General features: G+C 43.6%; 1 protein-coding gene across 2 annotated transcripts; it reads left to right on the top strand.

Annotated features, from left to right (window-relative positions):
* The first annotated feature begins 53481 nt into the window (after positions 1 to 53481).
* Positions 53482 to 55457, top strand: ID4 (inhibitor of DNA binding 4). 2 transcript variants are annotated; one of them, XM_054193502.1, is made up of 3 exons: positions 53482 to 54117; positions 54857 to 54915; positions 55405 to 55457. In XM_054193502.1, the coding sequence occupies exons 1-2, from the start codon at positions 53703 to 53705 to the stop codon at positions 54868 to 54870; spliced, it is 429 nt and encodes a 142-aa protein (XP_054049477.1). In that variant the 5' UTR covers positions 53482 to 53702; the 3' UTR covers positions 54871 to 54915; positions 55405 to 55457. The 2 variants fall into 2 exon arrangements, with proteins under 2 accessions (XP_054049477.1, XP_054049476.1); XM_054193501.1 differs by having other exon boundaries at positions 53482 to 54110; positions 55405 to 55442.
* The last annotated feature ends 88722 nt before the right edge of the window (positions 55458 to 144179 follow it).

Here is a 144179-nt window from a genome sequence, read left to right on the forward strand (position 1 = left end):
AAACACAAGCAAAAGCCAAACCACGCACATTTAAGCGAGACTAAGGGGTGGGTCTTCTGGGGAGAGAGGAAGGTTTGGTTTTGGTGGGTTTGTTGTTTTGGTTTTTTTTTTTTTTAATTCTAAAAGTTTGCTTGGTGAGGATACTGACAAACCTGACCCCTTAAAATTAGCTTCTCTTATTGGCATGAATATCAGACCTGGTTGACTTCCCTAAACACAAAATGCTTCCACACAAAAATGCAGGTAATTTGTAGGTTTCCCCTGTATCTCACTACACTCCAATCTCCAGACAGTTATGTTTTCTGGATTCAGATTCTCTTTGTCCCATAATTTTCCCAAGGAAACAGGGCTTCAGGACTCCATCACTGGACCTGTTTTACCTGGCTGATAAACTTCCAACCATTCTATCAGTAGTGCGGATTCACAGCTTGGTTAGCAACCCATTTTGCAAAACCAGTTTGGTCACTTCCTTCAGCATGTGCATTGACCTGTAAATATGTTTTTAGGCCAAGAGTCTCAGTAGTTATCCACTCAATCCTAGCAGGTTTTTTTAAACCACGTACGAGTAATTTAACGGGCTATTTCTGACTTCCAGAAAGTTTCCCTGCAAAGCAGATGGGGTTTCTTATGCTACTGGAATAGCTCCTTCAACACAAAAATAACAAATCCCAGGTAGACAGGGAGAAAAGGAAACCAAAAGCCAAATCACAGCATGCTGCAACCTGCTGCCATGGGCCCATCCAACAGAGTAGCAGTCACAATTCCAAAACATTTTTTTCTCTCCAAGCCTGTCCTGCGAGGATGGCAAACAGCAGGCAAACTTTGTCTTACCTTTCTCACAGAAGCAGCACCCTGCAAGCAGTGCACCTGAACATGCTTTCTTCATTACTTGCTTTCAAGGCACTTCAAGATGTTAATTACATTTTTATCATGTGACACTGTGCATATATGTTGTGGGGCTCTTATTCTCCAGTCTCTTCGATGCTGCCTCTCTGTGCATTTAATGTTTGAAGGCACCAATTCTTTAAAAAAAAATAAATCGGAAAGCTACCCTGTTTACTAAGATTCAAAAATATACAAGCACATTTCTCATAGAGACTCATTAAGGTTCCTGTTAGGCCCAATGAGAGCATTAGTGATCAAAATGTATTTGAAGTTTAAACTGACTTCAGGAACCTCAAAAAAAAAAAAAAAAAGAAGTGCCAACACTGAAAACATGCATCTGCACGTCTTTCTAATCTAGAGTTGCCATTGAAGATACTGAGTCATGTTAGAAACACAGATAGCTACAAAAATAGCTATGCTACGCTGGCAGAGTGCCCTGTGAGATCAGTGCCCAGGTTTCATCAGGGCATTATCTGTCATCCTTGAAAGACAATAAAAGTTTAGAGTTGCTTGGTAGCACCTTCCCTGACTTGCATGAAAAGATGCCAAGCAAGTAGTAATCATAAGAGGTATGTTCTTACAGAAGTTAAATCACAGCAAAAGTTTAAAACAAGGCTCTAATTACCTGAGCCTGTTGCAACTTTTGTCATTTGATAAGTCTTGGAGAAATCATAGCCTCACTTGAACCAACAGATGTTTTAACAGCAACTTCCAAAATTTCACCCTCAAGATATGGGTAGATTTTTAAGGAAAACTACAGCATACAGTTCCCAAAAGAATGCAGGGCATTTAAAGTCACAGATACATAACTAACAAGTCCTTGGAACAGAATCTGCCCATTATCACACTACTTTCATGCCTCAAGCCTGATACAGGTGCAGTATAAAAGGCATAAACTGTATAATTACATGAGGATTCATCTAATAGCTTTGATATTACTAGGAGTTTGACCCTGATGGAAAACAATGAGTTTGATGAAAGTAGTCTTCATCAGAGCTCTTCGATAAAGTGTTGGTCATCTGCCAACTGTTCTTCAGAAGGAAGTCAGTCTCATCCAATTCTACTTCAGCAAAGTAGAAGTAGAATTGTAGATGGTTAGAATAACCTTCTACCAAAGTAGATGGTTAGAATAAAGAAGGGAGATTACGTCTGACCTCTCCTAATTATCAGCACCTCATGCACCTTGTTTCCTATTATAGCAAAAGAAAACATTGCAGAGAAACATCTCTCTGTTCCCATAATTTCAACCCAGTCTGCATTGAACCAGCCTGCTAAGAATCCCACAAGACAGTCTTCTTTTGTCACATGGATAAAGTTCAAAGTAAGGATGCAAGAGAGTTAGGTGTGAGCCTGGAGAAATGGTTCTTGACTGAGTTAAGAGACACATGAATCTGAACTGCTGGCACAATAGTCTGGTCCTCTGTAGAGTATGATTTTTCACAGCATCAATGAGGATTCGAGACCCTGCTGTCTTTTTTTTCTTTTCTCCCCCTCTGTATATTATCCTTGAATTTCTAAGCACCCAACCTATCTGTAGGAATATTGGTAGTCCTTCTGATTCCTGACAGTTTGCACTGAATTTGGAGAAGACATACCCCGTGCTCTGTAATGGTCACAAAATTCTCTACCTCTGAAATAAAATTTTCCAAATGAAAATGTCAGATAGCAAAGGATTCTTTATCTTCATTGGCCACAGAAGTACCTTTTGCACATCTGAATTTGTGTAGTGTCAGCTGTTAGCTAGTTGCTTGTTATGTTTCATCCCATAATTCCATCATCCATTTAATCTGTCATTGCGCAGTGCTGCTGATTAAAGGAGCCAGTCCCATCTTCCTCCTCCATATTATGGCCATTCATTCGCACTGTCTCCATTGCATCAGTACTATTGTTTGTGTGAGGAACCAAACCAAAGAACTGAGCAAGCAGAAAACCAAATAATTTTTTGGTTTCTGCAGGTTAGGAAGTACATCTTGCAACACACTACCTCATTTTTACCCAGGAAGCACAAAAAACAGGGTTGGCACAAGGGAGAGGCAGAAATAAGCAACTAGATGACAGCGGGAATGCCCTTTTCAGCAGTCACATTAAATTATGCCAGATAAAACAGATCAAGGAACTATAGCACTAATCTGCTAAATTAATCAGTGTAACACATCACTTAGGGAAGGATGTAGAGGATTCTCTGTTAATAGACGTCTAAATCAAGACTAGATCTCCAAAACCATATGCTTAGCTTCTTCCAAAGATACCGAAGGCTACTGTAGAAACTATAGTCTCCATGATAGCGACAGGATTCTAATGATCTCTTCCGGCTTTAAAATCTATGCAACTTATGTGAGAACAGCCTTACCCTTCTTCAAATACACTAGCACATCAGAAATTTATCAACCCCCTACAAATTATTTACATTTCTTAAGAAAGAATTTGTGCCTTTTATCCATTGGTCTAACCCTGCCATGAATAATCTCGAGGCCAGTTGTTAGCCCTCCGCGTTTACTGGCAGCCAATCCTCTTCCTTCCGCAGCATATCTACAATTGTAGCATTGCTCTTACTGACACTACCTCAACTGACGCCAACTGAAACGAACTGAAGTTCGTTTTTTCCCCGCTTTAGAACATGATGAACTTTTCATTAAATCAAAAGACTCCCTCAATACATGATGTACGGGTCCTCATAAACATTGATAAGCCTTCCATGCTTGCGCACCCAATCTGATAGTGAAAGCAGGTGTGTGGGCTGTTTTATTCCAAAAAGCACAGACCTTCAGTCAAAAAAGGTGCTTAAATGTCTTTGGAATCTAAGGGGTTTTTTATACTGAACTTCACAGTTCTTCCTGTACTGCATTTTACTAAGATTCTGAAATACACAATTGTGAAAAGTTGATTAAAAGGACAAGATTTACAGACATCTTACCACTGAGGAGAGGGAAAAAATAATTCAAAAAAAAAAAATTAAGAACAATGAAGAGATGTTCTACAGGTTTTCACTGCCTCCTGCTGGCCTTGAAGCCAATGTTTTTGCAGGCATATGGTGCCAGGGTATCTGCCATTGTTTTGCTCACTTTGCCACCAAGGCAGATTCTCACAGTTGAGTCCGTAGAGAAAGATTCACCCAGTGGGCTTCCAGCTCATGGGCTCAGCATTGAGAAATATGCAACAAGTTGTAGTGCTGTTGATCTCATCTCCCAAGTGCGCAGCTGGATGATCAAAGAGATCTTTGATCCAGCTGCTTTTGGCACATCAGGTTTGAAAGAAGGATAAAGGCTGCAGAGCTACTCCACAGCTCAAGACCCATCACCTAGTCGTGTTTCAGGCTTAAAGAACTCCTGTGCCTTCTGCTCTGGTGCAGCCTTCCAGCTTGACATCCCTTGACAGCCACAGTCCCCTCTCCCAACAGGTGGCTTGAAGTACCACCAAGGAACCGGCACAATGGTGACATTATGAGCAGCCTGTTCTCAGCTCAGCTAATTAGCTCGAGCACAACACTGTATTAATGCAGCTCCATTGCTTGCAATGCTCAAGCTCTCTTTTCCGAAGTTAGCCCGGATCTTTACGCAACATCACGTTATCCTGGGCTGACATACAACAAAAATCCATGGCAATGAAGTTTTTAGCACTGTCATACACACACTTCCTTTCAGCAGGTGGCCCACAGGCACTGTTGCTGCACAAGAAGATTCAGGTTCCCAAGTTCCAAAGAATTCACAGCCCATGTTTAGCGCACATCATCATCACAAGCGCTGGTACTCAGCGTCTCATTTCAAAGGCCTTAAACGTTAAATTCTGCTAGAAATCATCCCTTCTGGCAAACTTAAAACATCAGTAAATTCCTCAAAAGCATCTAGTTCAGTTGTGGGCAGAGCAGAAAGTTTTATTCAAACCACAGAGGCCTACAGGAAAAGGAGAATTAAAAAAAAAAAAAAAACAACACACAAACCAACAAACCCACAAACCACGAACAAAAAAACCAACATCAAAACACACAAAAAAACCCAAAACAAAGCCCCAAAAACCAACGAAACCCTTTCATTGATTAGCATTGCCACCTGCACATAAATCCTAAGGAGTTCAGCAGGAATACCCAGTGGTTCCTCACAAAACATATTCAGAATTGTAGTTGCAGTTTGCTTTAGACCCTGCAGCTCTTAATTTGACACTCAAGACACCTTTAACAACCCCTAAAGAATCTGACAGGGAGAAGATATGCGCTGCTCTATCACGCATCCTAAAAAACATGTGGGGTGGTCCCGTGAGGCACGAGGAGATCTGCAAAAACAACATGGGGGTTGTTCCCCATTGTGAAACTTCCCACCAGAACTCAGTCCTCCAGGCAGCTACTTTCTCTTTCACACATGCAAACACCTTCCAGACTCTCCAAGAAAAGCAAGTCCAATCTCCACGTTCTGAAAAGTCAGGAAGAGTGGAGCAGACCCGGTATTTCCCTTCTTGACTCTGTAAGGTAAAATACCTAACCCTGAGGATTTCAATGTTTCTCACAAAAGTGGAACTTCCACTTTCCCCAGCCACAGAGTTCTACCACCCTCCTCCCCATGATGGCAAACCAGGACTTCAGTGAACAGTATCACAGCCAGAAGACCATTGGGTCATTTCTCTTGTCTTGGAAATCCTCTTCTTTTCCAGATCCTCCTTTCTCCAGTTGTAATACGATCAAGAAGTACTCTTCTTTTGGCTTGGGTGTTTAGTTTTAGGGGGTTTTGGTTGGTTTTTGTTTGTTTGGGGTTTTGGTGGGGTTTTTTTGTTTGTTTTGGGGGTTTTGTGCCTTTTTTTTTGTTTGGTTGGGTTTTTTTTAAACTGGAGAAACAAGCCCTAGAGAAATTCCAACACTTTTGCTAAGGCAGTTGTTACTGTAAGTACATTCTGGAGTCCACTCATGAATTAGAAGCCTATGAAACAAAATATTACATTCTCACTTCTCAAACTACCTCATCTGAGGCTGGTGGGACAACATTAAGGTATGCAAATATTTCATATAGAAGCATATATATGCATGTATTTTAATATGTATGTCTGTGCATTACATGATTAATTCTAGGGGGTCTGATTCTACTTGAGTTATTAGAAGTGTAAGACACAGTTTAACAGGTCTCCCTGACATCATAGTCACCTTTTACTCCAGAACATTAAATATAACACATTGCTTTGAATCAGGACAGTTGACTGAAGACAGACAAATAGCAAACATACCAAAACATACTCAAGTCTTGTAATGCTCACACACTATTATATATACAAACGGAAGACTGTAGATGGGCGTTTCTGTACAGAAAAAGAGAGCTTCACGCTGCACTTGGCAAAAGCAACGTTGTGGACTGCATTTGCAGGGCTTCTCAAATTTGTTGATGTTTGATCAGTGTACAATTTATTTTTTAGCTATGGTATTCTAGATAGATAATTTGTTTTCAAACCACTAAGCTGAGTTAAGTTCGGCTCTAATCGTGCTCCTCCCCCAAGGAATCAATGCAGTCCTTTAAATTTAATCTTTTATCATGTCTGATTAACCATAAGGCAAATCCTACCATTTACAAAAGATCAAGTAGAACTCAAAGTTATGCTTGAGACTGTAGCAAGTGCTTGTTTTTCCAAGAGTATCCCAGCAAACAGGACAGATGGAGAGCACAAGAGTTCTTGCACATCAACTAGGGCATATATCCTTCCGATGCGAGTTACTTAAACTCAGTAAACTTAATTGTAGGATCAGAATTTAAATACGTTGTGCCTATTTGTAGATTACAATGTTGCTCTGTTTATACAAGGCCGTTACTCTCTGGGGTATATCCCTACTGGTTCTAAGTGTAAAGAGGCTTCTAAATCTTAATATGGTGCATAATTTTTTTGAAACATTTAGGAAAAAAACTCAAAGTATTAGACAGATTGTGGAGACTTTACCTCAAAAGACTAATTCAACCAGGCATGCTACACATAGGATACCATGCAATCTATTTGCAGTATCTCTAACTATGCAGCTGCAAGCACGTGATCCCTTCCCAAAGGCAAAGATTTGACCACAAAGGCAAAGATTTGCAAACTAAAAATGGAAGCATGCTCTAGAAGAAAGGGTTATATATACAGGATATTTTTTTCTTTTTCCACCTTGATTCTGGGTTTTATCCAAAAGAGAAAGATCAGTCCCTCATTTCTTATTTATCACAATCCTGCAGGAACAAGATCCCCTGTGGCATGTGAGTATACTCTCCAAACACAAAGAGGAAATAGTCCAGAGAATTTCATTCATCTCGGTATCTTTAGCTGTCTAAAAGTCAGGCATCTAATCTAAACTAGACATCTAGGCTGCCTCAACAGAGAGAGAAGCATCTCCAGACAGTGATTCATCTCACCCTAAATATAATACTTCAGTTAGGGGGAGGGGGATCTGCACAGGTACCTGGAGAGTATGATCACTCCCCCCTGACTAGAAAAGGGGCCTTCCTGATGAGCATTCATAAACTTTTAAACAGCTGAAGTCACAGGATTGCCACATCCCCAGGTGGGTCTACATCACAGCGCAAGATGTTTACATCCAAGTAAGCTTAAAACCGGGTAGCTGAGGGGCTGACAACAACAGTCCACCACACACGGGCACTATAAAACCAGTCCCAAGTGCTCATACTGTCAGTCCCTGCAGCGCTCTACCAATAGCTAGATTGATCCTTCTTTGTAAGATAGTTCATGACTTGCCCAGGCCACCATTGTCACTACCATGTCTAACACAGAGGTTACAAAACTTTGTTCACGGAGCTTTGTAAAGCAGCAGAGTTCCATAGTTATTCAATTATTTGGCTTTCGCTCTGCAGAAGATCGTGAATACAATGGACCACTGCTGACTGACAAACTTACTTCTCATCTGCCACCTGGGGGCTGGTCTTCAGAGACACTGAGAACCTGCAACTGCCAGAGCAGCGCGCTCAGGCATCCTCCAACCATCCAGTTGCAAAGGGACCTCCTGTTTAAGGGTGCGCTCTTCTGGTAGGTTCCTTTTCCACTCCGCATTCAGTAACCTGTAGCCTGAACCGACCATTTTTCCTCCAATGAACACATTTCATAATAAAGAACAGTAAGTTTATTTCCTGTCACAGAAAGCGATTATGGGAACATTTTTGTCTCCCACAAAGTAGTATTTGACATGCTTACCCATTTAGCAAAAGAGAGATTATCTCCAAATATCACCTTCCCATCCTGAAACCCTATTACTAAAACCACTGCTGAGATCCGTAAGTAGCAAATGCCTGCATCTGCTGAGGGACCAGTTACACAAACTGTCACAAATACAGACAGTGAACAGAAGGAGTGTTCTGAAGGACTTCAACATAAATCCATGAGCATTGGGTAAACTTGACCTCTCAGAAGAAAAGCAAGGGAATGTAAAGCTTTACACCACAGGTCGCAGTTCAAAATTGGCCACAGCTCAATAGCAACTGGAAGGCATTGCCAAACTGAAGCTTTCATTTTCACCTACAGAAGCGTCCTGATTCCACACTGTAGAATTAGTCTTTTACAATAGCATCTGATAGCTGCTTGACAGTTCAGCCTCTTAAAAACAATCTAAATGCCAAGAATCTCCATCATCTAAGAGGACTTGATGCAACAAAGACGCTGACATCCCTCAAGGAGGGGGATGTTGGTTTTGAGACACATCAGTGGTGAAAAATGAAACTTTCAGCAGCTTGTGCTGCTGCTATTGCTGAAAACTTTGTCTTTCACCTCCCTGAAGGCGAGATGTTTCACGAGCACAGTGATCACACTTAACAAAATATGGGAAATGAAACAAAAAAAAAATAATCAATTTTTAAACATGTAGATAATGTTTCCAAGGGATCCTTGAAGATCAAAGGCAAGAGTCAGATGGACCAGTTGTGCAGCACACTCAGTACAGGCTTCAAAGCTCAGAAAGCCAGAAGTTGCACAACTGGAAGTTAAATTTGATTTATTCAGCAGCATTGGACTGGGAGGGGCACAGCAGCTTCTCAGTATTTCACAATGGGGACTCTTCTTTTTTCATCCTACCTAATTATATACTGACACTGGAAAATTACATTATGAGGGCAGTAACTTCTCTAAATAATTGTCACTCAAAGATGTTCTGCAATGCTTTGTGATGTCTTCCAAAGCAGCCTATTTGAAGACTGGAAACAGAGTTTCATGTCAGAACAATTGGTTCATATACAATTGTCTGAGACATTTTGTTTTCTTCAGCTTGTGTTATAAAAGCAGCTGCAACACCTGTTGGCCGAAGACATCTCATGTGTGTTTCATTTATCTTTTTGGATCAGCCACTAGAAAGCTGTCCCTGACACTGAAACTGAGATTATAAAAACTGGCCAGAGTTAAGAGCGTTTGTGTTTGGCTTGGTTGGAGTTAACAGAATGTTTTCTTTGTCTACGAAACTAGATGAAAGTTGCATTTTAGGTCTTATCTTGCAGTTTAACCCTCAAACAGAACTAATGCAGACTCAAGTACACTGCTGGGAACATTGGGGACTGGGCTTCAAGAGCTGACCACACAATGCTTATGATTCACTGGTCAGAAAGAAGAAGAGCAGGATGTTGGGTGCGTTCAAACATCTCAGAAAACATGGGATTAAGGAATGGACACAGGTAGCCGCCAAGGTCCCAAAGTCTATTAGCAATACAGCAATTAAGTGAATTAACTAAGAAGTTTCAAGCTTTACATATTAGTGAGAGACTCTGACCTAGCTAAATTTTCAAGGTCATCCATCAATAAATATTCCGATCTCTAGTATGAACGGAGGAATGAACACAGAGTGAGGACCTTAAAAATCTCACCTATGAGACATCAGTATGCCTGAATGCTCAGATTTTTCAAGATCAGCCCTTAATATTGGCAAGCATCAGGCAAGAATTTAAAGAATAGAAGAGTCAACAACCCTCAATCTGCCAAAATCAATGAAAAAGACCTTCCACAGAATTACATCTAATAGGCCTTGCCAGGCCTGGTTCTAGTTACACAGTTGCTCGCTCTAATATTTCTGTAGTAGCAAACAGTAGCTTATCTAGGCGTGCACTAGTGTATCGAGCAACTATGTCAAGGATGGTTTGAAACGTGCCTTCAAAGGAAAGGAGAAGTAAAAATGCTGCACTTACCCTTCCTTGAAATACTATCTTTCTGAGATGCTATTCCAGATTTGAAGTTGAAAAAAAGAGTGGATCTGAAAAGTTTTGTGGACAAAACATAAGTGCAGTCATTTAAAAGCAAACAAAGAAGCAGTTGCCTTTTTTTTTCCCTAGGGCTCATTAGCTATTCAGTTATAGACTCCTCCAAAACAATACTGCACAGGTGAATACTGTTAACCTTGCTAACAGAGACAGCAGGATATATTTGTGTCTATATATAAAAATGAAGTTTGTGTATAGGCATGCACACACACACTCTTTTAATAAGCCTTGACTTTTAGAGTAAGATTTCCAGGTCCTAATTATTGCTTCAAATGTTAAAATAAGCAAGCATGTAATGTTCTTACCCAAGTTGATATTCTCATTTTTCCCTTCATGAAATCATCCTTTAAAGAAAACCTTTTCACCACATTCTCCACAGCACACCTGTTCAATGTTTTGGTCCCCATGACACATGATGATGCTCCAGCAATACGCTGGGGATTATATGACAATATATTGGCATAGGCTCTTGAAAGAAAAAACAAAGTGGGCAAGTGTACTTTCTGTTTACTTGAATGGGAAGATTAGCTTGATATTACATCTTCTGGCTGTGCTGACTAATTGTGGTTTGCCTGTCAGTGCAGATTTCCTAAGAAAGTTCCTAGTATGCACTATATATTGGAACTGCTTAACACCAAACATCAACTGAGATTATTCCAGTATGTTTTTTGATCCCATATGATCTCACACAGACTAAACTCCTAGTGACTTCAAATAGAAGTTTACCTCAATTGCACATTTCTGGACAATGCCTCTGCTTGAGCACTACTGTAAACACGGTAAAAATAAAGTTGCGAAGGGCATAGGCTAAAGACGAAGACAATTCTGTCAATCTTCATTTGGTAAATTTTTTTTTTGCAAAAGATAAAAGTAGTTCCACAGATAAGAGACAGAAAGAATAATCCAACCTGCAGACTAAAATATTTTACACACTCACACCTTTTTGAAGACAACTTACTCATAGTCATTTCAGCCATTGCCTTCTCCTTGTACTATTCCCCGGTTTAATTACTGAGAATAGAAAACTTCTGAGCACCCTGCATTAGGGGAATCACACCAAAATGCAGCTGCTTTATGGTCAGTTTTCCATTGCTATCATCTCTCTGAGCATCTGTGCACAATGTAAGTGATTATGGAGTTGTACCACTCATTCCCCAGCAGGAGAAACACTGCCAGAAATTCTGCTATGTGTTTTGCTTGGCAAAAAGTAGAGTCCCTCTGGAAAGAGAAAATGGAAGGAAAGCAGAAAGAAAAGAAGGTACCTGAGCCTGTTACTTTTTTTTGTCCTTGTTCAGAACAAATTTCCAAGTGCTAGCAGGTAAGAACAAGTCCTGTACAGTCCTAACATGAAGGCAGAACAACAGTAGGATTTAACTGTGGCCATACACCGTGTTATGGCATAACTACAACTAGCTGACAGACAACATTTCTAGTTAAGTTTATTTCCCCCCACCCCCAAACTTCAAAATACTTGAACGTTGGAGTAGAAATCAAAGAACACATGTTTTTCTATCAGACTTCTAGTTTTGGAAAGATCTGAAGATTCATTTTAAATTTGCCACAGAATTTCAAACAGAAAACGTTTTTGGACCACAGTGCCTAGCAATAAAACTACCTAGTGACAGATAACAGAAAAAATATCTTCTTTTTTAAAATCAAAGTAAGACAGTGATCATGTAACAGTTACTTATGCTACTTTGCATATTAATTGTCAAGATCTTTCTGTAAAAACAGTGTGTAATTTCTTCTATTTTGTTAAGAGTCCAAATTTTCAGAGGATTTTGTGGAAATAAAATTTTCAGATATATTATACTGTCATTTGTGAGTTTACAAGTACCCTCTACTGCCTTCCCAAAGCCAATCACATTCCTTCAATTTAAAAATGCAGTAAGATCCCTACAGTGACAGGTATAGCATACAACAATAGAACTGATTCTTCCTTTATTTCATACAAAAGAATTTCCTATAGAAATTAAAGCTCTCTGTGTATAGGTCTCCCGTGAAATACCCCACCAACGAACATACTTCTTCCAGCCAGCAACAATTTTAGATTACCTTGAAGTGTATTATCTTCCTTAAAGGTTTTTGTTTGCTTGTTTTTATGTTTCCATTCGGACACACGGCATCAATGGGACAACAGATTTCAAACCTGCACGCCGTGGATAACCTAGTTTGTCCTCATAGGATCTTTGCAGTAAAAAATTAATCTGTTAAGGACTCTGTTCAACCGAGTCCACCTCTACTGCTGTAGAAGGAGAGTAAAGCCACCAGGGAGTGTCAAGCCAGCACAGACAGACAGCAAATCCCATGGCCGCGAGGGTGCATCGGGAACCAGGGCTGCCCTGACTTGTACTTGGATTCAAAGGAGCCTTCACACAGGTTCAAAACAGGGCAACTGGAATGACAGCATAAAGACACAACTGACTTCTGGCCTCCCCAAAGGAAAAGCCTGGCCAGCCTAAAGAATCAGAGGACTCTGTGTTTAGTCTTTTTAATTAGCTGGTTTTCCTCAGTACCCTTTTAATTATTTTTACATGGCACCCGCTAGGGAGGCTGCATGGAATTCATTTTTCTTTAGGGAAGACACATCCTGGGGCCCCTGGCAGCATCCCTCTAGTTTGCTTTCTCTGAAACTGGCCTCTTTACTGGTAGAATGAGGCAGGACCATGGGAGTTAATAAGCAGTTGGCCAGATGGTGCCTGTCCAAAGGTGTTCGCTTTGTAGGCAACTGGAACTTCTCTTTGGGAATAAATCAGTGATACAGGAGATCCAGGCTGCATTTCAATCAAGCACAAGCAGACAGACTATTAGCGGAGATAACTACCTTTGGGGGTTTTTTGTTGGGGATTTTTTTTTTTTGCCCCCTCTTTCTTCCTCTAAACCAGTAGATGCAAGACCCAGGGAGTGAGAAACAAAGAATTCCCCAGGCTAAGAAGAACATTCTTCCAAACACCACAAGCAGAAAGCTAAGTGTTATTTATTCAGATGCTATCAGCACTTACACCCCCACTGCTAAGTTAATACCTATGTAATAATTAAATGGCATGCAACAATAAAAGCTTTTGATATCGTAACTTAAAGACAACATAAAGGCACATGCTATTGGTCTTGTGTTAATGAGGCCACTCTTGGGACCTTGTGACCATTATCATAAGACACTTGAAGTGCTGATGATGTAGCCTTGGACCATGGCAGGAACTATGTCACTTCTGTCCCAACTAACTTCATGTTCGTGTTCCAATATGGAAAACGTTTCAGTGCAGCTCAGGCCTGATGGAGGGATCTACTGACGCATCCAAACATACAATGTCACCGAGTCTAATTTAACATCAGAAAAATATCTATATGGCTACAAAAGAATGTTTCTGCCTACAGAGTATTAAGCAAGAAGGATAAGACTGAAGATTTTTCTCTCAGAGAAAAATGACAGTTCAGATAGCAACTAGGAGTCAGAATTTGTTTTCCTTTTTGACCACAGACATCACGCTACCATGAATTAGTCACTTCTATAACCCCTACTCTACCTCTCTAAAAAGCATAACACAGGTTAACTTAGTGTACTTTCTTTGGTCTACAGACCTTAACGATCCTCAGGAGTAACAATAATTAGAGCTACCAAGAAACTCAACACTAATGTGCTGATGATACAAAGTCAAAATAAGGACTTGTATGAACTTTCTTTACCCATTCCTTGAAAAAATCTGGAACCAATTTGTTATTCCAGAAAGTTCTCTCTGCCTGTAAACACATGCCTTCTTTCAGAAAGCTCCCTTTTTAGGCAACTCTAGGACCTCATCCAGCTATCCCACTGACACCACTCCACAAAAGGTGTTTGCACTTGGAGAGATAATGGGCAAGTTCTCTCAGAGCTGCAGCCATCAAATCCCACAGTACATAAGCCTCTTCCTTCCATCCCATAGCACAACCACATAAGCCTGCTATATATTGCCGTTAAGAAAACAGATCAATTAAATGGTCCAAGGGTAGCATATTTGTTCCTCTTAAGCAATGAGAGGTGATTAACTGCTCTTTACAATCTGAAAGGACTTTTGGAGTCATAGACTTCCGCACGAGAGTGGGTTCTTTGAAAACAGACTGCTCTGACAGTATCGAGGACGACAGAGGAACGCAATGGCTCTGAAGCATTCCAAATTCACATGGCTCCCTGCTGCATCACATATTTAGGTTCCCACACGCAGAGCCTAACTGCACTGCACACATCTTTTCAGGAGAGGAGGAAAAAAAAAAAAAAAAAAAAAAAAGGCACTCTCCTCAAGTAGCTTGGCAAACAGCTTCATTCCACAGAGTCAGTGCAAGGACTGAACTCCAGATTATTTATAAATCCTAATTTAAAAGGAATCTTTTTTTTTTTGCAGGGTACGAGGCTAACATGAATAGCCTTTTCAGAATCTTCACTGAGGAGTGCAAACTGAAAGCTGCTTTGTAGCCCCCACATTTGTACTTCTTTAAAAGCATCTCTCTCATCTAAGAAACTAGAGTGACACTATTTTCAGTCCAAGCTGTCTTCACTCGAGTTTCTCATGCAGGATTCATATTAGGTAAACAATTAAATTATCAACACTGCGTTATGTCCAAATCTGCTATCAGCTAGAATAGATGTACGGAGAATGTTCCTACAGTGAATGCAGAAAACATTTTCTGCAATGTCAAGTAAATCCTCCATGCAGATGACCTATGAATAGCATCATTTGTGAAAAGCACAAAACCAGAAAACCCACTAGCACACTCTTCTGTGCTTTCATGCCCTGACACTTTTCTCATCATATGATCCCCTTTTCCCATCTGTGTAATGACAATCACAGTATAAAAATTCAACTGGAGATAGATCCTTGGAGTCCAAATAACAGAAGTTTTGCATGACTGCATTAATTTATAAGTTACAAATCTGTGATTTGTCTTCCTTCTTCCCAACTCTGACAAATGGACATGTCATATGTTCATTAATACCATTCGCTCCATTTAAAAATCCCATATAGATTTATCCGCTGTCTTTCTGTTTGCAATTATATCCCTAACACACTATGGGCCATGGCCTTTAAATAACAAAATTCAAGCACTGAAGCGGGGGGGGAGCGGGGGGAGTAAATCACACAGGGAAAAATATTAGATAAGAGACCCCCGCAGCAAGACTTGTGTTCCTCAGCTTCTCATCACCTGTGGTTTTCTTTTCCTAACAGCACTTGAGTGAGTCCCCAACTGCAACAGCAGTATGGATGCAGACCATCAGGCTTACATCTTCATGTAATTAAGGTAATGCCTCTGCTCTGTTTATTCACTCTGCCATACCATACATACAAACAGCACAACAGGATTAATCTGCCCACCTTCATCATCTTGTGCATTACAGAATCATTGAATCACAGACTCATTCAGGTGGGAAGGGATCTCAGGAAGCCTCTAGTCCAACCACCTGCTCAAAAGGTCAGACCAGCTTACTGAGGGTTTTATCCAGTCGAGTCTTGAAAACCTCCAGGGATGGAGGCTCCACATCCTTTCCAAGCAACCTGTTCCGCTTCCTGACTGTTCTCACAGGGAAAAAGATTTTCCCCAGAGCCAGTCCATGATGATGGTTCCTAGTCACATCCTTATACATCTGCGCAGAGATGTGCTCCAAGAGGACTCCCTCCATGCTTCTCCCACAGAGCAAAGAGAGGCTGATGAACCTGCAGTTCCCTGTATTGCACTTCTAACCTTTTCTGAAGATTGGTACAACATTTGCCTTTCTCCAGACACTGCTCTTCCCCAATCTCCATGACCATTCAAAGATGACAGAACACAGCCTTGTATAGACACAAACCACCTCTCTCAGCAGCCTTGGATGCAGCCCATTTTGTCCCATTGACTTGCATGGGTCAAGTTCTCTCAAGAAATCCCTGACTCTGTCTCATCTCCTGATGGGACTCCTTGTCCTTCTTGAACACTTTCATTAAGCACTGAGGCCTGTGAGGCCTCATTAGTAAAGACTGAGACACAGGAGGCACAAGTACCTCAGGCTTACGTGTGCCCCTTGCCACCAATTCACCCATGCCACTCAGCAACAAGCCCACAATTTCCTTGTTCAGCCTTTTCCTACTAAGTGAGTGAGCAGATGTGTGGTGCTTAGTTGCCAGCTGGAGTTAAACCATGACACTTTCAGCAGATTTCAGAGAGGTTCAGCCTGTGCGGCAGAGACTTCCTCAAGTTGTCTAAAGACCTTGTATGCTTCCTCATCAGATGATGATGATCTCCCATCATGATGTGCCCTGTACTGTCCTATCCCCTTATCATGGCCCACAAGATCTCGACTTGCCTGTCCTCTGTCCCGCAAAGAGTTTCATATATTCAAACTGATCCTTCGCTTAGAGGGAAACTCCCTCCATCCTCGTCTTCCCACCCTTTCTGAAGAACCTGTATCCGTTCACTGCAGCACTCCTCATGCAAGCTGTCCCAGAGTGAAGTTATTCCAAGAGTGTTGTAGTGCGTGACCACGCACAGAGTTCTAGTTCCTCTTTTCATCCTGCATAACCATTCCCAAGATCACTCATATAACTGTCAATCTGCATCATTTGCTTCTCAGCCCTGTCCACCTCACCGTTTACAGCTCTCTTCACCAGATTTTCCAGCCTGTTGGCAGAGACACTCTTGCCCCACTTAGCTGAGTGGATCTCATCCTTTCCCAGAAGTCTTCAACTCTCAGAGGTTTCCATGACTGCAAAAGCCAAAACCCTCTCAAAGACCCCAGCTGCACATCTCGATGTTGACTCACAGGGTCCATCAACTCCTCAAGTCTTTCACTTTCACAGGCAAAAAAAAAAAAAAAAAAAAAAAACATATGGAGCCCCACACACTCCACCCTTGCCCCAGAGCCTTGTGGCCATTCTTGGTATTCTCAGCGTCTCCCTGGGAGTATCATTGCTGCTCAGGTGGATGAGCAGCAGCAGGTGACAGTAGCCTCAGCAGACTTTCCACAACATCCCAGGTCTAAGCACCTGGCAAGCAGCAAACCCCCTAAGAAGATGGGTGCCTCCATTCCACACACGAAAGATTTCTCCAACAGCTATGACCCTCTTTTTCCTTTTGTGCAGAAAGGTATTTGAAGCTCAGCTGTCTCAGCCACCTCCCCTGAAGGGAGGTCACCTTCCTCCTCTATTTTCCAGGGCACTGCATCCTGTTCTGTAACTGCAGCATAAACATGCTGTAGGTGCAAAGTTTCAGGGCTTTGGGAGAGCAAGGAATGAACTAAATGAAGAACTTTCCCTTAATACAGTTTTTGTTTGAAAAAAACCAACCCAAACTTGATATTTGTGTATAAGGAGCTCAAAGGATAAAAGTATTTACTCAATTAGAAGACAAAACATTTGCAGCTTCCAAGAGCATGCACAAGTCTCACCCAATGCGTGATTTGGCAAGAACAGTAATAGAAAATTCCCCCATCTGAACAAGTTTTAGCAATCACCATTTGAGTTCCAAGCTTTGTAGACCCATTTAGGAAAAGCATTCTCCCCATCTGGCAACAAGTCATAAACAATTGGTTTGTTACACCTCAGAAGCCCCATTATCTTCAAAATATGTGCCGGCTAACACCAGCATAATCATTTTGCCTGTAATAAATTTCCATGGGTAAGAGAGACTGTGACAGAGCAAACACTCCGCTGACGGAAACGGGGACTGAACCCCACAGCTCGCTCCACCGCGGTCACGTTAAGTACTGAAGCTACGGCCAGAACAGCAGTGGATACCTCACATTGCCGCCACCACCATTAACCATGACCAAAGCTACACAGAAACAAATGATTAAAAATATGCCATTTTATACGAGACCACAGATGTTGGAATTTTATACCAGATCTGGTCACGTTATAGACCTAATTTCCAAAAATCTAGGAATGAAACTTTTAACAGAGCTATATATTTACGGCCTTTACTTCAAAGAATAACCACACCTATATTTCCTAGTAATGATATTGCAGTCTTCCTTACACTTTCTGACTAGCCATAGTGATCCGTGAAGACCAGATTTCATTAGAAGTCCCTCCATCGGACTGTACAACTGTTATCAGGCTCAGCTAAACGAGCAATGCAATTTTAGTACACTTCTTGGCTGCATGTTATCCAAGGTATAGATGACATTTTTAGTGCAAAATAATTACATGCAATTGAGGCCTTATTTATACATCTATTCTAACAATCATTTAGTAGACAATGTTAACTCAGATAGCATCACTTTAATAGTTTTATATTCTACTTATGCGGCTAAAAATTACATAGGTCCAAGGCATCTGAAATGGTCAGAGTGCAGGAGCAGAATGCTCTAAAAGGTGAAATATCTGGTCTGAAACTGAAGGCCATATAAAGACAATCATTGGCGTGGCTTTTTGCGGCTAGAGCACAGACTAAAAGCATTCTGCTTATCTGTTTGTATATCAGTTTCAACCTGTACAGGAATATCAATTACTTTCCAAGGATAGCCCTCACCTTGTTGTTTCAAAAGTGAGGAGTGGTAGCAGCATATGTTGATTTTTTTATCCTTCTCAGAAAACCAGTCACAATTTAAAAGTAAAAACTAACCTTGCATCTCACAGAGAAAAGGGCATTTATTTACCAGTCTGTTTTGAAGGCGTGAAATTCAATTTAATAATAACAGGTATATTAAATAACAAAGCTTTAGAAGATGTATGTAATTAGATGACAACATAGTCACTTAAGCAAGTATTTCTATTGAATCTTTGCTAGACTCCATGCTTGTCACCAAATTAAATATTGTCCCATGGTATGCATTATAAATGAGGCGATTCATTTCATGAGGTTTATAACCAGTGACTGGAATTATAATCAACAATATACATTAGTGTCTTCTAACATTTACAATATTTTGAAGCCAATTTTGATCTCATGCTAGTTTCATATGACAGTAACTCCCATCTTTGTACAGACTTCTGGCTGGGGTAGGTTAGAATAGGGCCTCTAATTTTGTGTGAGGCATTATGGGGCTCAAATATGTTTTTAAGGTACATACTAGTGTCAGCCTATTTGCATACTACAAGGCATTCTCAAAAACAGAGAAGTTTGTGGTTTGATTGTTTTGGGTTTTATTGGATACCATCATTAACAAATTGCAATCCTCCCGCCTAGCTAAAGCTGCAAGTCATTTACTTCCTTAGCCCCCTAGAAACAAAAAAGGAATGAGACTACTTCTTTTGCTTTTTGAAGTCAGATGTTGCAATACATACAGCAATCCTGGCTCTCTTCTGTAAGTTTGATTTGAAAAAAAAAAATAGACATATTTTATTACATCTACTATTGAATCCTACCAAGAAGTTTCTCCATTTCTCTCAGCGGAAGTCCCTGCCTCCAGTTATTTAAAATGCATCACAGTAACCTTATCCCATTAGGTACCTAGAGAAGTTTTCTACCATATACATCAGGTGCCTTCTCTGTTTACATGCCAAAGATACAGTAAAACTATATCTAAAGTTCCATAAAAGTAACAAGGAAGAACTCATACAAAGTCCACATCCCCACAGAAACTTGGGGGAAAAAAAAAAATCTCTCACGTGCAACACATTCAGACATTGGGCTGCATACAGAGTAACTGAAAAGCAGGGTTTCTCATTCATGGGAGACTTCAGCATGAGCGAGACTAAAATCTGTAAGTTTTAGCCTCTCTACAAACCAGAAATTAAAGAAAAAAATCAGTCATATTGGCCAGTGAGTGAAGACTTCCTGTACTCTGCAGAGCCACAGTGAAACGACGCCTTGTTAATTTTCCTTCTCCTCCTTAAATATCTGCTGTTATATTACATATCATTCTCAGTTTTTATGATCAGCTACATCGGCTCCCAATATCTACAGTTTTCAATCAGGCCCATTAGGCATACTGTCCCAGAATCACTGACCTTGGGAATACTTCCCAAGTTTGCCAATCTTCGAATCCTGCCTCTGAGACCCCAAGACCTCCAAGATCCCTTCTACAGAGACGAGGCCAAGCCTATGTGAGAACCAATCTCATTTGGTTCCTGGCATGGGAGCAGAAAGTGTGGAAATTCTAGTTGAGCTATCCAGTCTGATATCTTTGCAAAGGTTTGCCATCCCTAAAGAAGTCTGCTTGGCAGGTTTGCTGCACAGCAACAAAATCTGGAGTCCTAACAAGCAGGGTGCCACAAGACCGATGATGCAAGGCTTTCAAGATCCTCAGCTTAAAAGCAGAACTAAGAGGTGGACAATTCTGACCTTAACACGACAAGACTTCACATCAACCCTATCTCAGATCTGCTGAACTGAAATCCCACTGACCTAAAAATGTTGCAAAGAAAACATTCCAGGCTTAACAAGGTGACGTTCTTCTGACCACATCCAGTTTCATCTGTTTATCGCTAAATATTCATCCATACTCAGCAGCATCTTGTCTCAGTGTGTCATTTTCTGCACATTGATCCTCTGATGAATAGAGAGGGAAACCTTTGCAAACTTGGAAAAGTTTCCTAACAAATAATCACAAATTAGCTGAGCTACGTAATGCTCTATTCAACTCAGTTCCAGTCAAAGCTATGAAGTATAGGAGTGATTATTACACACAGCTGGGAGACAAGGAACAAGAAGAACAACATTCAAATGTTATTTGGGGGATTACAATAAGTCCAATGTATGTCATGCATTAAACTAATTGATAGCGAATCCAAGATAGCCAATGCAACGCGTTATTGTGGAAGCTGGAAGCGGAGGGAAGCATTCTAATCTCTGAAGAGTCCTTTGACTCCATGGGATAAAAAAAATAGCTTCACAAGCATGAAAAGGAAGTATAGCAGAACCATATTACTCCAAGAAACCTGAAATGTTCATACTATTACAAGTAGTCATATTGTCTAGGCCACTGAAATATATTTAAACCTTTAGCTAGAGAAAGACATTGGTTACATTTCGTTTCTTGTTACTATAATCGTAAATCTAGAGTATTTCCACTGAAGTCAGAGTTTCTGCTTAGCAGTGCCAAGAGCGCACAAGAGTACCACTACCTTACAAACATTCTCCGACTTTCACAAGTTGAAAGCTATAGTTGAAAAATAAAAAAACCCTAATCGCACAGTAGAAATTCATAATGGTGTCAACATTTTATAATCAGACTATGAAGGGCAAGAATGACTCAGCCCGAAGACATAAGGGTAGAAAAAAAAAAACATACAGTCACCATAAAGGAAGAGATCAACATGACAGAAGAAGCCATAAGCTTCTGATAAGCACATAAGCCAACTCGGAACATCCATTTCATACTCGGGGGCCAAGGCAAAGAAAGAATAAATATTTCTGCTTTTACAGAAGGCTTTGCAGCAAACCCATGAACAGTCTAAAACAGGATGAATATAAAACACACTGAAACTTCATACTTAAAATAAACATAGAAGGTCAGTTGATCAGAAAAACACAGAAGCTGTTAAGCCATAAGCCAAGTAAAACACCTTCTCCTTCATGCCAGAAATTTAGGGGGAAGGGGAAAAAGAAAATATAACTTGGTGTCTAGCCATTGTAAAAAGCGAACAGTAACACAAAACGTTAAGATGTCTTGGCCTTAAAAAGGCGGCTTTACAGCACAGTTACTGGCACTCAGCAAAAGGGAAAAAAAACCCGAACAACAACATTTGACACTGTAGGGTCATAAATAAATTGCTGAGACACCAAGGTGAAGGCCTTTTTGAAGGATATGAGAAAGTCTGAACGCTATAGTGTAGTTACATCAAAACAAGGAAAATGAGTTTCCTAGAATATGGATCAATAAGTGACGCAAAGGCTATGGAGGCACGAGCGGGAATCTTTCACGTTATTTGCAGACTTGGACAGGGATGCCAAAGGACTTAAAGGAAAGAAAAAGGATTCAATTGTTTGCTGACCAATATTATTGGACAACTCCAATGTCTCCTTGTTTGCTTTTTTCTTGAAACCTCACATCTCCAACTTGTATTATTTACCTTAACCCACACTGACATCTGTCAGCTGGGTTCTCAGAGAAATTTAAGTTAACTGGTATATCCACGCTCGGTAGTCGTGCTCAAAAGGACACTGCTGTTTTCCATGTTCCTCAGCTATTTCCTAAGCACAAGCACAGCTCTTCACTTACCACATTTATGTGCAGCTTCTACTGCACTGTGCTTGATTCCCCGCTACAGATTTGCGGGAAGCAATGCCACAACAGAGCAATCCAGGCTCCCAGCGTGATAAAGGGCCGCGCTTTGCTCCCCCTTCAACAGAGAGCGTGTCTTCTCTATAGCACCTAGAGAACAAGCAAAGATGCTCTTTATATAAAATATGTATAGAGGGCTGGACCATCAATGCATGCCCTAAAACCTATATTTCTGAAGCGTCATTAATCGTCCCTTAAAACAGAAACATAAGGGTATTTAAAGGCATCCTAAACACAGAGAGTAGCAGATTATATAAGGTATGCAGAAATCACAGAAATGCAGGTATTCTGCCTCGCACGGCACATAGGTTTGCGCAAAAAGAACTACAGCATGAGTTAGTCTTGAAACATACGTCTAAAACAAGTTTGCTGGTTTCAGTAATTGGTGGACCCTGTAAATAGGATTCTACTGTTGATACCTGGAATTGAAAATACAAGCCACCGTAAGACTTACAGCCGTAAGAACAGAGTATAGGGAAGGGGACTGGCGTTCTGGCAAAGGTGTTTAATATGCAACCTCAAAGATTAGTAAGGGAGTCCAAGTCACGCAGTACAGCAAAATAGCATTCAGAAGCCTCCTGTAAGCAAAACTGTAGATAGTGAATTACTTTGACTGTACAAGAAGAGAGCTTCTCTTTAAACTTCTTTTACAAAATATCTTTTCCTTCTGGCATTCCTTTCAAAATACTCTTGGACTGGTTAAGAATCCTGCTCAAGTCCCAGATGCAGAGAGTTAATATAGGAGACTTTCTCTTCAGCTGTTTTAATACACCATATAAAGGCCCAAGTAATAATTTTGGCCTTTTCATGGAACGTAAGTCTTGATCGGTCTCTATCTATTTCGGTGGGATGATTCTGCAAATAAGCCCATGAATGAGTACCTTCACTCACAGGAATAGTTACAGTGAAGTCCTACAACGCGTTAAGGTATGTCTTTTTAAACCACGCAGGGAAAATAGACTTGCTACAGTCACCATATTTATTTGCCTTGAGTCTTCTGACTAAAAGACATACCTTTTATAACTACATTCAAAGGGCTGCTGCTTTGATCCAAGTCTCTCCTGTACAGTTCCCACTACTTGCATATCTAAGTTCCTTGCACAGCGATGTCCTCGTGATGCACGGGAACAGCACTGTCCCCTTTCCACACAGCAGACTCGGGTGAGCTTTTCAAGGTGGTGGATCACAGCAGCATTCTTCACCAGATATTCATTCTCCTCTGCAAGGAGGCTCTTTTTTTTTTTTCCTTACAGCATCAGGAAAGGGTTTAACACAAACAGCATTTCTTCAGCTGGAATGCCCTCTGCTCTCCCTGCTTCAAACATTCAGGTCACTCATCTCTCAGGTATTTGTGTATCCCCAGAAAAGGGGGGTTTCCTGATTTTATTAGCCCATGTACAGGGTCCAGAGTTCATCAGTGCGTGTAGGGCAAAACCATACATTTTTTTAAATGACGGCCTAAACGCTAATTCTGCTCTCACTAGAGCCAGAGAAAAAAAGTCTTCATTGATTTCACTGTTTTGCTGCCAGATTACGCCCTTCCATTTTATTATCTGCCTCCTGTACCCAGAACTCTGCCAATAACATTTGATAGCATCTCTGCAAAGTTGTAAGGGCTGCAGAGGCTTTTCTGCTGATTTTCAGATAGACGTTTGCAATGAACACAATCAGCCATCCTTAAATTCAGACAACTGAGTTCTCTGATATTACTGAGGTACTGTATTGCTACCACCAGAAGCAGGGCTAGGACCTGCAAAAGAGACTTTAACATTTGATCAGTTTCCAAAAATACTTTCAGAAATATTGTCACACCTTCACATTGTACTACCATAATCTGAATTTGAAATAACCAGAAGTAATGGCATCTACAAAATTACTATATGCTAAATATCATGCTGACATAGTGTCTCCCTCACAAGAAGATCAACTTCCTAGAAACACCTGGCATAACACAAAATCATACACATTTCAAAACCTAATTAAACCACAAATCAGTTATAAAAGACAGATATTTCAATGCTTATCAGCTAATATGAAACAAATATTTGCAGTACTTTGCTTTTTAAGTCTATGTATATGGATTACAGAATTAAGAGGTGGTTTATATATCAAATACTGCCAAACATAAAGGAATAATTTTTAGAAAGACAATTAAAGTAAGTTTAACAGCTTCAAAACTGGAAGAAGCAGGGACCCTTCCCTTAAAAGTTGTCTCTGTTGCAACAGAAAAGGTTGTGCTACGTGACTAAAAAAACAAATTCGGGTTTTGCAAAACAGTATTTAATAAAGATTATTACTTACCACCTTTTTCACGTAATTAAATGCTGGAATATCTAAAATGCCTGCTTTTCTGCTGCTGTAGTACTGAGAACTCCCCTTTGTGCATTTGTCCAAACTCCACAGTGTTTACACAACTACCGCTCAGATAAACCCTTAACCAAAGAGAACTTCTACTGCAGTAAAAAAAACCACAGAATCTATCCCAGGAAGTAATAGAAATTAAAATACAACTAATTTAAGGAGACAACAGAGAGGGGAATCACAAAGGTGCTTAAAACATTGGCTTGCCCTTCACTGTGTTTGGTGAACTGAGTTGCAGAGGTTTTTAATGAGGATTGATGACCAGCTGGGGTTAATGGCCCTCATCTGCACCTCAGGCCATTAACTCCTCCCTATCAGTTATTAATCCCCAGGAAATACCCTGTACCTCTCTCTTTATTGCTTAATCATAACCAGCAAGAGATGATCAACCAGTCAAGATCCTGGCATGGTGTGAATGCTCCTGTTCCTGCCTCTTCACACAGCATGTCTTATGCTGTAGAAGAAACTATTTGGATATTACCACATTGAGGTCACAAAAGGATGAAGAACCACATGTGAACAGAGAGAAAATAAGCATTTTGTCTGGTGACTGCATTTCATATTTCTTCTTTAGAATAAACATAATATTTATAGCTTGTATACTTTGTGGAATTATACAAATGTGTTTGCAATCCCACTGCCATTAGACTACTGGGGGCTCTTTTCTTTGCAGTTCTAGGGCATATAATGGGGCTAGTGTTCTTATTACTGCTAGTTTTCAAGCAAGAAAGTACCAAGCAGGTGTTATAACATACAGCCTGAGAATTAAAAGCACCATGGTCAATCTAAGACACTGCACTGAAAAGGCATGTAGAAGCACAGAATCAAAAGGCCGGAACCCTGGTGTTTTCCCCTTGGAAAGAGCGGAGCTCAAAGGAGAGTCGGTCCACCCCTACCCCTGATTTTCCCCAGCCAGTGAAACAGCTGGTTTGGTCCAGTCTCAAGCCCGTATGTTAGCAGAGGATGAGCAGAGATTTTGTGCATGGAGTTAATGTAAGAGTAAGAACGCAATCTTTATGTTTTAATTTTGTTGCAGAGAAAGACTGTACTGGAAATTCGTTTGGCTGAAGAAGGGAAGTGGCATTTGTATGATACAGCATCCTACAGTCAAAAAAAATATTAAATCTTTCACGAGTATCTCCACTCTGGAATCAAAATTTCTGAGAACATGACTATTGATCAGGACGTATCTAAGTAATATACTTTAATTCATACCTATTGAGTTCACCCACTGAGAAAGATGACATACAAATACACTAACAACCGATCTGAAGATCATCTGTCTTGACTGCATCTTCAGTGAGTAACCCTACATGCTCTTGCAGTGTCATTTTATATCAGTCTCACAGAAATAGCAAAGAAGGGATTACTTTTCCATTTCTTTCTTTCCCTTCCCAGTATATTCGGACTGCCCATGTCATAGGGCTTGTGGGGCACTGACATTTTTTAAATGGATCAATAAATTATGTCCTTATGTCTTTGAAAACTCTTAAAGGTAAAAAAAATCCTAACTTCCATCCCATGAACGATCCCATTTATTTCAATGGGAACATCAGTGTCAATAAACGCTTGAAAAATTCCAGTCTTTAGGGGACAGGCAGTACCTCAATCCACAAAGGCTACAAGACATTGATCACTATTATTCTCTTTAAAGGGAATAAGATCACATTGAGCTTCAGACCAAAATATAGATCCTTTCAGGTCACATTTACCAATGATCCATGGTGATATAAATTAAATCAATTACATCTTTTATTTGTATACAAATCATAAGTTAAATGAATGTTCTGCTGCCCTACTTAAATGTAATTATCTATAAACACACACAACACTTCTTGTGCTCCTTCTTATGACAATGTCATATTTTTCTCAGTTACAGGCAGGACAAATTTTGAACATTCAGCAGAATAACCTCCATTTAGAAAGTCAGATCTGAAAATCAACATTTACTCAATGAAAAGTTCTCGCAAGAGCTGCGTGCTGTCAAAATTATTAGAAGGGTCAGGATAAAGGTTGTAAAAAGAGGTGTATATTTAATTTCAGAACAGCTTGTTTAGGTCCTTACACCACCTCAGCTGCAACAACATTTTCATCAACTTCAATAGGCTTTGGATCAGGCTTTGAGTTGGAATGGCAGTTGATGATAATAGTAGGAGTGCAGACTGATGCCAACGGGCTTTGAATTCGTCCGTTATTATGAAAGCTGTTTACAAAGAACGAATAAGTAATCCACACTGTGCTATATACACTACCTCACTACTCAAAATAATTAGGCTAGTGTGGCTTACTGATTCACTGTTTCTACCATTTGCACAGCCACTTGATGTCTTGGTGAACATTTTAAAACAAATTTTAAAATGTTTTTAAATTTGAAAATCCAAAGATTTTCATGGGGTTTATTTAAAAAAAAAGTAGATACGGTGGGACCTCTCTTCCTCCTACACTAGCTTCTTTTAACCTAACAGCCAAGCTAATCCTGATGAAACATCTTTACATCAACTGCTTATGTTTTACAGAATGTTTTTTTCCCTAATTAATTGAATCATATACATCATAGTCACATTTATTAAGTTTTGTTAATTATTAGGTACATTCTCACACATAAGATTTTAAAGATTTGTTTAATGTCATATCTATATATAGTAGACAATTAAATCATTATATTCATTAAAGTTACTCATTTAATTCCTTTGCTTGGCAGTAGGCGATGGAACTATGAATACATGTTTCAGTTCACTTTAACACTAAAAGCACACATTGCAAGCAGCTACAAATGTACGTTTTTAAGGATCACTTGTGAAATGTGCTGGACTTATAATGTCAGATTCTGAACCCTTCTGTTCCTATAAAAGATTTACAGAATATAAGAGACTCCTGCCCAGCTATTGTGCTTGCCTCTTAGAATGGGGATTAAATAAGCAGTTATATCCACCTTAGCTTTTGCACTACATTTTTTTTGTAAAATACATCCTTCAACTCAACTGATCATCAGAATGGGCTTCTGCAGAGACTGATGACTAAAATTTTTTGGTTTTTGTTATTTAATAGTGGTTCACAATGACCTCTCCTGTCCTTAAAGGATATAAACATATTATGAAAACAGTGCTACTGAATAACAAGTTTGTTTTCATGTCACTATAATGCCCATACGCACTCATGAGCGAATTGTTCATGCAGACATCTATCAAATATATAATAACGGTGATCACAAACCTCTGCGTATGGTCTTTCAGAAACCTCTCTTGAGGGGGGTTTGGTCACCAGCATTCATAATTCACAAACCAGCCAACCTAGTAATTCAAGTCAGCCGCTGAGAGAAAGTTCTAGAAGATAAGTCTGCTTGTAGTTCATGGGAAAAGATATACATAGGGGCAGTTCAGCCCACTGAAGATCTTTGGACAATGGTCCGTATGCTTGGGAATGGTTCCTAACTCCCAATTTCAGACCTTTCTTATCCCATGTTCCAACTCTGTATCGGGTCGAAATCAGGCACGCATGATCTCTTCTCCCATTCTGCCCTGGTTACAAGAAGGGAACCTGACCTTCTTGGCCAGAGAGACACAACAATATGCTCCAACTAGGTCCCTAATTCAGACAAATCAATCTTACGGCTTGGACACGTGCCACATCATATACTCAGAGGTGGGTTAGATGCAGCCTTTCTCCTTAAAAGTACAGCCTCTAGGTAACACACTTCTAAATTAGATCCCGTAGGTAAATGCTTGCAACTCGTTGGGATGAATTCAGTCTTAATAGCTACTTTGTTAATATAGTTGCTTATTAACAGCAAAGATTAAGACATATTCATCACTAATTCTCTGAAATACAAACCCTAACTTTGGTATAGTCTGACGCTTTTCTATCATTCTGCAGATGATTGTGACAAAGCAAAAGAGAACACAACACTAATACAAAGCAGCACTATAAACAAGATGTATTTTCAACTACAAAACTCGCTTGCATTTTTCACACTACAAATATGGATCTATATTCAATTCTTTAGAACTCAGCTTGCATTTTGAACATAAATTTGCTTCGCCGTACTCACGGGGAGAAGGAAGGAATCTAATCAAATTCTACTGAGTGTTTTTCTCTGCTATAATTTAGTGGTAAAACTGGCAGGCTGCCTAACCACGTCAAAAAGGGATACATTCGAAATGCTGTAACTATAAAATAACAAGGAAGCTTTTAGCCACATTCATGTAGTGGAGACTATGAAAATGTTTACTTGTAATGTGGTTAGCATATGAAAAGATTAATCTAACAGGAAAATACATTTTAAAGTTGTGAAATTGTCTTGCTTGATGTATAAATATTTTATGTAAATAAAGGCGGATTTGAGATTCATATAACATTTATATATTTTTAAAACTAAAGGCATAGCAACTGACTGTGCAAAACGTTTTTCAGGGATACTCTCACTCTGCTATCTACACTAACGCCGTTATTTGTTTATATTAGCTTTTACCCTAATGAAGATGGCGCCGGTGGTTCTGTCTGGCTAAGCTGCTGACAGGACACCATCAGCCTCCATGGAAGGCATCACTGAGAGAGAGCAGGCGGTTTTTCAGCTCAGTGACTCTGATTGCAGGCTACGGTGAAAGAAAATTGATGCCAGTGGCAGGAATAAGGAAAGGTGACTTTTCCTCAAGACTGTGACTGGAGAAGTTTGAGAAAATCAGGGTGACATATAGGGATGCTGTTCTAAGTACTTTGAACGTCTGAGCTCATTTCCTCGACTTGTTTTCTTTTTGCCACTTTCTTCATGTCACTGGAACATAGAAGTCATTTTATATTCCTGAAGATTTGGAGATAGCTTCTAAATTACATGCCAGAGGGGGGTAAAGGCATCCAGACATAAATGTAAAGTCAGACATTCTTCTTCAGTTCTGATCCATTGGAGCTTATTTTTATTATTTTTGTTATTTGGGACAATTAACAGTGTCCTCCATTCAAGAAACAAAACAGAATGGCCTAGAAGACTAATGGCCAACTAACAATACCAAGTAATTTTTGTAAGATGTAGAAAGCTGCTACCAGAACCATTACTTCTGCAATAGAAAGGTGGGATTACTTTGTGGAAGAACCAACTCTTTCTACCAAATTTCAAAGCATTTTCAAAAGTTGTGGCAGATAATGAATGTCCGAGTCAAGACTCAAAGCAAAGACCAACAATTTTACTGCTTTGGCGGCTCAAACTCCCAAGTCTGTAGAGAACAGATTAAAGAATCCACAAAATGACACTTATTTTCTTTGGAAGCCAGATAGCATTAAAACCCAACTAAGGAACAAAATAGTTTGTATCTGGGTGTTGGCGGATGTGGTGAGTTACTGTATCTCAAATCATAATTATGGCACTAGAAATTTTTTTATTAACTGTTGTCAAAAAAGGAAAACATTTGTTATCCATATAGCTGTTTGATATACTTGTGGATTTAGAAAAAGATGCATTCTAACTCAGCATCATAGTATAAATTATTTTGCTGCTGTTAAATCTAACTAAAACTTAAAGTGATAAATACAGTGAAGTCTATACAGTCATAAATACAGTGAAGTCTATGGATTTGTGTCACCAAGTTAATAAAATCAAAGGTGTTACATTCAAATTGAAAAATATTTTCCTAGATGGCTGCATAGCCAAGTTTACATAGTGCAAATTTGTGGCTCATTCTGCAATTGTAAATGCTTGTGAACTTTTGGGGCAGGAGAGAGGGCTGGTGGGTTGACACTAATACACACAAAGAACTGGATGATTCAAGCACTTTTACAAACCCAACTTTGGACCATTGGTTTGACCTCTCTCCTAATGCACAATCAGAAGCATTCTGCACCAGGTTCCCAATTTGTTTAAAGGCATACGTGTGAGGAAGTACCGAACTCCAGTGGGATGCCTCTGACAATCAGGCAACGACCTGCCACATGTGACTCTGAAAATCTCTCTTAAGCAGTAAGAAAAGCATGGGCTCCAGCTGGGGTACAGAAAGTGGATCCAGCAAATAGCATCACACAGAAAACTTCGAAATCTCTTGAAGTATCTTGAAGTATCGAATCTCTACAATAATTTTACCAAAAGGCATACTGTACGCAAAATAGACGTTCATGGGGTGGAGCTTAACACACGAAGCAGCAAGAGATTAACACCAACACTTTCATCCGTTATACACAATATGACAGGGAGTGGGGGGAGGGAAACAACCACCTGAACAAATAACCCAGTTCCCAAGTATAGACCTGCATCAGTCAAACCAAAGATTGTTTTGTCATTAATCAGAATAAGAGAATCAAAAATGAAGTAATTTCTTTCTTTTAAATATCAAATGCATTGAAGCAGCAGTAATTTATTTTTATGTCATTATTTCTTTTGATACTATGCAAAATACCATTTCTAAATGCTGGCTTTCTAAAAACATAACCATTAGGATAGTTGTTACATATTTAATTTCATGCTCCACTCAGCATAAAGCAGTTGAGAGACTGCCAGCCAGAGCAAATTAAGTAACCGGTTAGATAATTTCCTGCTTAATTGAAAGCAGGTAGTTTTTAAAAGTAATAATTGATTTTGTTTCTAATGAGTGTGCAGCTATTTCTTCTTTTTTCTATTCCTGTTATTAAACAAGATTGCACTAAACCTTTGTACACCGTTAATGACAGGCACGGGAGGGAAAAAAATGGAGAATACTGTTTATTTAATATTTTAGACTCCAGTTGCAGTAAAAAAACCCACAGTGGAATGGCATCTCAGTATTGGTCCTCCACTTCAAGATCACTGACTCAAGAGCTAATCCAGGTCAAAAGTTCTTACCTTCATGCTCTTCAGGGGCAAGAAATGAGCCAGCAATCTCAGCTTAGTTCAAAGGGAAGAAGCATCAATCATCTTAGCAGACAGTAACTGACTTCAGGAAAAAAATAAAGGTGTTCTGGAACTACTCCTTCCCTTTTACTTTTAGGAATGGTCACTCCAAAAGAAAGCTGTGATGCCTAAAGACAACAGCTAAAGAATCTTTGAGTGACACTGTTATATGATTTGGTAAAAAAGTACTTAATTCTGCACAACTGTTGAAAAAGCACCTGTCACAAGCAGTTAATTCACTTGAAAATTATATTTAAAAACAAAAGAATAATTGTTCTATCAAAATGTTTGAACAAAATATTACATTTTCTGATCTAGAGAAAAAATTAGGATGACTGTGTCCATCTTTTTTTCTTCCACTTCTTTGAAAATTAACAAAAGGGAAAGTACATTCTACATGTGTAGAAAGTATTCCTGCAGGCTTTGAATTAAAATCCAGTGTTTTGACAAGTTAGTATAAGAAATAGTCAAATTCCAGTATGACTCATTTTAGACTCTATCCTCGTAACTGTTGAGCACCTGACTGCTTCCCTTGCACAGGTACAGATATATAAGCAACAATTCCCTGGAGTGAGTGATACAAAAAAAACTTAAGAGTCTAACATCAGTAACAGATCTGTATCCAAATCAGAAGCTATAGCATCACATATACATATACACGTAGTAGATTTATAACCACCACAAAATGCTGAGATGATTCTTCCAATGGAAAATCATTGCCGATTTCAGGCCGGTAGGTACTGCCCATATTGCTATTACTGATTACTGCGCTGAGACAATTAAGACCTGCACCGGGTACAGCAAGCAAGAGCTATGCAGCCTGTCAGGAGCTTGATCCATGTATTACTGAAAGTATTACGTTTGGTTCTAAGTATTTAAATCTGGTATTTATTATACAAATCCTTCTTCTGAATTTACAGTCTTACATGCAAAGACCTAAAGAAAACCGCTCTATCCTCACAGAACATAATAAAGAGGTATGCAAGGGTATCATAAGATTTGGGGTTATCTTCTTTAGCTTGTGCTAAGAAACTACAGTCACTGGCATTTGCTAGTATGCCAACTGACAAGAGTTTTTTTGGTTTATTCACACTGACAAATCTCTAAAGCAGTTAATAATCTTATCAGCAACACTATGACTTTTTTCTGAAAATCACCGTTGCTAACCATAATGAATTCTCCTTTTATTTAAAGGTCATCAATACAGTACTTAGAGTTTGCCTATTCATACACACATGACACTAAATCGTGCCTGTATTCTTGACAACACTCCTGCTTTTTTCTCACGTGAGCACATATGTACAAATAGAGCTTAAACTTATTTACATGTAGACATCTATATATGCACCTCAATCTGTAATATTGTGGCCTAGAATGGTTGGGGAGGGAGGTTAATGAGTTCAAAATGGGTATTTATTCAGAGAAGAAAAAAATATGGATAAGCCATGCAGTTCGTCCCAAGCAAGCGCCTGAAGAACACCGTGCCATCATGTACTGCTTTTGTAACATAATCGTCACAGGGGTAAAACAGCTCTAAAACTTCCAGAGTTTCTCTACTTTGGATCAGGAGTGCTTCTCGTATCTCACCACTTCTGAAGCTAAATGCTATTTTTCCTATCTGTTCAAGTTTTCAATTCTCAGAGTAAAAGAAATTAAACCCAACACACAGAAATCGTGCAAATCCTGACACGAAGTAGTATGTCTCACACAATAAAGCCACACATTTCACGTTTACTGGTACAGTCGTTTTCCGTTCAGCAACAGGATTAGGGCTGATTTACAATCTTCCCTTCCATATTTATAGCATTTCATAATCCTCCTTTTGTCTCCTTAGAGATCAAAGAAAATGACCATTAAAACTGCAAATCGTTAGGCTGTCCATCACAGACCTTAGGCCATGGTCATTGACAGGTTAAACTTGTACAGACAGAAGTTGTGAGAAAGGAAGACAGAAAAAGAGGAAGAAGCAGAAATAAGACGTGGATATATGAAAACTGAAGGTGGGAGAGGGGGACGTGCTTTACTTCGTGATATTGAAATGAATACTTTAGTAATGGTCACAGAATCACAGAATGGTTCGGGTTGGAAGGGACCTTAAAGATCATCTAGTTCTAACCCCCTGCCATGGGCAGGGACACCTCCCACTAGACCAGGCTGCTCAAAGGCCCATCCAGCCTGGCCTTGAACACTTCCAGGGATGGGGCATCCACAGCTTCCCTGGGCAACCTGTTCCAGTGTCTCGCCACCCTCACAGTGAAGAATTTCTTCCTGATATCCAATCTAAATCTACCCTCTTTCAGTTTGAGGCCATTACCCCCGTGTCCTATCATTACATCATTTTTCACTCAGTAAAAAGCTGTGATGCTGAAGGACAGTGGAAAAACTTCAGGCAGATGTTTCCAACACCTCTCCCCTCCACCCCCACCCCCAAGAAAAAAGGACTTCATTCTTTGTACTTATTGAAATATCACTTACTTAGCAGACATCCAAATTCTGCTTGAAGTTATTAAGAATTTATATCAAGTGGTTTCGTCTTGTTGGACAAGTGGACAAAAGCCAGCCGATGCTAAGAAGGATCAAAGATACCTGATAAATACTTTCAGTATTTGACTGCATTTTTACTATACAATATATCCACATGTGCAGTGTAAGTACGCATACATGTAAGTCATACAAATACACTCCACTTATGTGTGGCTTCTGCAGCCTGAAAGAATGCAAATAGAGTACTAAATGCATGCTTGATTTCTGATACCTTCACCAGTCCTTCCACTGTTGAAGACAATGGATGGTTTGCTATTAGGACAGACTTTAGAGCTCTACGTCGAATAACAACCATAAGTCACAACCACATGAGCTGTAGCTCACCACAACAACTACATGAGCTATTTTTAAAATCACCCCTAATTGACCCCAACTTACAGGTTCTCAGTTTTCCACTAAACTTGCGCCAAGAGCTCATGGCCAATTAATCTGTAAATACCATCTTAAGAGTACATCTAATTTCTGAATTACTTTCTGTAAGTACTTAAGTGCAGCTATTTTCCCCCACAAGCTTTAGAGAGAAAAGGAGTCATTAAAGATTACAAACTTATAACTATAGATTAAGATCTAATAAATCATAATGATACTGAATAGGAACTCCTATTCAAAACATTCGTAATTATAAGAAAGGTTAACTGATCTAAAATCCACGGATGAGCACTGTGAAATCTGTTCTGTGGAACAGAGACAATAGTGCATAACCAAACAGGTAAAACATTTTGGGGGAAACTAGAGACAAGTAGCATAAAGTGGTGTCCTTCGGAAGCATACTTCTGCATGTGCAGACACACGCTAATTCCAACTTCTTTGCAGTTTCAGACTGCAGTTAATTTGCTCCTAAGACAACTGGGCTACGAGAGCAACAGTTTCTAGACAAAAGCATAGTTCTAAGCTTGTCTTATCCAAACGACCTCAACCAGAATTTTACCATCAACTGAAGAATTCTGTCAAGTTCTTAGGAAATACAAAGTCATTGCAGCAAAGAACGATGTCTCCCTTATCAAGTAAGATATCTGAAGAGGGGAGCCTGGCCAACAGAAAGTCTTTAACAGATCGAGATTAATCACAACTCCTAGGAAAGAGAATAATCCTCTGTTCTTGCTCGAGTCTTAAGAACTAACTAGCTTGGAGAAGCCTGCACAAAAGCTAGAGTAAAAGTTGAGATGCCTCTTGGTACACACCATGCTTAGTCTTATCTTTTTCTGAGAGTTTACAGTTCTGATCAGGTGACCCTCTGTATTGTCAGTCAACCTGGACTCACAGCTGCCACATGCGAAAGGAAGATAGAGAAGGGTAATACTGCTGATTTTCTATAGAAACTGTGGCCAAATCAAACAAACTTCTTTAAAATGTTACATACAGTTTTTAGTCTAATAGCTGGAAAAATAAAACTTACCAGTTTAACTTAACAGTTAAAAACTTCATGAAAATCCAGAGCAAGTTCCAAAAGAAGGCTCTGATCTCACAAGTTGACTTGTGCGCAAGGTCATATCTAAGGATAAATCAATTTAAAATTAAGCACTATGCATAGGCCTACTTTCTCAATGGCTATTAATCTCAAACCGTCTTCCCTAACCACCCTTATGAATGTGTCCCCCATAGGAAAAGAGATGGGGGGGGGGGAGTGCAGGGAAAAGAATACATTAGAAAAGACGTGAAATCCAGCACACCATTTATCATACAGTAAGGTAACCTGATACATAGTTTTCACTTTAGTATTTTAAATCTGCACTGGAAATGGTGGTTCACAAGAAAAAATGGGTTGGCCAAACAACAAAAAGAAAGTCTGTACATACGTTATTAGATCCCTGAGGGCTTAAATGAAAATATCTTTTATCCCCTAAAGGGAGAACAGAAATGTTTATAAAAACCCAAACAAACAAACCAGAAAAGCCCTACTGAATAAAATATAGCTGTAGTGTGAAAAATTTATCTCTTCACCTTCCTGTCTCAAACAGCAGCACTGCTTGAACTGAACAGTGTCAAGCTTCCTCCGGGACTGACTGACTGGCCAGGTTACAGGGAACAATCTCCTCTCTCCTCAACTTTGGCCAGTACTTTCATATTGTCATTGACTCCTATATCAGCCACCAAGGTAGGAACTTCCAGAGAGTAGTGCTCCAGTTGTTGACAGTCCTGGACAGGAATCCATCACCAGAGGGAACCTTCGGCTGGTTGTGTTCAAATTGTGAACATCCTGGATGGGATTCTGTTGCTGGGGGAACCTCCAGCTGGTTGTGCTCCAGAGGTGAATGTCCCAGGCAGATATACAACGTGCCCATGGTATGGTAACTGGATAGGAAGAATGTCAGGAGTGCTGGAACATCCAAAGACTCAGCAGAAGAAAGCAGCTTGGCTCTCCCTCTAAAGAGCCCTATTAATATTGATAGCCATTTTCCATAATTTGCGAGCCACGTGGACTATTACTAGCTTTGACTATATATAAACGATATCTGCAGGGTTGTTCATGACCTGGGTAAAAGGAAGCCTGTGCAAACCTTGTAGGAAGGACAATAGGTAGGACATGAAAAGGGGACTCTATAGCCATGATGTGTTATCTCAACCCGCTGACATTAACAGACCAGCTTTAGTTAGGTGGACAGGCCACCTTACCTAAAAGGAACATGAAAATTATGTGTGTTTAATAAATAGAGTGGAATTTCAAGATTAGAATGCTTAGTTTCCTGTTGCTGTTCATTCCAGGAAAATGTGCATTATTTAATAATGGGATTTTCCCACAAATTCATTTTAGTTACATTATTAGTAATCAGATTTGGGGAGCTGGATATTTTATGTATCTATACATGCACACAACACACAAAACCCATTTTTTCACACAGATAACACAGTTCATAGACTTAATACGAACCCTCTCATGACCAAGCCCAGGCATTGGGTAACTCTAGGGATGCAATGACACCTAATAAAAATGTGCTATTTTTCATTTCTTATCCCAGTTTAAAGCCTGGAATACAACTCTCAGCCCTGGGCCTCCTTTAATCTCCTTACTCACAATCAACAATAAAGAGAGATGTAAAATCCTGCCCATTTCATAGATTCTCTCACTACCTTCTCTCCAAGACCACCTTCACAAAACAGTGTTAACATAGACTATGTGGAGCCAAACACGAAAGCTCTGTGCTTGGTGCCCTACGTACAACCATCCCAAATTACTACCTGCATATCTGACAAGGAAATTTCTTCTGCATCCTGAAAAATCTGAAGCAAATATATTTTGAGTAACCGCTGGTAAGAGACTCTTAACTGGCACCATTGTGTCTTCCGTGAAAAAGGCAGGTCCTGCGCTACCCTATAGGTGACACGGGTCTCAGACAGAGACGGAAATAGTCAGTTTGTCAGTAGGCCTGCCACTGGGAAGCACAGCCACGTCCTCAACTCATGCATCTTGTGGACAGAGTTATGTTTTCTCTGTGAACACTCTACTGGAGCGTCTTCCTCCATACTATACCTTGTAGCATAGGCTGCCTGAAAATACATCCTTTAGTCCTCTACCTTCTGGAATGGGCATAGAGGGCTCATGTCAATCTAACCCCACAAAACAGGTAAGAACTTTTGACTTACTGGTACCCAGCATCCCTTGGCCTTTAAGCAAAAAAGGAGAGGAAAAACTGGTTCAGAATAAGACAGCATGTTTGAATATATTCCGGTTATCAGAAGGATGAGCCATGAAGCATGAAACCCAGTAATGCAATCAAACTCCAAAGGTGAAAAGAAATTTCTGAGTCTAACTTAGCTGTCATGGATGCACACAGGTAAGCATTTTGCACTACTGACAAAGAAAGTATATCAAAGACTGTTTACAAATCAATAAACGGTTTCTAGCACGTGAAAAGCTTTCAATATAGTGATTTGTTTTATTTTTACACTAAGGGATTCTTTCCTCCTTGGATAAAGCATATTCTGCAGAGGCAACTGAAGTCTATGCTTCCTATATTTCTTTATCGAGATGCTGCCATCATCACAATATACGGCTAGTCCTGTTTTGGAAAATGGGAATTGTTTGTTTGTATTTCAAATGGATGAGAAAAGCACAAAAAGCTTTGAACATGTCTCATAGGCATGTTGGCCCACACTACTTCACCAAAAGAAGTCCTCCAAGTTCAAAACTGACTGCCAAGGCTGCATACATGACATTTGCTATTTCAGTTCCTACGGGAGGGTCCAGATAAGATCCTTATGGGTAAGGAATAACGCTACACAATCTCTAGCCAAAGATTTCAGAGAATTTACTTTTTGGAAGTACTGACAATGGCCCTGATCCAGTAAAGCTCTAAAGAACATAATTTAAACGCTTTGCTAGATCAGAACTGTAGCATGCAATGGAAGAGAACACAAATATCTGAGTATTACAAACACTAAAAGGGGGAACACGCAAGCACAGTTAAAGTTTAGTACTACAGTCAGTTTTTCCTATAGTAAATCCTATGTTCCCGTGGATCTGCTCCCTTACCCATAAGAAAAATTAATGGCAAAGTGTCAGGGTATGGACCTAGTCTTAAACACAATCCCCTTGTGCTACAGAGTCTCTCTCCGTAAACTTTCCTCTTAGTGCTTTTAGCGACATTTTCTGCTCAATCACATTTTAGCTTGTGCATCTACACATACAACACCAGATAAAGCCAATCTGCAGATACACCACAGGTGATGAGCTGCAGATCAAGAATGCTGAAGCAACAGAGGCACCAGCGTGAGCTCCATGCAGAGCCAATTCAGCTCTGATTGAGTTCATTAGCTCCGGCTGCATCCCAGACCACTGCAGATTCACAGCCATACAAGTACTTTCATGCAGCATGGAATATGAATGCGTCTCGTAGAGCTTGCCCAGTTTATCCCTATGCTGTGCTCCCAGGAGAGCTAGGCAGCAAAGTCCAGATGGATTTGAGAGGCTCTGGGATGGGGTTGGTGCTATTAGCGCCAGATTGAACTCAGTCTGAGCCCTTGGTTGGGCACAGCACAAATCCAGCCTGGACCCAGGGCTGTAGCTGTGCTCAACTCTGTGGACGGTGGAGCACAGCACGCAGGCTGACGATGGTGCCGCTGGATTCAGGCTGAATCGGTACCTCCAGCTCAGCACCAACCACGCTGAGGTGCTGGAGCATGTTCAGAGCAGAGCAACGGAGCTGGTGAAGGATCTAAAGCACAAGTCTTATGAGGAGCAGCTGAGGGAAGTGGGGTTGTTTAGCCTGGAGAAAAGGAGGCTGAGGGGAGACCTCATCGCTCTCTACAACTACCCGAAAGAAGGGTGTAGTGAGGTGGGGGTCGGTCTCTTCTCCCAAGTAACAGGTGACAGGACAAGAGGAAATGGCCTCAAGTTGTGCCAGGGGAGCTTTAGATGGGATATTAGGAAAAATTTCTTCACTGAAAGGGCTATCAAGCGTTGGAACAGGCTGCCCAGGGAAGTGGTTGAGTTGCCATCCCTGGAGGGATGTAAAAGACATCTAAAATGATTTTATGATTCTATGCAGGGTCAGGCCTCTGTGTGGACACTGGCTGCGCTGGGTTCCTCAGGAACACAGTGTGCACACACCCAAACAGGCACAGATCTGGTTCAGCAGGACTTAACGCTTCGCTTTGGTTCTATAGGGTAAGAAAGCAGCTGGAATGCATCCAGGCTCATATTCGGTGCTAGATGTTCCGGACTCCCACTAGCTCCTGATGAACTAATCAGACACCATTGCAACATACTCTTTAGCTCACATCAGAGTTTCCACAGGGCTCCCCTCCCCAGCATCCCTTACACTACTTTGCTGGGCCTCCTTCGTACAAGATCCGGCTCTCCCAGCTCTCCTGAGTCTAGGTGCAGCTCCCTGAGAAAACGCATTATAGAAAGGTAAGATGTGAAGACATAAAAGACTGCGCCTGAGACACAAAAGCATCACAATACCGATGCAAAAGAAACTCCCAAATTAGCAATGGTTACTCCAAGTATATCAGGACTGATATGCTGTGATTGCATTATACACAGACCATCTTTATATCAAGATGCCATAATACCAGCCTGGTCCTTTCATATCTAAAGCATTTGGTTAGAATGAGTTATAATTTGCTATAACAATGTTAATAAATTAAAAGCACAAAGGGGCAATTACAATCACATTAAAACATTCCGTAATTTTGGAAAATTAATGTTTCACTAAGTCTTCATTTTTACGGATAAATTGAGTCAGAACTGTGCTGTTTCTACACTGTGCTAACTAGTATCAGTGTAAAGCTTTTTGGAACCATATGGAAAGCTATCAGTTTTTTTCTTAAGGAGGATTCTCATCACTTTGTTTAATATCAATACAAATTACACAGACTAATATTTACAGATGGTTTCATGTAGGAACTGTGAATCAACAAACTGCAAGGCAATAGGTAGTAACTACTCATTCCCAAAGGCAGCGTTGGGAGCTACCTGCCAGAGGGCTGTAGAGAAAACCAGGAAGCTCTCGCTTCCAATCCCCCATTTGACTCAGTGCCCCTTTGGGGCTTTGAGAAGCCACACGGGGCCAAACTGCAGCAATACCACACTGAAGCATGAGAAGTTTCTGAATCACATACCAAAAAAAAAAAAAAAAAAAATCACAGGATTGGCTTCAAAAGTCACAAGATCATTTAATGTTATACTGTAGGTTCATTTTATTTATCTCCTGATGCTTCTACTTCAAGTTTCGGTCAACTCAGACTTCAAAAGTTTTCATTATGGATACTAAATATGGAAACACATCTATTTGATCAATAAAAAGGGATACTCACAAAGTTTGACATCAGCCTTAGGTCTTTCACAGAGACATTGAACATTTTAAGTCTCTCAGATGAGTTTTTGAAAGCTTAAAAGCTGTAGGCTTTCTAACATTCAGCGTACATTTGTGTACTCGACCGCGCTACTAGGGAAAAAATGGTTCACGCTTGGGCAGCTAAAGAGAAAAACAGTTTTCAAGAGTACTCAGTCCAGAGAAGCCTGGTACCCCCATTTCCATGCAATCCCTCTCCCACTGTCTCCAAAAGTGTATCACAGAGAAGATGCACCAGATGCTTCTCTGGTGAAGAGAAGAGCACCAGAAGGATCAGTTAGAATGGATTCTACTGGGAGAATGGTCTAGTAGGAGGTGTCCCTGCCCACGGCAGGGGGTTGGAACTAGATAATCTTTAAGGTCCCTTCCAACCCGAACCATTCTGTGATTCTGTGATTCCACACGGGAGAGATTAAAGGAAGATACTTTCTTCAGCGCACACACACACACACACAAAAGAGCAACTAGGCAGAATGTGGTAGAGATCAGCAAAATCAGCAATAGTGTCAAAAAGGTGAACACGGAAGCTACTCTCTAATAGCACAAGAATTAGGAGGTGCCAGTTATAATTATCGGCTGACAGATTTTTCGAGCAACCGAACTGAATTTTTTGTCCACGTAACACCCAACAAAACGGTGCAACTCATTGCCACAGACGCCACAACACAAAAGAGAACCCAAGCCCTCGCGCAGAAAGGCCCACGGGCCGCCATTAAACCCAGCCCCCGCCACCTTGCGAGCCGGAGAGACCTTTACCGAGCCGACCCACGGATGCTGGGCCAGGGGGAGGGGCCACGCCGAGCTCCTCTCCCACTTTCCCCGGGCAGCCCCCCAGCCAAGAGGGGCGCAGGTTACGCGCCCAGACGACCCAGCGCCCGCCTGCACACCCCCCTCATCGTCATCGTCGTCCCCGCCGCCTCACAGCGGACCCCTCCCCAGCGAAAACCACCCCCTTGGGTTCCAAGCCCACGGTCCCCACGAGTGGGGGTGCTGGGGGGGGGCGGGGCGGGAGGAGAAGGGAGACGGGGCGGGGGGTGGGGGCTGCGAGGGCGCGCCCGCGCGCGCGCGCGCGTTCCCGCGGGCGGGCGGGCAGCTGGAAGTCATTGCCCGGGAGATTGGCGTCGGCGTTGCCATGGCGACCGCCCGGGCGGCGCCAGCCGGGCCGCAGTGTGAATGGGTGATGTCACGCGCCCGGCGCCGGCCAGTCTGGGCCGCCCGGGCCCGAGCCATCAGCTGGGGAGGGAGGGGGGGGGGGGGGGGCGGTGTCCCGCTCGTCCCCCCCTCCTCCCGCCGTGCCCCCCCAACCCCCCCCCCCATCCCCGCAGCCACGCCGGGGGGGGCGACTGGCATCCCCTTGGCCCCCGCTCTAAAGGTTCTTGCCCGGACCGTGCCAGCTCGCCGTGGTGTGAATGGAGGTGTCGCCCCCCCTCCCCCCCCCCGCCTCAAAGTGCGTCCCCGGGTGCTTTTACAGCCGCTTTTAGGCCAAAAAAAAAAAAAAAAAGAAAAAAAAAGGTTCTTTCCTGAAGGAATCGAGGGGCTTTTTCACTGCGCTCCAGGCAAGGTTTAGAAGCCCTGCCAGCCCGCCTAAACTCCCCCCCCCCCCCGCCATTCAGCCCCGAAGTTTCCCACTGCTTTTCAGCAGCGAGATTCCCACACTGCAGAATACACGGTTATAGTTGTAATTTAGCCGGTTTCCGTAAAATATCCTCCTCAAGCCTGCAATGAGCGGGTTGCTTCATTGCGATGTAGTAAACATTGAGATTTTCAATGAAATAGAAATTCTTCGTTACTTCCTTACTGCGGTTCTTCATGGGCGGCTGCAGTCCTCACTGAGGGACTTAGTTAGGCTCAGAATGAGAAAATGAGATTGTTCCTTAATGTCGGTTGTTATTTACATGCTGTTATTTACATGGATCTGCTCTTTACATTCGTTTCAGTGGGTTCAGCACAAAGACCAGTCCGCAAAAGCCAGCGTAGCTGCTTTGTGACCCATCAGGAGACGCAGGTTGGGTTTAAACAGAAATTTCTCCCAGTGAAGGCATTAAATTGTTGCAGAGCGCAGGGTTTTTAGCAGCGAATGAACTGGCCCCCCGTCCGTCAGTCAGAAACTACAGCTCCTCTGGATTTTATCATCATCGCACAGCACCTCTAGCTGCGGGCCTCAGAGCCTGCATGCATGGGAGCCCGTCCAGGCTGAGGAGGAGGAGGAGGAGACGTGACATTACGGTTCCTCGATCAGTAAAATCTTAGAGCAACTTAAATCAATTACACAGTTTTCTGTTTTACTTCACTTGGCATTGAGCGGAGTAGCTGTTTGTGGCCAGGCAGGTGGGACGCTCACGATGGTTTTCATTGTAATTCTGCTTATTTTAATGATCCTGTTAATAAATTGGTTTGGTGCGTAAGTTCTCAGGGAAGAAAAAGAGGCTGAGCCCAAACCTTTAGGAATAATTACAACCGCTTGCAGTCACACAGAAGCCTTCAAAGGCAGCAGAAGCTGTTGCTGAAATGTCACCCATCTCTTGCAGACCCTCGTCGCAGCAACGGCTCGGCCACCCAAAGGAGCAGCGGCGTGAGAGGAGGTGCCTGGGGAGCAGCAGCCCCTCGCTGCAGGGCTCGGGTGGGCAAAGGGCCCTGCGAGGACAGGGTGCAGGTTGCCCAGGGCCAGCCACCAACCCGGGGTCTGGGGAGGAGGGAGGATGGGGAGGGGACCCGTGCATCCCAGCCCTAACGCCGAGGATGGATTTTTAAATCAATGCAAGCGGTGCAGATTCTGTCTGTGGGTGAGGTGAAAGCTAAACCCCCTGCAAAAGTCTGCCTGCGAAGGGACTTTGCAGTCGGTGTAACATATTAGGAGCGATGGCATCATTCATGGGTGCACAGCTATGCATTAGGACAGGCATGCGCGGATCAGTGCAAACATTGATTTATCTGAGGTCAGCCAGGACACACGCATGTTGCAGGATCAAACACTCATCTTTTTCTAGTTTGCAGGACACTCTGGAAATTGGAGGCTGGCAAGTAAGCTGAGTTTATGTAAATATGATTTTAGTGTGAGGCTCGAGTTAAATCTTTCTGATTTTAACAGCTCAAGGTGATGTTTAAATCTAAGTGACCTGTAACCTTTAAAATCTTATTGGGATTTTAACACCGCGTGCTTTTGATGGCTGCTTAAGGGAAATTAATCTGAGAACAATCATTGACAGTCAGCCGTCTCCATTAGGTATATTTGCAGTAAACGAAATAAATTCCAGCTGGTGGGGGAAGGGAGAGAGCGTCCTGAGAAACTCCTCCTCTGCTCCCATTGATCATCACCTGCGCTGGACTTCATACAGCAGTTTAATCCTATTCTCTCCCTCAAAGGTTTCAAGCCTCTGCAAGATCCTGACTGCTAGGGAACAAAGACTGGTATGTGGTTCCCTCAAAGGTCAGTCATTAACCTGCCCCAACAACAGTTTTAGGAAGATCAAGGCAATGAAGAAAAACTTAAGAAAAAGCACTTTCACTTTGGAATGAATTGTTCAAAATGCCCTTATACATTCAGTTTTATTCCCTTTCAGCTCCGCACTTTTTAGTTCCTGCACGTATTTATTTCTCATCAGGAATAATGGCAAGATTTGCTCTCCCAGAGATTTGACCTTAAGTTTATTCTAGCCACAACACTATAGACCATTTCATCAATTATGAATGTACTCGTGTATAGAGGAACTGGTAAGCCAGCTCAGTAATGCTACCTTGTTCTGGAGACTTACCCTTATAAATAAATTAGGGGAATATCTTTACGAAATACTAGAAAGAAATAGAAGATGAAAGAAGGGGAGAGAGAGAGAGAAAGGAAAAGAAAGAAAGGAAAAGAAAGGGAAAAAGAGAGAGAGAAAGAGAGAAAGAAAGAGAGAGAGAAAGAAAGAGAAAGGAAAAGAAAGAAAGGAAAAGAAAGGGAAAAAGAGAGAGAAAGAAAGAGAGAGAGAAAGAGAGAGAAAGAAAGAGACAGAAAGAAAAAGAAAGAAAGAAAGAAAGAAAGAAAGAAAAAGAAAGAAAGAAAGAAAGAAAGAAAGAAAGAGAAAGAAAGAAAGAAAGAAAGAAAGAAAGAAAGAAAGAAAGAAAGAAAGAAAGAAAGAAAGAAAGAAAGAAAGAAAGAAAGAAAGAAAGAAAGAAAAGAAACAGGAGAAAGAAAGGAAGGAAGGAAAGGGAAAGAAAAGGAAGAAAGAAGGAAACAGAAAAAAGACAGAAAGCCAGAAAACCTAGAAAGCCACATTTTTCTAAAGATAAAATGACAGAGGCTAATATCAAAAGTGGTTTCTCTGTGATTTGTATTTTCTGTGCCTGTGTGTCTGTATGTGAGAAAATATACTGGACTTGCAGTAGCCAGACTATCAATAAGACATTTATTTCCATAAGTTATTGATGACCCTTTAGCTCACAAGTGACAGGCCAAAGTAGAGCCACGAGCAACTTCTGAAAGGTCATCAATAACAACTGAAAATAAATGTTTTATCCAGTGCCTGCCCATTGTGTGTCCTGTTTATGCAACGCCAGTTTAAGTTTCATCTGGCATAGTTTTCAATGGGCTGTAACTACTCTAGTTCCTGTCTGAAGCAACCAGGTCTTCCAGCATCGGAGGAAGGAGGGGACACACACACACACACACAGAGATATCTTCACTTGCTTGCTCACACGCTTCATGGAGCACCTTTTGTCAGATGCAGAGGTAAAAGCATGCATCTCTCAGCACATCAGGATGAAATGGTACCATGAAGAGGGAAAGGAGAGACTGCCACCTTACTAAAACATTAAACGCCGTGGAGAATCCTGAAGCAGCAAGTGTAAGATCATTCAGAAGAAAGAAGATACAGAGAGGAAAGGGAATAAAAAAGGAGAAGCCGAGATGCAAGGTTGTAAATAAATCATACCTCGTGCCAAGATTACAAATACATAATATTCTATTGATGTGTTTCTAATAATAATTCATACTATGCTGCAAGGAAGACTGATGCATTGTGTGTGTGTTGAGATGTTCCTGGAGGCAAGAGAAAGCTCTTTATGTCCATAGAGAGTCTCTTACTCCCAGTGGAAAAAGACTGCAATGGACACTGGATACAACCCAGTGGGGACCAAAAATTTGCTTTGAATAACCATCACCAGTAAACTCAATGTCTTTTAATTAAACTTTTGTGTTTAAAATTTCAAATTCTCTTGCTCTTTTCCGTTTATGTTTTCATCATTTCAAAAATACTGTTTTGAGAATCAGTTCTCAGGAGCTCGAGCTATTTCAAGAGGTTGGTTTGAAATAAGCTAAAATTACTTTGCATCCAGTTGTGAAACTTGTGCTCACTTGAGCAGTCCTTATGCCCACATCCTTACGTAGGCAAATAAGCTCATTAACTTCAAGACAAACTTTCTAAATAAGCAAGGATTTGTGCTGCTTTTCAAGTCAATTTCTCCATTGAGTTAAATTAAGACATTTTCTTGAGTAAAATGTGTCAGTGCTTTAAAGTGCCGAAAGAGCATGTTAGTAGAGTAAAAATTACCAGAATAAATGTCATTAACACTTCAAGGTAAGTATGTGGAAACATACTGGTATTGAAGACAACTTGAAATAGTTACTTAGCATAAGCTGCGCGATTACCCAAAATATTCTGATATATGCACATCATTTAACTTTAAGAAAACAAAGTCTAAACTGTAAGGAAATTTGCACGTTGAAGCATTTTTAACAGCAATTTTGAATACGTCTTTAAAATACTTTTGCATAGTTTGCCCCCTGCCCGAGAAGCAAAACCATGAAGAATTGCTACACAATTACTCTAAAATGGAAAATAACATTCATTCCAATTTCTTATAAGGGAAAATTAGTAAGTCACAGAATATACTTGGCTGTGAAGAATTGCAGTTCATGGATCATTGTCCAATATTCACCTTACATCCATCTTTCTTTTTTCTGCATCTCCAGCCATTTGCACTCTGCAATGCATATCTTCATTGAAATTCACTGTGCTACACAGTGGTTTTCAGTAGACAATCCTGTCGTCCCAATCTATATATATAAGGTCATTTTAGTACATACTATTGCTGGAATTAAAACCTGTGAGTGTGACCCTCTCTGCCTAAAGGAGCCATTACTTGTCTTTGACTTTTTTTCTTGCTCTCTAAACATGACACCCTGCAAGTGGTGTTTTCTGACAAGAAAACCTGAGTGCTGTTGTTTTCTTAAGTGACAGCTTTCTCAGAAGCCATGCGGGCTGCAAAGAATGATCACAGAAAGCATCTTACCACAAATTAATACAAAACCTCATCTTTTTAGCAGACCGCTTTTTCAAACACGCTCGAGTACTTAAGTAAATTAAAACAGAGCTATGATCCTCTAAATAATCTCCTACTATTCTACTATTTCTTCTGCAGGATGGAAGGGAAGAAAGAGGAAGAGCCTTTTGTTTCTGTTACTAAGCGCTTGGTAGAGCCTCACATGTTATGGCAACAGGAACTCTATAGCAGGTAAATAGATAATAATAGGGTTGCACGGAATTCAGCACGCACTGGAAGCGCACGGCATGGCCCATGAACAACTGTGGTCAGGGGATTTGGAGATACATTGAGAAGCTTCTCCTTCAACACACACAACCACCAGACTTGAATTTCTAGTTCTTTCTAACTTCTGTTCCCAGCGACGACACCAACGTGATGGGAACCAAATCAACAAACAGCATTTTCTGTAGCTCTTTAAATACTGGTCGGGCTGTCACCAGCATGAAGCAAAATGCAGAATTGTAAATTCATATTTGGCAAGCAAGCGATACCTGAAAGTGACACTGATCCCTAAAAGTACCTTGAGAACCAAGTGACCGCAGTCACAGAAAACATCGGTGCATTTGCAGTAACGCAGAGGAAGCAACGGTCTCTCCGCCTCCCTTGGATGTCCCTCTGCTGTGGGAAAGGCTGTCTTCAGAGTCAGGGAGAGAGAGGTGATTTCTTCTTCTAATTAAAAAAAAAAAATAAAAAAAAGATAAACCCCAAAGACTTTGAAGAATTCCTTAAAGCACTCCTGGAGAAAAAATAACAAACACATTAATATTAGCTTTCAAAATGTAAAATGTTGGTTTAGTGCAAAGTATTGCTGTTGTTTCTGACGGGTTGTTTTTTTTTTTGTGGCGTGAACTTAGACTGCTTTTGCTGATGAAGCTCTTCAGGTCCCCTGAAAATAAATACCAGTATCATTGGTGTAATGATAACATATGCAGATGAGCATGTACACATCCAGATACTTATTTAATTTAGGTCGATTTGCTCATTGTCCCTGTAGGCTGTATTATTTGTGTGATTATAGAGCTCATAATGCAAACTCATAACAAACATGAAAATAATATGAGGCGGTATCATACCATCAGTTTTCGGGCAGATTAGCTGAGGATTTCTCTCTGCAAACAAAGGGCATGACATTGCACATAAATCTGATCTAAATCTACACAAAATAAAATTAAAGTTAAAGTTAAGACTCCAAATTCAATCTGTTACTATGTAACTCAGTTTAATGTAGTGTTCCTCAGGAAGCTGCTCCAAATACTCCTAAATTATTTTCCCCTTCCCCAGAATAAGCGTCTTGATTGCTTCTATTTGGACCACGCCGCAGAAGGTTGTCAACATGAGTTACCTTTCTTGCCACAAGCTTGCTTTAGTCAATGCAGAAATCTGACATTACCGAAGTGTTTCTGGTCACCTAACAAAGCAACCTTCTTAAATGGCATTAGCCTTCAGCCGACGTACAACCACCAGCAAAATGCCAGGGTGTCTGTCAGTGACATACCAACGTTGTCTGCTGCCACAGCCTCCTGAAGGGACAAATTTCTACAACATAGTCATGCTGGAGGCAGCACAGCAAGGAAAGCCCTTGTAGATGCTAAACCCATTATATTTTTTTTTTAATTATTCTCTCCACTAATTGAGGTTCTTTATGCGCTTATTTCCACGTTTGTGTAAAAAAGAGCCTACGTAAGCATCAAGCCATGGAGAAGGTGGTTTTTTTAATGTTTTTTTAAAGTTTTTTTAACTTCATGCACGGGGGGCAACGGGGAGGTGAGGGTCTTGAGAATCTCTTCGGTTTGCTCATAAAACAGAAAATTCTGTTATGACCACAGAGAGCGGTCACAACCAGAATAAGAACCAGAGAATGAGAAAAAAACCCACCACGTTAAGTGAAGCGTGTGAGTTATCTTCAGATTTCGGATTTGAGGAAAATAGGGAGAATAGTACTGAAGATGACTCCTGCTATTTGGGGAAACAGTTTGGGTTAAAAAGAGTCTGGAAGAGGTCTGATGAAGAACCATCCCTGGTGAGGAGTGGTACCAGAAGACCGATGGATTTCGGTCAGTTGGTAGTCTGCAGAGTGAGGTGACTTCTCTGTGCTCCCTGGGTGCCCGATGGATCTTCCCTGACCCATTCTGAGGACCCATGGGGTGTCGCTGCAAAGGAGCCCACAGTCTCACCTCCAGCCTGGCGTCCAAGAGGACGTAGGCCTGTAGGAATAATAATCCAGTAAAAGACTTGCATATTCTTTCCTCCGTCTCACTCCCTCACCCAATTTTTCATTTCATATCACTATCCCCTGTTGCCAAGAGTAGTTTATCTATGGTGTTTGATAAGGGAGCACTAAACACATTATAGTGCTATTTTAAATGACATCACAACTAACTAGATATTTTAATTGAAGGTAAATAACCAACATTATTGCCATTTGAATGATAGCAATAGTGGAGAGTAATGGCCCCGTTGAGGAATCAATTGCTATTTCCCTCATAAACCATAAACCATTCAGAGATTTATAATGCTTTTTTAATGATCAGCCCTTCTAGGTGTTGAGCAGCTCCTCCGAGATCCTGAGTCTTCTGGCTGCCTGCTGAAGTCAACAGGAATGGGGGGCAAGGGGATCTCAGTATCACATATCTTTGTGCCCACCAGGATGAAACTTGTCACAGCCGTTAGCAGCCTCAAGCAAAGGAAAGCTTGGGATTCCACCGCACTGCTCTGATACAGTGCGCCCCAAGCCCCAAAACAGGGACACTTGACTCCACCACTGTTTCATAACCTGCTTAAGGATAAAAATGCATTGTGCATTTGTGTGCATTTCATGCCCTCTTAAGGTAGGTATAGCAAGTAACCTTGTGTAAGAAACCACGTGGATTGCTTGCTTCCCTCTGCATACCTAAACGTGTTCCCTTCAAATTTTATCTGTCCTGAGACTATTTTAACTAATGCAGTACTATCCAATGCACCAGTTTGTTCAGTGGCAGTGTATCATGCACAAACATCTGTGGACCCAGAGTGCTGTCAGAGGAAATGTCCCGTCTTCTGCGCTTGGAAGAACTGTCCCCCTTCCCTGGTGCCACCAACCCAGAGACAGCCTCAATGTCTCAGGTTTATTTTTTCAGCTGGAGTCAATGGCATATTCATATACTCAGACCTGTGCTGACAAATGCAGCCTACATTACTCATTCTCATTACGTTCAATGGGATCATCCCCACGACAAAAGGGATACAAGGCCAGTCGTTACATTTTCATTTTAAACTTGCTTTACTTTGGTTTTGAATCAAAAGCAACTTTTTTAAGCTCTAGAGAGCACACCTATGATGCGATCTCTTTTAATGGACCAAATTGGTCCATTCAAGCATTATCAAGGATCTTGTGATAATAGCGGGAGGTGTCCCTGCCCATGGCAGGGGGGTTGGAACAAGATGATCTTTAAGGTCCCTTCAAACCCCAAACCATTCCACGATTCTATGATAATATGGCAAGAATTGGTTACAATGGAAATTAATCTTGACTCTGGATGTGGGAAGAGAGCACTGAAAAACCCAGCCAAGACAGATGAACTCCTCCAGCCAGCCAGGAAGGGACCACATGCTTAAAGATGCACGGAATTTATTTTAAAAATCCAGACTTGGTCTGGTGAAAAACAGGAGCGTTAATCCCTATATGCTCGTGTCATGAAAAATACTGCTATTAATAGGACAAAAGCATGAAGAGTAGCCACTGTCCCTCTCCCTTGCACACATCTTCAAGGATGAAGAGTTTCACTCTGCCTACCTCCAACGCTAACACTCTGGTGTTTCCGACCCATTTCTAGAGCAATCTACTTAGCATCTGCTACACATCCAATCTAAATTTTGAAAAAGCAGCCGACCCAACCTGCTCCCACTTAAAGCCAATGACAAAACTCCCATTGACTTCAAGGAGAGCAAAAGCGGACCAGTTGTTAACAGGGAATTGGTGGCTATTGTTCAGCCGAGCATGTCGAACTAGCATGCATCAACATCATGAGTATCAAAGGGAGTGACTAGAGGAAATCCCCTGAATATTTATGCGATAGTCGGAGGGGAGGGCTGGTTTTCCCTCTCCCACATATCTCCACTGTGGTTATCTCAGCTACGTGAACGCACACAGTCGTCTCGCAACTCCAACAATGCTTACAGACCCTTGGATCTCCCTTGATGCTCTCTGTGGTGGAAGCAGCCCAACAGGAAAAGAGGTCTGCGGCATAATAGCGGTTCCTCGTGGGTTTCCAGAAATACTGAGTCATCTTCAGGAGCCAATGTGGTGTCGGTGGCTTTGCTATAGTGCTGCTACAGTGTGTGTGTGTGTGCGCCTCTGCATGTTTGTCTGCGTGTAGAGAAATCATCTGTCCAAATCAGCTTTGAGAGAGCTAAAGGGGAACCAGCTACATACTGGGGTTTCCCAGAGGTTTACAGTGAGATCAGGCGAGCTCCGGGGAGGGATTTGGTACGAACACAGCAACCCAATATTACAGTGTATCTAGTTTCACGCAGATTTTAATTAAATGGGACCAGCAAGATTTGAGTCTGCATGCTCATCATACTTTACAAATCATTTTATTTTAGACAGCACATCAGCTCTGTCCGCATTACCAGGACTCTGGAAAACAGACAGTGGTTTTGTACCATACCATAATGTACGCTTTAAGGCCCATATATATTTCCACCTCGTGAGACTCCGAGACTGCAAGGAGTGGAGTTTCACATAGTAAAAGCAATGACTGCGGCAGAATTGGGATCATCCAGCCCACAGCTAATGGAAATACACCTTCCCATCACATCGTCATGATGTGGCACATGAATCTAGACCTCAGTCAGACAAAGATTTATACCGTGTACTTAGATTTTGTACCGACAGCAGTCCAACTGCCATGGATGGCACTGGCAATGTAGGACAAAAATAAGGAAAACAGGAGTGTGAGTATTTGTAAACAGAGCCTCAAAACATATGTTTTTAAAGGGGGAGAGAGAATGAAAGTGTGCTTCCTGAAAGCCGTCGGGTGACCCAGTCTCACCGCTCATTCACGTTCTGGGTTTGACAGCTTCCCACTGTATCCTTTATATATCACCCGTTGTGACTAAGCATCGAGGGGACATGCAACCATTAATCACCATTATGGATTTCTTCCCTTCTGTTGGGTTTGACTTACAAGCTCAGGGGCAGATCCTGCCGCCTTTACTCCTTCCTGCAGTCCCAAGCAATCAGCCCTACTTCACTCACACAGACAGAGCCCCAAGCGCTGCAGCATCCGCGGGATCAGGCGCCGAATTTCTTACACCCGTGTCCCGTTCAAATATGCAATGGCTCTTAATCCTTAGAGGGAATTAAAGGAAAGTTTGAACAGCGCATTATTAAATTAAAAGGTTACAATCTGCCACAAGATGACTTAAGCAGGACTCGGGAGTATGTGTCTGTTAATTTTAATGCTCTGTCTCAAAGTACAGAACTCTGGACATTTCCAGCATCATATTTAAAACATGGTACATCTACTAATACGTGATCTGGTGCATTAATGGACCAAATTAAGTTACAGGTATGAATTTTACATAAAACGGATTAATATTATATGTCATGGAGGAATTTTAAATACTCCATCTCCATGCATTTTTAATAGTTATGTGCTCTAATTTAATGTTCCCAGGCATTGCTTTGCGTGAAGTCCCTAAACCCTCCTCCTTCCCCCTCTCCCCCCGCCCCCGCTCCAGTTTTGCTTGGGATTTTCCCGGCCTTTAAACAGGCGTCCCGAAGTCCCTCGAAAAATGTGTAAAGCCGGGCTGGGGCTCCGACACCGAGAGGATAAAAACGCGTTTCACGACCCGGGTAGACGCCAACCCTCCTCCGGGTGGGTCGGGGGACCGAGGGGGTAGGCCGCCTTCCTCCCGGGCGGGCGGCGGGGAGCGGCGCCGGTCGCGCAGGGCTGCGCTCGCCCCCGCGGAGCAGCGCGCCGGACCGGGGGGGCGGCCTCAGGAGCCGCTGGGCGGCCGATCCCGCCCGCATTCCCGCAGTCCTTCCTCCCCGGGACCGCCTTCCTCCCCCTCCTCCTCCTTCTCCCCCGCGGGGGTCAGCGCCAGCCGCCCGCCCCCTCCAACAGCGCCACCCCCCACCCCCCCTTCACAGCCCCGCCGTCATTGGCCGGCGCCGCGTTCCGAGAGGGGGGACGCGGCTCCCTGATTGGCTGCGGCGCGGCGCGGCGGCGCCCCCACCCGCTCCCCGCCTCGCACCGCGCTCGCCTTGCCCCGCCGCCGCTGCCGCCGCCGCGGCGCCCCCGCCCCCTCCGGCGCCGCCCGCCGCGCCCCGCCCGCGCCCCGCCGTATAAAGGGGGCGGCGCGGACAGCGGCGGCTGTAGAGGCGAGCGCGGTTGTTGCCGAGCAGTTGGGGAGGGAGAGGTTGGGTTGGCGGTGCCGCCGCGCTACTGTTGTCGCGGGGGCCGCCGGTAAACGCCAGCGAGGCTGCGGCCGTGCCCCGCTTCCGTTGCGGGCGGTGCGTGCGCGGCTGCCCGAGGTCGCGGGAGGCGGCGGCGGCAGCAGCAGCAGCAGCGCTGGTAGAGAAGGGAGGTCTGCTCCCTTCTTGCGGCAGCAGCATGAAAGCCGTGAGTCCCGTCCGGCACCCCAGCCGCAAGGCGCAGCCCGGCGTGGCGGGCGGCGGCGGCGGGGGGGGACACCCAGCCCTGCGGTGCCTGGCCGAGCACAGCGGCTGCAAGGGGGGCCCGCCGTCGGGCGAGGAGCCGGCGGCGCTGTGCCTGCAGTGCGATATGAATGACTGTTACAGCCGGCTGAGGAAGCTGGTGCCCACCATCCCGCCCAACAAGAGGGTCAGCAAAGTGGAGATCCTGCAGCATGTCATCGACTACATTCTCGACCTGCAGCTGGCTCTGGAGACGCACCCGGCGCTGCTCCGGCAGCAGCAGCCGCCGCCGCCCGCCCTGCACCCGGGCAGCTGTCCGGCGGGCACCCCCAGGACCCCGCTGACAGCCCTCAACACTGACCCGGTAAGAGGTGCGTGCCTCGCCAGCCCGCGCTTTGGGCACCGGAACGGGGAGGCGGGGACCGGCGGTCATCATCCCGGTGATGCCTCGCCGCCGCCGGCCCCGTGGCTCTGCCGAGGGGCCGCAGCCCACCGGAGGGGGACGGGGCGGGCGGGCGGAGAAAGGCCCCTGGCGGTGCGCGGTGGGTGCCGGCATCCCCTCGGTGCGGGCGGGCATCCGCGCGGTGTTTACCGTGTAATTACAGCCTCTCGAGGGAGTAGCTGTAATCAGCGTGTTTGCACACACGGGAGCAGACGCGCCGCTCCTCCGCTTCCCAGCCCTCTGCGGAGCGAGTATGAGCGGGTTTGGCGGCTCTCCATGTCTAACGCCTTCAACGCAGCCTAATTTTTTTTTGGGGGGGGGGGGGGCGTGTTGAACGGGGAGCGTCTCCCCACCGCGGGACCTCCGGTGGCAGCCCGGCGGCGCTTGCAGCCGAGGCGCGGGGAGCGTCGTGCCCCCGGGGCGCCCCCCTGTTCGCACCCGGGGGTGCCGGTCCGGGCGCCAGCCTGCCGGGACCGCTGCTGCGGCCCCCTCTCCTCCGATCACCCCCGGCAGCCGGGGGCTCCCGTCAGCGCTCCCCGGCAGGGCTGTGGCAGTGCCCGGTGCGCGGAGGGTGGGGGGGATGTGGGAAACTGGGGGGGGGGGGGACATCTCCCATGCCCTTTTTTCTCCTTCCATCTCTAACTTGCCGTGTCTTGGTTGCTGCGCAGGCTGGCTCTGTTAACAAGCCGGGGGACAGCATCCTCTGCCGCTGACCGCCGCTCCCCAGGTGAGTGCCGGGCGTCCGGGGCCGGGGGCTGGAGGTTCGGGGCGGGGGGGAGGGCGGGGAAGCGTAGCCCCGGGCTCGGCGGCGCCGCACCGCCTCCCGCCGGGAAAACCTGCCGAAGTCGGGGGGGGGTGGAGACGGGGGACGACCTGAGCCCGGCGAGAAATATTTGCAGGCGGCTTTGGGGTTTTATTTTTAATTACCGGGTGGTTATTTTATTTTCTTTAATTACCGGGTGGGTGGTGTTTTTTCCCTTTTTGTTGAACACTTCCCCCCCCCCCCCCCACCTCTTCTCCCTCCCCGAAGCGCTTCTGGCTGCGGCGTGCAGCTGCGCATCCCTCCGCCTTGCCCCAGCCCTGGGAGCTGCGGTTGTTGTTTGACCTGGTTTGTTTTGGGTTGTTGATCAAGCATGTCTTGTGTTTTGTTGGTGGCGCCAGTCGGTCTGGAGCGGAGCGGTTCACACACCCCCTCTATTCATTCCTCTTCCCACAGGTGTGCGGCGGCGCCGCGCCGCGCAGAGGCACCGCGGGGGGCGGCGGGGCGGGGAAGGCGGCGGGGAGGGGGGGGGACGGGGACACCCAGCCCGGCCCCGCCGCACCGGAGGAAGGAGCCATCCAACACCACCACCACCCCCCCACCACCTCCTCCTCCCGCCCCCGAGCGGTTCCCATGCTTCATCCCGGCAGAGCCAGCCTTTTCACCGTTTTGCACGTCCGTAGCGGTCCCCCCCGCCTTTTCCCTTTCCCTGTTTCCCCCCCTCCGTCCTCCTCCCCGTCTCTTCTCTTCCGACCAGATGTGAGCGGTGTGTCCCGCGGTGGCAGGAGGTTGTCGGACTCGGAGCAGGAAAAGTTGCGACTCTCTCTCTCTCTCTTCCCCCCCCCCCCTTCCCCCGGGATAGAGGACCCCGAGCCTAAACCAGACTTTTTAGAAGCGTTATAACTCTTATAAAGGGGACCGAGCAGCTGAACCTTGAAGCTTTACTAATCTACCAGAGCATTTGTAGATATATTTGACATCTATTGTTTAAAATAGATGGATTTTATTGGGGCCCAGGGAACTTTCTTCTCCCTGCAGGAATGTTACATATTGTATAGATAAATGAGTGACATTTCATACTGTGTATATATAGAGATGTTCTATAAGTGTGAGAAAAGTATATGCTTTAATAGACTACTGTAATTATAAAATATTTTTAATTAAATATTTTTTTGTAAATATTATAAAGGTGTGTATGTGTTTTTTAAATCTGTGGGAATATCTCTAGAATACCACAGCTCAAGTACGGAGCTGCTAATATGGAAATATCTTGAATGTTTAGGGCTCTTTTTTTGTCCCCAAATGTCCTTTAGATGCGGAAGTTAAAGCTATAGCTAGTGGTCCTGCATGATTGCATGAGATGTCTAATTGCAAATAAACTTGTTTGGAGTCCATACAAATGTGTTTTCCTCAATCTAGACTTAAAATGTTTGTAAGTGTATTATACATTTTGAGACTACACTTTTGTCATGTAGGCACAGGGGTTTTTAGTGCATTCTATAAAAGTAGCAGTAAGATGTAGTGGTTTTTTACCAAGAATAGAAAAGCAAAATTCTATCTAGTTTTTGCATTATGGGGGCGATGCTTTAGATCTTTATAATCAGCTTTTTTTCTTAAAATCTGCTGTTGCATCAGATCAAGAAATTTGTTCTGGAACTTCATTTAGCAGCAAAAGGCTTTATTGCAAACTTGCGTTCCTACAGCCTATTAATTGCTTAAAAAGTGAAAACAGTTCTCTGCTTGCAACCAAAGGGCAAATCATTAACAAAAACAGTTGCTGTTTCCTTCGTCCAAAGAGTATTAATACTGAACTGCAGAAGGGCACATGGGTAAAGTCGTCATGATCGGTGATGTAAATTCATCTTAAAATGAATTTAAGTAGACCAAAAATCAGATAACTGCGTCAAGATTATTTTTCTAGTACAAAATGACTTTCATTTCACTGCAGCTATGTTACAGTTAAAAATCCTGTTTAATCTCTGTGATGTGTAACTACTACATGTGAACATTAAACTAGATTTACCTGTCTTTAACTGTGATTCTTCAGCTTATTTCTTCAATCCTCTGAATTTGCACATTGTCTTCACTTTTTTTTTTTGTATGTACCATTTGACGGGTGAATTCATTTTACAGCAGGCTTTTGTACAATCAAGTCTTACAGACTGTAAACTCATGTCCAGGCTGAGTGAAAGATGCTCATTTTGTGTGATCAGTAGCCTGCACACTAGTGAAACGGGATTTTCAGAGTGGGAGAATTAAGTAGGATTTAATTGGGTGCTTTGTAAATAGCTAGCCAACTGTGTGTGTAACATGCTCTGTTTGACGAAAAAAGAGAGGATTTGTTTCAGATTATACAAGTGTCAAAAGTACTATAACCCAAGGGACGACTTCTATTAAGTTAAATATTTATAAGGAAATTAACTACTGGGGTCATTAGCTATTGACTACAGTGATAATGTCAACAAGATGAACATTCTCTTAATCAAAATAATTGCGTAAAGATCAAATCAAAAAGTGGCTAACACATCTGCAAACATAAGGCCTCCTGTCACTGCAAACGCATTAAAGGCAGGGGCATTTCACAGGCTGAGCCCTGACTCAAGGGATGGGGAGCGGGTCCCTGGCTGCTTTTCCCCCAGCTTGGATGTTATAATAATAGTAGTTTAATGAGCAAAATACATGTTCTCATAAAATCAAGTCATGAACCTCTCATCCTGCGTCTCCAGCTAATTCAATGACAGTAAGAATGCTATCAATAGGGTTTTTTTTACTGCAGTTTGGGAATTCTTACTGTGCTTGAAAAAAGAAAAGCAACATTTTTTCCAGAGGAATGGTTTAAATTTATGTTCTTTTTCTCTGTTTATCCTATTAATATTTGTAGTCCTCCACTTACTTTAGCTTGTATAGCTCAGATTATTTTGTATACAGCTTTTCAGTAACATTAGTTCTCAATACCCTCGTTTTGTTTCTACCTGCTGTTGCCAAATTACGGTATTCTGTTACAGAAGAGGAAGCAAGCAAAAGGTGCTGTCTTAAAATATGAAACTCCCTTGTAGAGTTTCTACGTATCAAAGCTGGAATATCCTGGGAGAGCTGGTAATTCACTGAACTACTTTTCAAGGGAGAGCGCACCAAACCCTGGATTGTTTCAGGTCAGGGCGATCTCTCATCGAGTTTAACGGCTTCAGGATTTGGTTTTGCTTTTTAAAAGAAAGTCAGAACCTTTAGAAAACTAAGTCTTACTAAAGAGCTGTGAAAATTTTTCCTGTTATACAGTGTTCTTGACAAATGTGAAAGCCTGCATTTAACACTCAAAAAGCTCATATCAGGGCATAGTAGATGCTGGTCTTGATTTATTGCTGACGCTATGTACAAAACTGTAAGCAAGGAATATCTAATCGCTCGCTTCCTAATGGCTGGAATCAGTACAGTCCTAAATACAGCTGTACTTATTTTTGTTTTTCAAAGATTTTAGAGTCTTTCATCATATTTTAATCCTATATCTTGTTTAAATCATGTTTTCCGTATAGCAAAAGGCGTAAATGTTTGAACAAAGGCAAATTAAAAGGACTCTTTCTTCTACTGCCTTGGATTTTCTCTTAGTCACAAAAGCATTCCTTAAAAGGAACTTTTTGATTGCGTGATGAGAGTTGTGGTGAGGCTGCCAGATTAGGAATTAGGATACTAAATTCTGTTCCCAGCTCTGCTACTGAGGCTCTTTTGTGACCTTGAGCAAGTCACCGGCTGTCAAACAAACTTCCAGTTTTCCATTTGTAATCTACCAGTGGGAGCATGTACTCATCCCTGTAGAAGCAGGGAGATGAAGCAGGCGAAATGCATTCACGTTTTTTACTTCATCTTTGTTATGGGGATTATGTTTTGGGTAAGAAAGGAAGCATAGGGAAAGATGGGGTGATTAGCAGGAAAGCCTTCCTAGGGAGGAGCCGATGGGGGAGCACATTGCTAGTAGAGCCTGCGAGGACTCTTACTTGGGACGCTGAGGTTGTAAAGGACTAGAAAATGGTCTCGAGGAGGAGCAGATGAGGGATCTAGGTCTTTTCTGTCCCCAACTAGTATGCTGTCTGCAGAGCACAGCGGTAGACCCTGCTAACGCTGCGTGCGTGCTTTGGTGAGCTGCGGTGTGGAGGTCCCAGTCCTCGCAGATGCCGAGATTCCCCTCTGGAATTTCCAAATGACGGGAGATGTTCATTCCCCCTAAAAGCCAAATTCGAGCTCTTGCGCTGACAGCTACCTTTTGCCCTGCTGTTTCACACAGGAATGGCATTTATTTTCACTTTCTAAACCATATAGCGTTGCTTTTAAGCAGTTGTGTTTTCAGCCACGAGCGAAGCGGTCATAAGGAATGCCATAGCTGTCCTGCAGGTTGTTCTGAGAGTTAATGAATAAACCATGTATAGGATAAACAGGTTTATGCAAATGCAGAACAGCACTTTACTACTATTTGTATTTTCAATGCTTTTGTAGCTGTCAAAGTCACGTTTTTGTAAAACCTTTGCAGTTGGAAAGAAGAAACCACGGTGCAAGCAATTCAAGTAATTGTTATAGATGCGACGCAATTTACTGGCTTCTCCAATAGTAGGGCTTGCAACGCTAAATAGCGTGCTTCCAAAACAGCATTGAAAACGCTTTGCTCTCCAGTCCCAGAACATGTGATCTGAAAACACAGGCTAAATATATTCCCCCCGTACAACTGCTTGCTCTCTTGCATTAGAAAATCCATCCTTTCCTCTTAATTCCCATGTAGGAGAAAACGTGTGTGCGGTGCCGACCGGGAGAGCCTGCTTTCCCAAACACCCAGACCGGCCCTCGGAGAGCATCTGAGCCGAGCTGGGGACCAGGCGCCCCAGGGCTGCACAGCACTGGGGGGAGCTGGGCTGTGGGCAGCTGCCAGCCGAGCCCCAGCAGCCAGAGCCCGTCTCTCCCGCACCACGTCCTGGCCATGCCTCCTGGAGAAAAACCCTTTTCCCTCTTCACGGCCTGGAAAAAGAAAAAAAATTTGCAGGGGCCAAGCTATGGCACAGACTGCTTGTGGCTGTGATCACGGCAACATGGACAGGAGTGGGGATTTTCTAAGTTGGCATCCTTCCTCCTTGGCAAAACATCTGCCAGGAAAGAGCCGTGTCGCCCATTGAGCACTGGGGAAGGAGCGGTGTGAGCCCTGCCGAGTGCTGCGCTCGGGCACAAACACAAAGCTGAAGTCATCAGAAAGATGCTGGTGAGCGGTGGGCCCGGCTGCCGGGCGTGCTGAGTACCGCAAGGTAATGTTCGCCCCCCTGTTTTGCCCCCCTTGAAGGTATACGCGAGGGGAGGCAAGACCGTTTGCAGCCCGCGCTCAGCTGTGCTGACGCAGTTGAGGACCGGTGAGAACAGCCATAAAAAGCACCTCCCCGTGCCCCCAGCTGAAGACAGTGCCGGTGGGACGCGGTACCCACGCTGTCCCCCACCACACTCAGAGGGCCACGGGCCGGGGAGGCAGAGCGCTCCTCTGGCAGCTTGTTTCAAAGTAGAGGACTGAGTGGTGGCTGGAACGAATTAGTCCCCGTTTGTCACTTCTTGGCCCGTAGGGAGTAAGCGCTGGCGCCCAGGACTTTGTCAGGCAGAGGCAGGAGCAGCCCCTCCGCAAGAGCCCTGGGCACGCAGCCCTCCCTGTGCGAAGTGTGACAGCAGCGCTGAGCGGGATACGGGGCAGGGCAGTTTGGGCTTTTCTTCCTTTGATGGGCATGGAACATGCTTTGACATGGTACTTTGAGGGTTGGTTTTTATTTTATTCCTTTTTATTACTCTTTTTTTTTTTTTCTGTTTTAACCTTCTTTTAGCCTTGGGTTTGCTTGCCTTTTATTTATTTTTTTTTTCCCAAAGATAATGTGTTTATCAACTGACAGCGTACACTCGTTTCTGGTAAAAGAAGCACTTTGACAATTTTCACAACATGTATAATTTACTTAAGGACCATAATGGCTTCCTGTGAGCCGTGTGTCATGTAAATAAATGTTCCAACAATTTTTAACATGCATATTATGTACTCCATAGATCAATGGCTCCTTTGAAGCTGTTACAGTTTATCCTGTAAGTTCCTATTCAGACATTTTTAAATATGTATTATTTATTCAACAGGCTATCTCTTAATTCAGAGATGCCGGTGTCAATATTTATAGCAGTCTGGCATCTATATCTTATTTAGAGTATTTCAAAATTAACATTGCTTAGCCTTTTCAGCAGTTTAGAAGAATCCCCATGAAAATGTGGGAATGGGAAAGAACAGTTCAAATGAACGAGACTGTAATGTGCATTCATTTTGGATCAGGTTTTAAGACTGCTTCCTCTGCTCCCCTCTACCTTCTCCACCAGCCCTGGAAACACGCAGGGCCAGAAACGGGGTGTGTTATGTGGGCTGCGGTGCACGTAATAAATCCTCGGGAGGGCTTGGGAGGGCAGCAGCGCCTGGCCTCAGAGGGGCAGGAGAACAGGGTGCCATGGGCCAAGCGTTTCCCCTTGCCTTCTGCTGTGTCTGTCCAGGGGCCGGGGGATCCCGGCAGGAGCATCGCAGCGCTGGGGGAGCAGTGGTGGAAAAGGCATTGCCTTCTCCGGCTTTAATGAGGAAGCCGTGCCTTGGTCTGTGTGCAGGACAGGCTCTCCAGGTAAGTAGGAGCTAATATACCAGGAGCTTGTGAGCTGCCCCAGGGCTTCAAGCGCCAGCAGGGGGTTTTTTGGTGGTTTGGGCTTTTTATGGGGTGCATCTATGGGCGCTCCATGCCCTGTAGCGAGCGCAGCCAGGGGCAGGTGGGAAGGTGCGGGGCACATGGAAGCGAGGGCATGCACACGGATGACTTTCCGTCTCTGCAGCTATTAGCCAGGGAAAATCCTTTTCTATTCCCAGAGGGTGGGGGAGCCGGTAAGAAGTTATATCCCCACCTCAGTAGGAAGCTGCAAGGGGAACCCAGCGAGCTCCTAGGCCCTTGCGGAGTAGCCCACGAGATAAGAGGGCCCGCAACCTCGGTGCAGGCTAATGGAGGAGGAGAACCTGGGCCGAGAAAGATAAAGTTCCTATTTAAATGGAGACATCTGCAACAATAGAGGTGGAAACGTAAAAAAATTGCTATCAAAGTCATTTGCTTGTAGTATGAAGGCTTTTGTCTCACCTTGTTTAAACAGTCCCACTCCTGTGTTTAGTTTACTTGTGTTAATATCCCCCAGAGGCTTCATCATTTGCTATTGATGAGCATACAAAAAAAAAAGGTAAAATGTTGCTGTCCGTGCAATTAATTCTCTTTCCAAGTGCTTAAAATTCAGCATGTCCCTTCAGTTCCAAAGGTGCTAGATCTTCAAAACCAGCAAGCTGCTCGCAGTCAGCTGGGAAACCCCAAGTTGTTTTGGAGCACATAAAAACATTCAGTGCTGATAAATACCCACACTGTGTTTTGCATCTTCATAATTTGGGATTCCATTTACCTGACATATGCAATAAATAAAACAATAAATAAAATATGCTCCCTGCCTCAAGGACGTTTCTCTACATAAGTTGCAGCCCAGTATACAAACTCTTTCCCAACCAGCTGGTGCTAAGCATTTACCACGCTTCCTATTCTAAATGCAGGGACACCTTCTTACAGCTGACAATGCTGTTTAAACCATAATGGAAGCAGCCATAGATAAGGCTTTTAATAAGAATATAAAGCAATAGAAATAGAGCACTGCTTTAGCTGGAAAACGGGCAAATTGTTCTTGTTGGCGCTTTTTGGTGAAAAATGCTTCTACCTAGAGAGTTGGAAACTCCAGTGACTCAGCTTTTGATCAAATGCCCACCGAAGTCTTTCCATCACCTTCAGCAGATGTCAAATGGCAAATTCACATAAATGAATGGGTACATTTAGGGCTCTGTAGTGCACTGCTCTGCCCAGACAAAATCCCGTTATGCCTTACCAATGCCTCAGTTGGGAGCTAGGTTTTACCATTTTTTAGCTATTTACTCCGGACCGACACTCTTGTCACTGGCGTGAGAAGTTGGGCGCAGCCTTCGACCAAGCAGATCGGCACCAGGGCTGGCAGCATTTAACTTTCCCTTATTCCCAAACCACGACAACTCTCTATGTGAAGAGTTACATGCGACTCAATAGCAGCAGCCCCGGCAGGGCTAAACAGTGAAGGAAATAAAACGTGAGGCCAAACCTGTCCCCAGCTTGGCTTTGGACTCAGTCTCCTGTTCATCTCAGAGGGTTTGGGAGTTATAAAATCCTCTTTCCTGTCTCAAGATGGGTTTTGAGGCGAGTTTGGCCAAGAGTTTAGTGGGAACGGCAGGGTCGGATGCTCACTGCCATCAATCGCTTCATGTTCATGTTCAGCTTGAACGCTAAATATAAACAGACATATCAGTCTGTGTTTGCTTGGATTCATTGAAATATTAAAGCAAATGCTTTGTGCCTGTGGTGCAGGGCAAGGTCTTCTTTATTTTGCTGGGGCAATAGCCATATTGAAACAAACTGTATTTTGTTTTCTTTCAGACAGGTGTGATGGCACACCTGCGGAGCTCAGGCTTGAATAGCAACTCGTAACCTTTTGTGGGTAAGGTGGGGGGCAAATCCTGCTTAACAAGGATGTCAAACTGATCTTTGTTCCCTTCTCCCGACCAAGTATCTGTGGCAACAAACTGGAGACAGGTAAACAATCAGCTTCTGCTACCGCAAGCTTTCCATTTACAGTTCACCAGGAGCTCTTATTATATGAAAGGAAAGGGTGGATGTGGTGTCAACACAAGGTAATAGTAATATTATTTGAACAGGTGTGTGGGGTGTTGCTAAAGTGAGAGGACGGGTGAGCGGTAGGGAGCAGTTAGTACAGGGCTGTGCATGTAATAACCAGAGCTCACCCGCGTTTATTATCATAACAATCATGTGCGGTGATAGGTTTCACAATGAGCTGGTCTGATTTACCTGGTGCATTAAACCAGTTCTGTTGTTTCTCGCTTTCTAACTCCCCGCTGGAAAAGAGCCCGAGAAAATATGGGTGCTAAAGATTTGGTGAGCAGACCCACTGCACACGCGGCTACAGAGAAGTGACCCACCAGGCCAGTTATCCCCCGGCTCCTCCACTCCTCCACAGCCAGCTCTGCTGCTGATTTACATCGGTGGAACAGAGAAGGCAGATTAAGTACCTCAGGACTGCATTACAAAGGGATGGCAGCTTTGCGGGGAGTGTTAAGGCACCTTGGAATAGAGAGAGTCGAGCACCTCAGCAGTTTTGTCTACACGTCTATTCTCTGTAACGCAGTTAATTTCAGCAACGTATTTCCAGTCTGTGATGTGTGTTGTATTGATATGTATCTATGGTTCGAACGTATATTCATCTATGTGTGTACAGCGTTAGGTGGATATCCTTCCAGCAGGAAAACTGTCTGCCGCTATAGAGAATGGAAACAGTAAAAATAATCTTTTGGTTTCTACTTTTGAAGGGCCGACTGGAATCACATTAGAAAGGATTAATGCAGTAGGTACATACCTTGCTGAAATTTGCACGTTTCCATTATGAGAAAGTGGGAAACAAAGGGAAAAATCATACCCTGGTATGCTCTCAGAGTAGAGATATATGCTATGATTCACTGAAGACAGCTATGGAGGTTACAAAACAGAAATTAAGAGACGGTATAAATTACGTGAGGGTGTTCTAGACAATTAGACAACTCATTGGTCCATTTACAACACTGCTCGTGGCTTTATATCAAATCTGATGAAAGAGTAGCAAATTGTAAGCAAGGAAATTTTGCATTCTCTCCCGTCCTTAAGCCCTACTCTGTTCAGTGAGATCTTAATGCGTATCCTGAGCATTTTAATAAGAAACTACTGCATGCCACTGGTTTGTGCAAACAGTAGTTGTATTATTACAGGGCATGAATTAATCTTCCGGGCGTCCATTTGTGTTACTCAGATCAGGCAGGGTTTATTTGCAAAGGGCTGACCCTGCTTCCTGGCAGGTTCACTTGGAGATGCCGTGCCAGACTCCCTCCGGCCGACGCGAAAGGGTTCGGCTGGCACATCTCGGGGACCGTGTGGACAGCCACACGGCAGGGGCTGCTACCCAAGGAAAAAACAGGGCGAGCGACTGTGGGGAGAGTGGCGCCGAGTCCTGGGTTCAACAGGCTGCTTCAGGGAACCTTTAGCGGGTATTTAAGGTGGGTAGGAAGCAAGTGTCCTCAAGCTTGGGGCTGCATCCTTCTGGTAAAGCAGTTTTAGCTCGAGATCACAGAAGAAACCTTTATTTCAAGCAGCTTGCTCCTTCCCGAGCAGAATTGCTGCAACCTCAACATTTCCCCATGTACAGGTTTCATTAAGTAAATGCTTAATAGCGGGGTGGCTGTCATCTTAGGGCAAATATTTTAGAAATCCTGTGTTAGTCACATCAGGTGTGCGTCTTCAATACTGCAACATCTGTTATTTGTTAGATGCAAACAGAGAAGGAAAATGGGTATTTGCCCTGTCCTGGGCTCGTCAGTGATTCAGGCAACCTGGCTGAAGGCGGCAGGGACGGTGCTGACAGTACGGTTATTTCAGGAGGGTAACATTGCACCAAATGTTGAGTCGGGGGTAAACTAAAAAGTGTTGTATTATGCTTGGGTGCCCTCTAATTTTTTTTTACTATCCAGCGTGTTCTTTACATACATCTTGTTCCTTAGAATTGCCTTGTAAAAGTCAATGCTATGCTGCTGTTCGAGAAAAGCAAACGTTGGATGGACTCTTCACAAACAGAAGGTAAGTCACGGTCAGCTGAAAGGAGCATACTCTTGAGCACAAGCTTCTGGATTAAAATGAGCATTTTGATCTTTCTTGGCATGCTTGATTATTTCACACTAGATGACAAATATTTTAGGGTTACTCCACAAAGCTCTCACTCTTTGCTTTGGATGGGCTTTGCCAGTTTTTAAGGCAGACACTTAAGTAATCAAAAAAACCAGCCTAGTAACATTTTAGGCTTAGTTTGAAGAATTTCATTGGATCAGGACTTTAACAAGAGAGAAGCGGATTCTCTAATTACCTCAGACACTGTTTAACACTTCATTCACATAGGGTATTTATCCATGAGGCATCAGCCTATTATTAGTTGGCTATTGCAGTCAAAAGTTGGTGGCAAAGTCATCGTGGCGTTCTGAGGAGACCGTTACAGCGGCACGACAGACTACGCAAAGAATTCCTTGAACATAGATAGGGTGCATTCATTAATACGCCAATCAATTAAGAGCTGTTTTGTTTTGTTTTTTTTTTTAATATAAAGTCCAAGGAACATCGCATTTCTTCCATCAAACGTAACCTCTCAGAATATGAGGTGTGTATTTTTTAACTGGTGAATTTTCACTTGCCGACGCGCTCTTCCACACGCTTGGGAGTCTTCCCCTTCCTTTCCAGCAGCCTAAGTAAAATGCTGCCCTCTTTTGAATTTCAGGAGGCAGTGCACCTCCTGGCAGAGGGCTGCCCGGGGAGCGGGAGGCACCGCAGCACAAAAGACGCCGGTGACTCCTGCGGGGCCGATGGATGACGAGAAAGGCAGCCCCACGTTTTGTGCCGTTAAATAGAGTCAGGACAGTTGTTCCGAAGAAGGCAAATTCTCTAAAATAGAAATTCTCCTCTTTATCTTGAAAAATTTGAAAACAAGACAAGATGCTCTGCTTCATTGTGGAAATATCATAGACAGGGAAATGTCATTGTCTCTAGTGCCTGAATAGAGGGGAGACCGAGTCCTGAAATTCTCTGGACTACTTCAAGTGAATCTTCACTCAAATTGCAATAATTTCTTTGACTATTTGAATTGTGAGTTGTGCTGAATGCCCATCTAGGTCTTGCAGTCGGAGGAAAACTTTTTTTTTTTCTGATAAACTGTCTCTGAAGGAAAGAGGATGCGACTGGCTGCCGCTTGTCCTCTGCACCAGAAAACAAACACTCAGGGTTACTCTAGTGTATAATAACTCCCAAAGCTTGCCCATTGGTATGGGACCACTGATGTGGTGGCTGTAGAAACCAACGCGTCTCTGCCTTGAGCAGCTTTGTTGGGAGATGTGTCTCCAGCCGGAGGGAGGAGGATGTTTCTCCAGCTGTTTCTCGTCTTCACTGGCAAGCAGCTGCACAGATAGGGCATGCTCTTATGCGTCTTTCTTCAAGGAGGGAATATAAAGGAGACCTTGTGGGAAAAGCTATGCTGAAGTAGCTACCGCCTCCATTTCTTCAATAGGGGCATTGAAAAAAAACAAACCCGCTCTCCCTTTCTCCATACACACCCCTGCTTAACACATCTTTCTGCCGGAGGCAAGGGGTGAAAAGGACCATTACATCATGTAGCGGGGGGAGAACTGCGTATAAGGAGTCATACAGAAAACTAGCATCCCTAAGAGGAAGGGCACGTGGTTTTTGGTCTGTAGTATTCCAGTGCGACACACGAAAACCAGGTCTCCTGGATATCAGATATACTGCATGGGAGGAATGTGAAAGGGGGCCTGCATTGTAGAAGAAAGGGAGAAAAACATGCATGCACACGCAAACCCATGGTCTTTTTCTTCTCTGTTATTATTTAACAGGATTTTTCTGAACATACAGCTCCCCAGCAAGCCCTCTTACAGTTCTCAGAAGCTAAAAGACAGGTAGGCAGCAAGGAGCAATGTGCAGGCAAAATGATCAGGCGAACAAAAGCTGTGCATCTTGCTAGTTACATGATTTGTGCAAAAAGGCACGCTTCTTAAAATTTATCTCATTTTCTGTACCTACAGATTTTTTTTGACACAGAGAAGAGGGTGATTAATCCCAAATATCATCTGAAACAGGATAAGCAGAAGGGGACTGGGCATGTATATGTCACCGGTAGTGTATACTGTCTCATATATATTAAATATGAGACAATGTAATAAAAATAAACAATACAGTATTGTGTCAGTTGCAACTCAGACAGTAACAAAATATTGCCACATTTTTTCTTACAAAGCTGGCTGTGGTGGCTGGAAAGACCCCTAAAGCATATAAAGCTCTTATCTTCCTACATTTCCCTAAAGAATAATAGATCAGTCAGTGCTCTGATGCTGTTTTAATAATGTACAATTTACAATTCATTTGGTTACCAAGCACTCACAGTATAATTAATTTCATAGACCCTTTCTACACATCCGCATGGTTTACGACAGTACAGAGGGGAGGTGGGGAAACTATGTCCCCCCTACTGTCATAGGAAAGTGTCACCTAGCCGGTCTGCAGGCAGTCCTGCCGCTCTAGGGGTGATGTGGCTCCATTTCCCCTTCCCTTCTGCCCCCAGCTGTCGCCTGCCTTTCCCATTCCCGTACATGAACACCTCCATGGGGGATGATGACCCGGGGATGAGCCCAGCTCAGCCCACAGCACCCCGCTAGCATCATGCCAGAGCTGCCCCATCCCTGCAGGATGCAGTGGGCGTGTGTCCCAGTCCACCGGCCCCCAGACGTGTGGCAAGCACTGGAGCAAAAGCTAAGGTGAACCAAGCGGAAGTCTCAAGGACAAAAGGCAGGTGACGAGCCTTCTGTGCCTCTCCCTTTACCCTCGTGGCTGGGGACAGAGGATTCCGGCAGGAACACGTGTAGTGCTTCGGTCAGGAGTGACTGCCCATCCGAGGCTGTCGGTGCATGAGCCCAAGCCGAATAGCATTTCACAGAATCAAGACATAAAAACTGGAGGGAAAGACTCCAGAAGACAGCAGAATACACATTGTTGGAGGTTGTATTTCCACAGTCCCATTATTTTTCCCTTTGTGGGGAATCTGTACAGTTGCCTGAGAGACTTAAATAATGGACTCTGTCTGCAATGAATGGAGCTGCTGTTCTGTGATGTCTCGCACATCAAAGCAATTTTTTCAAATCTACGTTTACCTCTTTGATAAAGACAACACTGGGAGGAATTCAGCGACTACAGAGAACCTGCGGGTCTGCGCATCCACCCAGAGCTTGCTTTGACAGCAGCGTATGAATCACTATTCAAGTGCGGGTTTTGTTTCCATTATCAAGTAAACAGGGGTTTCCTTTTCTGAATTTTCCAAACATGCTTTTCCTTTTTGAAGCTCACAATTCCTATACATGTACAGTGTATGTATACACATATATGGATACTCATGTGCGTGTGTACAAATATATATGACCACATATGCCTGAGGGTTGAGCTCCCAGTTTGTGAAGGTTCAGCACACAATCCTGCATACAAACACATGAGTACTCACACTGAAGTGCAGATTAAAGCTAGACTTACTAACTTTCTACAACTAGAGATTCAGTTTCATTCTTTTTTCCTAGATGTGAAAAGCTGTGGAAGGTACTGTTTTCTTCTGGGGACTAAAGAACATCGGAAGTCAGAGCAGTAAATGTTTGATTAACCCCTACGGGGGGGCCTGTGTGATTTTCACAAGGCATTAACTGTAAGAGGTACACCTTCTCTCACGCTGTCTCTGCAGCGGGCTATTCAGTCTTCTGGCATTCAGCCTATTGATTTGGTTTCCCGATCTCTAACTTGAACAAAGATGTGGTGAGGCAGAGGCCATGAAATACTGCTTTCACATCTTGTTTCTGTATAGGATTTGGCAGCCAGTTTGACACCGTATGGAAGACCTGCAGCTCTTATTTGTCACAGCCATAGAAACTTGACTCTTCTGTGAATCGGGGCATACCTGTAAACATAAGCGTAACCAAAAAGTATGATTAAGGACATCATGTATGTGTCTGTAAATACAACAGCAACAAATGTTATTATTATTATCAATTATTCTTATTTGCAACTTAGTCATAATTAAAAGCTTGAGTGGTTCACGTACCGCAAGGTTCCCTTCACAACAGGACTCCAGATCTCTCCCCCGCAGCCAGGTTTGCAGGGGGTTCAAAGCAATGCCCGTGTTGCATGGCAGGGCTGATGGAGTCCTGGCCCCGCAGGAGAGCGCTGGCCTTTCTTCTGCTCGAGAGAAAGCACCCAGGAAAACCTGATGCGAACCCTTCTGAATATGTGGGAAGTAGTGAACCCGAAAAACCCTGCTTTTAACCTTTGAATATCAAAGGGTCAAAATCTAGTCTTCAATCCAGGTGAATTTTTGCCTACGGGCAAGGAATAAATGAATGTTTGTTTAATTATCTATTATCTGCTTTTTTACTCATTTCATGTCTCTCCCATACAATAGCTGTCTTAGCATCATTTCTCTTTTCAGTTCAAAAATATTTTGGTTTGATTTAATGTTGCTCAAGAAATGAACACAACCACGTTCATAAAATTCTTGCACGCACCAACCTCATTGCAAGACAAAACTGTCTACTTTGAATTTCTAGGTCTGTATCTATCACAGAAAAAGAAAAGCATAGCATTGCTAGGAGGCATTATTTGCTTTATTTCAGCATTTTTTTCAATACTGAAATCGAACAAAAATTTCTCGGACATTAAAGTAAAGTTGACAATGTTTAAACCTGCAATGGCTGAGCAGCATTGCAGAAATGATAGCATTTATCAGAAATGCATAGAAAGACATTTTGAAATTTGATCACCTAGTATTCTTTTCTCTGAAAAAAAATAATAAAATATCTGGCAATCAAATCCAAACAACAGCTAAGCCAAATTTCTTTCTTTTATGATTATTGGGGGAAGTCTTTTCTTGTTTCTTAGTCCATATTGAATATGAGGTGGAAATGAGATGGCCTCTGCAGTGGAGAAGTCAGGGGTCCAGGCTGGTGTCCACATCATCCCTAGTGAGTCCTGTCAGACACCTTCCCTTGGATTCACTCCTTGTGAACCCACGGGGACTACTGACGGTAGAAGGTTAAATGTGCTTTGACATGGAGGCCAGCTGGCACAAGATGGCCCACATCCATTCTCCTAATCCTCCTTTCCTCCCAAAATGCCTGTTGGGAACGGTCCCTGGCTACGTTAACACCTGAGCTGTGTCCAGGGATGTACTTGACCCAAGCCAAAACCATGGCAGGGACCGCTCTAACAATTTAACAATCTGCAAAATTGAGCTCCAGCACCTGGGGACGTTCCCTGGCGCTGTTTCCTTGACTGTCTGCACGTGGCCACACAGAGCGAACCGATTCGATAAAATACCAACATGAATGCCCTTTCAGTGCAGCGCTGCACATTGAAATGCACGACAGCAAACACTTTCAACGTGCCGGCCAAAATGTTATACTGAAGTTTTGCAAATCAACTTGTAAGGGTTGCGATCATTTTGAAAACAGAGCCTAAAATCTGCCAAAAAGGGAGTCAGATCCCCAAGTCGAAGCGAAGTCAAGATAATACTTAAGTGGCTTATTCATGAAAAGCTACCACTTGACTTTCCACAATGAACTTGCCAACGTAAGGCTTCATGGAAGGAATGCAAAACAACCAGGCGAAGCTCAGAGAAAAAAAGTGTATTTTCAGTCAAGGACAAAATAATCATGTCATCTTGAGACGTGACAGGCCAACTTACATAGCTTTGATTTTACCAGCGTAACTACCTGGCACTTTCTGTGATCAAGATGCCCACAGCTGTAATCTAATGTGATCTGGAGCTTATTCACTGATCACAGCTGTGTAATTTCAGGTAACATGCTTCCCTTGTTTAGTTTTGTTTAACATTGTTAAATATATAGTCAGACCATCTGCACAGTATTTTTTTAAATTGGAAATTACAACCATAACTTCCTTTTTATATATCAATAAACTAAATAGCAAAATTTCAAAGGGATCCTTCTCTACCAAACACTGAAGCAGAATGTTTGTCCCACGCCACACCATTGCCTAATTGCACACTAATTGGACAAACGTGATTAAATATTTCAAGATCTTTACTAATTGCCTCTATTTTAGCTTTAAAATTTGCTTGCCACCAACAAATTTAATGACACTGGTGTCTAGTCATCAGCAAAAAGCCCAAGAGTTGCTCTTTAAAATGTACCTAGTCAGAATATTTACTGATTGTGCATTGTTGTTTCCAATGTAGCTTAATTAGAAATCCAATCAGTTCTCTAAGTCTAATTATACTTGATTTGTAGATTCAGACTATGATACATGATGAAGCTAAGCAGCTAACAGAAAACGTGCTTGAAATGTAACAATAAGAGAAATATTTTTAATGCATGCCTTGTTATCATTGTAGAAACTCCAAGTAATATATGAGATCAAACACAAAGGAAAATACAGAGATTTATGACTCAATAGATTTTAAAAAAAGCCCATGTTTTATCCTGCAGCAATATAACTGGTGTATGTCTAGTGTTTAAAAATATTTCCTTTGTTTGTTTACTGATTTGTTTGGACAAAATAGCAGCATATATTATGTGGATACTTTGGTGTCTGTGCTCGGTTGCACGTCTCTTACGACAGGGTTTTTTGCCCTATATTTTAAATGGCATTATGTATCAGAAGCTGGAAGCTGGGTTAGAGGTGGTTACTAAGGCAGCACTTCCCTTTAGCTGCGTCCCTACATCTTCAATGCACCCTTAATTTGCTCTTCTCTGCGAGAAATATCCTTTAGGGGCCAAGGGCCAGATGTTTCTTTTTATTCCATGCTGTGCAGGGAAACACATCTGCTCCGCTATTATTTTTTACCTCAGTCCTACAGCCTGAACATTGCAGCTGCATCCTCGCACCCGTGTTGTAGGATCAAACTAATAGCGTGTCACTTTTTGTAGGCAAGGCATTGTCTACAGTGTCCTTTTATTAGTATTTTTGTGTAGTGGCAAACATTTTGATCATGCGTAAGTAATGAGCAGCACAAACATTTTCTAAAGAACAGGGAAAACTTGGAGCAAGCAGAGGAGGGGGAAGGAAGTCCATCAGCAAGTCACCCTAAGACCCATGGTTGCTTCCTTCTGTTTCCAAGAGAGGAATCAATACACTTTTCCATTTAGTAAACGGTAGAGCTACCCAGAGTAAGAGCCTTTTTCAAAGCTACCTCTCTAGCTTGGTGGCTTTTAACATCATCTTCTGCAGACTTCTTGGGGACCACTTGTTGCTCCTAAAAAGTTCACTAAAGGAGACAAAGCTTGCTGTCTGGGAACTTCGGGTTGCTGTAGAAGACGCTCTTTCTCCACTAGAAAATTTTTAGGAGTCTACAAATTAGAAACAGTTACAAACCATTTAGGTTATCTCCTATGGAAAAAAGCCACCGCTACAGCTGTGAAGGAAAGCATTATGGTCCCAGATCCATGTGAGGAGAGGAGGAGCAAGGCAGATAGCAACTGACCGTTGGGGCAGCATCTTCTGGAGGCTGCAGCAGAAGGTGATTCAGACATGCTGACCCTTTGCTTTTAAGAGGGGACTCCTAGGGGCTTTATGCAGCTCAGAATTTTCTCTCCTTGCCTTTTTTATTCTAAATCTCTTCTTAAATCAAAAACCAGTCCTTCGCTGCAAAGAAAAAGCATAACCAACTGGCAAGTCTTTGTGTGGGGCCTACAGAAGACAAATGTCGAGAGCTCACCCTGCTAATTGCTGCAGCTCTCGAAGAAGCTAATTAATAAAGCAGTTCATGAATAAAAGCTGTTCCCCAAGTTGTGGTAACACCACTGAGAATACGAGGGATGGGGAGAGGGAGGAAGGGAAGGCAAGAGGGCAAAAATAAGGAAGTAAACATGAGGTTAGTGTTAACTTCGGCTCACTAAGAAATGCAGTGCGTAAAGTAAGCAGCCACTGAGAAAAAAATTTTTAAAAAAGTTCTTGGTGAAGCCATATGGCTTAGCTATGGGCAATGCAATCATGCTACTACATGGTATCATGGTTTTAAACGTTTCGGGTGCCACCCCAATGGGCTAGGCTACCCTGGGGCAGATGACAGCTCACTAGAAGCTCGGTCAGCTGTGGAGCCATGAGCTGGCCGGAGGGACAGCCCAGCCTCCTCCATGGCCCTCCAGCTCTGGGCCTGGTGGCTAAACTGCCTGGCCATGCTGCACTGACAGTCTGCCACTGGTTTTTGGGGTCTCTTTTGGGAAACAGATCAAATGGTTTTGCTTGGTGGCAGTGTGACCTGTTGAATGCAGCATGAAAGGAGACAGTGGCCTCCTCCCCAGCCTTACCAGCACCACGGTACAGCCTTGGCGCTTTCTGCCCGAAAGCCAATACTCGCCATCTTCCCAGAGCGCTTGAGCTCTGTAGATGAAGAGCACTGAACAGCAGCTGGCTATTATTTTCAGGCTTCCAGCATATTTTGTACCACATACAATGAGATAAATTTTAAATTATTTTTTTTAAGTAACCACTGCGACAGTGTTCTTTAAAGAACAAAAACCGTGAAGGAGTTGCTATTAAGAACTTGGCTCTGCTTTAGCGGCGATGTTTGAAATATTTTTCTATGTTGTTCTACTTAATTTATTGAGTCTGAGGACTGGGTTCCCCCTCCCCTCTCTTTTCTTCTCTGCCCTTAAAATTGACGGCAGCAAGGACAAAATTTTTAAAAAACAGTGAAATAAAATATTTCAGACACATCCCCCACACTAACCAGTGTTCAATATTTTATCTTCCTTTACTTTCTTTTTTTCATCTGTGTGCAATCAGCCTTGAAAATTTCCTTTGCCTTCAATTCTTTTACCTTTGATGGTATTCAGATTGCAGGCTCTGCCTTGGCCCCTCATGCCACACAGTCTTCTATTTATATTATTAAAATGCAGCACTTGCTTTTTCATTTTACTCTGTTTACAGGGTATTGCTTTTATTGATTAATGTCTCAGACTCAAGTAAAATGCTAATCACACAGGGAAAAAATTGTAAAAAACTCAATATGCTGATGTGTGGTGCTTGGCATTGGAAGTCACTCACTAACTTAGCTCTGATTTAAGCTTCAAATTGGAAGCGGCTCCACCCCACTAATGCGGTGGCTGAAAACCTGGACCTCTGTGGCCAAGGTGCACAACACGTTCCCATTTGTGCTCACATCATGGGGCACGTGAGTCCCAGAGAAGAAAGACTAGAAAAATTGCATATTTAGCTTAATTTGCCTATAAGTATGGGTTTTGGATTCATTTATATTTATCTCTTTTCTGCCAAAATGGTGGCTGCCACATACTCCCTCCTTAGGACAAGCCTGACATACACATGTGTGTGTTCTGGCAGCCATGACAATAAATAGCAAGCTGGCTCGGAGAAACAAATCAAACCCAGAAATAAATAAATAAATAAAAACAACTAAAGAAGCAGAAAATCACTCTCTGCAACTCGTGCAACACCAGCAGGTGACTGGACACTGCCACGTTGCTTCTGCAACGCCAACTGCTGAGCGCTTAAGAAGCAGTACGACAGGCTCAAGGTCTCTCAGCATCAAGAGCAAGACTGAGTTTTGTTGCTTCAAAGAGGAGGCAAGGTCTCCTTCGCTGCCCCAAGGAGAGCAGGCTTTTGACTACCGTTTCTGTGAGGAGCTCTTCCACAGCCCCTTCACCCATTCCTAAGCAACAACACCCAGCAGCAAGACCATCTTTGGCACCCGAGCAAATCGCAGGCAAAGAAAGCATAGGCGTGAACGAGAGCTGCCCCTTGCCCACTGCCGGCAGGGGAAGCAGCAAGCACTGCGGCCTCCGTCTCACAAAGTTGCGTTTCTGCACATACCTGGATGCTCCTCGCACGCAGCCCACAAGAAGCTGATAAAACCGACTGCGTGCAAAGTGCCGAGGTGTCAGTCTCGGCAAGTTCGGGACCCGTAGGATTGAGTCCCAAATTATGATAAGCTCTCAAATGTATTTTAAATCTGTCCTTCTTCCCCTCAGAATGTGCTTACACTATGTACTTAATTGGGAATAAATGCTTAAATTATATTCTCCTCAGTGGGATATAAGCAAGAGCTTCAACTCAAATGCGGGTGTATGTCCTAACTTAAAGAGTGATGCTTTCCTGAAGCAGGATGTAAGCTGTGACCCACATAAACAACGTAACACATTTAATCATCAAAAATCCTTCCTGGTGGTGCAGTGTTATGGTGAGTGGTTTTTCTCTGCTTGAAATCTTCACGTGTAATCTATATATCCTGTAGAAACAAAGCTAAGATGACTTTAGAAAGTGTTCAGAGCCTGGAAGAGGTTAATTGATGCTTTTATTTTTCTCCAAATCAGAGCACTTTCTTTTTTTAAAAATCTGTTTTATACTTTTCCCATTATACTCTCTTTTTTCCCCTCTTTTCCTCTTATTAATAAGGTCTGGCCCTCTTTAACATGCAACAAGAGCCTAATGAGCCATGCAGGCTTCTGTAATTTCTTCACTGTTGAAAATGCCTGACACTAATCTATGCCATTTATACTAATAAGAGGTGTATCAGCTGATATTTGGTGCAATGAAAACATTTTAAATATACTTTATTGAATTGCAGGTAGCAATTTCTCACAAAGTTTACTCTGCTGTGGAAAGAGATGCCCTGCAAGGATGACAGAGCTGTGTGTGTTGCACAGAAGACACAGCTGAAAAAAAATCTGATGCCCAGTGATATATTAGCTTTATATTTTATGTAAACATGTCAAAGAGATACTGCAGGAAAATCATATCCTCCATTTTTTTCCTGTGCACTATATTTGCAGTTTACATTAACAATGAAGTGCTGACCTAAAATATGATGTCACATTTTATACTAAGTGGACATTAATTAATGCTAAATTGCAGGAGAACTCTTCAGGAGTTTATGCTTTACATATGTATGCATACCCAACAATTCAGCGTGATTAATGATGTTCCCGTGAGCAGCCGGGATTTTCACGTGGAAAAACAGGGGGAAGGGTAAACGCATTCCTTAGAAACGTTTTTCCCTTGGTCTTAATTGTGAGCTTTACATGTGCAATTCTCCACCGTCTCGTCCATAGCACTTAACTCTGATAGACCTCCACTAATTCCAGTTGCAGAAGTGCTGGTGTAGCTACGATAGATGAAGGATTTAAGTGAGACAAGGTTCGTTGGGGAGGGGCTGTATCTCTCATTAGAGCTGCAGATGCAGCTGGAAAAAATAGACAAGCTTTTGGGCACAATAACTTTTTCTCAGGCTTGAAGCAAAGGCTGCAAATGGCTTTCCATGTCAGGCCCGAAGAAAGGATCTGTGTCTGAAACTTTTTTTCCCGGTTAAATCAGTCAATCTAATGAAAAACACTCCCTTCCCTTTCAAATCTCTCTTTATACACATATTTTAGATGGGCAGAAAGTGTTATCATCTCTGCTTCAAAGATCCTGAAAAAGAGAAACAGGGTTGGGCTGGGCTGAAACCCAGGCATGCTCGCTGCCCGGGTGAGAGAAGCCCAGCTTCCTTCCTCTGCCTGCTCTGCTGCCTGCTACGTGAAGACAAAAACATCCAAGAGAGGAGACCGCAATGATTCACGTTTCTGAAGATGTGCCCCAGGCACATAGTTACCCTGTGGTTTTGGAAATATAAATTCATACCTCCAATGTAATAGGAAATACAAGCGCACACTGTGGTATCCGATTTAAGCCTCCTCCTATCTGCCAAGTGCGGGAAATAGAGCTGTTGACTCCCCAGAGGCTGCAAACTCACTCTTTTTGAGAAAGAAGGAATAACGGAGGGGAATAGCAGTCCTGGGAGAATGGATATGGCACAAAAATCCCCAAACCGCCCAGCCCCAGCATATGGAGATGTGGTGCGCGTCCAGTGGCCCTTTGCAGCATATGGATCATGTGGTCCAGCTGTGGGGGATACCATAAGGTGGTCTGCAGCTAGATTTAGAAACTAGATGGGAGATTTTCTCATCTGAGCAGGATGTGACCTGTTAATGATACTGGTGTCAAGGTGTCCCCCCTATTTTTAGCAAGCCCTGCCTAGAGGTCACCTCTCCCTGGCACACTGTTGTCCTCCAAGTTTCTTTGTTTGCCAACATGTCTAACTCTGTCTAGAGAGGTGTGAAGAGGCATCCCAACACCACTGTCAAAAGGCACATCTCCTGAGCTGCAAGGAGGGCTTTGAAGCTCACTGACTGAGAGGTGAGGAGGCTTGGTGAGGTCCTTCATGGCTGTGACAAAAGAGAAGAAAAATCATCATTATACTGAATAAGGCTGTGGGCATCTCCAGGCCAGGTTTCCTTTCCAATAGGACCTGCAGTTCTACTGGAAGCTGTGTGAAGCACTGTAATGGACAGCTGCAGGATCTACTGCTCCTTCTGGGCACTGATGAAGCACTGTCCCTCAATGCACAAGCGTAGATGTCCTTCAGGAATATCCTTCCACCTAAGGCGGGACCCCCGTGGATGTTCTTGATTTCCGGCCATGGGACCAGACCTCAGTCAGGTCTCGTACATCCTTCCTTCAGAGAGGTCCTGGGGAGGGGAACTCCAACAACTTGTTACGTCGTGGGAAAAGAAAAGGCCTTATCTCTGTCCTTTGTAATCATAGGGTATTTTTACAAACCCAAGCATACTCACGTTTGTAATTTGGGGAGAATTGTTAACAGCAGCACTTGTTTTTCAGCTGCTTTGTTGTTCTTTGAACGTGCCCTCCTCTTGTGCTCATTTTCTCTATAAGGTAACCATCATAACCATGGCGATCATCTTCCTCTGGATAACTCTAGGTGCACTTTTTATTTTTAATTAAATATTTTAATTAAATATTTTGTTACACATTTTAATTACATATTTTCAATAATTTTAAAATATAAAATTGCATTTTTACCCATCTCCTAGTCTGGAGGAAGTGTGACAGCATCAAGGGGAGTCCAAAAAATTGCAGTTATATTGTAAGGTCTGCATTATTGTTTCTTTCTGTCCTTTGTACTCTATAGCTTGAGCACAGATTTGCCCTGCCCCCATTCCTCAGACTCTCTCCAAAACAGCAGTCAGACCTTTTTCCTTGCTTATCAAGGCTAATTTAGAACCCAGCAACTCACTCGAGTAGTTCAAGTATTTCTTTTAAAGTATATTGCTTTGTATTTTTTAAAACTGGATTTTGTGTGCCACTGGCCTATCTGTTCGCCTTGACTCCTCTGAAATTGCCCGCTGTCTCCCTAGCCTAGATGGCAGCCAGTAATTTCTTACTTGCTACTTTCTCCATCACCCCTGCGCTGTCTGGCTGCGGATCCTAGATCGTGCCTAAGAGACCAGCCGTGGCCCAAGGTCCTCCTCGCTGTCAACGCTGTATGAATACACAGCAAGAAGACAACCCCTGCCCTGCACACTTGTATTCCTCGGCCATATCTACGTGGCCAGTGTCCCCTTGCGCCCAGGCCACATGGAAGGACTGGGCACTTCCTTTGCCAGCAGCGCTGGCCCACGTGGGCCAGCTCGGAGCAGGCTCGTGGCTCCCCACACCTGACCTGCGGGCCCTCCACAGCAGACAAAAGGATAATAACAAATGCAGGCGAGCAGCCTAGCAGGCAGGAAATTCAGCTCACCACTTGCCATGGCACTCCAAATTGCTGATATTTTCCACTCGGTACATTCCCTTAAATATTCAGCGTAGGTCATGGTAATCTGTGTTGTAATGATCCCTCTCCTATTGCTCGCTTTTCCTGACGTTGCTGTAGCAATCCTGCTACTTCACCGGCGCTTAGAAAATGGATCTGTAGCCTCTCTTCCCTTCCTTGAATCCAGAGAAATGCCCTTTGATTTATCCTTTCAGCTTTTGTAGCGCCGGGGACAGAATGAATTGTGGGCTGTCTGGATCTGTAACTCATCCCCTGGACAATTACTGGACACACACATCCCAGCACCACTCTCCTCTTAACCTTCACCAGCCTAAGTGTGTTAACTCCCCAAAGATTATCAGGCTGTCTGAAGGTGTGATTGAAATGAGCTTGGCTCCTCTCGAGAAGCCAGTGCCCTAGCCTACTAAATCACCGGCTCTAATCTTGAGCACTTAAGCAAAACCAAACAAAATAATCTTCCAGGAAACACTAATAGCGCAATGTCAATACCCACATCATGTGTGTCAACTGCCCTATTAATTATTATCATTACCTGCCTTCATACATTGAATGCAACTGCGGTTCTAGCACTGGGGGAAACCAGCAATAATTGGGAAAAAGCCTACAGAAACGCATTTGTGTATGTGTACGTTTCCCCTCTCTCCCTGCATGCACATGTGTCTGTTCACCTACGCTACCTTGCACACCTGTATGTAGGCACGCGTGTATTTTGTATGCACACGTATACACTCTGTGCAACCTACTGATTTAGCCAAACGTGGCACACAAGAGGTACGGACATTTTTTCCTGAGCAGATTATTTTGCAAATGTTGCTCTATATTCTTTGCCTGTTGTTCAAATACATGTGAGCATACACTCCGCGAGGATATATCTTATGCCCTGTGTCTCGACGTTTTCCGACAGATGTTGGCTAATGCGGTTGTAGAAGGTTCACTGTGGATGCAGTGAGCCCAATAAATCTTCCTCTTAAATGCAGACACTCCACCATCCCAGCATCTTATACCTATAATACATTTTAATTACTTGGCTATTCAAATTATACTAAATTAGATCTGCACGGAGCTGCATCACGGATTTCTCAATTTACATTTAATCCACGGCAAACAAAATAAAAAAAAAAATAAATGGCAGGCGCACTTTTTATTGGAACTTGCAGGAGCTACTGAAGTCTGATACCTTTAAAATTATTAAGTGACAAAGATTACTAGCACTAAGGTTCTACTTTGCTTCCCCATTAGCCATTTAGGTGACAGCTGCTGTATTACACATAAAGATGAACCATTCCTTGAGGGATGATAGTGGTTCCGCTGTGACACTACTGGCATAAAGCATTATCAGACCATAGCTGTGCTTAGAGCCATCACAGTCTCCTAGGCACCTATCAGTACCCTCATTATCTGCATCACAGAGTGTCTAGAAAGAACACTGCCAGGCTTCACAGCTTTGCAGCTCATTTGAGAAGCGGAAATTAAACGTCCCATGAGAAAAAACAGGCACATTGTAACAGCACCAGTGCTGTACACCAATAACATGTTGACTGCTGTTGCGCTGACTTCTGTCTCATTAATTTAATAGGCTCCTAGATTGGGGATGGGAAGGTGGAGAGGCAGCCTTTACAAGCAGATTACTGAGCAGGGCTTTCGGCGCTGATTGCGAATCCAGATTGGAGTGAGAACTGACACTGAGCACCGCCGCGCTTCAGACACCCGCCCTGACTCCTGCAGCTGCCCCGTGGTGACATAAACCAGAGAGAGGCGGCAAAATTAGCTCGTCACATCCGTAATCTGGGCTTAGATTACCCTCGGCCCCTGTGTGAAGTAAAGGAAAGCAGCACAGGTGCTTTCGGAGGCATCGACAGTAGCTGCGTGCGTGCGCGGGGGGAGGTTGGGGGGTTAATGCGAGCACGTTAAATGGGGACCACTGCATTCAGAGTAGGTTGTGTTAGCAGAAGCGTTCCTTCCCCAGGGCAACGTGGGTCTGCTCTTCAAAAGGGGCTGGTTTGCTTTCTTCCTCTGGAAAAGTAACATTCACTCGTGTGGTGATGTCCAGCAAAAGTCATAGCCCTTGCAGAAGCTTCTGTAGGACCCGAGGGGAGCATACATCTTCTGGGGGCCCAGGGGTGACTTGCTACCTGAATCAATACATTTAAACAGCTCTCACTTACGCTGAAGCCAGCGAGCGCACGTCAGGGAGGAAAAATGGCTGTGGGCTTCTACTCTACTCCCTTGCCAGACTTTACATCCAAGAGCCCCTGAAGGAATGTGGAGATTTTAAAATTTTCTATTGCATTTTAGTTAGTTGCTGCAGGTGATTTCATGCATTTCTGTACATTTAGGTTGATAAAGGCATTATAGGAGATGTCAGTGGAAGCAGGACTGATCTGCAAAGGTGTGTGTTGTGAGAAGCATTCGTTAAAGTGATCTCTCTGCCAACAGTGTGCTTGGGTATTTGTGTGCATCTATGTCCTTTCTTTATTTGTGTGGATGCGTGATAAAGAGAAGATAGAAATAGAAAGAAGGTGAACTCATTTTTACAGTCTCTGTAAAGCCACTTGACTCATCACACAGGAGCTGAATTCCTTGGACCCCGCTGTTCTCTCCCCTTAGGTTGTGTAGGGGTCACTCAAGTGCTCCAGGGTGCGTGCTCAGGTATGGGACAGAAAAAGGAACCTACAGTATGAGCCCTTATCTTGGCATTCAGTAATGCAGATTTGTTTTCTGGATCATATAACAAAAATGCAGAAGCTGCATTATCTGGAAACACGTACAAACCAGTCACAGCATGAAGAGCAGGTGGGAACCTTGTTTTGAAGGCCCTGTGGGGAATATTGCCAAAGGAATTGCGCTTTGTGGGGCTATTAAAAAAAAAAGACACGTGCACAAAGATGGTGTCAGCATCTGAAATATATCCCCACCACTTGGAAATGTTGCGGGTCCCTGAGTCTGTACACTTTTTTGTGAGTCCCACAGCCACTAAGAAGGGAAACTTCCTTAAATGTCTCGCTTAATGTCATCCACATAAGTATACTGAGAGTTTTGAAACTGTGGAAATGAACAGGAATAAATACCGCAGGAAAACCTTTCAGGAATTTTCCCCCAGCAACTGATTCCTAGGGAGATTTCCCAAAAGTCGACAGCAGTTACAGACGTTACTCTTGCACACCTAAGATCTGATCTGGCTTAAAGAGCAATCATAAGTACTTTTTTTTCTTCCCAGGTTTTTGTACATGCACTTATTGCAATAAGCGGGGTACTTTCAGCTGCTTCTACATTGTTCCTGTGTTCGTCTTTTGGGCTGATATTCTCCAGATCTCCTTGGACAGGGGCAAGAGTTTAGGTCCGGGGCAAGGGTTGGAACAGAGATTGGAAACATTGGAATCATCTAACCACTAAAAGCAAACTTTCAGGTGCTCGTCATGTGTTTAAACTCCTAAACCCAATTTTTAAAGCCCAAGAGCAGTGGATGCCTTCTCCCTCATTATTCAACAACGCATAGAAGAGATAGGCATATAGAAAGCTTTTGTGTAAATGTGCAGTGATTTGCTCATTCATGCAAGAACATGTATGGTAATACCCTGGGATCCTAGAAGATGTTGGGTTCAGTGGTATCAGAAACAGGTACTTAATAGTAAAGCCAAGGAACCTACATGAGGGGATTTGACTTGCTTGAATCTCACATTACACACTGATTTGTTGCTGATTGCTGTCCTTAACCGTGAGACTAGTTTGGTTTCAAAACCATCTCTGGGCAAAGGTAAGTGCATAGATCCCACAAAGCTGCTGCAGATTCACATGCATGGGAGTAAGAAGACAATATGTTTCCGTAAACAGATGCGCATGAATGCACCGTTCCTTCATTTACACGTGGAATCAAAATCATCTTCTTTTTCCATATCAGTCTTTTTTTTTTTTTTCCATGGGTGAGGTAGGACCATATTTTAAACTAAAAAGATCACAAGAAGTTGTGTTAACTGAGTGTGACAACGAGGGCACGCTACTGTTGGGTCTCAGTCTCACTAGTAGTGAGACCACGCTTTTGCTGCTGTGTGGGTGAGTTGCAATTCACTATACCTTTTGCCACAAAAGTCTACATTTTAAGTCTTACAAAACAATTTTTCACCTAGATACACCCAGCTGGGAGAAAGATTTGGCTGCAAGAAACCTGGGTAAGCCTCAATCCAGATAAAACAGCAGGAATCCCTTTGACAAAAGATGAAAGCAGCTGAGGTACATGAACGGACACAGGAGCAGAAGGCATCACCTGGGTCATTGAATTTGGTTCCTCACAGCCACGAGCCAGCTAAATCCCATAGCGGTCTGGGATCCGGGAGCATTTCCCAGATCCCCTGTCTGGGAAAAAGACATTGTCTCCTGCTGGTGATGCCTGCTTCCAGTGGAAAGGAAGCCTCAGGGCAGCAGGAGCACAGGCTCCCCATCACTGTCATCAGCTCCCCAGCCTGGCTCGCAGCCCTGGCACCCAATGCTCTGCCCACCTGCCCCTCCAGCACAGACGGCCTCCTCCACCTTGGTGCCACCCCTATGTAAGAGATCACAAGAAACGTCCCCCAGGTAGTGATCTGTGGTTGCTCCTAAGGCCTCCATCAGCTTTACCCTGCTGAAGCATCATCTTTCACTCCCTTCAGCAGGACAAGTCGAAGGCATCTGCTGCTATCCCAGCTGCCTTGAACGGGATCTGTACAGGCAGCTTCTCAGTTGCAACACACCAGAGGGCCAGACCTCAAGTCCAGACTTCAGGAATACCCTGAGACCTGCCAAATTCACAGACAGTATCTCCACATCCAGAATCCACTCTACCTCATTGCCTATTGACTGTAAGATGGAGAACAGGAAATTCCTTTTATTCCCCTTAGGAATCTGGAAAAGCTTTTAAGTCCAGTAGCTAACGTTGGACCCGTTTCACCTTTGTGTTTTAGAGTTAAGCAAGGCAACTTGCGCTGGGGAAAGGTACAGGTTTGTAGAATAATGTTCCTTTTCCAGACACAGGGGAACAACCTTGTTCTAGACCCTAGAGCATGGATGTTGGAATAATAATGTGAAAATGCCAATAGATGGTCCTCTTACAATCCCAAATATGTCAAGAAACATTTGTATTAAAATACAGCGTTACCTTACGTTCTTATCTCCGTTTGCTTTGCTGTATATATCCTCCCATCAGATAATTTTGGACAATACACATGGTACAAAACTGTCTAGGAACCTGTGCTCACATGGTGGACAAAGGTGCGTGGGGCAAGTGTATAGACTAAAGGCCTCATTGTGCATATCTCTGCAGCTTCCAGACCATGCCTCTGTTTAGACACCGATGTTCCCTAGCCATTCGGTGGGACTCGGATGCAAGGTATTGAGAATCATTAATTCCCACATTGAACTCTCAGTTTATAGCTTGTCCTTGGAAGAACTGATTCATTTAAAGCAGGGGCACAGCCATTTGTTTTCTCTGCCAGCGTTTCAAACTCCAGGTCAGAAGGCTTAAGGATTTTGGAAAGAGGGGATAAAGGGTTACGTAAGTCTAACTTATTACCGTGTGCCCTCAAGATATGCAAGGTGGCTTTCACTGACGTCTGGCATCTGGTTTGAGGTGCACGAGCATTGCTGCAGCCCAGTCCCCACTGATTTAGGTGGTGTTATGGAAGATTTACACAAGTATAATTGAAGGATTCTTTTTTATTTTGAAACTGTTCTGGGTCAAACCCTGGAAGAAAACATATAGGGATTAATATGAACTTATCACCCCTCCATTAATTTCCAGTGACAGACCCATTTCTTTCTATTCCAGCTTGCTATTGCTCCCAAGGTAGTAAGTTAAAAAAGCCGGCTCTGCCCATCTCAGAGGTAATTGAAGTCATGTCTTCTTCATTCTTGGTGCTTTAGGCCCCAAAGAAAATAGGCCGTTATTTTGTCCACATTATCCAAGAAAACCATAGCAATTCTGATAGAAATAGAAATTGAAAATAATCTAGGCAATCTGTTTATATGGACTGCACTTTGCCTGCCTAACCAACTGGAATACAACCTGCCTAACGAGCTTGTTCTGAATGCAAGCTCCATTTTACACAGCTTGCAGTAAAAGGAGAAGATTTGCTTTACCTATTTTTGCTTTCCAGTATGTCACCTGGAGTCCCAGATATTATTTTTCTTTTTTTTTCCTTGCCCCAATGAAATGTCTCTCTCTTTGAAGAATTTCTGCTATGTGAATTATAATCTCTGCTGGGAGAATTAATCATGTTGTCAGTTTATAGCCGGTATTATTATTAATGCTATCTAATTGACTTATTTTAGAAACACATATTAAACATACGCTTTAAAAAATAACCAAAACAAATCTATGTACAAATCTTTCAGGAATGGGAAGAAAATACGGAAAAGCAACAAACTTCGTAGTCATGTCTCGCATGCTGGATTCTTCCAGACTCACAGCTGCTCGAATGCCTTCTGCCAGCTGAGTGAAGAGTTTGATGTGATAACAAAAGAGCTTCCCTGGAAAAGCCAAAAATATGTCTGTAGCGCAGCAGCTGACCAGCTCAGCAGCACGGGTCACTGCAAGCACAAACCGCCTGTTTCTCTATTCATTCCTCTAACTCCTGACTAAATGCTGAGTCAAGTTTAAGGGCACAGACCATATTCAGACCATTCATCATGAGTGCCGCAACCATTTCTGTCCCTTGATTTTGCAGGAAACCCCGGGCAACAGATACCCTGGGTCACCCATAGCTCTCTTGAAATTAAATACCACAGTGGCTGCAAAATCTGAATGCATAGAGACACCGTAGAGGGCTTCTGAATATGGTCCTTTATCTTGTTAAGTGTCTTTGGTGGCCTGGGACTCGGGACCTCTCTCTTTGCAGGGATGCCATCACTAGCTGGATTCACAGAATCACAGAATCACAGAATGGTTCAGGTTGGAAGGGACCTTAAAGATCACCTAGGTCCAACCCCCTGCCATGGGCAGGGACACCTCCCACTAGACCAGGCTGCTCAAAGCCCCATCCAGCCTGGCCTTGACCACTTCCAGGGATGGGGCATCCACAGCTTCTCTGGGCAACCTGTTTCAGTGCCTCACCGCCCTCACAGTGAAAAATTTCTTCCTGATATCCAATCTAAATCTACCCTCTTTCAGTTCAAAACCTTTACCCCTTGTCCTATCACTATGCTCCCCGATAAAGAGTCCCTCCCCATCTCTCCTGTAGGCCCCCTTTAGGTACTGGAAGGCTGCAATAAGGTCTCCCCGGAGCCTTCTCTTCTCCAGGCTGACCAACCCCAACTCTCTCAGCCTGTCCTCATAGCAGAGGTGCTCCAGCCCTCCGATCATCAATCCCTTTGACAATGAGGTGGCTCATGTGAGGATTCCCCCATGTGACAGCCACCAAGAGTTGTTTCTTTGAGGTCCAAGCCCTAAACGCTCGCCCTTGGCCCTGCTTTTCCCTGCTGTGTCAGCCAGCATTTATGAGAGACGGTGGGAAGAGCATCTTGATTGACGTCCCCCTCAGGGAAGGAGAGGGGAGAACCGTATGGTATCGGCAGTGAGTCACCCTGCTCAGATTATCTTCCCCTCATAAGATGCTAAAGATACCCCAGCGATGTTAACTCAGGATGAATAAAATTTTAGGATGATGATGAGGATGGTCTTAAGCCTTCAAAAGTGGCCACATGCATGAATTTTTCAGCCAATCAAGGGAAGTGGTGGGGAAGGGTTGTCCCCCTGGGTGACTGTCCCCGCTCTGGGACCCATGTCTGCCCCATCACGCTCCCATGCCAGGGAGCGAAGCCTGCAGAGTCGGTGCAGGGCATGCAAAGGAGATCCGCACAGAGGATAAGAGAGTTGCAGTGTGGATTGTAAAAGAAAATTATGCCCCAATAATAGAGAAACACGCAGGCCTTTCGCTCGGTTCACAGGCTGCAGTGCTCTAATATTATTAACCTGATTTATTTCAAGGAAAGGGTCACTTTATGAAGCGACTGTGTCTAAACTTTGTGCAGATAAAAGGCCGTTAACAAAAGGCAGGCTTTGGGAAAACAAGCAAAACTCGGGCTGTGCACTCAGTAAGCACATTTTCTAGTTTTCAGTCAAGAAGTCATTGGCAGTGTCAGTGCTTGAAAACTGCATGGCTCAGACATTTCTAAACCCTTTTAATCCATCACAAAGGGCTCCCTTGATTGTTGCTTTGTTTTTCTGCTGCTGCCCTACAGTATGGCTGCCAGTGTATATTCCTGATAAGCAGTGAGCTATGCAGATGCTGCTAGGTTTCCCTGCCTTCGGTACCGTGCAACCTGCCAGCTGCCTGTGTGAGGGACACAATCATGTGTCACGAACAGCCAGGAGAGGTGACACTCTGTCCTCCCCTTGTAGTCCAGGAAACTTAAAAGAATACAAGATTAATTTCCATGGGCTGCATGGTGCCACCCATAAAAGTCCCTATTGCAATAAATGGGGAGCTCTGCTTAAAAACCGAGGATGCAATTAAGCCCCCGCAATATTAATGCCATTTTAATCCCCATGGATTCAGACTTTGGCATTACTAATGCAATTAATTGTGATAAAAGAGAGAGAGCACCAGCTCCATGGGTCTGAATATACACTTAACACACAATACATCCTGAGATGGACGGGGAAGCTATGTCTCCTCTCCTGTGACTGAAACTCCAGCACAGCCTGTCCTATTCGAAAAAGCACCACAAAAGTCTAACGGACATATTCAAAACCATCAGGATAAAGAAGAGCGCAGCAGGTAGCAGAGAGGTCTCAGCACACCAGCAAGATGACCACCTGAGGAAAACGTCGCGTGGATCCCCCAGGAGAGTGCAGGTCACACCATGTACAAGTGCCTCCTGGCTAAACTACCAGGGAAATGAAGGGGACAACACACTTTCCAGTAAGCAGAGCAATGGTCTCTCATTTTCACAGCTCTGCTTAACCTCTCTTAAATGCACTGCATTAGGCAGCGCCCTCCTCGCTCCCCCCCGCAAATGGGATTTTGGAGGCCCCAGAGCTGGCCAAGCACCATGAAGTGTAATGTTAGCAGAGAAAACATCCGAAATGAGAGACCAGCCTGACGGGAGCCCCACCAGCGACTCTGTGCACTTAGCCCAAAAAGGAGCATGGATAAGGGAGGGCTACTGCTTCATCCCAGGTGCAAACCTTGATCAAGAGTCTGGGAAACAGCGGTTTTACTCAAAGCACCCCCTTCCCTTGCTGCACCCCAACAGTGAGCACATACGTATGTTCAGGATGCTCAGGTTGTCTTTATTGCTGGCTGCAAAATGTTGTGGTTTTATCTGTAGGACACGAGCATCTGCTGAGGTGGACCATGAACCAGTTATGAACCAGAGTAGATTTAGGTTAGATATTGGGAAGAAATTCTTTACTGTGAGGGTGGCGAGGCACTGGAACAGGTTGCCCGGGGAAGCTGTGGATGCCCCATCCCTGGAAGTGTTCAAGGCCAGGCTGGATGGCGCTTTGAGCAGCCTGGTCTAGTGAGAGGTGTCCCTGCCCATGGCAGGGGGTTGGAACTAGGTGACCTTTAAGGTCTTTTCCAATCCAAACCATTCTATGATTCCTTCTCCTCAGCCCTGGAAAGAGAGGTATTACGTGTTCAGCTACAAATACTTTTTTTTTTTTTTTTTCAAATTGTGGCTACACAAAGAGAGGAAAAGCAGCGAGGTGCCCTGTATGAACCAGGGTCCTTGCAAATGTTACCCTGAGCCCTGCGACATGGCACAGCCAGCACTGTTGTACTCATATCTGAGGTGCAGGACAGAGGGCTGAGCAGGGAGCGCAGCAGGAAAGCAAACAGGAACGTATGGAAACAGGAAGAAAAGCAGAAGGTGGGGTTTAGGAGAAAATGAAATGTGATCTGCTGATTTCTGAAGATCCTGGTGAAACATGGATGGACCCTGGGTTAAGGAACATCTGTGCACGAGGAGGGCTGGGCGATACCGGGAATAAAGTCAGCAAAGGAGATGAGAGTGAACACATACCTTACATTCAAAATCCAAATGGAAAGACATTTTCATGTCACTATTTTAATTTTAGTTGTTAAATGTCCAACGTTAGCGACGAGAAATAGCCACCCTATCAATTTTTAATAAATACTAATGACCTCTTAAATTAAATTTCTAACTTGAAAAATATCATCAATATCAAACATTTGGGAGACACATGAAATCTTTACTGCTATGTATTAAGGCCGCTTACTGCAATACCTGCGGTACCAACTTTTACAGACGTCGCTGGTTGGTTTGACTCCCCGCTGGCGTTTTCACAGCTCAGCCCTAGCCACCACCCCCCTGCGGCCGCAACTTCTGTGGCGCCGCTGTTCCCACCCGGCCTAAAGCACCAACCAGCAAATACCGCAGAGGTGCTCGGGTCTGCACGGCTCTTCCCTGGCCGACATCTCACTAGCAATGACAGAAAAGGGGTGTTGAAAACCCTGACGTGGTTTTAACAATCGCCTCATGCAATCCTTCGGAATGACTGCAGAGCGAAACATCAGATTTAGGAAGAGCAGCTGGTCTTTACCTTTTTGTTACTAGCCTCAGTCTTTAGTGCCTCTTTTGTCTTGAAACAGGAGGATGTATTAAATAGGATGTAAAAATGTTCCTGGCATCCCCAGAAGCAGCACAGAGAAGCTGAAGAGCGTCAAACCCAATATCTTTTTCTTCTCTTGCCTTTGAATGCCGCTGTCTTATTTTCCAGTTTGTCTGCTAAATGTGTTTTCCCCATTACAGTCACAAGCTCTTTGAGACGGGGGCTGCATCTTCTACTATTACACTTTTCTTTCAGAGACCCAGGGCGAGGTGGGGCACTTAATATGAAGTCACAATGATATGAAACAGAACACGAAATTATTCCTGTAAAGAATGGAAAACTTGGCAGAGTAAACCCACTGAGATGTAAGATTTTCATCGGGGTTTGTTTTTCTGTTTTTGGAGGAATATTCTGTATCACAGTATTTTCCCTGGCCTGACCAATGAGTATTAGCTGGAATAAAATGGTATATTAATTTCCCTTGACAATAATTGGAGCAGCCTATGATCTTAGCAACCCTCTGGGTATATTCCTAAGGTCAGAATGAGAGTGTCACCACTGTGTTGCTCTTTTGTGCCACTCCCTGCACATCTCCAGGAAAAGCTACTAATCCACTTAAACAATTACCTTTCAGAGGAAGAGGCAGAGGGCTTTGTATGAGGATACCTAATGAAAGACTCAGCCTGTGAAATATTTGAAAAACTCGCAGAGCGAAGAAGTGGAATACAACTATTATCTGACATGCAGCACCAATGAATAAAATCGTCACCAGACTGAAACCGCTTGGTATTTTTATTCATGTCTGCACTGCAAAGTGGTTGAAGCCTAAAGCTAATGAAGGAAATAATATGCAATTCATCATGGTGTAGAGAGAGAAAGACAGACAAACATAACTCTTGTCACATCAGTGCCTTTCAAACTTCTCTTTGCAGCAGCTTTTGGGAAAGGACCGTATTCTCTGTGCCACTTACCAGCTCGCTTTCATCCCGTGAAAGAACCATCTCCCAAAACCCCGCTCAGGCTGTAAACAGGAGAGCAGAGGGCTTCCTACGGCTCGCCTTGCACGTGCATACGAAATAAGGAAGGATAATCAGTAATCATGCATGACTTTAAGTTAATGGGGCATAATATTGGAGGCGAATAGTTTAAGCCGCTCTTCCACGTATTGGGGCAGTGCGTACCACAAGCTGCGCGTCCGGCGCAGACCGCTGCTGTGCCTGGTAAGGGATGATGAGGTGCAGGGACGGCGCCTGACTGTGCTGGGACCACATCGCCTTAGTCTGGCTTGCCCGGCTCTCCCAGAGAAAAGGTTGCCTCTGGGAAAAAAAACTTCACTCTTTGGTGGCCTCTGTGGACTTTCCATCTCTGCTAGGGGTGAAAGCTCCTTCCCCTGTCTTCCCACGTTCTGCATGGTACTGGGAAAGTACTGGATGTGGGAGGAACTGCCACTCAGTCTGGGGCTGGCATTGCCTCTGCGCCATGCACGGGGGTCCTGGAAGAGCAGCCTTTGCTATTCCAGCTTTGGGACACTTAGTTTCCCTTTAATGCCATTGCTGATCTGGAGAGGGCTGCACTCAAAGTCGTGGGGAAACAGCAAAAGGAGATTACTTTCTTAAAGGAAAAACAATGTGTGATTTTGGATTTAAGAGCCCATTTAGTATATTCACTGCTAAGAACTCCCACAGAGTGGATCTACCCCAAAACCTGGGACTTCATACTTGTTTCTGGTCAGCTCAGGCACCTCACTGGGGCAGTGTGTTTTGGGCATGGGGCGACCTCGGAGGGCATGGTCCCACACACAAACCCTATAGTGCATCCCACAGGGCCAGCCTGCACCATACTGGCTGAGCTGGGGGGCCATGGGGGGCCACGGACACCTCACCCTTTCCACATGAAGCCTGGCAGGCTCATGTCAAACCCTGCAGAGAGCAGTTTGAAACAGCCTCATGTATGGTGGTGGCTTCCTCCTGCCATCACGTAGCGGTTGCCATCAGCTGAGCAGGGGGCACTACCCATCCCCACTATGTGACCCCCCCCTCCCTGGGGAGGGTCCCACTTGGGCACAGTTGTTGGAACAGTGGGTTTGGTGCTGGCGGCAACTTTGCAGCAGACACACATGCTCGTTTTCAAATTTTTCTGCATCTTTTAAATAGCCGGACCTGCTGCTTGCCTGGGTATTTGGGGCACTGTCAGTGCGCTTGCAGCTGCAGATTGGCACCTCTAAAATTTTAGTCGTGATTTCAGTCAATTTGCACATTTCCAAAATGGAGCAAAACCTCATAAAGCACAGCTCTAATGCATATAATACCAATTTGCTGAATGTCAGTGTATACTGACCTTCTATTACAAACACTGGCAGATGGCCATTCCTTTAGTACTCAAGAGTTGCTTGAATAGAAAATCAAGCGATGGCTTAGCCTGCGTTTCGCCTCTGCATCAGTGCCCATAGCAACACGCAGTGGTAGCCGCCTGAATGCGATGCCTCTGCCACCACCAGCTCTTTTCCAGCACAGCAAAGCCATCGGTGATCCCATGGCTACCATGTCCAGTTCTGTCAGAGCTACAAAATAGCGAGAGGGTCCTGTTGGGAAGAAGGCAGGAGCATGTGGGCTGCTGGGCGGAAAGCCTCAGCCCAGCCACAGAGAACCGTGGGCAGGAGCTGCGGGGTCCCTCCAAAAGCCGGAGAGATGGTTGTGCCTGGAGAGGAACGGCAGCTTTGGGGTGCTAGCAGGGGAAGGAGAGCCAGCTTGGCCCAGTCTGAATGTCACAGAAAAAATTGACCATCAATGCAATCTAATAGCAGAGGGAAAAAGCTGTTTGAGAAGCTGGGGAACGCGGGATCGGGTCAGACACTTGCTCTGCAACCTGGCATGTGTGGCCAGCCTCTGCACAAGCACCAGCTTCCTCGGACTTTGTGTCCACAAAAACTTTGCAGCTATTTTCTTATAGCCCAAATTGTCTATATTTGGGGTCTTTTTCCCATCCACCCCATGAGGCCTATTTCCAGAGCTGAGAGCCTGGCAGTGCATAGGAACAGTGTGTGTCCCCAGTACAGGTGATGCATACCTTGCATCGCTCCGAATTTGTTCCTTCCCTTTTCAGTATCCCTCAGGTCTTCCATACCAGAGCACAGGCAGCCTGCACATTTTGGAAATTATGAATGCACTTGTGGCTGCTCTTGGAAATTGAAAGTGGTGCAGTGAGTCGCCGAACGTTGCAGCATCCTGCACTCTTTTCCTCCGGGACCATGCTTTCTCCCTCCGATGGGGAGCTTCTCAGAGGTTGGAGGCCAAACTGCGTGAGGCTCCTGTGCGGCAAGGAGCAGAATTCCTGCCTCCCGGCTTGTGGGTGAAATGTGTTTGGAAAATAAACTGTGGGTTGAGGAGTTGCATTTCCACACACCGCTCTGAACCTGTGATTGAGTTTGTGAGCCTGCTGGCGGGGCCACCGCCATCTCCCAAGCATTCTCAGTTAGTTTACTGAGATGCTCAGAATCTCAGGGATATTCCCTGCCAGACTCTGGCGGTTCTTTTAATAGGCTGTGAAATTTTGGAATCAAACTATTTAAGCCTTCTGACAACACAACACATCTCCAGGTGCCTTACTCCACAATAAACATCCATTGTACGGCCTTCTCCCCTTACAATGCGGATTAATTTTAACCCTCACAACAGCCTAATGGAAAGACCGTGCTGCACTCCAAATGCCAAACACTTGCTGAAAGCGTTCCTTTGTTAGCGCCTCCCGGTTTAGTCACCACCAGCTTCTGAAAAGATTCCACAGAGTTAATGTTTCCATTTCTTTTAATTCGCTCGCAGTGATGACACAGCCATAACACAGCTGTGTTCCAGCTCAAAGGAGCCGAGTGCGGATGCTGCCCACTGTTCCTCGGCCCCTGCTCCCTCCCTGGCTCGCAAGCCGGCCTGGTGCTGTTGGGAGGATGCGGTGACATTTTCCTATCTGGGGTGGAAAAGTTCTTTTAGAGGAAGCCTCTTTTTTTTTTTTTCCTTCCTTATTTCTTATTTCTTCTTCTTTTTTTTTTTTTTTTTTTTTTTAATTTGACTTTTTCTCTGTGAAAAGCTGACCTAATTTTCAGGGAATAATGTAAACGGTTACACACTCGAAGCATTGCGCTGGAGAGTTTATAGATAAAGCTGAACTATTTTATGGTTCAATTATCCCAAAGTACAGGGGATCCCTGTTGCATTAACACTTCACGAAGATAGTACAGTGGGGGCTTCCTTGCTCTTTTCCGTGTGAGTAAGTTAGGATTTGCCAGTAAAACCTTCACTGCAGCTTTGTTACTAGAAAAGCCATTAGCACCGCTACTTGTAAAAGACACATTAAAGATATTTTCTGCAATGACTGTGTCTGGTATTAGCATTCGTACCCTTTCCCTGCCCCATTCTGCAGAAAGTTTTAAATTGCCTATTCTGATGCACAAAAGATAAGGTGGAAAAGAGTCATTCAGGGATGGGAAGAGGCAGAGAAAAGGGGACGAAGCAGTGGCACAGGGGTTGGCAGTGGCATAAACGCTGTGGCAACGGCTGGTTGCCACTGGGCTGCCTGGGCTGGTCCTGAGGACACGTCAGGACATCGGTGTCCGGATCATTCTGACGTGAGTGGCACGCAGCAGCGAGCAGTCCCTTCCTGCTGCAGGACATGGGACAATCCATGCTGGCAGAGCCCCCTTTCCTGAGGCGTGGGCTGCGGAGGAGGCTGTAGGAGACTGCCCCATCACCCTCACACACGCCAGCACAACCTGCTAGATTAGGTTGTGATAATCCGTGTTTCATTCTATATTACGGTGCATCAGGTTCACCCCAGCAAATGGCCAAGCTGGGGTTTTTAGCTATGGACTTAATGTAGTGTGCACTGGACTGAAAATGTGGGACAAGAGGGAACAAATTGTCTGTCCTGCTCTGCTTATTTAGGAGTTTTCTCTTTGGTGAACTGGGCTATAGAAACCGCTGAGATCATGCTTGGGTCCACTTTTCTACTGACCCAAATAGGCGCGCAATTCCGTCATAGATTTGGGGGTTTAGCATCAGCTTTTCTTACATTTCTGGGGTTTTATTCCAAAAAAGCAGTTTTTTACGTTTTTTACTTCATGTATTCTGTAGGTCGATGCCTTCGGCAAGTAGAACCGTGCAAGAGGGTTTTTAGGAAAAGGTGTACTACCATCATCTCCCTTGCTGGTATCTGGTATGGCTTGGATTTGGCTCCCAGTTCTCCAGCCATATCTGACTGACATCATAGAGATACGGCTTGTATTCTTGAAGGAATTTGTTGTTAATCCGTTGCTGGTGTGCGCTTTCATTTCTGTAAGAATCTAATTAGGTTCAGTGATTAGGAGTGCTAATGGGCATAACAATCCCACAGAAATTTACCTTTCAGAAAAAGATGGGCAGCAAAAATATCCAGCAAAAGAAGAAAAAGAAAGAGAGGAAAAGAAAAAAAAACACACTACAATTTTATGCAGGGTAAAAAAAATAAATAAATAAATAGCCACTATGCAAATGCCTCTACCTATCTATCTGAGATGGTTGTAAAGACAAATTAGTTAATTGCTGCAAAGTGCTTTGAAAATGAAAAGGGATATATAAGAGGTGATTATTATTATTCACAACAATCTGGTAGGTGAAGGCATCTGTCTATTTTGCTTTATATACCCCTAGAGCTTTCCCAAAGCAACATTACAAGAAAGGAAAAGACCCAAAATAGGAGAAGAACAATCCCGAAAGGGAGAGAAAAGACCTGTGACATTTGTGAATAATAAAAATAATAAGCTACAGATCAGATTAAAGAAATACCATCAGGAGTATAGAGTAAGAAGTCTACACTGAGGTGCATTTGAACTGATCTTAATGGATATGGAGATCATTAGCAGTGTGCTGATACTGCTGAACTGACACAGAAAATATTAATTTAAATAGGAATATCTTACATTAAATCTATAGCTGCATTACGATGCAAGTAAGCCAACCTTCTGTGCTCTGTGCTTTGGCCCTTTTGGTATTAACCAGAACGTCTGGTTTGTGTCCAAACTCCCAAAAATGACAAAGGGTAAAGTTTTTATCCCTTTGCAGGATCTGATGCAATTCTGCAATCTAAAATGCACAAGGATGATGTAACGAGATCGGTAATGTTGACTACAACTAAATCACACATTTGTCTCCAGAAGTTGTAGAATAGCATCCAAGCCTCTGATTACTTGTATTATGTGTTAACTCCCCCCACACCGGCAGTCACGCCAGACCCCAGGGAGCTAGTCATGTGCTTATGCTAAGCGCATGCAAAAGTGCTAGCAAGATCACTACACTAATTTTCAGCATCAGAAAGTAAAATAATGCCTATACTGAGGAAAGACTCCTGATGAGTCTGTGGGCTACAGCATTTCATAGCTGTGTAAGAATTAACTCATTTTTCCCTTTTTTTCCCCCCTTCTTCTCAATATAGCAGCTAAATTATCACTTGCCCTAGCTATGAATCACTTCAGAGCTCATTCCTTAAAGGTACACAAAATTCCCCCAGGTGTTTTGACATAATTCTATTACATCTTATTTCTGTTTAATATTAAATTCTTTCCTGCATGTTTAAATAAACCTGGAAACCTTTTTAGGGAATACAGCTTAATGGGGAACCAAGAACATGCGCACCAAATGTCACTATCTTACATACATTTTATTATTAATGGTAATTCATGCAGAACCAGCCACTTCACAAGGAGAGACTAAACACTTACCTAAAGCTAGGTGCTTCTCTCTGACCTTAATTTGTTTCTGTACTTGAACACTGGATTCCCTTTCAAAAAATAATTATTCCCATAAAGATTAAAAACCAATAACACAGTCTCTTTCTGGGTGACTAACAAGCACAGGGTTATGAGGGAATGCTAGACATGCTTTCTTGGTGGCTATTCCAATAAACTAGAGGGTAAGAGGTCTCCTCCTGGGTCAGGATGTGGGTGTCCTGAGAGAAAGGAGGTGGAGGATGGGGCTTGTTTCTTCCCGTGTGTTTCATGGTGTTTTCTCCCTTGCCTGTAATACACGTTTTCTTACAGCTTCTGCTATTGGTTCACTTGGAGGGAGCAGACAACACCTTAGGTTTTCCTATGGTAAGGCGGTCTTAATTTAGGTCTCTGGTGACAGTAATTCCAGCATTTCTTCTTGATGGCCCGTTCATTTCCCCATGTGAAATAGCTGCAGACTTTAGTCCCACTCCCAGGGAAAAGGTGTCCTTCTTACAGATGACTTTTCTAACTGAGACAAGCATTCCGCATGCCCGAGGCTGGATGGGCCCAGAAGCTGAAAAGAGCGTGATCAAGAGCTCGTCAAATCCCATGGAAAAGCTCCCTCACTAGGAGGAAGGATGGGATGTCTGGAGTGGTCTTCCAGGACGAGGAGTGGGGAGCTTCTGCTGTTTGGCATCTTATGCCCAGGCGGGAGAGATTTTGGTGTGGTCTCTCTCCTGATAAAATTGCACATCCATCCAGGCAGGGGCACATCTTGGGTTTTGCCTTCTGCCTGCCAGAACCGTAGACCCACAAGCACTTTTGGTAGCTCACAGTCTCTCAAAAGAGGTTTGTAATTTGCCCAGAGGAGCAGGGATTGCAGAGGGAAAAGGGATAGGTTAGCTGAAACAGGATTTCCACCCCACCACTTTCAAAGTTGGTGTTTGCTAAGGAGATTCACTCATTCTTCTGAGTGAAGAGTGAAAACACTAATTGGAGTGGTATGTGGTCTTTCCCACCAGTGGTCATGAATGATACATCACTTCAGACATACCGGCCTACACGCACAGAAGTGGAAGGTTTGGCAGTAAATCCAGATTTACCTTACCTGAAGTATTTACGCATTTAACATTGCCATAAAAGCTGGATATAACAGTTCTTGAAGTATTTCTTCCCCCCTGCCTCTACCGTAAAGCAAAGGCAGGGATTTTTCCCAGTTAACCAGTTGGTAGTCTGAGCCCCCACATCACAGGGGACTTGGCTAAATCAGCGGCAAAGGAGGGATACCCAAATCATAGGCTCACACGGAGACTGTTTTTACACCATTTTTCCTCTACTTTTGGAAAAGATAGATGTTCCCACTGTGGGGAACAACTGCAGAGGGAAGAACATAAACTGATAAGGGTGCCAGAAAACAACAGGAAAGACAAAACAAAGATTCTTGGATTAAAACAACCCTTACATAAAAAAAAATAAAAATAAAAATAAAAAAAAAACCAGAACAGTGCATGATGCCTTTTGCAGTCCTTTGGTATTACATAGCTGTTGGCATAAAAAGGAAAGCTGCCATATAAATTGAAGCTGCTTGTCAAGAGGCTGGAATATTATTCTAATAAAGCATCTACCATGATCCTTTTCAGAATCTAAAGGCATCCATCAAAGCCAGAGACAGAAAAGGATGGCTTGGAGTTTAGATTGCTAGGCACTGTTTTGGAGAAAATGCATTATGTTTTTTTTTTTTTCTTCCAGCGATGCAAAGCTGGAATTTGGACAAGAAAGATTCTGACACTTTCTGAGTACAGGAAGAAGTGCTTGTAGGTGTGCTTTGTATTTACCATCCCATCTTTGACTGTGGCATAATCATAGAGATCTGCTCTTAGGATATTTCTTGTCTGGATAGCAATTAATGAGCACTACAAGCAAATAGTGTTGAACCGACACTGTGTGCTGACATCTATGTCTCCAAAACTGCCCTCCCAAGTCCAAACTATGCATTTAAGGTGATAAGTAGGTTTTTTTGTGTGAAAAAAAAAAAAGGAAAAACGGAGGGCTGAGCCAACACGGACGCACTAAGGACAGTGAGAACGCTCACTGAGGACATGGCACAAACAGCGCAGACAAAAAAACTCTTGTGTGGCAAGTCTTCATCTAAAACACTTTGGAAACTGGGATAAGCATGACTAATTTCCCCACCAATCGCAGACAGAGCTTTTGGTTGAGCTGGGTTGCTGAGCCCCATAGACGGAGCCCGGGTCCTCATTCATCACCTGGGCTCTCTGGCTGCGAAGTTTAAGCAACGTCCTGCTTCTTTCCTGTTTTTTCACCTGTGAAACTTGCCCATTCCCTGTCTGCCTCACGGTGAGATTACGAGGCTAATTTAACCGCAGCTATAAAGCTCTTCTGAGATAGTTGGAGAAAAGGTGCTGTAGCAGCCATCATGCTCTTCGTTATCATTAGAGGTGGCATTTGAGTGCCAGCTGAGTACTGCGGGAGTTGGATCCAGGCATCAGCTGTGGCTATTCGTCGTAATGACCCAGATGATGAGAGTGGCTGAATGGGGAACAATTTTGGTGACCTGCAAAGCAGCTCCATTAAAAATGCAAACTCTTGTGCAGCCAGAATTTAATTCAGTGCCTGGAGAAACCAAAATCTTCTCACATCTCTTTATGAAGAGGAAATTAATTAATACTTTTCCTTCAGCAGCACTTTTGCTAAAATAAACCAAGAGAACAAAAGGGACTGATAAAGTTTCTTGGAGGGTTTTGTCAGGAGGATGGAAGGCAGCAGGGGTGAGAGGGAGGCTTCCCACCACCCCGGAAGGATGTTGTGACTTTTTCTTCTGCTTCAGTCTCTTCACCTTTCTCCCATTCCTCTCGCTAGCGGGACAGCAGCACACAACCAGACCCATGTCTCTGGCACAAAATCTTTACGGTCACCTTGTGAAAGTGGGTGGCCCTGCTACCCACCCAACTGCAGCCCAGTTATCCCACCCACTGCCCCCCAACCCACATTTTCCAGAGTAATCTTGCACGACAGAGGCATCATGAGGAGGCAAAGAGAGGCTGGAGTTTGCTTCAGGAAAGGATACAGCAAGGGGACCCGCACCTGTGACAGAGCCAGCTTGGAGGTACCTCCCCACTCCCCCATAATTTCCTCCATGGCATCTAACAGACAGAGCTGTGTGAATAAATATTTATACTAAACATAGTCAGGAATGAGAATTCATGATCTAAAATTACACAAATATTTGTGAATCTAGACACTATAACTCAAGTGGCACTTAATCTCCAAGTGCAACCGAAAATATATAACTTCTCGGTTTACTAGCAGTGTCAGCTCCCCAAGTGTGGAGCTGAATAATTTAGGGTGGAGGAGAACCAGAGAGTGGTTGAGCATGGAGTTTGCTGGGGAGGAGAAGAGCCGCCCTCCAGCTTCACTGGTGACTTTTCCTGGCCAGGCAGGCAAGGGAAGCTCCAGGTCACCTTTGGGACAACCCCCATAAATGCAGAGAAAAACCAGAACCACGCACACAAAACCAACGACCCCACAGGGAGAGGAACGGGGGGCACGCAGGGGCGCGCGGTGCTGGAGCCTTCCCGTGGCAGGGGAGGCTGCCCAACACCTGCCACTAGCGAGGCTCAAATCTGAGAACTACAGCTGTAGCATAAAGGAGGATTATCACCCATCCAAACCAAATTCAATTATCATATCTATGCTGCTTCTCTATTTCTGTAACTGGAAGGCTATTATTAGGCTCCCTCCCTCCCTCCCTCTCGCTCCCTGTTTTTAATACAACTCCAAGTAATGCTGCTGTAAAACATTCAAAAAAGTAAACATTAGCTTTAGGCCATTTGATTATCAGTTTCCCAGAACACTTCGTTCTGCCCTGCTTTACTCCATATTCCTTTAATACCCAAAAAAAAAAAAAAGAAAAAAAGAAAAAAAGAGGTGGGCTGAGATGGGTTTAATGAGTCCACACTATAGGGGTTCCCCTCTCTGCCTCCAGTGCTAGCCCTGGCTCGCTCTCACGGTGGTGAAAAACACCAGTTTACGCTTGGATGGAAAAGAAGCAAGGAAGTAGGTTTTTCCCTGGAAACCAGGGATACTATATTCCCTCCTGTCCTGATTGCTAAAATATTTCTTAGCAGGCTTCCCATCTTCACCCCTCTTAATGACTAGTCCATTTTCCATGCTAGAAATGGGAAGTGATCAGAGGGTGAAAGTACCTCTCAATGGGAAAGGGCAACGTGGCCCGTGACATGGGGAAACCAGTGCTCGGCAGCCAAATGCACCAGGAGTCAACATCCAAGAAACACCTTTGGTGCCAGTGTCCCTTTCTGGTGCCGCTCGTTTCCTCCACAAAGCGCACTGGTTTTCCCCCGAGGTGTCAAGATGGGGATGAGGAGCAATGTCATGCATGCTCTCCTCCTGTGGAGCTCTGTGCCCTCCGCACCAATGGCTGACGCTTTGCTGTGATGATAACCTTATATATATTTTTTTGTGGAATGGTGCTATGCTTTTTCCTTGTGTTAAACAAACGCTCTGAAAAATTCGTGAGCAGGTATGGCCCCTCAAAAGTGCGGTGAAATAAAGCCTGTGAGTGCTTTTTCCATGTATGTGTGAGCTTTAGGAATGTGGGAATGAAAGCGTTAGAAAGAGCTGAGTTAATCCTTTGGGACAAGCAATATGTCTTCTGACAGCTTTTAACGTGCCCACTCGTGAATAAAACACAAAAAGGCTCAAATCCTTGCTTAGTTCTTGAGGAACTACTATAATACAAGCAATAAATCATAATATTATACCCTACCTTTTTGGTTGTTAAGGGGTGGTTTTAGCATCACGACTTGCATTTCAGAAGCTGCTGGTTGACTTAAACTCCTTTATGTCTCACACAAATCAGAGAGTTTCATAGGTAATAAAGCATTTGGAGCAAAATATAGCGATTGAAGAGGTAGGGTCTCACTTTCATAGTCTTGGGAATTAGCTAGGAGCGAAGACTGGCCTCTGTGCTACAAATTCAACCCGCAGTTAGCATCACCATTAAAGATATGCGCCAGGGATGCACTGGCTGGAGCAGGACCATAAGCCAGGTGTGCTGAGGTCTGGAGAATCAGTCTGCTTAGAGAAACATCCTTCCTCTATTTCTTACATGTGCACGATTAAGAGAGTTGGGTTCACTGACTTTGCTCAGATGAATCAGCCCGCGACCCAGCGCACACGGATTGCTGCCTCTTGTAGCGGCTGGTACCAAATACTCCGCATAAAGGCAGGGGTGAGCATCCTGCCTTGCAAACACAGGATCCCGCTCAGCCCTCCGCTGCAACAGGCAGATCTAAGCGGATTTTGGTGGCTGTGCATTGAAACTGGGAAGCTGAAGATTTAGTTATTCCCTGCTTCATTCTGCTCAGCTGCAAATATTGTACAAATATTGTAGCCAGCCTTTTTAAAAATGAATTTTAAAAGCTTTTGGATAAGGTTCTTATTTACATCATTCTGATTGTGTAAAGGGACAGAAACGAGCCAAGTTTTTTAATTATCGACTGATGTAGCAGTGAATCCGGCATTATATGTGGAAGTATTTCCTCTCTGGTTTTTTTTTGGTGAAGTGCAACGGTAACACCACGTAATATTAATGTGAGTTGCATGACCACTGTACCACACACCAGAGTAAGACCTTCTGGGACGTTAAATGACTTCTGCGGTAGGTGCTTGCCACCCTGTTCACATCTGTAAGCCAGGATAAGGCATGGGGTTTAGCCATACGTTGTTCATTAAATACTGTGAGAGTTGCTTCATTTCCTTTGTTTCACTACCACTGATTAAAAATTTATCAGCGATGCTGCGCAAAGGTAAAGTGACAGGCACTTTACTCGAGAGCCACCTTCAAAATGAGAGGCACAGAGAGAGGCTGGGGAGGGTCTGGGGTGGAGGGGGAAGTGGGATGGGGACCGGGACCTCAGCAGCAGCGGAAAACACCCAAGGGAGACACAGAAACCATCTCTTGGAGAGGGGGGAAGAGAGAGAAAGGTTTTGGAGGAGGAATGAAATAACTTAGAAATGAGCATTGTGAGCTGACCTGCCCTGGGAGATGGGGGCTGGGGTGGGCATCACCGCAGGGGCTGGGGCACCTGTGCTGGTCCTGCCCTTCTCCCCCACCGCTGCCATCCGGGGGAGGACATCGCCCTGACACCCCTCCGCCCGCATCGGCAACCTGGGATCCGAGTGAGGTTGGCTGACATGGTCTGGGCGAGGAAGAGCCTGCCCCCGGGATGTTGGCTGAATTTATGGTCTTTTCCTTAAATCTCAGCGCTATTTTAATTTCGTGCAACAGGAGAGCAACCGGAGTGGCCTAACAGCTGGCACAGTTTTTCACTTCAGCTGTTTAATGGGGTGGCTGCGGCTTGGTTTCCACCGGCGAAAACTAGGCTGAGGCCAGAATCAAACCATCCCTGTAAGCAACAGCTTCAGGTCACCCTCGAGCATCCCTGCCACGGGGAGAGCTCGGCCCTGCTCGAGCTGCTCCTCCTACACACTCCTCACCATGCTGAAGCATGCCAGTTACCTGTTAATGCAAAAAGAAAAAAAAAAATCAAAAGGAAAAAGAAAAAAGAAGGAAAATAAAAGGAAAATAAAAAAGGAAAAAAAAAGCAAAAGAGCTCAGCACTGTTGTTTTGTCATGGTGTTTATCGTCGTCCAGTTTCCTCGCTGAGAGCAACGAGCGATCACGAAATCGATAATTCTCTGCGGTATTTTCTCAGCAGCGTTTCCCGCAGAATGCGAATGTCTCTTTTCTTGCAGGCAGATGGACAGAGCCTGCAGGATCACATTTACTGGAGAGAAACCAGCTTTGAAAAGTTTCGACAGCCGGCATGGTATCTGGTCCATCTCTATCGAAATGAGTTCATTATCATTCATTTTTTGCCAACTGCCAATCAGTTCTTAAATCACTCTTCAAATTAGGATGTTGCAAAAAAAAAAAAATCAAAAAATTCTCTGCAGATACAGTTTCAACATTTACAGGAATATTTCAGAAGTATTGTTCCAACAGCTGATGCTATATAATTAATGTATAAAGTAAAACAAAGAGACAACAGACCTTCTAAAAAAGTGGGTTTTTTCATTATGTGGGTGCAAAAAGCAAGCAGGAAAAGATCCCAAATTCCTTCACCTACTCATTTATTAATTAATTGTATTTCAGAAAAGATAAATTTATTATTTGGAGAGACTGGTCCTCACCGCCCATGCATTAGTGGGGTTTTTTTTCAAGGTCTGCACAGTTTTTCTGCAGAGATTCTGATTTTGCACTCGGAAATGTATCATCTTCCTAGTGCTGGTCCCCTTAAACAAGTGTTTTTCAATGTATAGTGAAGAGACCCACATTCAGACTGTCATACTGTTCTACCAGATTAAGGTATTTGCATATTTTCCTGGAAAATAAACTCATTGTCACAGAGGATTAATAGGAAATAAAGTCATCAGGAAAACGCCTCTTTTTGGTGCAGATTTTAGCATGCAAGCCCATGTCTTTCACCTATTTATAATTGGTCTGTGTTTGCTGATTTTGCTGTTGTTGGAACACAAAGTTTTGTCACTTTTTTCCCCTTTGGTGGTAGGAAATACCCCAGCAAAATATTGGAATATAACCTTTTATGGTCCTTCCCGTGAAAACAATAGTGTGGCAAAATCACAGCCCATCAGCTTTCTAAAGTATCCTGACACCTCAGAAAGAAAGATGCCAGAAATGTGATGCTATTCTGAAACGGTACAACCTGACCTTTTGCCTGAGAGAAAGGAGGGAGAAACAAACAAAATAAAAGCAAAAAAAACCCACCTTAAAATATTTGTAACTAAGTGCCTTAAAGATAGACTTCAAGTCCAGCAAAAGCAGCAATCCCTATGGACGTGTGGTCTCTGGCTTTATTATTCCATGCAGACATTAAGGAAGACAAGGCTTTCAGTGCACGGTTAAGGTGTGGTACTCGTTCTTTGCTTTTTACAAAACTGAACAACGCGAATAGCAGATCTATCCCTGCATGGTGTACAGGGACGGGAATTATTTCCTGGTAGACACTTGCCGTTGCCCAGCATCCTGGTGCCTCACACGGGGCACTGCAATTGCGACTGCAATTTTCTGGCCGTGCCTAAATTAATCTTCCGAGCTCGTGCATGTGGGATGAGTAGCATCGTTGATTTTGGGGGTGAACGTGTGCACATATACACAGAGGCATCAGCATTTTCCCTGACGGGAGCCTAATTTCTCAGTTTTGCCCAGACTGGACTGGCTTTCTGAGCCACAACAGGACACGAGTCGCAGCACAACTTTAAGTTAAGCAACATGAACCATGTGCCAGCGTAGGAAAAAGATGTGAAAACGCTTAAAGAGAAATTGATTTTATAAGGAACGCCGATGCCTCACTGAAGTTGCTGTGATAGATGGCTGAAATGACTACCTGGGCTGCTTTAGATGCTAGAAGTATTGCTAGCAGCTGAAAATTTTAATCCCCAAATAAATGAGGTTCAAACGGCCTTCTTCCCAAGTGAGCAGCTTCATGCATTTTGCTTTTTGTTGGCTTCCTTCTCCCCCCACCCTAAATTTATGTCCTGTGGTCTCTGCGATATCTTTCTTCTTCTTCCGCAAACCTCTGTTTTTTTCTCGTCAAGAAAAATAAAAGGAGGTAAACAGTTAAAATGCAGAGAAAAGTATAAAAATCAGGAGGAAAGGGTTGTTTATTTTTTCCCAGACAGCTCAATACAGTTTGGAAGAAAAAACACCAAAACACATATTCTTTTAAAATACTTAAGAGAAAAAAACAAAAACAAAAACAAAAAACCATTGCTTTTCAATCAGCTCTAACATTTGCACCGGTTAACAAGAGCATTTGCAAATGTGTTTAAAAGGCATAAATGCAGGTTAATGTTGCGTCTCCAGGGTGTTGGCGTTTCCGAAGTTGCCACGCGAGTCGCGGTCTCTTTGCCACGTACATTTTGCAACAAGACAAAACGTTTTCTCCCCACCCTGTGGTTTTCCTTCAGGTGTCACATCCTTCTCCTTTGTCTTAATCTGGCACTACCTGCGCTCGCCTTGTGGCACGCCGCCTCAGTGCCATCCATAGCGTCGTCTTTATTTCCTCGTTTGTGCTAATAAGGAACGTTTAGGAGCGGCTCCGACTCAGGCGCTGCATTAATGAAGCTCTAACGTTTGTGAGGAGAGGTTCAGCGATGTTGACAAGTGACTTAGCTGATCAGAGAAGCGCGGTTGGGTTGGAGGGAACCTGTGTTCTCAAAATGTGGGAGGTGAATTATCTCGGTATTCAAAAAAATAAACAGAGACAAGTTTGATGAGTTTAAATTCACAGAAGAGCTTTTTAATATTTCCTGAGGTCCTAATCAAAGAAGCATCTTAACTGGTCCCAAAGGGAAATGAAAGATGAAAGGAGCTGACACTGATGCCCACTCTACCTTGCTTGGCTGCTACTATCTTTTTTTTCTTCCTTTTTCACATGTTACTAAAAATATCTCGACGGGTGAGAATTAGCAGTAGGATATTAATGCAAAGTCACAAACAAAAATCCATTGCAAAATGGAACATACCTTTAAAATTTTTAACATCTAGTAAATTAAAATCGGGGAAACTGACATGGATCGGATGAAAGAAGATACAGCACCTCTAGCTTATGCCAACTAAAAATAAGAATTATTAATGAAGCTAGGCTTTCTTCTGCTGTGCACATTAATTATTTATGATAATAATACTCCGCACTGCCATATTAAAGAATTTTCTTCACCCAGCTTCCCAGAAAACTCCATCTTCTGAAACCCTCAACATGTTAAAAACCGCAAAAGAATGAATTCCTTTCAGTGTATTTATTATACTGGAAGATGAATATAGTCTTGGGTTATTAAACTGGAATGAAAAACACATCTTATTAGAACTTACATGGTGATTTTTATTCTCACTAGTTTCATATAAACTTAATGATGCAGACTGCATTTTTATGCTCATCTATTTTAAAATGGTGCCTGGAGCAAAAAAAGCTTCCATTAATGCCAGTTTGGTATTTCAAATACAATTTGATGTAATTTACTTCAAATATATGTGAACAGAGAAGGATAATGTTGAGAGCATTTTCTGGATTCAGATCTGGGTTAGCTCATGGCAGTGATTTGTTAAAACACAAGTTTTATGCAACAGAAAAAAAAAGAAAAAGAAAACTAAACTGTTTTTTAAAAAATAGGGTAAAATTAATATCTTTATACAAAGGTGGTTTTTTAAAAATTATTTTGAATTAGCAGAGTTTAAATAATTAGTCCTGAAAATAACATTTTTATTATTTATAAATCAACAACAAATGAAACTCATTTAACATGACTATGGGACCATGTTTATTTAGAGCTGTTGTGTTTGTTGTGATCAGCCTACAATAGACTGTGATTGATTTTTTTTACATATACACATTTATTTATTTAGAATCCAAGCTTTACATAACTGTATCTTTTGCAGCACCGTATGAATATCTCCATCCCTTTTGGCCCTATTCTTGCAACGCTTATATTTTTTATTTTGTGCTATTTGCCTCTTACCGCTATTGGAGTTCAGTTTTCTCCTTTCAGGAGTTACACTGGCAGAGGCACTTGAGCTCGAATGCACGCAGCAGCGTCTGCAGGACTGGGTCCTGGGGTACGACAGGGGCAGAGGTCTCATGCAAGGAAAAAGGTTTTTACAGCTGAGGAATTCACAGCCGAAAAACACCCGTTGTGGTAAAAATGTGGGGTTAAAAATGATAAGGGGTGTGTGTGTGTGTGTGAGAGTGGGTGTGTGGGTGTGTGGGGGGGTGTGTGTGTGTAATGTTATACTATAAATTCACAGATGTGTTACCTGCATATGCACAGAGTGTCACACTTGCAGTGGATGTTGCTGTCTCAGGGAATAGCATCCTGAAATGGAATCCATTACCGTGGGGGCAAGGCACTGGTGTTGCTTTCTTCCTGCACTCTTGGGATACCCTGGCAGGTGTTTGCGTCCCCTGCTACACTGGGACACCTGCTATTTCCATAAGCAAGGAGAAAGCATAGTCACTGCCTCCCTGCTTTTATTGAATTTCTACATGTGGGGTTTTTTTTCTGGTTTGTTTTTTTTTTTTTTTTTCCTGGTTGTTTTCAGGGAGGGAGGGTGAACCTGAGATCAAATAAGAGGCTTAAGGGTAACATTATAAAAGCACTGGCGAGCTGTAGGCACATAACTCCTGTGCCGAGTCTTTGTGCCTAATTCCTCCAGGGCATTTGTTAAAGCTTACTCCTCATTATGAATTTCCCAGGCCTTTTCCACACTCCGTCCTCCTGAGGATAAATACTCCCCCTGCCAGAGCTCCCTGCGTGGTAGCCTGGCATCTGGTGGTCACGGCTCTACCCTCTTTCCATGGCTTGCTGTGGAAGACCCCAGAAAATTTAGGCAGCACGAGTTTGCCCTGAGCAGGGCTTCTGGGACCACTGATGGGCTGCCATCCTGTGCAGGACAGTGCCTCGGAAAGAGGGGCAAAGGGTGAGCTCCACAGGGCCAGGCAGCTGGAGAAGACAGCCCACCCCCCCCCCTTCTGCTTGTGAGGCTGGAGAGAGCCCACCCCAGGGCTAGGGCTCTCTTCCCAGGTGGATCAGAGCATTTTCTGGGTTATTTCCACCAAGGATAAAATCATCGAGGACATTTGTAAAGGAATCCAATGGGAAAATGTTCCTAATTGTTTTTCAGGCAAGGACTGGACAAAGAACTGTTTCCCGAGAAAATGTGTCACAACATAATTTCACAAAGCAACACTAGCTTTATGAATGGGTTCATAAGTTTCAGTGTACGCATCCAAATTGTTACAAGGAAGATGAATGCCTAAGAAAATTAATGAGCATATTTAGCGTCTAGTAATGGACTCTGTTCCTGCTGCCTGTGACAATGAAGAGAACCCCGCACGTGATCTCACAAGTTATACCATTACAAAGATTAAAAATCATCAGCATTTCAAAATTCCATGTTAGAAAATGTTGAGTTTTTTTTAAAAAAAATCCAGATGTTAGAGCTCTCAAGCCAGCCAACTCCGTGACCTGAAATGCACATCTTCAGTTGTGCAGTTCTTCTGTGCCATACCTATACAATGGCAGAGGCACAGCCTGGGCCAGAGAGATGTTTGTTGTACATTGGAAAGGAGAGGCATTAAGACGCATCGTACTATTAAAAAAAAGAAATACTGCCTGCTTGTTCAGTTTAAGATTTCATTTCTGTAGAAACTGTGTGTCCCTTGTGACGCAAGGGTGCCCCTCATGAGTCAGTGACAGCACCTACAGGCAGGGAGCTGGGGCTGGGTCCCGTGCTGGGTCCCATCCTTTGTTTGCTTCTGCCCCTGACAGTGAGGGCAAGTCCCAGATCAACAAGTAACCACTGAATTCTGCATTCAGTGATTGCAGAGTCTTTTGGAAGCCAAAAGGAGGTCACAGCTTGGGTGACAATGCCGGTGGAGGCCAGCTGTATGAAAGGCAATCAGGTGTTAGTACCTCACATTGAAAACCGGGTAGTTGGCTTGAGGGATATTTTGGCCTTTCCCAGTTTCCGACTCTCTGTATCTGATATAACAAACAGGATGACCTCTGCAGCACACTCTTCTCAAGTTGGTATTAGACAGACACAGATACTGAAAGCGGGAGACCTCTCCTTTCATCTTCTCTGAAATGGTCAGGTTTTAGGATTGCTCTTGGAGAAAACTTTCTCTACGGTGAACCTGAACTCATCATCACTTCTATGTCTGATATTTAGAAGACACCTATTCAGGCAGGGCAGGCTAACAGGTACTTGAAGATGCTGAGCCTTTCGGCTACCATGAGTTACACTTCAGATATTTGGGTCCCATAACATGTAAAATATCTATTTTTTTTAACAAAGAGGAAGGAAGAGAAAACCAGATAAAACACTGCAGCCATGAAAACAGCCTAGCACAGTTCCACCTTAGATCAGCTGTTCCTGAATTAGATCATAAATGTAATGGGTCAGTTTTCTCAACTGTCTCAAATGAACTTCATTGCACTGTCTCACGCAAGCTAAAGTTCTGGTGCAATATCTATGCCAATACCACAAATACTTGGTGGGTGTTTCCAGTACACTCCACAGCTAGCACCTGCTGGGCCGTGGAACAAAACAAGCCCACTGACATTCAGCTGATTTCCAGAAAAATTAAGGCAATGCTAAAGGAAACAAAAAAGCCATGTAGCATGTACATAAATAAATAATATTTTTCCTTATTTGCTAATACGAGAGGAAGTGTCCATAATTAGAACATAAGAATGCTCTACAAAACCATCCGTATACAAAACACTTTGTCCTTCCATATACTTTGCTAGCTTACTCTGATCCTATGCATTGTCCCATCCTTCCAATGAACACCTCCATTGCCTGCCAGCCTGGTGGCAGCAGGTGCACAAGCAGTTGCTCAGGACCATATTGATGCTTTTGTCCCCTGGAAGGTGCCAACCACATCCCCAGCTGGCATGAGGATGAGAGGTGTAAGAGGCTCTGTGCACGAGGCCGTTCTGAGCTTGAAGCAAGTGGGACACTCATGCCCATAGGTGAAGATTAATCTTGCAGTCTGGACTCATCTTCTCTTTTTCCACCTCCTCTCCCCTAGCTGTGATGTTTTCAAATGAACTGGAGAGCAGAGGGCACTTGCCCTTGGACCTCAGCAGAATCCAATGTCAAAGTATAGAAAAAGAGTTGAAACCTGTGGCACTTCCTTCTGCCTGTATCGTTAAATCCTGTACAAGGAAGGGAAGAAGGTGACATTCGGGTACTGGAATATGGGTAGAAGTCTCTTCCTCTTTCCTGGAAGACAATTGAGAAGTAGGTGAAGTGAGAAGTAGCAACGTATCACTGCTAATTTACAGCACTTGAATATTCTGGTAAAAAAAAAAATATCTAATTTGCGATTTACTTATTTAGATGAAATTTTAGTTCAACTATAATGTCTTCACCTTCCCAACGGTAGTTATATATGGCATGCAGCGTAGATAGAATGAACCTCTTGCAAATGTAGAAATGAGTTAAAAAAATGGATGTTCTGTCCACCCTACTTTACTACTTCTGTGATTTAGTAAAAGACTAGTTGCTGTCAGATCCAGTAATTTGAGACTCATCTTACAACGAAGTATATATGCTGATGAAAAGCTGCTTTAGCAGCAGAGAGACTGCTAATTGTTTGATTATACAGGTCTTCACATTAATGAAGCACTATTCCATGGATTTGGAGCATGGCGTGCAACCAAATTACCACCCCAGCACTCAAGCTGTGAAATCTGATTATTCATTAGCCAGTCAGTGAGTGGTACAAACATCTTTTCTTTTTTCAAACCGTCAAAGGAGAGTGACTGCTTTTTTCCCCCCCACTCTTCCCTTTAAGAATATGAGGTTTTGGACTTTTATCAACGGTAGGAGCTTACTAAAGATTTTAAGGATAAGCGTGTTATATAAAGGGGGCTCCTGTTTTCTCCAAACTCTGCTCTTCTTGTATAATTTATCCTCCATGTTTACTTAGTCCTGGTCTCCCCTGAGCCTGTCACTAACTGACAATTGTGGTGCACTTAATAAATTGAGAGTAGACTATATCCTCCCTAATTGATAACAGTTACTAAAAGGCAAGAAATCAAAGTGAGGAAAGCTCACAGTGCATCTGCCTCTACCATGCAGACCCAACTGAAGATGGATAGCGAAGAAAGTAATTTCTAAACTTCTTTTATTATTATCTCTTTATAAACCTTGATTATTTTTTTAAAAGGGAAAATTCCTCTCTTGTGTAAAGGATGTGATGGAGAAAAAAAAATCATTAGATACTACTAGCAGAAAGGAGTCTCTCTCTCTTTCTTTCTTTCTCTTTCTTTCTTTCCTTCTTTCTTTCTTTCTTTCTTTCCTTCTTTCTTTCTTTCTTTCCTTCTTTCTTTCTTTCCTTCTTTCTTTCCTTCTTTCTTTCCTTCTTTCTTTCCTTCTTTCCTTCTTTCCTTCTTTCTTTCTTTCTTTCTTTCTTTCTTTCTTTCTTTCTTTCTTTCTTTCTTTCTTTCTTTCTTTCTTTCTTTCTTTCTTTCTTTCTTTCTTTCTTTCTTTCTTTCTTTCTTTCTTTCTTTCTCCCTTGAATTTCCCTGCCCACAGCAAACCTAACCTAAGGGAGATTCCAGCTACGGCCAGTCTGTTTTGTACAGTGAATGTAGCTGGGATCAGTTACAAAATGAGATGAGTGGAAATCCTTCCTCACATAGTGGAGAAGTACTGACATCTCCAGCAAATGGGATTATCTGTAATGAGATTACATACAAAGAGATTAAGATGTGAACTGACACTCCTAGGAGATACAAAAGAGGCTCCTGAGACAACAGAGAAATGAGGTGTCAGAAGCAGAAGGTGGAATTGCTTCCTTGAGAAGGTTTTTCATGATAATGATAATGATCTTACCCGTATAATAGTGCCTTTCATCCAGGAAGATCCCCAAAGAGCTGTACAAATGCCGTACACCAGTTCTTTTCAGACCATCATGGAAATGCTTCCGCCTCTGGTCTGAGTACAGCAGCTGTTTAACCACATACAACCTGACCTCATAGCAGCACTGGGCAGGGACTATTAAGATAAAGGCTGATTCCGGGGAAAATTTAGGACACCAAAATATAGCTATATAAATCTCAAGTCTGGACATAAGGTCATTCCACAAAACTGTATTTTGGTTTTTGGTTTCCATTTCTTTGGTGTTTCACCTCCTTGTTTTTCACCATTTACATTGACATGTTTAAATAAGAATATTGAATTAGTTTCTTAAATATATTAAAAATGTACCATTTCTCTTTTTCAAAAATTGTGTGGAAAAATTAAGAGACCAAAGCAAGTGGGAAAGAACAAAGCTGTTGGAAGTATTGTTGCGTTGAAGCTTTATCTCTGTGTTCAGGTGCATCTGAAAGCGCAGTGCATCAATTGGCTATTGTCAAGCAGATGATGGACACATTAGACCTACTCATGTCTGTTGACTGACACAGTTTTAAAAACGTGGCATCTCATATTTGATTGACAAGGTTGTGATGGAAGTCACCACAGGCCAGTGCAAACAGATGAGAGAGCGCTTACATAGAGTAACCTATGACTCAGTCTGGGGTGGTTCATTTTTCGACTCCCAAACCATCACATTACCTACTGAGCCTTTTAAATTCTCTACTTGAAGCTGGCTGGCAACAACTTTGTATGAAAAGCCTCAGAAGACAGACAGTAGGTGTTGTCCAGAAGAAAAAAGGGATAGAAAAAAACCCCTCCTGTGCAGGCTCATAGCTCATCAGAAGAAATATCTGTACTTCAGGCATGGCTTGACGACGTTAGAGAAGCGTATGCAGTCCTCAGATACAGCTCCCCTCTCTCTCAGTGCTAAATTACCATCGTTGTTCTTAGTAGATTTTATTATTTTTCTTGTCACTCTTATAAATGGAGTTTAACAAGAAAACAAAATGTATTGAGACAATATGGTCTATATGGCTTTGCAGCTAAACAAGTCTCCCTGTCAGATTCTTTCAACTCTCTGGCAATGAGGATAATGAAACGTTTTGCTTGCTCCTCCGCTCTCGTGTTTGCTCTGCCAGGCAAACCACCGCCAACAATGCCCGAAGGACAACTTGCTTTCAGAGAGGGGGCTTAGCACTAGCCCGGGGTATTACTCTTCTCATTCCAGTCTCCAAGCCTTAAGTCAAGTTTACTAATTCATCGGTTGCCATGTACCAGAAGTGCTAACTGCTCACAACAGGCCCCAATGCTGCATCCTCCGGCACCATGTCTCTTTTCTGCGAAGGAGGTCTGGGTCCTGACCCTGCCTGGGCTGGTCTGACAGCCTTGTCGTGACTCCCGCCCAGCAAACCACGTGGTTCCAAGTAAACCTCTCCGTGGTTCGATGTCCCTGTCTGCAGCATGGATAATAACGCTACTTATCCTGGTAGGGGTGGCTTTTATTTTTCTGGCAGTCACAGTGCACAAAAGAAAAATACGAATCTTTGTACCATCCCTCAGGCATCACAGGCTGTTAAAACCAATACAAGTTACAACTGGTTTACCTGCTGCTACTGCCATTGGTAAACCTACCACCAAGATCCTGAGGGCACTGTACACATGGGAGATCTCGTCTCCTTTGCTCTTCCACATTTGAACTGTGTCATCTCACTGTGGATGAAAACCCACATCCTTATTGATGCTAACAATGCTTTCCTCATAAATGAAGTTATTCTCTCTTCTTTTGTTTTTCCATACTGAAGTCTTCAGACACTCACATTAGGCCTCTAAAGACACTTGCCAGTATGATCATGTAACTTTAGGTGTTTGGGGCTTTTTCCTGTAACTTTATAATATTGTATGGGCAAAAGCACTAGGTTGACTTGTCCTGGAATAAAGCTGCTTTGAATGATGTAGCTTGGTTTACATGCGCAGCACATCCAGACTCCTGCTACAACATCACTTGTTTGCTGCCCCAGGCTGTGGCTACCTGAGGAATGTTTTTCTCACCTGACCATCCTACTAGGTCCACCCTAGGACACGGCACAGGGTGATGTCTGTCTATAAGCTTCCTCATGCTTTGGAACCTCTCCAGGAGGAATCGGACCAGACACCTGCCTCTTGCCTTATCCAGTTTGGTAAGGATCTGAGACAGGGTGCATACGGCAGCCCTGTCTCTCAGCCAGCTCAGGTGCACCATCAGCTGTCCTGCCCTGGCTCAGCACTGCTCCCACCCTGCCCCAGAGTGTCCCCTGCCAGTTCCAGCACCATCCAGCCAGATTGATTGTCTTCTGTGTCCCTTTCTGTACCAAGAGGAACGTCAAGGAAAGGAGAGCTGAGGCTCACCAGGTGCTTCTGAATTAAAAAGCTGCCAGGGCTGCTCACCTGGGTGTGAACGCTGCTGCTGCTGCTTCTGCTGTCAGTAAGCAGCTATTCCTGGCAAAACCCACCATGTCCCAGCATGGACAAGAATCCATTACCCACTGAAGAGGGTCCTGCTTACCACTCTTGCTCTGTAGCATTCAACGATTTTGATCTCTCTCTGGGCTACCGACAAGTGCTTCCAGTCCAAAGCAAGAAACCCAGCAGCTTTCATCACCCGCACAGAAGCTTTCATTTTAAAAATAATGCCTTTCAATGTCAGCTTGGCCAACAGCTGCTTCTAGAAGATTAGAGCTTTTCTCTGCCTTCTCTGGCAACCCAGATGGATTTGTTTGCCTAGTTTACATTGCACTGCATTGTTCAGCTATCTGTAAGTGTGATCAGCGCTGGCTTCCAATATTTCAAAGCCTGTGGCATCATCATCATCTAATACCAATTATGGGGGGAAAAAAGCCTCTTCCAAGTAGCAGCTGTTGAGTTTGGGAGGGGCAGTGGGGTACCCTTTGTGCCTGCACATTTAATCAGCAAGATGAGAGGTATTGGCGCTCACATGACATAGCACTTTCAGGACAAGATACTGCATCTAATCTATTCCCAGGATTTTCCTGGGTACCTGTCCCAACAGCGCCTGCAATGATGTTTCTGTATCATCACTGCTTCCCAGGAATATCCCAAGATGGCCAGAGGAATGTTTCCCGACTGGCTTCACGTGTTTGTCGTGTCAGCTCCACACAGCCCTACGCGATGTCCTCCTGACAGTAAGTGGGATGATGCATGATTGCCTGAGAAAAGAAAAGTTACATTGGATTTATTAGCAACCTTTGTGTGCTTCAACTTCACCCTCTGACCAGTCTTACAGTATGATGAGCATGTGCTTAGATGTCTCCTTTCACACATTCAAGGAGGACAAACAAGCACAGACTGCCAGATCCCCCCAAAACTTCCATGCTTTTGTGCCTGCAGCTCAGCAGCTAAGTCAGTGTATTAAGCACCACCACCAGTGGTCTGGTTTTTTGGAGCTGCTGAGGACCCACAAGTCCTGTAGGCATCACGTACAGATTCTCCCTGCCCAGCTTCTTTCCCAAAATTTTTCACAGCTCTGTTATTATCTTGCTTCTTTCCTAGCCTGCATTAACTTGCAAGTGTTGACATATGTACTTCACTGTACAGCACGAAGTCCAGTCACTCTGCAGAAACAGTCCATGACAGATCCAAATGCCTAGAACAATACAGATTTTCCTTTACTTCAGCTTATGCCACAACAAAGCTCTTCATGAGTCATTTGGCAGAGACATTGCTCAGTCAAGAAAACATTCCTTAACTTGGGGACAATAAACAGCCCTATTACATATGCTGCCACTTCTTTCCTTTGTTTTATTTATAAGACCTTTAACACAAGAATATCAGCTTCCCTGTGATTCTTCATATTTCTCATTATTTACAGGTATTAGGAATAGTTCATTTCCACCTGCAAATCAACTGTTTGCATGCATATACATGCAAGACACTATTTTGAACAGGCAGACACAAGCTGTGAGGGACACACTTGAACACTGGAGATGCAGACCATAAATAAGTGCAGCCCACGAAGAGATTATCATTTTGGATAGGAACCAATGTTCAATCTGGGGGAACATTTGCACCGCCAGATGTCATAAAACTTGTTATTCCACATTCCTTATGCTGGAAAGTGCTACATCTGGCTCAGGAACACATCAAAGGCTATGTCTACACAGCATTTTGCAGGCAGACTCGGGCTCGATCTGACCGCACTCCAAGCCGGTCAGGACCCATGTGGCCACAACAGTGTGGTGCCAAACCCCAGGGAATCAGCCCAGATGAGAAAAAGTGTATATGAGAACAGTCAGAGTTCAGAGCAAGTGTGCCTCCCTGCAAAAATGGCTGTAGATATATAGGCTCAAATTTTCAGGAAACCTCGATGGTGTTTTAGACTTAAACTTCTCCATCTACATGGCTGGTAGCAAAAAGTAATGAAGTTTCTTTTCATAGATCAATAAATTTCTCTAAAGCCCTTTGCTACAGTGACAAAAGATGCTTTTATGAAAAGCCAGGAGAGCTTGACAGACAGACACCTACTTCATGAGAGCTCATTCAGGAAGACCCATAGAATCACAGAACAGTTTGGGTTGTAAGGGACCCTTAAAGGTCATCTAGTCCACCCCCCCTGCAATGAGCTGGGGCATCTTCAACTAGATCAGGTTGCTCAGAGCCCCGTCCAACCTGACCTTGAATATTTCCAGGGATGGGGCATCTACCACCCCTCTGGGCAACCTGTGCCAGTGTTTCACCACCCTCATGGTAAAAAATACGTTCCTTCTATCTAGACTAAATCTACCCTCTTTTAGTTTAAAACCATTACCATGTCCTATTGCAACAGGCCCTGCTAAAAAGTTTGTCCCTATCTTTCTGATAAGCCCCCTTTAAGTACTGAAAGGCCCCAATAAGGTGGTCATGGCATGGATCATAGCCGCCTGTGACATACAACCTCAGTTCAAAGCAGCGGAAAGAATTAGCATCTTTGAAACTCTTTGTCCAGGAGCTCTCAATTTTTTGCATGCTGAAGCTTTTCACGTTTTTGAAGCAGATTATATCTTCAGAAGTTCAGATAGTATTCCAGGTTGGTTGCCGAAAAATTATCAACAGCTGACACATGAGAAGTTGGTCTGTGATGAGCCAGAATAAATTTGGTGTGGACACTCTGATCTTCACCATAGCAAAATTACTATTAGCTTTCTTTAAAAAAGAGTGTATTCCAAAGCTCAGTCTCATTCATTTAATGAAAGAGTGAAAAGTTATGTTTTATACAAGCTCAGTTATCTTATAATATCAGGCAGACTGCATTTATTTATCACCTATTTCCATGTGCTTGTAAGGCAGTTTGAGTTTTCCTTTTCCCCAGTTAACTGCATTTGGACAGAAGTCAAAAGTTTATTTAAAACATGAGAGAAGCACTGAAGAAGCACAGAAGCAAAATAGTGTCATGTCCTTGATTTTGTCATGTGTTGAAGCAGCTGCCAGCCCTGGAGCAGATGGGAAACCTCAGCTTCTGATGCTATTTCATTAGGTCTGCTCATGTTGGGAATGGGCTCCAACAGCTTGAGATCCACCTGATCTTTGATGATTCTTCTCCAATGCTCCCTTCATGGAGGGATGAACCTTATCCTCCATTTCCATGATGCCGTGCAATGCCGAAGTTAAGACTCAATGGCCTTGGTGACTATTAGGCAGGTATTCTTTATTGCAGTGCCGGCACACAGGGGATTGCTCCACCTAATGTGCACGCCGACTGATTTAGAAGTACAGATGCCCAAATGCATGCTAGGCATTTTGTAAGTTGCTTGCAGAAAAACAACGGCCCTGGCCCAAAACCTGCTTTCTGTGTGAATGCAGATCATGAAACACCAACCAGATAGGTGACGGTTGTCTTCAAACATCCTGGATTTCCACAGCAATGAAACATAGCTATTTCTGGTCTCCTTCTAAGGAGGTCAACAGTGTGATCTCCCCACCTGAGTTTAGGAGTGGACTTTTGCCTGGTGAAATAAGCTTGGTGTGTGGGTTTGTTTATGCAGACTTGAGCATAACTCGTTTCCTCGGGTGAGAGCCGTTTGCCCAGACTTAGACAGTACAAATGCATGTGATTTACAACGAATTCAGTGGGAAGTCAGCATCTGGATCTGCAGTATTTCAAATTATTGCTTCATACTGAGAATGACGTGCCTCAGCTTTTAAAGTGTTTCATGTGAGATACCCAAAGGAAATTTTGAGCCTACAGAGTTATCATTACTGAGCTACTGCGACTACTATCTGTCTTAACATTTCACTGTAATGAAGTAATATTTAAGTTACCACCAAGTAGGGTCTTGCAATACCTCCTTAAGCCAAAGGGTGGGTGAGCACCAGAGACGGTTCCAAATTTTGTCACTCCAGGGGTGGATTTTGCAAGTGGCCCGTTTCTCCTCAATCCCAACCATCCTGCCACACTGGATAATATAACTTGCACCTCTCTCTGGCATGCACTGTCCATCAGCTGTCATAAAACTTGGGGCGACATTTTATTGATCAAACCTTTCGGAAATGTGCCATTCCCAAGTAAAGCCTCAGCGTGATAGAGGTAGCAGAAAGCAAATAGTTATTCCAAGGCAAAGCAGTTCCGTTTTTTAGTCATGGAGTCACCGTTAATGTACTACTGTCACCTTTCACCTATATTGCAAATTTAAAGCCCCTAAAAACAACAGCAACTGACAAAACATTATCGTAGAGGAGGACTGTTCAGTTCTCTCTGGGTGACACTAAACAGTCCGTGTCTATGTTACACCGCTGGGAGCCTTCTTCTATGGCAGATGTACAGTAATTGCTACCAGTCCCAGCAAAATCCCAGTAAGCACTGAAGATGAAAACAGGCAAGGGAGAGGGAGACCTTTGAAGAAACAAAGGCTACAGCAAGGGAATTTGGCCATGCTTTACAGTCATCTTCTGGCATTTATCTCCAAAATGAGAGGAGCACTGCAAGACACCCGGGTCCAGGCAAGGGGCACGAAGGGAGCTACGGTGCTTCCCAGCCCAGTACCAGCAATAAAATACTGAACCTGGAGTTCCTGAAATAAACGTGCCTTAAAAATGGTGGAGATTTCCTCTTCTTTGAGGGATGAGGACTTCTCTGGGCAACCAGAAACCCTCTCATGTTGTGAAAGACCTCTTGAGGCCATGGAAGACCTCTTGAGTTCTAGGAAGAGGAAAGGGTATTTTTGCTTCTGCTTGTGAGGAGAGATAAGGAAAGACTACTTGAAAGGCACTCTTTACTTGTCTCTGGCAAGTAAGGAGTGAGATCTGCTTGAACAGTCCTAAGCAGAAGACAGCTCTAGTCATACAATACCACATTATAAGTCCATCTGCTTCACAGAAAGTTATGTTCAGTAGGTATTTACAGATCTAATTTCTCTCTTTAGTTCTTTTTCATCAGGATAAATGTGATGAACTTTAAGACGCAGGAAGTTGGGAGAGTGAGGACAAAAGAAATATAGATGAATTTCAAGGTAAAAAAGTACACTCTATCCTCAATTCACTTAGCTTAAGTACTCTATGAATATCTGAACAGCTGGTGATTTTGCATATTGTATCATCTGTGCCGTGGTATGGAGGTAGAGGGATATGTATAATAACAACAGGCTTTGGGGCTTAACTGAGAATTGCCCAGGATTTTGTTGATATAAACCAGCTCTCTCAGTATAAGAGTAGATTTTATACCCAAGTTTTCACTTTTCGGGTTTGAATTTTCATTACAATGCTGATTATTATAATTTCCTAAAAAAAACCCAAAAACAAAACAGCAAAACCAAAACACAAAAAAGGCAAGTCATCTCTCCAATAGAAACAAGAACAATGCCTTTTACTGGAGTTTCATGAATGCACTTCAATGTCACTTGAAAGTCTCCTGAATAGTCGAGCTGCTTGGTTTCTATGAAACAGCCCAGGAGTCTCTCTCTGTCCAGCTCACGCAGCTAAGTTAAGCTCTTATTAAACTCAGTTGTTATTTTTCTAACAGATTCTTAATTACTGTTTTTTGAAGCAACAATCATCCCACGCTTCGCATTCGCTTTGTTTCTCCACCTCTTCGTGCGGTGCAAGCATGTGGGCAAAGCGTGGGAGGCTCCAAGAGCCCAAGCAATTGAAAATTGATGCGGCGCTTTAAAATAAAGGAATGATCCTTATTATAAAAGGGGAAAAACAAAGTAGCACACTGAGATAAACAAAGACGCACAGACAATGCAAGGAAAATAATATTAGCAGATGTTGAGCCAGCCGTTAATGATCTGTTTTATATTTAAATCTATTGCTTGAATGCTGGAGCCAGAACACCAAGGAGCGAGAAAGAAGCCTGGCAGCAGCCACGCACTTCACTTTTATTGCTCTGACTCCAAGCATTGATGTTGCCTTTTTAAGTTATCAATATAATTTTTTTTCCATGCGAGTTGAGTGTTGATGGAAAAGCAGAGCTGATGCCACTGAGAGGGAAGGGGTCTCCTTACACACCCGGCAAGCAAACCTCCCCATGCACCCAGACCCCTGCAGCTTCTTGGAGGACAGTGCTTGAGGCTTGTTCACTTGTAGGACCCGGACTGAACCCTTCATGCACACCTCTCCTGTGAGGACAGGCTGAGAGAGTTGTGGTTTTTCAGCCTGGAGAAGGGAAGGCTCCGAGGAGACCTTACAGCAGCCTTACAGTACTTAAAGGGGGCCTACAGGAAGGATGGGGAGGGACTCTTCAGGAGAGAGTGAAGTGATAGGATGAGGGGTAACGGTTTTAAACTGAAAGGGCAGATTCAGATTAGATATTAGGAAGAAATTCTTTACTGTGGGGGTGGTGAGACGCTGGAAGAAGTTGCCCAGGGAAATTGTGGATGCCCCATCCCTGGAAGTGTTCAAGGCCAGGCTGGATGGGGCTTTGAGCAACCTGGTCTAGTGGGAGGTGTCCCTGCCCATGGCAGGGAGTTGGAACTAGGTGATCTTTAAGGTCCCTTCCAACTCCAACTATTCTATGATTCTATGTCATGAAGGAGCTGCAGAGATCAGATAAAGCTTGAAAGAGGCAGATGAGCCTGTGAAAATGAGAGAGAAAAGACTCCACATTCAGGTTGTAACCAACCTCCTAAACTGCACACTGTCTGCACTTCGTCAGGGACACCTGCGCTGCACACCTCGGGGTCATTTTGAGTAAAACTGCAGGCCCTCAGCACTCCCTGCAAGGAGAGGCAGCTGGGCGAGCTGCCGCTCGATTGCCATGTGAAGATGACAGCGTGGTGACCTGCCCGTGAGGAAAACCTGCCTGGTGCTCTCAGCACTGTCCATACGGCAGAGGGATGTCCTCTTGCCACCAGGAGCAGTGACAGCTTCCCTCTGCTCATGCTGAGCACGGGCTCTTTCACCGCACGGCCAGACCAGAACTTAGTCCCCCTTTGCTTTCTGACCACCCCACCTGCCTGGCCAGCAGCCACTGCTTGCCAAAGCCAAGCCCTCCCCGCTGCTCTTGTAAACCTGCCCTGCACCAACAAGCCCAAGATATTCTCAAAGTCATAATCCAAGGCCTAAAACCAAGGCGTTGCTGAAGAGGTGATACGTCATGTCTGCAACGAGCGGCTCCATGGAGTTATTTTGGCATGTGGGGCAGGTTGGCACAGAGCACATCCCCGCTTTCAAGACCCGTACAGCTTGTGCCGGGTAACAGGCGCCACAGCTGCCTTTTATACTGGTTCCTCCCCACAAAGGGTACCTCAGTTTTCAGCAATTTACCACTCCAGACATGTTTGTTGCAAAGCAACGTGATGGATAAAAGCTCGAGGGAGAAAAGCTCCCTCGTTCACCGTTCAGTCAGGGTCAAACATTCAATTGCAAACCTGCAAGCATCTACACAAGAACAAAATGTCATAATATCATCTCAAGATCAAACTTCAGCTAATTTAGGCAGCATCAGAGAGTGCTGGGTCTCATTTGATGCTGGAGCAAGATCCTCCCCCCAAGATGGATCCTATCCCCAACACCACCCACACCCCTGTGGGGTCGAAACCAGGTGCGTGGGTCTGGACAGGGCTACAGCACCCTTTGCTCAAGTCCCAGCCTGAGCTGTGGCGACCTGGGACCTGCCGCATCCTGCAGCGTACCCCAGCTGTTTGGACTAGATATGTCCGATGGACGTGGTCAGCTTGGCTGCTCTTCCAGGCCTGGGCTTCTTGGTCTATGCCAGAGTTCCTTGCTTTAAGTTTCCTTTTGCTTTGCATGAGATGGCTGCCCTGTCCTCACCCACCCTGTCTCCTGGAGCAGCTCCTAATTTTCCGCCGTCTCCCCCTCTCCTTTATATTTACATTTGCATTTGCATTCCCTAATAAATACACTGCTTCTACCTTTCAGGGTGGTATTTCCTGCTTATGCTATTTTCAGGACTTCGGTAAAACTTTGTAAATCACTGCTTCTGAGGAACAGATACTACCCAAACAGTCTGTTAGTTCCGCAGTTGTCTGCTTGCTGTCAGCCTGACATAGACAGGGACCTCCATAAGTAAACACAATAGAAAAAAAAAAACCCAAACCCAACCTAAATGTAAAGGACGTTGCTCCAATGTTTCCCCCTGTGCTTCTCAGTACCCACAGGAAGGGTGCTGGGCTGCTCGCAGCTTTTGACCCAGCTCCAGACCACCAGGAGCAGAGACTGCCATTGTCAACTACCTTCTGTCCCCTCAGGGGCAGGGGTGTCCTCACTAGATCAAAGGATCTGTACCAGTAGGGTATAGATCAACGTCTAATATTGATATCTAGATATATAGACCATTATCTAATATCTAATCAATATCTAGGATCAACTAGACATTGATTCCCCATTAAATTATTGGATCTGTCAGGCTGTTTGATTCTCTTCTGTTACTATGACTGTAATGAAAACATCATTGCAATCTATTATTTATACCAACAATTCATACCAACCACTACCTAACTTAGAGTAATAATACAGTTGCTTTTAGGTTTTTTAAAATAGAAAATTTTAATCCATTTTACTTTTGTCACACTGATTTTAGATCATTGCATGTTTTTCAGTTAGAACAGGACAATTTCATCCAAGACATGCTCTGCTTGCAACACGAATTTGTGCAACTTCCGTGGCTCCTGCTCCACCGCCCATCCACCTGGACCCCCATGGGCCTCTGCGGCGTGACGGGCCTCTGCGGCGTGACAGTCTTCTGCGCCAATCAAAATGGCAGCAAGTCAGGAACTTTGCAGATGCCTACCATGAATGTACAGGTACTTTTGGTCTTCACACTTGAAATCTCACCTCTGAAAGCTGTCAAATTTTTAAAAAAAAAAAATAATCAGCAATTACATCACTTTCATTAATACTCATTTCACCTCGTGTTGATGCCAGTAACAACCCCGATGTTACTGGCCCAGAATCTTCTTCAAGCCAAAGGTAATTTTAGTCAACGGGATTGAGCGAGGAGTTACTTTTAATACTGACCTTCTCCTGCTTCACCGGAACTCTCCCACTTTTCAGAGACAAGAAAGGCTCGGCCAACCCATAAAAAGCTCTTCAGTTCAAGTTATACAAAAATGTTAATTTAAAAACATTAAATAATTTTTGATGCTCTTTAACATCCAGCAACACCCCTTCTGACCTGACATGTGTACCCCGACAGCCCAGAAAAATCAGACCCACGGCTTTTTGGTATCTCCTTTTCCATTGCCTGTGTTTGCAATTATCTCCCAGCGAAGAGAGTCATGTAAAGTCAAAGGAAACAGAAAGCAGATCTGTGCTTTGAATCTTGCACTCACCACACTTCAGTAACACATTGCCTTGCAAGTCACTGTTGTGAACGCTAACATTTGGTGGTGAACAATTGGGACAACATTACTGTATCCATTATATATTAATAACAGATGCGTGTGTATCCTATTTTTTCTTCCCTTTCTGTCCTCCCCTCCCCTTTTCATTATAATTAACAAGGCAATAAACATGTAAAACTTAAAAATCACAGAAGTGGAAAACTGATAAAGGCCTCTGAAATGATACCGAGGGAAAAAAAGGAATCGGTGAACCAGAAGAACGTATAAAGTTATTGCCGTCAAGCTTTGCAGAGAGCACAAAAAATGGAAGAATAATAAATAACAAGGGCAGGTCAGTTTTCCAGCAACAGCTAAATCCGAGGTGAGCTGAGCTGACTTAAACAACCTGTGTTACAATATAAACAAAGGGAGAGATTCCTCAGGCAGGAATAATAGATGCTCTCCAGGTTTACGGGCTGGGGAAGGAGAGGTATTTTTTAAGGCGCTCAGACGTCCAGGAGCATGGCCAGCTGCACCCAGCGCCGTGGGGCAGCCAGGAGCAAATGTCCCACCCAGCCTGGCTCATGGGGACCGGGGTCCTCCCGCAGCCCATTGTGCCTCGCACACCGTTAACAGAGCGCAACAATGACCGGCCGAACGGCGACAGTGCCCCAGGAGCGAGAGGGGAAATTCAGCCTCCACTGTGAAAAATGGGAATAACCGGAGAGAGCAGTGGGTTTTTGAGGAACCCCGCTGTGGTAAGTGCTAGCTTCGTCTGTCTCGTTAGCCGTTGCCCTGCCACCTCGTCCCCAAGCGTACGTGCGCTTCCACACACAGACACGCCGGCACACACAAGCCTATACTTCCCCCCAGCTGAAAGCAGGAACTCCTAGATAAAGTGCATACGCCGAGGTCTTAAGATCAGTTTAATGAACCATCATGACTAAATTTGGCAAGATTTCCCAGCTTGCTTCTTTTCTGTACCTCAGACTGTTTTGATCCATTTGTGAGAAATTTAGTTTTGGCAAGTGAAAGTCCTTTATCACTGCCAGTGGTTAATCTGCGCTGTGACACATTCATTCAACCAGAGAAAATCCAATATTGACATTTGTACCTTGGGGGGAAAAGAGGTTAAACGCTGGATATAAAATAAACTCCTGGACTGTGGCAAGCAACCGTATAATATCTATTTCATGTATAGGCGTGTTTCTTTCCCTGAGAACTCAGATGTAGCTCGATCACATCTGGACTTCACTATTACTCCACATAATTGGTCAAATAGATGCTATTGGACAACATCTGGAAGCGGCTCTGATAGCCCAATTCAGCTGTTCCAGCCTTTTGGTGGTCCACTGAGAACTGGCTGTTCACATGCTGCTAAATCTCTTCCTTGTTTCCACCTGTTAAATAGCATTAAAAGGCAGCTTAAAATACATTAAATACTCTCCCAACATTAATTTCCTCTGTAAGCAATTACTGTCTTGGCCGCAAGGATGTTTTGCAGTTCTGGTAAGACGGAGATGGTCTGTGTGGCCAGACATTCACACATGGGAAGGACCGACCCCACAAGTCTCACTAAAACGTGTTGTCGCCGTTAATCATTTTCGTTACTGCTGTGCCTAAGAGGCGGCCAAAAAAATGAAACCCTATTGCGCAAGGCAGTGTACAAACGCACCGTGGCGTGAGGCTCTGGCTCCGAAGAGTTCACAGCCCGACAAGCCTTCATCGCCCTCTTCCCATCTATTTTTAAGGCATTCATTTGATTCCTAGACCTGGGTTTAAAAGTTCTCAAATTTGCCACCTTTGCATACATTGTGCAACGCCTTTATCCATAAACGGTCTTACTGATTTCTGGAGACCTATTTTATAGATTTATAAGCTTTTTTTTTAGGCACACATATACCTACATTTGGGTAGGCATGTATATTCTGTATTTCAGACTGTACACAGGTATAAATATGTTAGTCTAGAGAATATTTCCCAGAGAAAGATCAGAGCATACAGTATTAAATTATCTCTCTCCAAAACTAACTGTGCTTTATCTTGGGTGTAGTGCTGTTGGAAATAAGTGTTCAAGCTAAGTTTTTGTCAACATGAACAAAGGTATCAAGGTAATATTGCAATAATAATCAAAGCTGGCTGGTTTTTTGAACTGTGATTAAGCCTTGCAAACCATTTCACTTCACTTAAAAACTTCTGAATGGCCAAATGACTTTTTTTACACTTTGCCATTGAAAAGAATACGGCGGAAATGTTGGAAGTAACCTATGATTCAGATTTAACCAAGTTTAGGCAGGAATCTGAGAAGTGGCCAGAGCTAGAAATAAGCCTCTGTTGCCAATTATTCTCACTGCCAACAAACAGAAACAGGACCCTTCATATAAAGCCAACTTTTAAAATCTATTAACTGCTTCTTTCCCTTACATCTAGAATTTCATCCGTTAATAATGAGCCAAATCAAAATGATGATGCTATCACATCGACTGTCTGGTCACCCTGAACTTGCATTGCTCGCCTACAAAATTCTTTACATGTGCTGAGGCCAGAGCTACTCACCCTGAACTTTGCGTATGTAACACAGAAGGGCTTAACCTATGACAAAGACAATAAAGCCAGGAATGGCATCCTGACAACTACGTTTTCCTGATATAGTCATTGTGATTAGAGAGATAACACAGGAAAGTGAGGTGAACATCAGAAACTGATAAACTCGGATGCAGATCTAATGATTAAAAAAAACTTTTCACAGCTCTAAATGTGATTTCCGTAGCAGGGAAGATACCAGCCACCCAGAGCTGGAGTGACGCAATATTCAGTGGGGCTTAGTCCGATCAAAGGTATGGGCATATCTTTATTAAGAAACACTATGGCCAACAAAGCTGAGGAAAATCATCACAGAAGTAACACCCAGAACCAAGGCGAGGGAACCAAGCATTATTTACCTAGACAACAAGAAAGCTTTTGAGGCAGCAGCATACAAAAAGCTGATTCATATGAGAGGATTGCCCCAATTTACTCAAAAGCATAATGTTTTCATTCTCAATTGGGAAGTAATTTACCTGATTACAAAAATAAAAAAGAAATAAAAAAAAAAATCAAGACCCTCTTCTGCAAAACTTTTACAGTAGAAAAGCATTTCAAGGGGTTGCCCTGAGGATCACCTTATTGGAGCTCAGGTGAAGGCATCTGTAATAAGAGAAATGGAGAGGAAGGCTATCATATCTGTAGCACACGCAAGCAGCGTTAAGAACCAAAATTTAAGAAAAGGCTTATATAAGAAACCAGGTCAAATAAGGGACATAGGGATATATAGGCATTAATAGAGAGGAGTGAATGAGTCTGATACTGAGGACAAAACTGCAAGTCCAGAACAGACCTGTGAAAGCATCACGCTGGTGAAATGAAGGTGAGATGAGCAGGACAGAAACATCCTGTCATGGCACTTAAAAACGATACAAAACTGTGTATTCTGCTAGACACGGGATGTGAATCGGCAGGAGTTTTGCTCAGCAAGGATCACAGACCCAAAGCCTTCTCTTCGTGGATGTTAACTAACCACACACCCGTCCCCAGGGAACTAGACAGGTGGCAGAAGAGACAGCATGTCCCCAAAGCTGACCCCTTCTCAAATATAAAATTCTATCAGGCAATTGAAATCAGTGACACTACAGTGGTGACCCGGTCACACAGCTGGAGACAGTGTCATGGAATCACGGAATTTTTCAGAGTTGGAAGGGACCTCTGGAGATCATCTAGTCCAACTCCCCTGCTAAAGCAGGATTGCCTAGAGCACGTCACTCAGGACTGCATCCAGGCAGGTCTTGAAAGTCTCCAGAGAAGGGGACTCCACAACCTCCCTGGGCAGCCTGTTCCAGTGCTCTGTCACCCTCACCGTAAAGAAGTTTTTTCTCTTATTTGATCGGAACTTCCTATGTTCCAGCTTGTGTCCTCCTAAATCACCCTGGCAGGAGCCAGCGGTGAGTCAGAGCTGTCACCTCATCATCTCATTGTCTCTGCAAAGGGGAAGGCTACATTTCCAGTTTTGCTTGCTTTCACCTTTTTTCCTGTGTTTTATATTCACAAGCATACACAGCTTCTGCGGTGAAGGACACAGAGACATATACACATGTACATATAGTTTGGTTTCTGTTAGGTACTGAGGGTTTGGTTTCACCAAAGTTGTCCCAGTGCCCTACAGGGCCACATAGCAAGGAAATGATATCTAATCCATTCTGTATTACCTGGTTCCTTTAATGTGGAGGCTATTCCAGAGATAAAGAAGGTGCATTGCCAGCGTTTCCTAGGTACTCAGTGGCTATTAAAACTTTAGCCTTTAGAAGAAAAAGGTTAAGGTCTATTATTATCCCACAGCTCCTGTCAAATCAGACGCAGCCATGGTTTCCCTCTACATTTAAGGTCCCTCTTCATGTGCAGGGAGCACTTATTACCGGCATCATCTTCATAATCTTGGGATGGAGGCTCATCTGGACCTGGTGTCTTCCTAATCTTCATTAACTCTAATTTCATTATCACCTGTCCTGGAGTGACCCTGAGATCACTCACTACTTCTTTCTTCCTCCTCGGGGAAATGAATTTCTGTTTCTGTTCCCAGCTACTGAACTGCTTTCGTGAGCCCTGCGGCAAATAATTAATATTAGCAGTATCCCCATCGTCTCTCACCAATCCGGGTGCCCCAGCCCACCTAAAAAGCCTTCTTGACTCATCTCTCTGTTTCTGATGTATGTTTTTAAAAGCCTCTAGAATATTCAGCTTGGCTCGGTAGTCTTATTTCATCCCTTGTGTGAGCTTTTCGCACCTTTTTTTTAAAAATCCATCTATTAACCTTCCTATTCCTCACCTTCCTTTCTTGCATTTGATGTTCACCAGCTCTCTGATGTCTTTTGCATGACATAAGAACCAATTTTTCCAGTTAATTATTCAACCTCTTCTCCTGGCTCTCCCCTCCCCCTAAACGAGACTGTTACAAAGATGGGCTCGGGATGACAGAGCATCACCAGTGTAAAGAAACAGACTGAATTGAAGGTCTTCCCACAAAAGAGAGGTCTCAACCAAAAAGCTCAGACCCCACCACCCCCCAGCTACTGCAGGGAAAAGTTTTGTAAAAACCAGCTTCCTCCCCGGCAGCGGCAGAGGATGCTGCTGTCTGATAACGTGGCAGGGCAATAACATTTTATTTCTGTCCCGCACCTAACTAATGGGGCTGTTTGTTTGCCACCAAACAGAAACAAGTAGGGGGGAAGAATGATGATGACCGAGAGAGGAGGGAAACAGAAAGAAACCTTTTCTTCAGCTCTGCGTCTTTGACAAGCATCTGAGGTAATAAACGGGGAGTTTTATGAGCTAATTGCGTTTTAATCAATTTGAGCTCTTAACTGCATTGGAGAGGCTGCTAACTTGTATTAGATTCATGTATGGTTTTACACTGCGTCCCCACCGTTAGCAGCTTTACGATAACGAAGCCCCCGCCGCCGCCGTCACCATGGGCTGTTGCTCCTGCGGAGCACGCGGGCAAGAAAAACTCCCCCGGACAAAAACAAAGAGGAAGAGCAGGATCCTTTGCATAAGCCAGGCGAAAACGGAGCGATTGTGCTGCACGATGTGAGGCGAGAGTGGAAGTTCGGCGGCTGGCAGCAACCCGCGGCCACCGATCTTTGGAGAGAGAAATCCTGGCACAACGAATTTGGGAGAGTCCAATAAAAATGTGGAAGTGAAGGCAGAAAACTCGCTCCTCCCGGTTGTGTACGTGTGTCCACACAACCAGCATATGTTAAGCCTTTAAATGAACATTTGGCCGTGGAACAGTAGCTATGGCAATACGCAGGCACGAATTTATGTACTGTACATACATATCGCATAGAAAAGCTCTCTGTTTCTGAACCGGACTGACAGCTGCTTGAAATTTTCCCCTTCGCTTTCCCTAAGGTCTCAGGTGTGGGATTCATGAGCCAGTGTCTCAGCTAGAACAGGTGTCTATCGCTGTGTAAATAGCAATTAGGCCCAAATTTCAGACTTTTTTCAAATCCCTATCTGAGGAAAAGCCCAGGAATAAATAGTTGCTGTAACGGCCAGGGGTATTGTGTAGCATTATAGCCTCCAGCTGGGCTATTACATACTATAGACGGGTGAAGAATACAAGCACCTGACAGATGTGTTCTGTTAGCTTCATTAGAAAAGAAACAAAGAAACTCCTCAATTAATAGCAGTGGAGCCAAAGGGAAGGGGGGTGCGGGAGGGAGGAATCATAGCCTGTTATTTAAACAGAGTCAGGGAGCCTTTCACTGATGGCTTAATATGATTCATTAATAAAAACAGCTTTTTGAATGCCCAGTTTAAGTCAAAAGAAATCACTAGCGCGTTTTTTTTTTTGTTGGTGGTGGGTATTTTTTCCCTGCAAAAGAAGGGCAAAATGACAAGTTGGAGTTGCTGAATTCAATTTGTGCGAGGCTGGTCCTTCTCAAAGCCCCCTTTCCGTGGGGCATTCGTCCCTCGGGGTGGTGGCACAGTCCTCGGGAATCGACAGGGTCACATCAAGACTTCGGGTGAGAGAGATTTGCAGGGGCAATATAGAAATGTTCCACATCTCAACCGGGAAGCCTTAATGATTTTAAAGTGTCAAAATGGAGCTCTTCAATATAATGGAAATCAGATGCGTCTAGAAAGTCACACCTTCCCATCACAACACGTTATTCCTGTTCTGGGGGTCTGAATGACCGGTAAAACCACGCTGAGCATAGTTCTGTGTGCCACTTCTTTAAAAGCGATGTATTTCATATCTCTATTTAATGCAGTTTTAATCATAATAAATGCTTGTACAAACTGTATTGTACTGCAGCTCCTTCTTATGCACAGGCATACAACAGGGTTAAGGATCCTGCAGCTGGCTGCAGAAACCACTTCTCTTCTACTCCTAAAAATAAGCTGAAGTCATCCCCACCTTTTTATAACAAACAGCAAAACTCAAATGCAACATAATCCTTAAACTGCAGTGCTTACTGCTGTCAGTGGCGGTGGCAACAAGAACTATCTTCCCAACACACATTTGAAAGGGAGGGAGGCATTTCCAGCATTTACAGGTTCAGGGAGCTCACAACATGAAGCCGTGGCTGGAGGATTTTAAATAGGAAGAAATTGCTGCAGCGCCTCCATGGGGTGGCGTAAAATAAGGGGGAGGCAAAGGATCGTTCAGGACCTGAGGGTACGGGAGGAGCCGTTCGATGGAGATAGATAGCCATCATTTGCTCCCTGACCTGCCAAACCGCGCCAAGAGAAGACCCCGCCAGATCTACCAGCCTCTGCCTGGGCAAGGGGAGGGTAGCGGTGTGGCTCTCGCACAGCCATCTCTGGATCCGTGCTGGTCCAAGTGTGATGACGGCAAAGTCAATGCACTGAGCTGGGGGGTTGGTTTGGTGAGATACGTTACAGAAAGACTGAGGAGACCAACAATACAGATCAACTCCTTTCGCATGTTTCCCTACAAGTTGTTTCCCACAGCGCACTAACGGATGTTTTGTCAAGCCTGCCCCTAAGCATACCAAACGATGGGTCTTCCATCACCTCCCAAGGGACGGTCGTCCACGATCAAACAGATCTTGCTGTCAAGAAGATTTCTTTTACATGTCCAGCCTAATTTTTCCTATCCTTAATTTCATCCCATTACTCTTAGTTAAACCCACTCCTATTGTCCTAAATAATTCACCTCCCTCAGGAATTTATCCCCTCCATATATTTGTAGGCTATTCTTTTGTCCCACTGTAGTCTTCACTTAGCGAAGCTATCTATATTTAATTCTTTTAATCTCTCTTCATAAATTAGTCCCTCCAGCCAGTGAGGGGAAGGGCATATTTGAGACGTTATTCAGTAGTGAGCTAGGATGCTCTGTTGCGTTCTGGGGATATCTAGAGCATGGAAAATGCCTAGGGGAAGCCTAAACATTCATATTATTACTTTTTTTTTTTTTCCCCCAAGTGTTTGAACTGCCATAGACAAAGTGATATTTCTGAGGGAGAAAAATATAACTAAAGATCTCTGTTTCATTCTCCCCTTTCTGCCCCACTGTTATAAATGTCTGCTTTGTCCTCAGTTAATAATCTCCATCACCAGCTGTCCAGCTCTTGCTTACAAGCTTTGCCTTCCTTTACACCCCAACCTTGGATTTTTATGTCTGGGTGAAAAGCAGAGATTCAGACAGTCAATGTAAAAACAGGTTAAACTATATACAATAATAAACAAGTGCACCGCTGCTGCGGCACGCTGGGGCTTTTTCCATCAGGCATGAAGAAGCTGTTTACTTGTCATAGTTTGTATACTTGTGACAAAGTTATTGCTTTTCTAATGTACATAAATTCCCCATTAATTAGATAGCACCACTGTCTTCTTTTTCTTCTTTTTCTTACTCTACTGACAGAATCAGACAATAGCTGCACTCTCGCCCTTCCCACCCCAAACTAATGACTTGGAGGATTCAGACTTACGAGTTAGATGCAAACTAATGACTGGTTTATTTGAATTGCTGGTTTCCTTCCTAAGGCAGTTTGTATGACAGAACTGGTAGAAAAGTCTCCCTTTAGGAGAACACTGTATAATTCTGCGTGTCTTACATTTGTTTGCTGCAAATCGCTCTCTGTTCAATCAAGCTCTACATCTGAAGAAAATTAAGTGACTTATACCAGGAGACGAGGATGCTGTAGTCTTTGAACATTTTTTTTTTAAAAGTAGTAGTTGTAGTTGTTGCTATTGTTATCATTTTCATTATATTTGTACTTCATGGCACTTTTCCTGTGTAGCCTAAACACTCCTTTACCACCGACTGGAATTTTACACTAAAACTTACATCCTACCACAATCTCAAGGTAACCATTAGTATTTGTTAAAGGGACTGTAACAATATTTGACTTTTGTGTTGAAAACAGATTTTCAATTATTTTAAATACAACCAAAGACTTGGAATGAATGGGCCTGTGCACTGGAAAAATTTAAATATCTAAAGGAGAAATGCAGAATCCAACACATGAACCAGTGCCCGTAATTGGCTCTGATACTTCAGCAATTTATTTATTTTTTCTCTACAGCTGACTTAGTTAATACCATAAAATGAATTCAGTACTTGCCAAAATGCCTATTGCAAAAAAAGTTGAACAATTCATATTTGGGTCATACAAACCTGAAAAACATTAGACACCAATAAATGATGTCTTCTGGAGGATGTGAAAATAAACAGACCGGCATGTTAATGTGAACCAGCCCGTTGGCTATTATTTTTTCTGTTTGCATTGTGGCAACACATAGGATCACTTTTGGTTATAAACACTGTACAAGCATGAAATCCCAAATAATACTTAAGATTTTTTACTCTAAGGAAAGTAATTGGATTGGATGAAGGTAGGGATGCATGTACACATGTACAGGAAAAAAAAAAACATAGGTGACATGCACAAGGTGTCCTAGGAATGCCTTCTTTCTCTCAAGTATTCCTTCTCTTCCACCACAAAGCCGTTTGCCTGTTCAATGACGGAGCAATGGCTTAACATGGCTGGTGGTGGCTATTTCCAGAGTTAGGAGATGCCCACAAAGAAGACTTTATCCACAAATTGCGAGAGCCTTAGTTCCTTCCCTCTGGAGTCTCAGGGCCAAGCTCCTGGCACGGTATCCCCCCGCCTCCGACGGCTTTGTTCCAGGAGCACAAAGTGCACGTTTACTTCTCTTGCTATGTTTATGGGTCAACTTGAGTGCAAAATGCGAAAAGACAGAGGCTGGAAAGTGTATTTTAATCTCTGGATTTGTTATATTTTCTTCTTTCATCATACTGCGTTGCAAATTATTCTAGTTCTATTTCTCTGGTGTATTAAACTAGTGCATTGCCAAGTCTCAGCTCTCCATTCAGGTTCTGGCATCAAAGCCTTAGGCCAATTTTATTTCATTTGTATTTGCTGTCAGAGCAATGTCTTTATTCTAAAATGCCCTTCTTGTATCAACTTCTCAGGTGGCTTGACAGAAGTAGAAAGTGTGAGGAAGAAAAACCCTCCCCCACGCTGCAGTCGGCAGTATTGCTTTTAAATTTTCACCCTCTTTGAGGGGGGAAATGTACAACACACATCGAGAAAATGGAGCTCAGGACGCCATTTAGCAATGAAGGGGATTTTTTCCTAATCTTAGGTAGGCACTTGACCTGTTCATACAGCCTTTCTATCTTATTTATATGTATGTATATATATATGTCTGTATGTATATAAAAAGCACACACACTTTAAAGAAATACTCATGCTGCTGTTGCCCCGGGCTAATTTATTTTCAACTGTGAGTGGCACATTTACTCAGTCACAAACAAAATTTTAGTAAAGGAGAGCGAAAATCCATCACGTCCAATTATGATGACAATGCAGTGCCGTGCAGCCAACGGTCAGATTGGGACCAGCCACATTTTGCTTGTGGCCATCAAGGATTGCCATGGCACTTTCTTTATATGTGGGTAGAAAAGTGATTTAAGCTGGATGACAGGAAGCCCAAATCATCTTGTCATATTAAAGACTGTCAAGGACCCACCTCAGGATGGAAGTGTTTGGTGTTAAATATAACTCCAGAATTAGGTAAGGTAAGGACGGCTGTAAACAGGACATCTTAAGCATCACAGGACAAGGGGAAGCATACGAAAAGTTTGTCTTTTGGCATTGCACATTAAGCAGTAATCGTACTTGATAATAAAAGTTTTTCATCTTCTGTTTAATATTCCCTGTTGTGTCCAGCAAAGGACATCTCATCCTAATGATTTTTATTTGCCAAGCACAAATGCGCGCTGTCTACAAAATCACATGCACCTAAACATATATATAACCAAGCATTCAAAATCCATGTGCACACATACACATCTGTCTGCAGCATCCGTGCATTGGTGACACCAAGGAAACCGAAATCCCTGGGTCATGTGCTTTTGACAAGATCTTAGCAAGCAGCAATGCAGCCTGTGGTGCAAGAGGAACGCTGTGGTGTCGCCATCCCCCCCACACTCTGTTCTCAGAATAAATGATTCTCGCCCCTTTAAAAATAATAGTGCTATGGGTCACACAAAATACAGACACCTTCCTGAGAACAAACACATGTATACATGTTTTGAAGGCTACTCCCCATTAAGTGCTTTGTTTTTGGGTAGCTTAATCTGTTTCCTCACTGGTTTAAGGCAGAACAATGGGTTTCTCAACTGAGGAATGTGCATGTTAAAAGCAGGGATCAGATGAGACCTCTGTACCAAAGCAATGAGTTCCACCAGGGCATTTGAAATAAATCTAATCTACAGAAATCATTGCTGTGTTTAGGATCCCGCAAAATGTTGTGCCTTAGGAATGGAGTATTTCAGAAAGTAGTTGAACAGTCCCAGTATTTCAACATCAATAGCGCGGAAAAAGAAACCTCAGTTCACTGTATTCTTGCTAAGTGAACGCAGCTGACTGCTGCCTTGCAAGCGGTGATGATTCAAATTCCTCCAAAATTGTAACAACTTCCAGTAATGTTTTCATTTGACAGCCCCGGGACAAACTTTTTCATTCATTCACTGTTTTCTCTGAAGATTTATGTCAAAATTAGGGGTGAGTAAAGCCTGCTTCTTTCCGTGCTTTCTTTTGCTTTTCCCCACAGCTCTGCTTTATTCTTTGCTGGAAAAACAAGTCGAGGTGAAAGAAGAAGCAACAACAACAGAAAACAAAATTATCAAAGCAGGTCTCAGTAAAGTAAAAATGGAAAAAATTGAAAGTAAAAGGTGATTTTGTTCCCCATTTTGTCAAAGACCTACTTTTTCCACAGCCCAAGGAAGGGCAGAAACCTCTCTGCAGTCTGCCTAGATAGTGCTGTCTGGATGCATATTCGTATTTCAGATACTACAAAGACAGATGTGAGAGAAGAGAGATTTTTACAGCAATTGGATGAGAAAAACTATGGGAGTGAATCAAATTTTCTTTCTTTGGTTGTGCAGATATGGAAATGTAGCATGCATTTATATTATTATCTCTTTATATATTATTCATACTATAATGTGTTTTGATTTGCTGCAAATTACAGAAGACTTAAAATACTAATTTTAAAAAACTTTCCCTGCCTCTCTCTCTCTCTCTCACTGACATACACTTATTTTCTATACAATAACTCTCTCCAGCGATCATTAGAAGAGTATACTGTCAGAGCTGGAAAGCCTGAGATGATGCACTGAAGGGCCACTCCTGCAGCTACTTCTACCAGCGTCATACAGGGGTTGATAGCAACACCTTTGTGTTTCTTTTCTGGCCTTTATGCATTTCTGTGTGCTGTATTTAAGGCAACATACTCAGGGTGAAATCTAGAAACCACAAATTTGTCTATGTCCATAGGAAAAAAAATATCCTGTGGACATTTCTTCACACATACAATGTAGGAGCCTGAAGCCGTGACTTTAAATGAATTCAGTATCATTATTTTACTCATGTTAGATCAAAAGTTTGAGAAACAGTATCTGGATAATGGAAGTTATTGTTGTTATGATACAAATCAACAACGATATTAAGCCTAAAATCAGTTTACCACAAAGAAAACTCCCCATCTCCCAAGCATCCTGGTACATACAAATTAAACATACCCATACCTGAGATTCCACATGAAAACCGAGGTGTCTGGAAGTTAAACCAAATGAAATCTTGTTTCATTAATTCAAGCCCATCATAGAACTGTCTCTGCTAATGTCTACATTTAGTCAAGACTACTTTTGACATTTCTATAAGCAGTGAAGAGGCAACGGGAGCAGTCTCCTCACCTACTTCATGAGAAGGAAGAGTTTTGGGGGAAGCAGGTATTCATAATTTGGACACAGAATTGCAGAAAGGTAGATTTTTGGCAGGCAGAACAGCAATCAGGGTTACTGGTCTTACAAAATGCCCAGACAACATCTCAACACTCTTGAGAAGTACCTCCCAAAACATTTGCTCTGCACTAGTTCTGCATATCTCAATGCTTCTGTTACAAGGCAAATAAAGAGTTATTGTGGGACTCAGTGGAGAAGCAAGATACTACAGGGAGTCATGAGTGATGGGAAAAGGAAATTGACATGAGGATAGCACCTGGACAAGAGACAGGGGTTGGAGGGGCACTAGGCCGCTGGTACTGGCTGATGGGGAAAGGCAGAGGTGAGTGCTTAGGGAAACACCTAGGAGTTCCTCAGCTAGGACCCAGCTTGAGACCAGGGTGGTCCAGAAATGCTATGTTTCCGAAGATGATGCAAGTGAGAACAGAAGTGAGGCCCCCTAAAGGTGTAGGTGACCCCAGGGAAAGTCTTGTGATAACTGTAGCCCAGCCTGGAGCTCATACTAACGCCATGGTCACCAAGTTCATCTTCTTTCGGGAACCGTGTGTTCTTCCACACCAGAAAAACCTGGTGTGCCTGATTGCCCCAGACCCTGGGAAGTCAGCACAACCAACGTGACCCTCTGCAGTGTTATTGAACAGCCTGGCCAGCACCGGTCCCCCGGGGTTCCTGCAGCACGCACCAACCTCACTAGGGTTAAGAAAGGCAAAAGGCTCAGATAATGCTGGTGTTGCTTGGCCTGATTCTCCTGCCGGGAAAAGAAGGGGCAGAACAAACACTGGTGAGTTTATCAGAAACAAGAGATGATTTATTGAGAAAGTGTTCCAACAATTACTTCTTTGGAGGAAGTTGGCACCTCGCCCCTTCAACAGTGCTGCTTACCATCCGCTCCAAAATTAGATAAGCAAATCCCTCCTGGCCTTTTCCCACCAGGAAGAGTGTCAGTCTACTCCATCCATGAACCCTGAACTCCAAGTACTTGATATAAACTGACAATCAATAGTCAATAGTATTGGCAGACCCACTCATCGAAGTTAATTGCACAACAGGAAGCATCCTGTTTCAGTTCATCGTTGTGTAATTCAGTGCTGTATTATTAGAGATATGAGGAAAGTTTCCATAGGAAGAAGGATTGAAAAGAACAGGGCCTCTAGTTTAGAGAAGTAACAAAAACAGGGACTCACTAGCCTATGTGACACAAAACAATCTACTTTTGTTTTATCTACTGTCTCTCATAATGAAAGAACAAGAGATAGCTAAAAAAAAAAAAATTGAAAAGCATTCAATTGAAAACTGATAAAAGGATTTATTTATTTCTATACAACATGCAAGTAACTTCTGGAGCTAACTGTCAACAGATATGACTGAAGAAAAAAATCAGTAGGATTAGGAATTTATCTGGATATTAAGAATATATATCATTACAAAACCAACTTTCCAAGCTGTGCTTTTTTTCTCCTGCAGTTAGTAAACCTAACCAAAAACTTTGTTGAAAATTCCTGGAGCATTTTGAGGTAGTCAACACAAAGATTTAAAGGGACTCATTGAAAACCACTGAAAAATCACAACCATACCCCACTTGCTGTCTCATAATTCTACCTTACTGACAATCTGTGTCAAATAAGTAGCTGATAAACAAAACAGGCTGGAAAACCAATTTGTTGACAAATACTGTAACGTTCAAATTTTGTGCTTACAGTTCATTAGCACAGCAACCCCTTGTTGCCATAAAAGAAACAAATCTATGTCCTTTTTGTTTTCCCATCATGAAAAAGTATTTTTTAAAAATATACTTACCTAATGAGCATACAAATCCTCAGACATCTCAAGTCACTTCTCACTGTAGATTTGCTCTATGTGCAAAGTACGACGTGGACCCTCTGAAATCTTGAAATCTTGACCTCTCTGATCCTGATTTCCTGTCTCATCTGGGTCACCTAAAAGTGTGGACAGGCAGTATAGTCGCTGTCGGCAAAGATTTTAATTGGAGTTTTCTGAGATGTAGTTCATTCCAGTGAATAAACACCGGGTATTTCCTGAGCGTAGGAAAAGTGATTGGAATAAGGTTCAACTGAGAAGTGTGAAAGTCTTGGTCTGCCTTGCTGCCACCAGAAATCAGAATTGAACCCCAATACATTCAGTATTAGGATTATACAGGCTTCTGACTCCAGTGCCACCTTGGTTCAGGAATTCCCAGCGTAGTTTAACTTGTCTTTCTAATAAGATGCTTGGCTGACAGGTCCTACAGTTTCACCTTTGCAAATGTGTGCCAAATTTATCTTTCAGCCTTGAACTGACTTCTTCCTAAACTCATGAGGTGAGCTACTGCATGTCTAACTGATTTAAATTCAACGTCAACAGGATGTATCTCCTGCTATCTGCATCTTACTTATGGCTCACGCTTCCAAAACACAACAACTTTGAGACATGGGTTAAAAATGAGGGAAGCTATTGCAAAATACGTACTGTAGCTCATTTTACACACCTGTGAAATACCTTCTCTAATCTACTTCATACTTTTTGTCAAACAATTCTACCAGATTTGTTAAAAACCAGATATGCAAATTTTAGGTAGAAAGATTTTTTCAGGAAATTGAACATAAGGGGTATCAAAATGAGACTTGACTGTAAAAAGACATTAATTCAACTGCAACTGCTTCATAATTCAGAGTATTAGATTAATGCTTTATGAGCACATTATCTACAAGTTAATGTAAATGCTGTAACAAACTGAAATTCAGAGATAGAGTCTGTTCACAGGTTTGGCTTGGACCCTCTCCACAGAGGCTTTATTAATCAGCGCAGAAAGTTTAGTCTAACCTTTGCCAGTCAGTTCAAGGTAGAGAAGCTTCCTGAAAGATGACAGAAATGCCTTTCACGCCTGCAGACACCTAGCAGCTCCCTCCGCTCTAGCCATAGGGCTGGGTCAGACCTTCCCGCATCACCTCATCATTGCTGATGTGCCAGACCGCCCGGGCCACCACTGAGGCACCGCTGCTGCGGGTGCAAGAGCAAGCCCAGCCGAAAAGCAGCCTGCATCTGTCAGATGGAAAGAATCAAAAGCCAAAGCCCTGTACGGGCGGGCAATGCCCCTGCAAAACATTGCAAGACACACACACACACACACACTTCACAACGCAACGGCGGCGACGCGTCAGTCCCAGGCTCTGCCCTCCGTCCCAGCCACGCCAGCCAGAGCTCTCCACCTTCCCACCCCGCGTCCTTTTCCTTTTGCACAGTCCAGGACACGCGAGAAGAACAGCTGAATCAGGAACAAGCAGACAATTGCCTTTTAGCAACGTTACAAATGTTAAGCTAAACAAACTAACGAACAAAAACCCGGCACAGCGGTAATAGTGATGAAGCCACGGCACTTTATCATAATCCCATCTAGCGAGACAGGGAATTTTTGTCAATATGTTTCATGCTCAGAAAATGTGCTGCTCAGCGCTTTGACACCGTACTAGCCGCACACATTTTCTTTTATCGGGGAAAGGTTCTCTTATTTAAAAGCACACATTGGATCCAGGTCCGTGTCCTCCCATACAGACTTCCCGGCCCATTCAAACAGGGACACGTGGCTGTGCCCACATAAATACAGTGCACTGGGAGAAAGGGCCAAGTGTATGGGCAGAAGTCCCTGAGATAATTTTCAAGGACATTCATGTGATAGGGTATTAGGAACCATTTTTAAGGAATTTATTCACTGCAAACCCCCAGAGGTCTGGCACGGAGATGTGTAATTATAGCCCATAGCAGATTACCAGTGGAGGCAAGTTATTGGGCCTCCACAAGTGACCAGTATGAGCAGTCCCAATGACAAGGCAAAGCAATTTACACTACGTAGTTATGAAATAACTTACCCACTTGGAAAATGCCTTCTGAAGCTAGACAGTGGGTCTCTGAGTTACGCCATGGAGCATTAGGGTTTATACCACTGACGGATTAAATCGTCTCTAATACCGTGCAGAGTGCCGCTCTCCTTCCACTTTAGGCATCCTGTGGGTCACGCACCTCTGTGAGCACTGCAAGTCTCCGGTCTACTCTAGATTTCACGCATTTTACCCTCTCTCTCCAAGGTTATCTTTCCATATCTCTAACAACTTCCATAACCGACTTCAATCCTTTCATATTGCAGTTCCTTTCAACTCTCATCTCAAGCTTTTTTTTTTTCTTTTTTTTTCTTGATTAGATGAACTGAAAAGTTTTGCAAGATAGACTAACTTTCCTTCTCTGGCTGAAGACATTATAAGTACACAAGGGGGGCGGATTTTTTTTAATCCTATGGACTCTAACACATTACTTGCATTATTTTTTTCTGGAGACCCCACTACCACCTGTGTTTTATTCAAATTATTTCCATGGATGTCCTTCACTTTTTTTCACTATTTGTATTTGGTTTTGAGCAATCTACGCACCTGAATTTGTCGAGTTACTCTGAAGTTCCTCACAGTCTTCAGGAGCTTTCAATACCCTGAACATTTTTGCATCAGCTCAAATATTGTTAGATGATTAATGAAAAGGTTAAGTATCATCTCTCAAGAAAAGAGCGTTAAGCAACACATTCCCATGGATGAAGTACCTACAAGGGCCAAAAGGCAACAAAACCTGTACTCAGTCTCAAGCCAAATTTAGCAGTGGCAAAGGCAAGCTTATTGCCCACTTTCAATTTTCTTCCAGTATCTGTAGCTCCTGTAAACTCATCTTGTGATACTGTTCTGTCAGTTACCGGTTACTAATAATTTTACCTCTAATGGAAGCTATTTTGCTGTTCACTTTTACTAAACTTGCGAAGTTCTTCCACACTCCAACAGTTCGAATGAAGGGAAAAGCCTTATTGTGCTGCTGTGCAGGGAGATACCGTGACGGCGGGGTTTGGGCCAAAGGGTGCAAAAAACTGAAAGCGTGGCATTAACTCTCAAGCAAGCAGCATTAACTCCCGAGAAATCACTCGATACCCTCCTGAGAGCGCTGTGGGACCGCAAGGGTGAAGCCCTGAGGATGGAGCTGCTGCTGCCTGCACACGCTGGCAGGCAGCCTTCGGCGGCGCGGCTAACAGCCTGCCACAAAAATACTTATGTGAGATAGCCATAGCCTTTAAAATTGGATAAGAAAGAATAGAAGGGAAATGGTGTAAAATGTCACATCCAGACAAGAGAACAAAACAAAGGGATTTTTTTTTTCTTCCCTTACAGCAGGAAAAAAGTATTCACAGAAGCTTCTTATCCTTTCCTCTGTCATTATTTTTTTTTCCTTCTCGGGTTTCTTTCATGCAGGGAAATAATTCGCTCTCTGTTGACACCTATGCAACCACAGACGTGTCAGCATGAGCTGACTGGGTGGAAAAGAAAAAAATATTTACCCCCAGCATTTCTGCGATCTGCTGCATTGCCATTACTGCCGTGATTTATCGGGGCCCGTTACATATTTTTAGCTTAAGCTTCTCAGTCACCCAAATGATTTCCTCTCAACAAATGAGAAATGCCAGTGAGCTGCGCAAGTTTGCGGGAAAGGGGGCGAAGGGGAGAACAAGCAAGGTTCACGCACACGCACACCCCCACCCCAGCCAGCATCTGCCTCAAAAATGGGAGCAATGCAGCGGGGGGGCAAACACCTGGGGATGGATGCTGAGAGATGCTGGGGAACGGTGGGGTAGCCTGGGGCTAGGAAGCAACTCCGCCTCCCCTCCGCCCCCCTCACCCCCGCAGCCCCGGCTCCCCACCGGGACCCCGGAGTCCCCTTCTCCCGCCGTTAACGGAGGGCAGGCGGTGGGGGACGGGGAGGGGACGGGGAGGGGGTGCGATGGCTGCAGAAATGCCGCATCAGCAGGGAGATTAGGCTGTCAGCCTCCAGAGCACTTCCCTGCGAGGGAGCAGATAAGAGGGAAAAGGTGAATGGGAACACTTGTCACAGCAGATGGCGGCTTTGATTTCCAGAAGAAAGCGGAGGGGGGATATGTGGGGGGGGGGGGGGGGGGGGGGGGAGAGAAGGAAAATAAGGGAAGGGGAGGCCGGTCCCCGCCGCTCACCCGAGCCCCCCGGCGCCACCCGGGATGTCGCAGCCCCCGCCCCCGGCCGGGGCGCCCAAAGGACTTGTTGACCTTCCCCCGCCAGCCGAGTCCGTAAGGCGAAGTGTGGGGTTTCGGCAAGCCTGGCCGCCTTATACATTTTATTAACGTTATGATAATTAGCTGGAAAGCCACGCATTGATTTTCTTGAAAGGATTCAGGGATCAAATATCCATGAATAGAGCTGGCAAAACCTAATCTACTAATGGATTTAACTTAAGAGAAATATAAAGCTCAAAGAAAAAAATGATTATTTGGGGCTACTTAACTAGTACTTATCTTTAAAATACTTTTACAGAATTTCCATATTCCATCGAGGTGGAAAAAATGCAGTTATATTTTAAAAACATATTTGGCCACTAGCTCCAAACAATGCCTTTTGTTTTCTCCTCTCCTCCCTTCCCTTCCCTTCCCTTCCCTTCCCTTCCCTTCCCTTCCCTTCCCTTCCCTTCCCTTCCCTTCCCTTCCCTTCCCTTCCCTTCCCTTCCCTTCCCTTCCCTTCCCTTCCCTTCTTTCTCCTTCTTCCCATTGCTGACCTGGTATGAGTTGCTCATCACAGCCATGAGCCTACAGTGGCTGGTTCAAACCAGAGGCAGAGGGACCCCACAGAACTTCTCCACCTGCAGAGGGGTTCATTTTCTGCCAGCGTACCATGGCTGTGCCTCCATCAGCTGGGATTGCATTTTGTCCTTTTGCATCAGGGCAAGACTTGACCCTGCACCTTTTTGTGCTGCAGCGTGGCATTTCCTCACTGTAAAACCCCTCAAAGTTTTGCAGATTACATCTCAAATTCATAGGTTTGGACTCCAGGGAGAGTGCCAGGAGGCTGCACAGTCGTGTCAGGGGACTGAGGAACGCATGTCCCACACTAACCAGGGCTAGCAACAGGCAACACAGGCATCCTCCTCTCTCCCCGCAGTACATCTCCACCTGACATAAACCTCCATCACATCCAAGAGCCCTAGCCACAGGCAAGGCTCGCATTGTGGCATGCACTGTATAAGCACAGCAAAAGAGAATGGTCTAAACTACAAAGAAATGAGGCTTAGTGGGAGAAAAAAGACCCCAGGCAAATGCAGACAGGAAGGAAATACAAGGAAAGAACAGGAAAAGAGTAGTCAGCTGGACAGGCAGTCACTCCAGCACACCCACAAGCAGTTGTCCAGGCTTTTATAGATACCATTATAAAGGATAGTCTCAAGGCGGTTTGGACAGTGATAATAAGGCAAGTTTGGATTTGGCTGCAGGGGATGTATCTTGAGCACAAAAGGCAGCAGGATAGAAAACAGAGAGACACTTGTTTGAAACTTTAACAAGGCATCAGGGAAGAAAACACAGAGACCCTTGTTTGAAAATTTAACAAACGAGCAATAGAGGCCAGAAAATTGCCTGACTGGAGGTGGAAGTAGACATTTCATAAGTATGCAAGAGATGGTGGTGGCCCAGT

Source organism: Rissa tridactyla, chromosome 2 (genome assembly GCF_028500815.1).
Source record: "Rissa tridactyla isolate bRisTri1 chromosome 2, bRisTri1.patW.cur.20221130, whole genome shotgun sequence".
Classification (NCBI taxonomy): Eukaryota; Metazoa; Chordata; class Aves; order Charadriiformes; family Laridae; genus Rissa; species Rissa tridactyla.

Coding starts and splice junctions, on each gene's coding strand:
- ID4 (XM_054193501.1), top strand. CDS start 53,703: ATGAAAGCCGTGAGTCCCGTCCGGCACCCCAGCCGCAAGGCGCAGCCC. Junction 54,111..54,856: donor CAGCCCTCAACACTGACCCG/GTAAGAGGTGCG, acceptor GTTGCTGCGCAG/GCTGGCTCTGTTAACAAGCC.